The sequence below is a fragment of the Lucilia sericata genome, unplaced genomic scaffold (genome assembly GCF_015586225.1).
Source record: "Lucilia sericata isolate MDLA Ls3-8-SP2 unplaced genomic scaffold, ASM1558622v1 Contig001454F_arrow, whole genome shotgun sequence".
Classification (NCBI taxonomy): domain Eukaryota; kingdom Metazoa; phylum Arthropoda; class Insecta; order Diptera; family Calliphoridae; genus Lucilia; species Lucilia sericata.
Window position 1 is genome coordinate 1 of NW_023995384.1, and position 120151 is coordinate 120151.

General features: G+C 30.3%; 6 protein-coding genes across 9 annotated transcripts; 2 read left to right on the forward strand and 4 right to left on the reverse strand.

The window, feature by feature from the left end:
- Positions 1–7860: 7860 nt before the first annotated feature.
- On the reverse strand, positions 7861–12263 carry LOC119611464 (sodium/potassium/calcium exchanger 3-like). The gene is made up of 6 exons (XM_037967041.1): positions 12104–12263; positions 11800–12039; positions 9151–9486; positions 8861–9079; positions 8589–8786; positions 7861–8391 (listed from the first exon to the last, which is right to left on the reverse strand). The coding sequence occupies exons 1-6, from the start codon at positions 12261–12263 to the stop codon at positions 7955–7957; spliced, it is 1590 nt and encodes a 529-aa protein (XP_037822969.1). The 3' UTR covers positions 7861–7954.
- A 9892-nt stretch (positions 12264–22155) lies between these two features.
- On the reverse strand, positions 22156–24000 carry LOC119611461 (sodium/potassium/calcium exchanger 3-like). Its single transcript, XM_037967037.1, has 7 exons — positions 23877–24000; positions 23612–23818; positions 23361–23548; positions 23106–23292; positions 22745–23044; positions 22585–22686; positions 22156–22499 (listed from the first exon to the last, which is right to left on the reverse strand). The coding sequence occupies exons 1-7, from the start codon at positions 23911–23913 to the stop codon at positions 22156–22158; spliced, it is 1365 nt and encodes a 454-aa protein (XP_037822965.1). The 5' UTR covers positions 23914–24000.
- An 11997-nt stretch (positions 24001–35997) lies between these two features.
- LOC119611465 (sodium/potassium/calcium exchanger 3) lies at positions 35998–59098 on the forward strand. Of its 3 annotated transcripts, none has more exons than XM_037967042.1 (8): positions 35998–36945; positions 53544–53717; positions 53781–53968; positions 54040–54226; positions 54290–54370; positions 54931–55443; positions 57944–58045; positions 58106–59098. In XM_037967042.1, the coding sequence occupies exons 1-8, from the start codon at positions 36912–36914 to the stop codon at positions 58441–58443; spliced, it is 1617 nt and encodes a 538-aa protein (XP_037822970.1). In that variant the 5' UTR covers positions 35998–36911; the 3' UTR covers positions 58444–59098. The 3 variants fall into 3 exon arrangements, with proteins under 3 accessions (XP_037822970.1, XP_037822971.1, XP_037822972.1); XM_037967043.1 differs by having other exon boundaries at positions 35998–36939; positions 58106–58443; XM_037967044.1 differs by lacking the exon at positions 54290–54370 and having other exon boundaries at positions 58106–58443.
- Positions 59099–61763: 2665 nt separating this feature from the next.
- On the forward strand, positions 61764–63611 carry LOC119611463 (probable citrate synthase 1, mitochondrial). 2 transcript variants are annotated; one of them, XM_037967039.1, is made up of 4 exons: positions 61764–61877; positions 61939–62538; positions 62594–63055; positions 63121–63611. In XM_037967039.1, the coding sequence occupies exons 1-4, from the start codon at positions 61845–61847 to the stop codon at positions 63523–63525; spliced, it is 1500 nt and encodes a 499-aa protein (XP_037822967.1). In that variant the 5' UTR covers positions 61764–61844; the 3' UTR covers positions 63526–63611. The 2 variants fall into 2 exon arrangements, with proteins under 2 accessions (XP_037822967.1, XP_037822968.1); XM_037967040.1 differs by having other exon boundaries at positions 61939–62532.
- Positions 63612–67111: 3500 nt separating this feature from the next.
- Positions 67112–70404, reverse strand: LOC119611467 (cytochrome c oxidase assembly factor 7 homolog). The gene is made up of 3 exons (XM_037967045.1): positions 70138–70404; positions 69709–69998; positions 67112–68037 (listed from the first exon to the last, which is right to left on the reverse strand). The coding sequence occupies exons 1-3, from the start codon at positions 70235–70237 to the stop codon at positions 67660–67662; spliced, it is 768 nt and encodes a 255-aa protein (XP_037822973.1). The 5' UTR covers positions 70238–70404; the 3' UTR covers positions 67112–67659.
- A 9486-nt stretch (positions 70405–79890) lies between these two features.
- Positions 79891–108133, reverse strand: LOC119611462 (probable citrate synthase, mitochondrial). The gene is made up of 5 exons (XM_037967038.1): positions 107906–108133; positions 107551–107635; positions 85203–85361; positions 81070–81429; positions 79891–81003 (listed from the first exon to the last, which is right to left on the reverse strand). Exons 2-5 carry the CDS (start codon positions 107590–107592, stop codon positions 80173–80175), a joined length of 1392 nt encoding a protein of 463 aa, XP_037822966.1. The 5' UTR covers positions 107593–107635; positions 107906–108133; the 3' UTR covers positions 79891–80172.
- Positions 108134–120151: the final 12018 nt, after the last annotated feature.

A 120151-nucleotide genomic window follows, 5' to 3' on the forward strand; every position in this document is an offset into this window, starting at 1 on the left:
AGTTCTGTTCTATTCTAGTTCAGTTTGATTTAAATTTTAGTCACCCTTTGCCAAAACTACTTTTGATTCCTTAACTAACATTAAAATTTAAAATTTTTTTCAAACTCACCCTCATTTGTTGCTGCCAAAGTTGTATGATTGCTTATAAACATAACTAGCAACACAGCCAGACACAAAATTGTTTTCCGCAACATATTTCCGTTTCCCAGGGTAATAGCAGAACACACACACAGACTCAATTATACACTGTTATTTAGAAACTTTTTAACACACACAAAACTGTTAAGAACAGCTTCCAAAAAGTAAACTTTTTCTTGTTCAAACAAATTTGTTTTTTTTTGTATGATCCGCACACAATTTAAAGTTAAGCTTCTAAACTCAAGTTCGTTTTAAAGCTTTTTGTTTGTCTTAGCTTAGACACCATAAAAAGCTTAAGTTAGAAAATAATGTTAAATTTTCAAATTTTTAAACTCGTTTAACCGTTAATTGATCATGTTGTTTTGAATTTTTTTTTCTTCATTTAAATTCGTTTAGTTTGAACAAAACCAGTGATATTTTCGAACTTTATAAGATCAGGAAACCAAATAAAATATTAGAAAAACTTTTAAACATTTTCGTTGTAACTCTAGTTTAGAAAAATTCCACATTCGCGTATTTTATATTATTTTTATAACGTCTTTTTAATAATTAAATAATAAAAATATTGTATTTTAGTGGTTTCTGATTTATATTATTTTTCTTTTTTGTTTCTATTCTCTGCCCGTTTTTTTTGCACGTCCTCGCCGTTATACTGCCAATGTGTTTATGATCGCAATAATGCGAAATAAAATCAAATCGAGTTTATTTTATGGAATTTTATACACTTGTCAGCCAGTCAGTCCGTCACAATACAATACAATAGCAGGAGCATTTTGTTTTTCCATTTAGTTTAAAGCATTATCTGGGCCCTCAGACATTTGCCAATATCAGCTGTAGATAGTCACTGTATTTAATCAAATACCAACAACAAATTGCCACCACTAGAACTTAAAATATATACTACAGTACTTTACTTTGACTGATATTAGTTAATTGATAAGATGGTTTGGTTAGTTGTTGTTATTGTTGGTGTATTTAGTACAACTCATTGAGAAAATGTTGTTGTGACAATTTCGGGAAAAAGGGGTAAAATTGTGAAGTTTTTGGTTGATTCTTTTGTTGGCGTTAATATTTTAAATGTTAAATTTATTATTGTAGTGTGTGGTCTATATATATTTAATCATATTCTTTTGTAGTAAATCAGTTGAGAGCCGAACACTTTGTCTCGAAAGATAAATTTTAGGGATTATTTTAATCTAATGACGCATTTTGTATAATTGTCAATAGAAAATTCGATGGTGGTAGTATTAACTGATATTTTTCTATGAAGAGCTCAAAAATACGAGGGCTAGTTCTAATTTAGTTCTATTTATGATATAGTTCTATTATATTACTGTTCCAGTTATGTTCTGTTCTAGTTCTGTTCTAGTTCTGTTCTAGTTCTGTTCTGTTCTAGTTCTGTTCTAGTTCTGTTCAAGTTCTGTTCTAGTTCTGTTCTAGTTCTGTTCTAGTTCTGTTCTAGTTCTGTTCTAGTTCTGTTCTAGTTCTAGATCTGTTCTTGTTCTGTTCTAGTTCTGTTCTAGTTCTGTTCTAGTTCTGTTGTAGTTCTGTTGTAGTTCTGTAGTAGTTCTGTTGTAGTTCTGTTGTAGTTCTGTTCTAGTTCTGTTCTAGTTCTGTTCTAGTTCTGTTCTAGTTGTGTTCTAGTTCTGTTCTAGTTCTGTTCAGTTCTGTTCCAGTTCTGTTCCAGTTCTGTTCTAGTTCTGTTCTGTTCTAGTTCTCTTCTAGTTCTGTTCTAGTTCTGTTCTAGTTCTGTTATAGTTCTGTTATTTCTGTTCTAGTTCTGTTCTAGTTCTGTTCTAGTTCTGTTCTAGTTCTGTTCTAGTTCTGTTCTAGTTCTGTTCTAGTTCTGTTCTAGTTCTGTTCTAGTTCTGTTCTAGTTCTGTTCTAGTTCTGTTCTAGTTCTGTTCTAGTTCTGTTCTAGTTCTGTTCTAGTTCTGTTCTAGTTCTGTTCTAGTTCTGTTCTAGTTCTGTTCTAGTTCTGTTCTAGTTCTGTTCTAGTTCTGTTCTAGTTCTGTACTAGTTCTGTTCTAGTTCTGTTCTAGTTCTGTTTAGTTCTGTTCTAGTTCTGTTCTAGTTCTGTTCTAATTCTGTTCTAGTTCTGTTCTAGCTCTGTTCTAGTTCTGTTCTTGTTCTGTTCTAGTTCTGTTCTAGTTCTGTTCTAGTTCTCTTCTAGTTCTGTTCTAGTTCTGTTCTAGTTCTGTTCTAGTTCTGTTCTAGTTCTGTTCTAGTTCTGTTCTAGTTCTGTTCTAGTTCTGTTCTAGTACTGTTCTAGTTCTGTTCTAGTTCTGTTCTAGTTCTGTTCTAGTTCTGTTCTAGTTCTGTTCTAGTTCTGTTCTAGTTCTGTTCTAGTTCTGTTCTAGTTCTGTTCTAGTTCTAATCTAGTTGTGTTCTAGTTATGCTCTGGTTGTGTTCTAGTTCTAGCTCTAGTTGTAGTTCTGTTCTACTTCTAATCTAGTTGTGTTCTAGTTATGCTCTGGTTGTGTTCTAGTTCTAGCTCTAGTTCTAGTTCTGTTCTAGTTCTGTTCTAGTTCTGTTCTAGTTCTGTTCTAGTTCTGTTCTAGTTCTGTTCTAGTTCTGTTCTAGTTCTGTTTTAGTTCTGTTCTAGTTCTGTTCTAGTTCTGTTCTAGTTCTGTTCTAGTTCTGTTCTAGTTCTGTTCTAGTTCTGTTCTAGTTCTGTTCTAGTTCTGTTCTAGTTCTGTTCTAGTTCTGTTCTAGTTCTGTTCTAGTTCTGTTCTAGTTCTGTTCTAGTTCTGTTCTAGTTCTGTTCTAGTTCTGTTCTAGTTCTGTTCTAGTTCTGTTCTAGTTCTGTTCTAGTTCTGTTATAGTTCTGTTCTAGTTCTGTTCTAGTTCTGTTCTAGTTCTGTTCTAGTTCTGTTCTAGTTCTGTTCTAGTTCTGTTCTAGTTCTGTTCTAGTTCTGTTCTAGTTCTGTTCTAGTTCTGTTCTAGTTCTGTTCTAGTTCTGTTCTAGTTGTGTTCTAGTTCTGTACTAGTTCTGTTCTAGTTCTGTTCTAGTTCTGTTCTAGTTCTGTTCTAGTTCTGTTCTAGTTCTGTTCTAGTTCTGTTCTAGTTCTGTTCTAGTTCTGTTCTAGTTCTGTTCTAGTTCTGTTCTAGTTCTGTTGTAGTTCTGTTGTAGTTCTGTAGTAGTTCTGTTGTAGTTCTGTTGTAGTTCTGTTCTAGTTCTGTTCTAGTTCAGTTCTATTAATGATCTAGTTCTCTTCTATTTCTGTTCTAGTTCTGTTCTAGTTTTGTTCTAGTTCTGTTCTAGTTCTGTTCTAGTTCTGTTCTAGTTCTGTTGTAGTTCTGTTGTAGTTCTGTTGTAGTTCTGTAGTAGTTCTGTAGTACTTCTGTTCTAGTTCTGTTCTAGTTCTGTTCTTGTTCTGTTCTAGTTCTGTTCTAGTTCTGCTCTAGTTCTCTTCTAGTTCTGTTCTAGTCCTGTTCTAGTTCTGTTCTAGTTCTGTTCTAGTTCTGTTCTAGTTCTGTTCTAGTTCTGTTCTAGTTCTGTTCTAGTTCTCTTCTAGTTCTGTTTTAGTTCTATTCTAGTTCTGTTCTAATTCTGTTTTAGTTCTATTCTAGTTCTGTTCTGTTCTGTTCTAGTTCTGTTCTTTCTGTACGTGTTCAGTTCTAGTTTCTAAATAATAGCAAACATTTAGTGTCTTCATATACCGACCCAACCAGATATGGGTTTATTATTTATCTTATAGAGTAATGCGGTCATTAGTAATGGGTAATTTGTCTACGATATAATTCAAATTATGAATTTTAAAAATAACTTGAATGAATGATCAGTATACATTCGTTAAGCCCATATTAGTAAAAAATGAGTACGTAAGATGTTCGCATAAAATAAATTATATGGGGTTTTAATATATAAATATATCATTTTTATAAAATGCCAAGATTATGGAAAAACAATTTCTAAAAATAACAAATACTTTTAATTAGTTTTGCGAAACAATTAAGTAGAAATGAAACATAAAAATAGAATTTTTGCTTAGAATATTTAGCTAGTGGTTGTGGGCTCTTCAATATATAGATACAGATCGAGGTTATTGAGAAATAATTGAAGATTATTTATGTAAAAACAGGAAATACTTGAGAAGATTTAAAAAACAAGATAACATGTTTTTTGTAAACAAAGAACCGAAATTACAGACAATAGTAAAATCTAATCAGTTTTCGTATAATCAATATTTTTTCTAAGCGATTTTGAATATTTCTTAATGAAAGCTAAGATCTTGATATTTACCCAATGATTTGCAAAAAAAAAAAAAAAAAAAGAGAAATCGCTCGATTTTAAAAACGTGTCTAAATATAGTTACAAAAAAACAATAACTCATATTTCTATCTGAAATATTTGTCAAAATGTCATTAATTTAATCAAATATTTAATTGATAACATTTGAAGAATATGAATTTTTATAAAGATAATTGAAAGAAGAAAAGGATTAAATTCTATTTAATTTATTTATAAAATTTAAACAATTGGATTTTAGTACTAAAAGAGAATTTCATTGTTATCTTCATTAGGTTACCTAACATGTTTAGAAATCTGAAGTGTTTTGGGAAATAAGTTTAATTAATTTATTGTAAAACACGTGTATGTGTACAAAATGGAAGCTTCTAGACAATTTAAGTTGTAAAAATAATGGTAGACAAAAATACTTCAATTTAATTAAGAAGATTTAATTAAAAAGAGCGTTATGTATGTTATAGAGTATCAAATATCGATCGTTACTCTTTGCTATAAAAAAGCGAAGATAATGATCGATACCTTTTTGCTTTAGAATAGCAAGGATAACGATCGATATTTTTTGGTATAGAATATTTAAGATTTCGATAGATACTTTTTGCTTTAAAACAGCAGGGTAACGATCAGTAATACATTTTGCTATAAAAGAGCAAATAAATCGAGTCTGTTCTATTCCTTGCTATAGAGTAACAAGGGTATCTATCGACACTTTTATATACAGAATAGCATTCATATCGATCGATACTTTTTGCTATAAAATAGTAAATATATCAATCGTTTCTCTTCGCTATTGAACAGCAAAGGTATCGCTCGAAGTTCTAGCTCTGCTCTAGTTCTGTTCTAGTTCTGTTCTAGTTCTGTTCTAGTTCTGTTCTAGTTCTGTTCTAGTTCTGTTCTAGTTCTGTTCTAGTTCTGTTCTAGTTCTGTTCTAGTTCTGTTCTAGTTCTGTTCTAGTTCTGTTCTAGTTCTGTTCTAGTTCTGTTCTAGTTCTGTTCTAGTTCTGTTCTAGTTCTGTTCTAGTTCTGTTCTAGTTCTGTTCTAGTTCTGTTCTAGTTCTGTTCTAGTTCTGTTCTAGTTCTGTTCTAGTTCTGTTCTAGTTCTGTTCTAGTTCTGTTCTAGTTCTGTTCTAGTTCTGTTTTAGTTCTGTTCTAGTTCTGTTCTAGTTCTGTTCTAGTTCTGTTCTAGTTCTGTTCTAGTTCTGTTCTAGTTCTGTTCTAGTTCTGTTCTAGTTCTTTTCTAGTTCTGTTCTAGTTCTGTTCTAGTTCTGTTCTAATTATGTTCTAGTTATGTTCTAGTTCTGTTCTAGTTCTGTTCTATTCTAGTTCTGTTCTAGTTCTGTTCTAGTTCTGTTCTAGTTCTGTTCTAGTTCTGTTCTAGTTCTGTTCTAGTTCTGTTCTAGTTCTGTTCTAGTTCTGTTCTAGTTCTGTTCTAGTTCTGTTCTTGTTCTGTTCTAGTTCTGTTCTAGTTCTGTACTAGTTCTGTTCTAGTTCTGTTCTAGTTCTGTTCTAGTTCTGTTCTAGTTCTGTTCTAGTTCTGTTCTAGTTGTGGTCTAGTTGTGTTATAGTTGTGTTCTAGTTCTGTTCTAGTTGTGTTCTAGTTCTGTTCTAGTTGTGTTCTAGTTGTGTTCTAGTCCTGTTCTAGTTCTGTTCTAGTTCTGTTCTAGTTCTGTTCTAGTTCTGTTCTAGTTCTGTTCTAGTTCTGTTCTAGTGCTGTTCTAGTTCTGTTCTAGTTCTGTTCTAGTTCTGTTCTAGTTTTGTTCTAGTTCTATTTTTGTTCTGTTCTAGTTCTGTTCTAGTTCTGTTCTAGTTCTGTTCTAGTTCTGTTCTAGTTCTGTTCTAGTTCTGTTCTAGTTCTGTTCTAGTTCTGTTCTATTTCTGTTCTAGTTGTGTTCTAGTTCTGTTGTAGTTCTGTTGTAGTTGTGTTCTAGTCCTGTTCTAGTTCTGTTCTAGTTCTGTTCTAGTTCTGTTCTAGTTCTGTTCTAGTTCTGTTCTAGTTCTGTTCTAGTTCTGTTCTAGTTCTGTTCTAGTTCTGTTCTAGTTCTGTTCTAGTTCTGTTCTAGTTCTGTTCTAGTTCTGTTCTAGTTCTGTTCTAGTTCTAGTTCTGTTCTAGTTCTGTTCTAGTTCTGTTCTAGTTCTGTTCTAGTTCTGTTTTAGTTGTGTTCTAGTCCTGTTCTAGTTCTGTTCTAGTTCTGTTCTAGTTCTGTTCTAGTTCTGTTCTAGTTCTGTTCTAGTTCTGTTCTATTTATGTTCTATTTCTGTTCTAGTTGTGTTCTAGTTCTGTTCTAGTTGTGTTCTAGTTCTGTTCTAGTTCTGTTCTAGTTGTGTTCAAGTTGTGTTCTAGTTCTGTTCTAGTTCTGTTCTAGTTCTTTTCTAGTTCTCTTCTAGTTCTGTTCTAGTTATGTTCTAGTTCTATTCCAGTTCTGTTCTGGTTCATTTCTTATTCAATCTTATATTTAATAATAAAAATAAATTTTTTAACATATTGATAATTGATTTTATTTATTATCAACTAAATTGTATTTATTGTAATTATTGTTTTTATTTTAGTTAATTTTATTATCTTTCGGTTATTTTTTTATTGTTAACAGTATTCTTTGGAAATTGTTAAGAATATATAAACATACTCGTAATGTAGGGGCTATACTTAGGTTTTTTGTATAGACTTAATGCTGGACATATAGATTTCTAAGATTTTTATCATAAAACGCCTATTTAAACAAAACGACTTTCTTAATAAAGTGTCAATACATTATGATTCATGGATGTTTTTAACAATTGATATTAAAATACTTAATTATTCAAAATTTATCATTTATTAACGGCGGTTGACAGAGAAAATTAATTGATTTGCTTTTTATTTTTGGTTAGTGAGTAATAGGAAAGTGAGAAATCGTGGGCCTATTTACTATAATTAGACAATAGCTAGTGTAAGGGCGTTAACGGCAGATACATACATACATGTATGTATATAATTAGTTTTTCGTTTTGACCATTGAGTCATGGGGAAAATCATCTTATTCATTTTGCAGTTAACTGTAAGATTTTTTCCAATTTTAGTTAATTGAGAACCATTCATGGGACCTAGTAAAAGAACTTGAATTGGTTTTACTTCTAACACATTATAAACATCAACCGGAATGTCGTTTAAAAGCCCATCAATATAAAATGATCGGTTTATATATGTAGCTGTCGCTGTGTGTTGAAAATCTTCAACCGAGAGTGAGTCGGATCGTTGCTGAGCAAATATACAATTTTCGCGAGAATGTCGTGGATATTAATAGCTCAAGTGCTATCTGTTGATATTGAATATTTAGAATATTTAGATTGGTTCCTTGTGAACCGATAATTAAAATCAAACACATACTTTTCTCAATACAGATGCTTTACATACAATCTCTTTATTAATACTGATCGTTTATGGGTTAAAACTTAAAACTAATATTCGATATACATAAATACATATTTCGTCTATAATTAAAATTAAAATTAGGGAAATTTCTGAACCCACTTAATCTAAATTCTATAACTTAAACTTTAGCTTCCTGCAATCACAGAATTTTACAAACTTTTAATGCCTACACATGGGCAGATTAACGGGAAAGAAAACATTTAACTCGACGAGTATATAGAGGGCCATAAACCCTATATACATGATCATACAAGAAACACCCACACACCAATTCAAGGTGAATTTATTCCAAACAAACACTAAGTAGAGACATAAAAGAGAGGTTAAGAGTAAAATTCCCGCATACATTAGATTAGCGGAATTTAATAGCAATAACTTTTGATCGGCTATATCGGGTAGGAAAAAGGATTTTATAAACCAAGGCAAACCTAAACTTAATAATATATCAAAGGTATTAGAACCCAAAGAATTGCTAATGCCCATAGAACCTTGACCCTGTTTGGTAACTATAATACTGGAAACAGCTTCGGGTATACTCATGCCAGCAGCTAGTATAGTAAGACCCATAACGGCATCGGGTATATGCAGAGTGTCACCTGTAATGAAAAGGAAAATAAATATTTGCTAATCTATAGATTTCTTTATAAATTTCAGTAGAAATTTATTATTATTTTATAAAAAGTTATAAAGCATTAAAGCACGATAAGATTTCTGAAAGAAAATCGTGGGAATTCGAGGAAAATTGTTGTAATTTTATATTGAGAGAATTCGATAACATTGTTGACTCACTTACCTATAATTGTTATGACAAAAGCTACCAAATACGATATGACAGCTATCCAGATAATGGATAATATCAATGTCAGATATTTAAAAGAATGATGTTTACGACTATTGGGCACGGTCAACCATAAAAGGAAGGTTATGGGCCAGCGAAAGAAAAATTCAACAAAAGTTTGTTCCTGACAAGACCAGGGAGAGGCAATGGATTCTGTTAGCAAGAAAAAGGACAAATTATTAGAAATTATTTTTTTTTCTATAAATTAAGAGATTTCCCAAACTTACCCTCTCTTTCCTGATGCTCTAAATATAGCATCATATGTGAAGAATATACACCCTGTTCCATATGCTGATAAGCTTCGGTGGCCAAGCTAAATTTCGATTCATGTCGATGACTTAATAAAGCAGTAAATTCCGTAACCTCGGTATATTGCGGCCTATAGTAACCACAACGTCTTAATAGGTCTTTGGCCTGACGCGACATCTTTTGATTATGATACATAACTAAAATTAAAAACAAATACAAAGTCAAAACTACAAGCCTTTCTACAAAAAAAAATCGTTCTCCAACTTACTTAACATATAAACAAAATAGGCTATAATCAGACCCAAGGCCTCATACCACCAGACTCGACCATCTCTTAATATAACCAGTAGTGCTATAACAGAAACCAAATAGATTAAACAATCTCTAGTTATGGGCCACCAATCCAATTTTAAATAACTGGCCACAAATAGACCACAACAGGCGGGCACTGCCAAAACATTAAATACCGCTGATCCTACTATCGTGCCCACGCCAATGTCGCCCTTAGTTATGAAAGTGCCAATACAGTTCATAAAAAGTTCAGGACTGGAGACAGCAGCAGCCATAACAGTGGCACCAATAACATCACGATCAATGTGGAAATCTGTAAAAATAATTATAAATTTAAATTACTCAGGAAAAAGGATCCAGTCTTGTCTATAGTCTAGTAAATAGCCTAGTCTATAGTCTAATCTATAGTCTAGTCTGTAGCCTAGTATGTAGTCTAGTCTGTAGTCTAGTCTAGTCTATAGTCTAGTCTATAGTCTAGTCTTTAGTCTAGTCTATAGTCTAGTCTATAGTCTAGTCTATAGTCTAGTCTTTAGTCTAGTCTATAGTCTAGTCTATAGTCTAGTCTATAGTCTAGTCTATAGTCTATAGTCTAGTCTATAGTCTAGTCTATAGTCTAGTCTATAGTCTAGTCTATAGTCTAGTCTATAGTCTAGTCTATAGTCTAGTCTATAGTCTAGTCTATAGTCTAGTCTATAGTCTAGTCTATAGTCTAGTCTATAGTCTAGTCTATAGTCTACTCTGTAGTCTAGTCTATAGTCTAGTCTATAGTCTAGTATATAGTCTAGTCTATAGTCTAGTCTAGTCTATAGTCTAGTCTAGTCTATAGTCTAGTCTATAGTCTATTCTATAGTCTAGTCTATAGTATAGTCTATAGTCTAGTCCGTAGTCTAGTCTATAGTCTAGTCCGTAGTCTAGTCTATAGTATAGTCTATAGTCTAGTCTATAGTATAGTCTATAGTCTAGTCTATAGTCTAGTCTATAGTCTAGTCTATAGTCTAGTCTATAGTCTAGTCTATAGTCTAGTCTATAGTCTAGTCTATAGTCTAGTCTATAGTCTAGTTTATAGTCTAGTCTGTAGTCTAGTCTATAGTCTAGTCTATAGTCTACTCTGTAGTCTAGTCTATAGTCTAGTCTATAGTCTAGTCTATAGTCTAGTCTATAGTCTAGTCTATAGTCTAGTATATAGTCTAGTCTATAGTCTAGTCTATAGTCTAGTCTATAGTCTAGTCTATAGTCTAGTCTATAGTCTAGTCTATAGTCTATTCTATAGTCTATTCTATAGTCTAGTCTATAGTCTAGTATATAGTCTAGTCTATAGTTTAGTCTATAGTTTAGTCTATAGTCTTTTCTATAGTCTAGTCTATAGGCTAGTCTATAGTCTAGTCTATAGTCTACTCTGTAGTCTAGTCTATAGTCTAGTCTATAGTCTAGTCTATAGTCTAGTCTATAGTCTAGTCTATAGTCTAGTCTATAGTATAGTCTATAGTCTAGTCCGTAGTGTAGTCCGTAGTCTAGTCTATAGTATAGTCTATAGTCTATAGTCTAGTCTATATTCTAGTCTATAGTCTAGTCTATAGTCTAGTTTATAGTCTAGTCTGTAGTCTAGTCTATAGTCTAGTCTGTAGTCTAGTCTATAGTCTAGTCTATAGTCTAGTCTAGTCTATAGTCTAGTCTATAGTCTAGTCTATAGTCTAGTCTATAGTCTAGTCTATAGTCTAGTCTATAGTATAGTCTATAGTCTAGTCCGTAGTCTAGTCCGTAGTCTAGTCTATAGTATAGTCTATAGTCTAGTCTATAGTCTAGTCTATAGTCTAGTCTATAGTCTAGTCTATAGTCTAGTCTATAGTCTTAGTCTATAGTTAGTAGTCTATAGTCTAGTCTATAGTCTAGTCTATTGTCTAGTCTATAGTCTAGTCTATAGTTTAGTCTATAGTTTAGTCTATAGTCTATTCTATAGTCTAGTCTATAGTATAGTCTATAGTCTAGTCCGTAGTCTAGTCCGTAGTCTAGTCTATAGTATAGTCTATAGTCTAGTCTATAGTCTAGTCTATAGTCTAGTCTATAGTCTAGTCTATAGTCTAGTCTATAGTCTAGTCTATAGTCTAGTCTATAGTCTAGTTTATAGTCTAGTCTGTAGTCTAGTCTATAGTCTAGTCTATAGTCTAGTCTATAGTCTAGTCTATAGTCTAGTCTATAGTCTAGTCTAGTCTATATTCTAGTCTATAGTTTAGTCTATAGTCTAGTCTATAGTCTAGTCTATAGTCTAGTCTATAGTCTAGTCTATAGTCTAGTCTATAGTCTAGTCTATAGTCTAGTCTATAGTCTAGTCTATAGTCTAGTCTATAGTCTAGTCTATAGTCTAGTCTATAGTCTAGTGTATAGTCTAGTGTACAGTCTAGTCTATAGTATAGTCTATAGTCTAGTCTATAGTCTAGTCTATAGTCTAGTCTATAGTCTATAGTCTAGTCTATAGTTTAGTCTATAGTCTAGTCTATAGTCTAGTCTATAGTCTTGCCTATAGTCTAATATATAGTCTAGTCTATAGTCTAGTCTATAGCCTTGTCTATAGCCTAGTCTAGGCTCTATTATATAGTTTATTCTAGTCTATATTTCTTTCAGTACTTACTTGAACAAATCTGTTCTATGCTGGGTATTAAGTAGTCATCACAAATGGCGGCCAAAAACCAAAAGCCGTAAAACATCAACACTATATGCAAAATAATCCAACCGTGTCTACGCTGTTCCGGTGAAAAGCCATCCGAGGGAAATTCCAATATGGCAGGCTTAGAGCAATTTCCCTGCTGATATTTGTCTTCATGATTATGCAGCGATAATATTTTACGACCAATTTTCAAGGAATTTAAAGCTTTTGAGAAGAATAAGTAAACTTTAGAAATAACTTTTCTTTTGAACAATAAAGAAAAACTTACCATGCTCACTATCAGCTGGCAAATCTATAGCCGGAGTTGCCATAAATAAAAATCGTATATAGAATAAACACAACACCAACGATATTAAGGATAAACGGGTTAAAAGTATTAATTTCGATTTCTTCCATTTTTGTTTAACAAAATTTTGTGTTTTCAACATGTTTAATTTAATTATATTTAATTTATAAATAAAGTAATTAACACAATATTTATTTAATTTTTCTAAAACACAAAATGTTACCGTATGTGTTTACCAAACAGTGTTGTATGTTTGACCGTTGACTACAGAATAATCGATTTTCGTCTCGATTGGCAACCTTTATGTGTGAGTTTTACAAAAAAAAAATGTAAATCTCGTGTTTTGAAAACATAATTTGAGCAAATAGTAATTGATAAGACAATGATTTACAAACAAGAAAATTTTCCATGCATTTTTATGATACACATCATAAATGCATCGGCTGCTTATAAGAAATTTTCCGGTAAAAAGGGGATTAACCCTCTTTAGTAGGTAGTCGCTTTTTGACACCATATTTACCTGCCACAGTTGTGGAGAAAAATATTACCACAAACAGTGGAAAATTTTGAGTTTTATTAATTTTATACTAATGATGCGTTTTCCGGGAATTGTTCCTGTAGCATCTGTTTTGCTCTTTACTGTTTAGAGACCATCACTCACATGCTGCTGCTTTAAGTTCTATGAGTTTCATTTCACGTATTTAAACTGCGCTTTTGATATATTAACTATTCTTTTAAGTATTTTGTCAAAATATTTTATTGTTTATTTATAAAATTAAATAAATATTTATAATAAATTGATGCTCGGTTAGAGTTTGTATAACTTTTAGTTATTTAGGTCTGCTTATGTTTGTAATTCTAAATATAATACAATGGAAATTACTTGATTTTGGCAGTTACTAAATAAATACCCAACTAGGGCATCAACCTTCGTTAGTCGTGAGCTGGAAATTTGTTAAACACGTGACACTTGAATTTTATGCTAAAATTGTAATGATAATTGATAAATTTCCTTAATAATATGTTTGATAAGAGACACGAGTCTCTTATTAAAAGAAGAATTCCTATAACACCGGCCTAAAATTTTGTCGGCCTTAAACTTTTCCAAAGGATTGAGCCGCGCTAAATTCTTAGATTCTTTCCATTGCATGGATTGAATCTGATTTGAGATATCCTATCCTGAAGTTTGAAAAGACATTTTTGATCAGTTATTTAGTTAGTTAGTTAAATAGTTAGTTAATTAGACAAACTCTAGTCTAGACTGTACTATATACTAGACTATAAATTAGACTGTAGACTAGACTAAAGACTAGGCTACAACTAGACTGGACTAAAAACTAGACTGTAGAGTAGACCATAGACTTGACAATACACTAGACTGTAGACTAAACAATAGACTAGATAAGAGACTAAAATATACTATAGACTAGACTGCAGACTAGGGTATAGATTAGACTAGACTATAGGCTAGACTGTAGACTACACTATAGACTAGACTAGACTATATAATAGACTATAGACTAACTATAGATTAGTCTAGACTATATACTAGACTATAGACTACACTATAGACTACACTATAGACTACACTATAGACTAGACTATAGACTACAACTAAACTGGACTAAAAACTAGACTGTAGAGTAGACCATAGACTAGACAATACACTAGACTGTAGACTAAACAATAGACTAGATAAGAGACTAGACTATGCTATAGACTAGACTACAGACTAGGGTATAGATTAGACTAGACTATAGGCTAGACTATAGACTACACTATAGACTAGACTATAGACTAGACTAGACTATATAATAGACTATAGACTAACTATAGATTAGTCTAGACTATATACTAGACTATAGACTAGACTATAGACTAGACTATAGACTAGACTATAGACTAGACTATAGACTAGACTATAGACTAGATTATAGACTAGATTATAGACTAGACTATAGACTAGACTATAGACTAGACTATAGACTAGACTATAGACTAGACTATAGACTAGACTATAGACTAGACTATAGACTAGACTATAGACTAGACTATAGACTAGATTATAGACTAGACTATAGACTAGACTATAGACTAGACTATAGACTAGACTATAGACTAGATTATAGACTAGACTATAGACTAGATTATAGACTAGACTATAGACTAGACTATAGACTAGACTATAGACTAGACGATAGACTAGACTATAGACTAGACTATAGACTAGACTATAGACTAGACTATAGACTAGGCTATAGACTAGACTATAGACTAGACTATAGATTAGACTATAGACTAGACGATAGACTAGACCATAGACTAGACTATAGACTAGACTATAGACTAGACTATAGACTAGACTATAGACTAGACTATAGACAAGACTATAGACTACACTATAGACTAGACTATAGACTAGACTATAGACTAGACTATAGACTAGACTATAGACTAGAGTATAGACTAGACTATAGACTAGATTATAGACTAGACTATAGACTAGACTATAGACTAGACTATAGGCTAGACTATAGACTAGACTATAGACTAGACTATAGACTAGACTATAGACTAGACTGTAGAATAGACTATAGACTAAACTATAGACTAGACTATAGACTATAGACTAACTATAGATTAGTCTAGACTATATACTAGACTATAGACTAGACTATAGACTAGACTATAGACTAGACTATAGACTAGACTATAGACTAGATTATAGACTAGATTATAGACTAGACTATAGACTAGACTATAGACTAGACTATAGACTAGACTATAGACTAGACTATAGACTAGACTATAGACTAGACTATAGACTAGACTATAGACTAGACTATAGACTAGACTATAGACTAGACTATAGACTAGACTATAGACTAGACTATAGACTAGATTATAGACTAGACTATAGACTAGACTATAGACTAGACTATAGACTAGACTATAGACTAGATTATAGACTAGACTATAGACTAGATTATAGACTAGACTATAGACTAGACTATAGACTAGACTATAGACTAGACGATAGACTAGACTATAGACTAGACTATAGACTAGACTATAGACTAGACTATAGACTAGGCTATAGACTAGACTATAGACTAGACTATAGATTAGACTATAGACTAGACGATAGACTAGACCATAGACTAGACTATAGACTAGACTATAGACTAGACTATAGACTAGACTATAGACTAGACTATAGACAAGACTATAGACTACACTATAGACTAGACTATAGACTAGACTATAGACTAGACTATAGACTAGACTATAGACTAGATTATAGACAAGACTATAGACTAGACTATAGACTAGACTATAGGCTAGACTATAGACTAGACTATAGACTAGACTATAGACTAGACTATAGACTAGACTATAGACTTGACTATAGACTATAGCCTGTAGACTAGACTATGGACTAGCCTATAGACCAGACTATAGACTAGAGTATAAACAGACTATAGACTAGACTAGACTATAGAATAAACTAGGCTATAAACTGGACTGGGGTATAGACTAGACTTTAAACGGTTCTAGTTAGTTACTTAGTTAAGTAGTCAGTTAGCTAGTTAGTGAGTTAGTTAGTTAGTTAGTCAGTTAGTTAGTTAGTTAGTTAGTTAGTTAGTTAGTAGTAGTTAGTTTAGTTAGTTAGTTAGTGTTAGTTAGTTAGTAGTTAGTTTAGTTAGTTAGTTAGTTAGTAGTTAGTTAGTTAGTTAGTTAGTTAGTTAGTAGTTAGTAGTTAGTTAGTTAGTTTAGTAGTTAGTTAGTTAGTTAGTTAGTTAGTTAGTTAGTTAGTAGTTAGTTAGTTAGTTAGTTAGTTAGTTAGTTAGTTAGTAGTTAGTTAGTTAGTTAGTTATAGTTAGTTAGTTAGTTAGTTAGTTAGTTAGTTAGTTAGTTAGTTAGTTAGTTAGTTAGTTAGTTAGTTAGTTAGTTAGTAGTTAGTTAGTTAGTTAGTTAGTTAGTTAGTTAGTTAGTTAGTTAGTAGTTAGTTAGTTAGTTAGTTAGTTAGTTAGTAGTTCGTTAGTTAGTTAGTTAGTTAGTAGTTAGTTAGTTAGTTAGTTAGTTAGTTAGTTAGTTAGTTAGTAGTTAGTTAGTTAGTTAGTTAGTAGTTAGTTAGTTAGTTAGTAGTTAGTTAGTTAGTTAGTTAGTTAGTTAGTTGTAGTTAGTTAGTTAGTTAGTTAGTTAGTTAGTTAGTTAGTAGTTAGTTAGTTAGTTAGTTAGTTAGTTAGTAGTTAGTTAGTTAGTTAGTTAGTTAGTTAGTAGTTAGTTAGTTAGTTAGTTAGTTAGTTAGTTAGTTAGTTAGTTAGTTAGTTAGTTAGTTAGTTAGTTAGTTAGTTAGTTAGTAGTAGTTAGTTAGTTAGTTAGTTAGTTAGTTAGTTAGTTAGTTAGTTAGTTAGTTAGTTAGTTAGTTAGTTAGTTAGTTAGTTAGTTAGTTAGTTAGTTAGTTAGTTAGTTAGTTAGTTAGTTAGTTAGTAGTTAGTTAGTTAGTTAGTTAGTTAGTTAGTTAGTTAGTTAGTTAGTTAGTTAGTTAGTTAGTTAGTTAGTTAGTTAGTTAGTTAGTTAGTTAGTTAGTTAGTTAGTAGTTAGTTAGTTAGTTAGTTAGTTAGTTAGTTAGTTAGTTAGTTAGTTAGTTAGTTAGTTAGTTAGTTAGTTAGTTAGTTAGTTAGTTAGTTAGTTAGTTAGTTAGTAGTTAGTTAGTTAGTTAGTTAGTTAGTAGTTAGTTAGTTAGTTAGTTAGTTAGTTAGTTAGTTAGTTAGTTAGTTAGTTAGTTAGTTAGTTAGTTAGTTAGTTAGTTAGTTAGTTAGTTAGTTAGTTAGTTAGTTAGTTAGTTAGTTAGTAGTTAGTTAGTTAGTTAGTTAGTTAGTTAGTTAGTTAGTTAGTAGTTAGTTAGTTAGTTAGTTAGTTAGTTAGTTAGTTAGTTAGTTAGTTAGTTAGTTAGTTAGTTAGTTAGTTAGTTAGTTAGTTAGTTAGTTAGTTAGTTAGTTAGTTAGTTAGTTAGTTAGTTAGTTAGTTAGTTAGTTAGTTAGTTAGTTAGTTAGTTAGTTAGTTAGTTAGTTAGTTAGTTAGTTAGTTAGTTAGTTAGTTAGTTAGTTAGTTAGTTAGTAGTAGTTAGTTAGTTAGTTAGTTAGTTAGTTAGTTAGTTAGTTAGTTAGTTAGTTAGTTAGTTAGTTAGTAGTTAGTTAGTTAGTTAGTTAGTTAGTTAGTTAGTTAGTTAGTTAGTTAGTTAGTTAGTTAGTTAGTTAGTTAGTTAGTAGTTAGTTAGTTAGTTAGTAGTTAGTTAGTTAGTTAGTTAGTTAGTTAGTTAGTTAGTTAGTTAGTTAGTTAGTAGTTAGTTAGTTAGTTAGTTAGTTAGTTAGTTAGTTAGTTAGTTAGTTAGTTAGTTAGTTAGTTAGTTAGTTAGTTAGTTAGTTAGTTAGTTAGTTAGTTAGTTAGTTAGTTAGTTAGTTAGTTAGTTAGTTAGTTAGTTAGTTAGTTAGTTAGTTAGTTAGTTAGTTAGTTAGTTAGTTAGTTAGTTAGTTAGTTAGTTAGTTAGTAGTTAGTTAGTTAGTTAGTTAGTTAGTTAGTTAGTTAGTTAGTTATTTAGTTAGTTAGTTAGTTAATTTGTAAATTTTTCTGAAACCAAATGTTTTACTGACCCATTTTTCCCCTTAACTTTATCTACAACACTTAATTTTTTGAATCTAATTTTCGATTTAAATTTAGAGATAAATGTACTTCAATTTTAAAATAGAACTTTAATTTTTTTTTAAATAAATTGTATTTGTCCATATCTCAATTACTCGTTAATTAAAAATTCAAAAAAATTTTAATACTAAAATAAATACGAGCTCGCTGACTATCATATCAAACTAAAACTGTCTACTATCTTAGAACTTTATTTAAATCACATTTGACAGTAGTTGTCAAACACTTCTATGGGTGGTGGTCGTTTAAAACCCCCTTAGTTATGGCAAAGTACTTGCTTGCCTAGTAGGAAATATCCATCCGTGACACCTCCCTTAATGTCCCGTACTTTTAATAGAATAGAAAAGTATAGAGTCAGAGGCTGATTCTTTTTACGTTGCAATTATTTCATTTGTAGTATATATCAAGATGTCTAGCCAAAGTACAGACATTTCCTTTCGACTATTAATATCTTCCGATATTTCTATTTCTAATTCTTTTTCTCTTTAAAACAATTGGTATCATCGTATCAAGAATCGAATATTTGTCTTTTTTTGCGGTAAATGTTTTAATCAAAATACTGTGTACTTTATCAATTTATTTTTGTATTTTCTATAAAAAAAATATAAATACATTTTTAATTCTTAATTGATTGATTTATAATGTAGAATATCGATTGTGCTATCATATCAATATATTGAGATAGAACTAGAAAATAATTAGAAAAAAAAAGAATCAAATTATTTGCCTGCGCAATTTTCTTTAAATAATCTAAGACTCAGGGGGATATTTTGGAAGATAGTTGTTAACCGCCAGCTATATTTCAAGATAAATAATAATAGGTAAAGTTGGGGTACCTAAGATGTCTGTTAGACTAGATTTGGACTATATTTAAACAGCAATTAAGCCTTTCCGATTAGCTCAACACTTTCCAAGTCTAACTATTGGCTAAGGATTAAACAGTTCAAGCTCCCAGACTGATTTTCAAAAACTCAGATATAGTAGACACCAATTGAGTGTCTTTGGGAACTGAAGGTTTCTTTCTCCCCATCTCCTACTAACAGCACTTTTACCTCCTACTTTTAGAAAATCCCCTTAAAAAGAAATAATAATTTCTTTCCTGTCCTCCTTATCAGCTATATATAAACTTATTATTTTGTCTAGATGTACCCATAATTTAGTGATTTTATTATTATTATTGTTTTTAAGTTTAATAATTTTTTTGATATATTCAAAATTAAATGGTTCAAGTACTTTTCCCCGACAGGCAAGTAAAAAACACTTTTTGCTTATGTCATAGAATTTCTTAATTGACGTCATATCAGTTCCATTTTAAATCATTTTTGAGACAGGTGCTTTTTTCTAGTAGTATCGTATTAAATTTTTATTGATAGAGGAGAATTTAATCAATTCAATTAAGCATGAAGTTTAAAGAGTCTAAAAAAATAGCAGTTCCAGCAAACAATTTTAGAGTAGACTATAGACAAGACTATAGACTAAACTATAGACTAGACTATAGACTAGACTATAGAATAGACTATAGACTAGTCTATAGACTAGATTATAGACATGACTATAGACAAGACTATAGATTAAACTATAGACTAGACTATAGACTAGACTGTAGACTAGACTGTAGACCAGACTATAGACTACACTATAGACTAGACTATAGACCAGACTATAGACTAGACTATAGACTAGACTATAGACTGCAATATAGACTAGACTATAGACTGCAATATAGACTAGACTATAGACTAGACTATAGACTAGACTATAGATTAGACTATAGACTAGACTATAGACTAGACTATAGACTAGACTATAGACTAGACTATAGACTAGACTATAGACTAGACTATAGACTAGACTATAGACTAGACTATAGACTAGACTATAGACCAGACTATAGACTAGACTATAGACTAGACTATAGACTAGACTATAGACTAGACTATAGACTAGACTATAGACTAGACTATAGACTACACCATTTCAAGTTTAAATTGAGAAAATACAAACTCATATTGAGAATTTCAATTTAAAATTTAGAAAATTCAAATTAAAGTTCAGAAATATAAATTAATATTGAGAAAACCCCATTTGAAATCGAAAAATCCAAACTAATATTGAGAAATAATAAAATTAAATTAAGAAATGCAAATTCATATCGAGAAAAAACAAATTGAAATTCAGAATCCCAACATTATATTAAGAAATTACAAATTGAAATTGAGAAATTAATAAATGAAAATAAGAAATTTAAAATTTGTATGAAAATATTTTTCTTATAAAATGTTTAAATAGGATATGGATTTAAAAAAAATATAAATTTCAATACAAAATTAGGTTTTCTTAATATTATTTTGTATTTTGTCAATTTCAATTCGTATTATCTCAATATTAATTTCGACTTCTCAATATCAATTGGTTTTTTCTCAATATTAAGTTGAAAATTCAAATTTCAATTTGTTTTTTCTTCATATCAATTTTGATTCCTAAATTTAATTTGGTATGTCTCAATATTAAATTGGATTTCTAAAATTCATTTTGGTGTTTCACAATATAACTTTGGATTTTCTCAAATTAAACTTGAAATGGTGTAGACTATAGACTAGACTATAGACTAGACTATAGACTAGACTATAGACTAGACTATAGACTAGACTATAGACCAGACTATAGACTAGACTATAGACTAGACTATAGACTAGACTATAGATTAGACTATAGACTAGACTATAGACTAGACTATAGACTAGACTATAGACTAGACTATAGACTAGACTATAGACTAGACTATAGACTAGACTATAGACTAGACTATAGACTAGACTATAGACTAGACTAGACTAGACTAGACTATAGACTAGACTAGACTATAGACTAGACTATAGACTAGACTATAGACTAGACTATAGACTAGACTATAGACTAGACTATAGACTTGATAGACTATAGACTAGACTATAGACTAGACTATAGACTAGACTATAGACTAGACTATAGACTAGACTATAGACTAGACTAGACTAGACTATAGACTAGACTATAGACTAGACTATAGACTAGACTATAGACTAGACTATAGACTAGACTATAGACTAGACTATAGACTAGACTATAGACTAGACTATAGACTAGACTATAGACTAGACTATAGACTAGACTATAGACTAGACTATAGACTAGACTATAGACTAGACTATAGACTAGACTATAGACTAGACTATAGACTAGACTATAGACTAGACTATAGACTAGACTATAGACTAGACTATAGACTAGACTATAGACTAGACTATAGACTAGACTATAGACTAGACTATAGACTAGACTATAGACTAGACTATAGACTAGACTATAGACTAGACTATAGACTAGACTATAGACTAGACTATAGACTAGACTATAGACTAGACTATAGACTAGACTATAGACTAGACTATAGACTAGACTATAGACTAGACTATAGACTAGACTATAGACTAGACTATAGACTAGACTATAGACTAGACTATAGACTAGACTATAGACTAGACTATAGACTAGACTTTAGACTAGACTATAGACTAGACTATAGACTAGACTATGAGTAGACTATAGACTAGACTATAGACTAGACTATTGAGTAGACTATAGACTAGACTATAGACTAGACTAGAGACTAGACTATAGACTAGACTATAGACTAGACTATAGACTAGACTATTGAGTAGACTATAGACTAGACTATAGACTAGACTAGAGACTAGACTATAGACTAGACTATAGACTAGACTATAGACTAGACTATAGACTAGACTATAGACTAGACTATAGACTAGACTATAGACTAGACTATAGACTAGACTATAGACTAGACTATAGACTAGACTATAGACTAGACTATAGACTAGACTATAGACTAGACTATAGACTAGACTATAGACTAGACTATAGACTAGACTATAGACTAGACTATAGACTAGACTATAGACTATACTATAGACTATACTATAGACTAGACTATAGACTAGACTATAGACTAGACTATAGACTAGACTATAGACTAGACTATAGACTAGACTATAGACTAGACTATAGACTAGACTATTGACTAGACTATACTAGACTAGACTATAGACTAGACTAGACTAGACTTAGACTAGACTATAGACTAGACTATAGACTAGACTATAGACTAGACTATAGACTAGACTATAGACTTGACTATAGACTAGACTGTATACTACACTATAGACTAGACTATAGACTAGACTATAGAGTCTGGTATATAGTTTAGTCCAGTTTACTCCTTGTTAAGTAAAAAAAACTAAGAAATCGGTTTTATTCGAATAATTCCTTTATCTTCCCTCCATATGCAAACAATGCGGTAGATCTGATTCGAAAAATAACATTTCTATGCCAACTGCCACCATAATGAACGTAATATACATAATCAAACTTAAAACACCCACCGAACGACCCAGTTGAAAACTTGTTGCCATAAACGAGATATACAATAATATCGCTGATATTAGCAGACAAGCCGAGGTATAAGCTAAACCATCAGATATAATAGAGACTGCTGGTCGAGTAGGTGAAGTGGGGAAATATAAAGACTTCACCAGCCAGGGGCCACCCAGACACATAAGAATATCAACGGTATTCGAGCCGACTGCATTGCAAACGGCCATGGAACCGTAGCCTAGAAAAGGAATTGGAATCGAAATTATGATGGAAATCCTAATAAAAGCTTTAGTCAACGGTTGTTTGCTTCATCCGATATTTACCTTTCTTGGTAACTATAACACTTGATATAGCCTCAGGTATACTGGTACCGGCAGCCAGTATTACTAGACCCATTACAGAATCTGGTATAAATAAATGATAGCCTTGAAATAACAAATTTGTTATTAAGTTTTTAAATAATATAGTTTCGGCCTTAGTCACCTATTACGGTTATACTCCAGGAACACAAATAGGTTAGAAATGAAATCCATAATATAGACATTAATAGACTTAAACAGCTGCTACCTTGAGAGCAAGCTCTCCTAACATTAGGTATGCTTAGAAAGAACAGACATTCTAAAGGATACGAGAGTAACCAAATAAATTTATTCCATATAGATTCTTGGGGCCAGCGGCAAAAGTTGAAAGGTTGTTCGTGGTTATCAGGATCTTCCATGCTATCGAAATCTTTGACCTCTCCTAAAGGTACAAAACATTTTAATTTGCAAGGACGTTCTTTATCTAAAAGGATAAGAGATTATAGTTATATTAATTCAAGGAAAGGACTTTAACGTTCACCAACTTCTAATCTTTTCTTGGCATTTACGATCCAATAACAGATGTGATACATTAAAAATATAAAGTATGACCAGAATGGAGGCTTCCCACCAATAAACAAAACCATCCCAAAGCATAATGGTTAAAAGAGAAACACTGCCGCCATACCACAAAAGATCACGACTAATAGGCCACCAATCTATAGAAAAATCCTAGAAAGATATAACTACTTTTACTTCGAAGAAAAAATTATGAAAATCGAAGTCGGGAGGGGACTTACCACACCTGTATACAAACAACAGCAGGCGGTAATGGCTAAAATATTAAAAACCGAAGAGCCCACAATAGTACCCAGACCCATATCGCCTTCAGTCAAAAAGGTGGCATACAGATTTATAAAAAACTCCGGTGAAGAAGTGGTCAAAGCCATGACTGTGGCCCCAGCCACATCATAGGATAAACCAAATTCTACAAATAATAACAACTAAGTTCGAAGTTGCTACTCTTTATAAACCATTTAAGAATACTCACTATAACATATTCTCTCCACCGAGGGCACACAATATTCATCACAGACAATGGCTATGGCCAAAAATAGATAAATCGTGATTAGCGAACAATAAAATATAAAGTCATAGCGTGGCGGTTTATCGGTAAACCATTCGGGATATTCATCTATGGCGTGTAAAGAACAGTTTGTTTGATTTTCGAAATGGGCACTTCTTATAAAAGGTTGAACTATGGGAAAAGGTATGAAACATTCATTAAGTCTAGAAATGTCAAATGTTTGCTATACCTTCAAAGGGTTTAGATTTTATGTAACGTAAAGCCATTTGTTTAGATTTTTGTTGAGGAATTTGGAATAGGAAATTAATATTCTATATAAAATATTTACTAGGTTTTTGAAATTTTGTTTTGAGGTTTCTTTTCTGATTGACATTTTCGATATTTCATTTTACGAACACCTGTTGATCCAAAAAATCAATATCACTACAAAAATTTACAGCGGTTGACTTTTTCGTTAGGGATTTCAATGAAACGGAATATGCAATAAACCATACATAGACTAGACTATGGACAAGACTATAGACAAGACTATAGAAAAGACTAAATTAAACTATAGACTAGACTATATACTAGACTATAGCCTAGACTATAGACTATTAAACTATAAACTATTAAACTATAGACTATTAAACTATAGACTATTAAACTATAGACTATTAAACTATAGACTATTAAACTATAGACTATTAAACTATAGACTATTAAACTATAGACTATTAAACTACAGACTATTAAACTATAGACTATTAAACTATAGCTATAGACTATTAAACTATAGACTATTAAACTATAGACTATTAAACTATAGACTATTAAACTATAGACTATTAAACTATAGACTAGACTATAGACTATAGACTAGACTATAGACTAGACTATAGACTAGACTATAGACTAGACTATAGACTAGACTATAGACTAGACTATAGACTAGACTATAGACTAGACTATAGACTAGACTATAGACTAGACTATAGACTAGACTATAGACTAGACTATAGACTAGACTATAGACTAGACTATAGACTAGACTATAGACTAGAGTATAGACTAGACTATAGACCTAGACTATAGACTAGACTATAGACTAGACTATAGACTAGACTATAGACTAGACTATAGACTAGACTATAGACTAGACTATAGACTAGACTATAGACTAGACTATAGACTAGACTATAGACTAGACTAGAGACTAGACTATAGACTAGACTATAGACTAGACTATAGACTAGACTATAGACTAGACTATAGACTAGACTATAGACTAGACTATAGACTAGACTATAGACTAGACTATAGACTAGACTATAGACCTAGACTATAGACTAGACTATAGACTAGACTATAGACTAGACTATAGACTAGACTATAGACTAGACTATAGACTAGACTATAGACTAGACTATAGACTAGACTATAGACTAGACTATAGACTAGACTATAGACTAGACTATAGACTAGACTATAGACTAGACTATAGACTAGACTATAGACTAGACTATACTACTAGACTATAGACTAGACTATAGACTAGACTAAAGACTAGACTATAGACTAGACTAAGACTAGACTATAGACTAGACTATAGACTAGACTATAGACTAGACTATAGACTAGACTATAGACTAGACTATAGACTAGACTATAGACTAGACTATAGACTAGACTATAGACTAGACTATAGACTAGACTATAGACTAGACTATAGACTAGACTATAGACTAGACTATAGACTAGACTATAGACTAGACTATAGACTAGACTATAGACTAGACTATAGACTATAGACTAGACTATAGACTAGACTATAGACTAGACTATAGACTAGACTATAGACTAGACTATAGACTAGACTATAGACTAGACTATAGACTAGACTATAGACTAGACTATAGACTAGACTAGAGACTATAGACTAGACTAGACTATAGACTAGACTATAGACTAGACTATAGACTAGACTATAGACTATAGACTAGACTATAGACTAGACTATAGACCAGACTATAGACTAGACTATAGACTAGACTATAGACTAGACTATAGACTAGACTATAGACTAGACTATAGACTAGACTATAGACTAGACTATAGACTAGACTATAGACTAGACTATAGACTAGACTATAGACTAGACTATAGACTAGACTATAGACTAGACTATAGACTAGACTATAGACTAGACTATAGACTAGACTATAGACTAGACTATAGACTAGACTAGATAGACTAGACTATAGACTAGACTATAGACTAGACTATAGACTAGACTATAGACTAGACTATAGACTAGACTATAGACTAGACTATAGACTAGACTATAGACTAGACTATAGACTAGACTATAGACTAGACTATAGACTAGACTATAGACTAGACTATAGACTAGACTATAGACTAGACTATAGACTAGACTATAGACTAGACTATAGACTAGACTATAGACCTAGACTATAGACTAGACTATAGACTAGACTATAGACTAGACTATAAACTAGACTATAGACTAGACTATAGACTAGACTATAGACTAGACTGTAGACTAGACTATAGACTAGACTATAGACTAGACTATAGACTAGACTATAGACTAGACTATAGACTAGGACTATAGACTAGACTATAGACTAGACTATAGACTAGACTATAGACTAGACTATAGACTAGACTATAGACTAGACTATAGACTAGACTATAGACTAGACTATAGACTAGACTATAGACTAGACTATAGACTAGACTATAGACTAGACTATAGACTAGACTATAGACTAGACTATAGACTAGACTATAGACTAGACTATAGACTAGACTATAGACTAGACTATAGACTAGACTATAGACCAGACTATAGACTAGACTATAGACTAGACTATAGACTAGACTATAGACTAGACTATCGACTACACTATAGACAAGACTAAATACTAAACTGTAGGCTATATTATAGACTAGACTATAGTTTTGACTATATCCAAAACTTGTCTTTATAAATGTAATGGAAAATATGTTTGATCACAAGATGATATTGCTCAATTGTTTTGCTGAGAGAATTTTAAAAGCAATAATTTAAATGTTAAGGTCATTTGTCAAAAACGTTTAAGCTTTAAGTTATTCTCAAACATTTGTTCTCAAAATTAAAACCCATAATTATATATTTAATGTGTGTATAAAAATATCTTTAATTTACTTGTAAAAATTTAAGATTTATTTAGATATATCCCGTCTATCTGGGAGACAGCGATCTATAGTTTATACACATATCTATGTGATGTGTGTGTGTGTAATTTTACTTATATATTATAGAACCTATACTAAAACAAATTCAAACTGTGATTTTATCACTTTAAATTTTTCTTTTCACAAATAATTTTCATTCGTTTTTTTTTTCTTCCATTTTTTATCATTATTTGTGAAATATTTATAAGTTTTTGTTGTTGTTGTTAAAGCTTCTCTCCAATATTATATAGTTGCCACTTAATTTGAATACAATGGGATACCGTTATTATTATTAAAGGCACCACAACAATAGCTGATGAAAATGTAATGAATGTATGTATAACTGTGTATTAAGAAAAATCATCATCATCTACATCGTGATCATAGTAGTCGTCGTCTTCGTTGTTCGGTCACATACTGATCCTCAATCATTAGAGTAATAAAAATGTGTGGTGAGTTTAAACTACAACAAATACTTAAGTAAATAAATAAATAAATCTGGAAAATAGTAGTTTTATATAGTAAATCTTATTGTTGTATGTATATGTTTGTATCTATGTATGTAAGTATATATCTCTATATTATGATATAAAAATTTCGCTAAATATTTATTAAGATTTTGGTGCTGTTGTTCTCTTACATACGAATTGAAAAATAACAACAACAACAACTAAATATCTTTTGTAGATTAAAGTGACAAGTGAATTAAATAAGATTTTTTTTTTTTCAAAAATATCTACTGACATTTATTTCCATTATTTATTAGTGTGTAGTGGTGCAAATACAAACTGAACGCCAGCAGATTTTTAGTTTTAAATCTTCTTAAATAAATAATATATTAAGATCTTAGTTTAATGTACAATAGAATGTCTATAATATGATGGTATTAATATTATATTTTGAAAAAAATATTGTTTAAAAGAAAACTTTTCATAAGTTCTAGTTCTGTTCTAGTTCTGTTCTAGTTCTGTTCTAGTTCAGTTCTAGTTCTGTTCTAGTTCAGTTCTAGTTCATTTCTAGTTCAGTTCTAGTTCAGTTCTAATTCAGTTCTAATTCAGTTCTAATTCAGTTCTAGTTCAGTTCTAGTTCAGTTCTAGTTCAGTTCTAGTTCAGTTCTAGTTCTGTTCTAGTTCTGTTCTAGTTCTGTTCTAGTTCTGTTCTAGGTCTGTTCTAGTTCTGTTCTAGTTCTGTTCTAGTTCAGTTCTAGTTCATTTCTAGTTCAGTTCTAGTTCAGTTCTAATTCAGTTCTAATTCAGTTCTAATTCAGTTCTAATTCAGTTCTAGTTCAGTTCTAGTTCAGTTCTAGTTCAGTTCTAGTTCAGTTCTAGTTCTGTTCTAGTTCTGTTCTAGTTCTGTTCTAGTTCTGTTCTAGGTCTGTTCTAGTTCTGTTCTAGTTCTGTTATAGTTCTGTTCTAGTTCTGTTCTAGTTCTGTTCTAGTTCTGTTCTAGTTCTGTTCTAGTTCTGTTCTAGTTCTGTTCTAGTTCTGTTCTAGTTCTGTTCTAGTTCTGTTCTAGTTCATTTCTAGTTCAGTTCTAGTTCAGTTCTAGTTCAGTTCTAATTCAGTTCTAATTCAGTTCTAATTCAGTTCTAGTTCAGTTCTAGTTCAGTTCTAGTTCAGTTCTAGTTCAGTTCTAGTTCTGTCTAGTTCTAGTTCTGTTCTAGTTCTGTTCTAGTTCTGTTCTAGTTCTGTTCTAGTTCTGTTCTAGTTCTGTTCTAGTTCTGTTCTAGTTCTGTTCTAGTTCTGTTCTAGTTCTGTTCTAGTTCTGTTCTAGTTCTGTTCTAGTTCTGTTCTAGTTCTGTTCTAGTTCTGTTCTAGTTCTGTTCTAGTTCTGTTTTAGTTCTGTTCTATTTCTGTTCTAGTTCTGTTCTATTTCTGTTCTAGCTCTGTTCTAGTTATATTCTAGTTCTATTCTAGTTCTGTTTAGTTCTATTTAAGTTCATATTATATATTGAAGCTAAATAAGCAGAGTTAGTTTCAGACCAAAAATTGTTCAAATCTACCTTTTCTTCTTTTGCTAAAACTTAGTTTAAGTTACATAATTTGCAAAAAAACCAAACGATCCTCAAAATCTATATAATCTTTCTTTATATGAACTTTTAATCAAAGATATTTTTTTTACTTTTTTTTTCTTATTTTATTTATTTTTCACGTATTTGTACATGTCGTCTGTAAAGCAAAAGAAATCATTTATAAAAAAATATATATAATAATAGACTCTCCATTTCTGTTCTTTTACTATTATTTTTTTCAATTACTACTATGTAGTTTCTTTGACAAATTTAATTGAATGTCTTCTTGTTTATTTAAGTGAATAGGAACAAATTTTTATAGTTGCTCATGAATAGACAGCGACGACAACGAAGTCGGCTAGAATTTACAAAAAAAAAAAATCTTCTATGGGAGAAATGTAAGAAGAAAATCTAATAGAATTTATTAAAAATAATACAAATTACGAAATTAGTTAAAATTAAAATTAATAATAATATTAATTTTAATTTGTTATTTATAATTGAAGTCTAAAAAATTCACATTTATAAGTTACTAAAATAACGATTGCTATTTTAAGTCCATATTCAGCCACAGTTTCACTTATTCAGCTACAACTTTTTCTAATTAGCTGATATTTTCTGTATTCAGCTATAGTTTTTGAATTCAGCTGCTTCAAAATCTAGACAAAAGCTAAATAAAATTGAATTTTATTAAAAAATCGACATAAAACTAAGACTCTAAACGCTTTATGCCTATATGCCTATATATAGTCAATTCAGCTAACTTGCAATAAAAAAATAAATTAGTTTTCTAAATGCTTTTATATAGATTTGTACAATTCAGCTAGAAGAAATTCAATTTTATTGTTAATTATAAGTTTTTATAATGAATACTTAAAAGATGACAATTTAATCATGTTTTTTTTTTCAATTCAGCTAAGAATTTAGTTATTCAGCAGTAGTTAATTTCTATCTAAAGTACAGCTAACCACTTTTCTAACATATTCAGCTAAAACATTCTTAATTCAGCCACACCTTCAGCTATAAGAAATTCAATTCTATCGTTCATTTTAAGTTTTTATAATGAATACTTAAAAGATGACAATTTAATCATGTTTTTTTTTTCAATTCAACTAAGAATTTAGTTATACAGCAGTATTTAATTTCTATCTAAAGTACAGCTAACCACTTTTCTAACATATTCAGCTAAAACGTTCTTATTTCAGCCACACCTTATTACATATTTTTTCATTTTCATTCCCATTTAGAAAACTATTCAATTTATATAATATAATATCAATTCAGCAAAGATTTTCTTAATTCAGCGGCAAACTATAGTTATAGTTATTCTGTCTAATGTATTTTTGGTCATATTCAGCTAAAAATTTGTCAATTCAGCTAACTTTTTGTGGATTACCTAACATTTTCTTAAACATTAAAAACAAATCTGTAAAACAAAATAGAATACTAACAATATATCCTCAATTTAGCTAAGATTTTTCTCATTCAGCTGCAAACTAAAGTTATTCAGCAGTAACACAATTCAGTCTAAAGTATAACTAAACACTTTTTGGTCATATTCAGCTAAATATTTGTCAATTCAGCTAAGTTTTTGTATATTCCCCAACATTTTTTTCACAATAAAAACAAATCTATAAATAAAAAAGGGGATACTAATAATCTAACCTCAATTCAGCTAAGATTTTCCTCATTCAGCAAAAAGCTAAAGTTATTCAGCATTAGCATGATTCAGTCTAAAGTATAACTAACCACTTTTTGGTCATATTCAGCTAAATATTTGCCAATTCAGCTAAGTTTTTGTACATTCCCCAACATTTTTTTAAACATTAAAAACAAATCTCTAAATCAGAATAGGAATTAAAAAAAAAACTCAATTCAGCTAAGATTTTCTTAATTCAGCGGCAAACTAAAGTTATTCAGCAGTAGTGTAATTCAGTCTAAAGTATAACTAAACACTTTTTGGTCATATTCAGCTAAAGATTTGCCAATTCAGCTAAGTTTTCCAACTTTTTTTAACATTTTCTTTCCCATTAAAAACAAATTTATAGCGCAAAATAGAACTCTATTAACAAAACCTCAATTCAGCTAAGTTTTCCCTAATTCAGCAGGATATATAAACAGAATTTGTAATAAAATATTATTAAATATAAAGCATAACATCTTCTAAGCCCTATTCAGCTTCGTCTTTATTAAGAAATTCACCTTCAAACTGAAAACAAAATCTCTCTCAAACACTGTCAAACCTCTCTAATTCTTTTATAATCAATCATCCCAAATCCAATTCATTATCATTAGATTCAACTCAGATTACCCATCCCATTTTATTATAATTAAAAACGTGTGTGTGTTTGAATTTAACACACAAAACTAAATTAAATAATAAACAAATAAACCGACTGACGACGCACGTTCATATCACGAAAATTGATACGAAAAAAAAAACCTAATATAAACTAATATTAAAAAATTAAAACAAACATCATCAAAGGTCAAAATATAGAACATTAGACGAATCGTAGTCGAGTGTAACAACAAGAACAACAATAACAACAAGTACAATCACAATTGTGTTCTGCTGACATTAGACAAAAAGAGAAATGTTTTTTTTCTATTTAAGAAATAATTAACTAAACTAAAATATACGTTACAATATAACGTCATTACAAAAATTATGATCACGATCGTAGTGATGATCATGATGATGTTGTTGTTGTTTTTGATCACAATAATTGCCATGATGTTGATAATGATGACGGTGATGATGCGACAAAAAAAATTTAATAAAATCGTACAGACAAATGTTATTTATTTGATGATGCAGCTTTAAATGAACAGTAAAGCAAATTAGCCTACTATAGCACGAATTGTAGTCCAGCTTTATAGTCTGGACTACAGCACAGTCTTCCTCCTAAACTAAAATCGAAGCTATTGTATGAACAATGCTTTCTATTAGCGACTATGATTCAGTTCATAGTCTAATATGTAACCTATACGCTATTGACTAGACAAAACTATAGACTGAACTATAGACTAGACTAGACTATACACCAGACTATAGACTAGACTACTGACTAGACTATAGACTAGACTATAGACTAGACTATAGACTTAACTATATAATAGATTATAGACTAGACTATAGACTGGACTATAGAATAGCCTAAAAAGAGATTATAGACTAGACCTTACACTAGACTATAGACTGGACAATAAACTAGACTATAGACTAGATTATAGACTAGACTATAGACTAGACTATAGACTAAACTATAGACTAGTCTAAAGACTACACTATAGACTATACTATAGATTACACTATAGACTAGACTATAGACTACACTATAGAGTAGACTATAGACTAGACTATAGACTAGACTATAGGCTAGACTATAGGCTAGACTAGAGACTAGACTATAGACTAGACTATAGACTAGACTATAGACTAGACTATAGACTAGACTATAGACTAGACTAGACTAGACTAGACTACTATAGACTAGACTATAGACTAGACTATAGACTAGACTATAGACTAGACTATAGACTAGACTATAGACTAGACTATAGACTAGACTATAGACTAGACTATAGACTAGACTATAGACTAGACTATAGACTAGACTAGACTATAGACTAGACTATAGACTAGACTATAGACTAGACTATAGACTAGACTATAGACTAGACTATAGACTAGACTATAGACTAGACTATAGACTAGACTATAGACTAGACTATAGACTAGACTATAGACTAGACTATAGACTACACTATAGACTAGACTATAGACTAGACTATAGACTAGACTATAGACTAGACTATAGACTACACTATAGACTAGACTATAGACTAGACTATAGACTAGACTATAGACTAGACTATAGACTAGACTATAGACTAGACTATAGACTAGACTATAGACTAGACTATAGACTAGACTATAGACTAGACTATAGACTAGACTATAGACTAGACTATAGACTAGACTATAGACTAGACTATAGACTAGACTATAGACTAGACTATAGACTAGACTATAGACTAGACTATAGACTAGACTATAGACTAGACTATAGACTAGACTATAGACTAGACTAGACTATAGACTAGACTACACACTAGACTATAGACTAGACTATAGACTAGACTATAGACTAGACTATAGACTAGACTATAGACTAGACTATAGACTAGACTATAGACTAGACTATAGACTAGACTATAGACTAGACTATAGACTAGACTATAGACTAGACTATAGACTAGACTATAGACTAGACTATAGACTAGACTATAGACTAGACTATAGACTAGACTATAGACTAGACTATAGACTAGACTATAGACTAGACTATAGACTAGACTATAGACTAGACTATAGACTAGACTATAGACTAGACTATAGACTAGACTATAGACTAGACTAGAGACTAGACTATAGACTAGACTATAGACTAGACTATAGACTAGACTATAGACTAGACTATAGACTAGACTATAGACTAGACTATAGACTAGACTATAGACTAGACTATAGACTAGACTATAGACTAGACTATAGACTAGACTATAGACTAGACTATAGACTAGACTATAGACTAGACTAGACTACACTAGACTAGACTATAGATTAGAATATAGACTAGACTATAGACTAGACTATAGACTAGACTATAGACTAGACTATAGCCTAGACTATAGACTAGACTATAGACTAGACTATAGACTAGACAACAGACTAGACTATAGACTAGACTATAGACTAGATTATAGACTAGACTATAGACTAGACTATAGCCTAGACTATAGACTAGACTATAGACTAGACTATAGACTAGATTATATACTAGACTATAGACTAGACTATAGACTAGACTAAAGACTAGACTATAGACTAGACTATAGACTAGATTATAGACTAGACTATAGACTAGACTATAGCCTAGACTATAGACTAGACTATAGACTAGACTATAGACTAGACTATAGACTAGATTATATACTAGACTATAGACTAGACTATAGACTAGACTAAAGACTAGACTATAGACTAGACTATGGACTAGACTATAGACTGGACTATAGACTAGACTATAGACTAGACTATAGACTAGACTATATACTAGACTATAGACTAGACTATATACTAGACTATATACTAGACTATAGACTAGACTAGACTATAGACTAGACTAGACTATAGACTAGACTATAGACTAGACTATAGACTAGACTATAGACTAGACTATAGACTAGACTATAGACTAGACTATAGACTAGACTATAGACTAGACTATAGACTAGACTAGACTATAGACTAGACTATAGACTAGACTATAGACTAGACTATAGACTAGACTAGACTAGACTATAGACTAGACTATAGACTAGACTATAGACTAGACTATAGACTAGACTATAGACTAGACTATAGACTAGACTATAGACTAGACTATAGACTAGACTATATACTAGACTATAGACTAGACAATAGACTAGACTATAGACTAGACTATAGACTAGACTATAGACTAGACTATAGACTAGACTGTAGACTAGACTATAGACTAGACTATAGACTAGACTATAGACTAGACTATAGACTAGACTATAGACTAGACTATAGACTAGACTATAGACTAGACTATAGACTAGACTATAGACTAGACTATAGACTAGACTATAGACTAGACTATAGACTAGACTATAGACTAGACTATAGACTAGACTATAGACTAGACTATAGACTAGACTATAGACTAGACTATAGACTAGACTATAGACTAGACTATAGACTAGACTTGACTAGAATAGACTATAGACTAGACAATAGACTAGACTATAGACTCGACTATAGACTAGACTATAGACTAGACTATAGACTAGACTATAGACTAGACAATAGACTAGACTATAGACTAGACTATAGACTAGACTATAGACTAGACTATAGACTAGACTATAGACTAGACTAGACTATAGACTAGACTATAGACTAGACTATATACTAGAATAGACTAGACTATAGACTAGACTATAGACTAGGACTATAGACTAGACTATAGACTAGACTATAGACTAGACTATAGACTGACTATAGACTAGACTATAGACTTGACTATAGACTAGACTATAGACTAGACTATAGACTAGACTATAGACTAGACTATAGACTAGACTATAGACTAGACTATAGACTAGACTATAGACTAGACTATAGACTAGACTATACTATAGACTAGACTATAGACTAGTCTATAGTCTGTATTATAGTTTAGTTTATACTCAGGTTTTAAATTTGGTCTATAGTCTAGTCTTTACTCCGGTCTGTCATCTACTCTATAGTCTATATTATAGTCTGGTCTTTAGTCAAGTCTTTAGTCTAGTGTATAGTCTATTGTATGGTCTAATCTATAGTCTAGTATGTATTCTAGTCTTTAGTCTAGACGGTCCGCTAATCTATAGTCTAGTCTGTCGTATAGTCTATGTTCTAGTATTGTCAATAGTGTATGCTGTAGTCCACTTTGTTGCCTATTCTTTAGTCTAGGCTGGGTCAGTCTATAATATAGTCAATAGTTTTGTCTATAGTCTATTCTATGTATAGTCTTGTCTATAATCTACTATGCTGTAGCCTTGCTTATTGTCTAGTCTATAGTCTATATTCTGGTACATTATTTGTCTACCCTTTGATCTGATCTATAGTTTAGTATATAGTTTAGTCTATAGTAAAGTTTTAAATCTTCGTGTTAATATAGCTTTTGTCCCACTGTTTCCTATAAACCAATGTATATTTTAGATTGTACTAAACTTCCAACAATAGTTTTTACCGAAAAAGAACACCTCCCTTAATGATTGACCCGCATTATGGAAAATAAAACCAAATGAAACATAACAAATTGTTGAGCTATTATGTTTGAAAAAAAAAATTCTAAATAAAAATAAAGAAAAATTTATACAAAAAAAGAATAAAAAAAAATAATCTTTTGAAATTATTTAAATTGTTTATAAGTGTAAGTTTTAAACCAATACAAGCTTAACATTATTTCAACAACAGCGGCATTTAAATATTAGAGCAAAGCTTCCAACTAGAGAACGAAACTTAAATGAATTTAGTCAATAATAACGGTGCGGTTACTCAACAACTTATAGAGCAAACGAAATATTTGAAAAAAATTTTGAATAAAAAAAAATTTTAAGAAATTAAAAAAGATATTTTTGATAAAAGCTGTAGAATAAATGAATTATAGTAAAGGCGTATTTAAAGCGGAAGCGGATTTGATGGAAGAAGAACAAGATTAAGACAAGTTTCCTGTTTAATTATAGAAAGAAAGGGAGAGAGAGTTAAAGAAAATCAATCAACCTTTAAAGCATTGAACAATAATAAAAACACAATTAAATTATAGAGAGAGTGAGAGAGAGAAGCTTTATTAACAACTTTTAATTGAACGAGAAAGAGAGTGAACAAGTGTTGTAGAGAGTGTTATACAGTGTGTGATCATTTTGTGCTGGTGATATAAGCAAGAGAGTGAGAGTAACAAATGTGTAACGGTGAATATGTTAAATGATCTAATACATACACACACACAAACGTTAAGTTGAAAAGTTTAAAAAAAAAACTAACGGTTGTTGTTTAAAGTGTTGGTGAGCTGTGTGTATGTGAATGAATTGTTGAATTCTTTATAGTTTTGTATTTCAATGTATGGACCGAGCTGTGAGCGCAGTTTATGACGAGCGGTGTTCAAAATATCAAGCAAATAACGTTAAAGCGCGCTTACGCGATCGTTTTGCGCTGGAAATTTGTTTTTACACCTCTACAACAAAAACACAAGAAAATTTCTTATTGAAAAAAGAATTAAAACGAAATACCGTCGCTTGTTGAAAAATAAAAAGTTTTAAAATAAAAATTTTTAAAAAAAAAAGTTAACATTTTTGTTAAAATATAAAAAAAAAATCAATGAAATTCCTTTAAGAAATACAACAAAAACAAACTAAAAAACCTTTAACAAAGCTTACAATACAACAACACACAAAATGGAGGATTATTGGGGTTTAAGCAGCAGTACGGGTATAAAAAAAATATTTAAAAAAATTAATTAATTTCCCACAACTCGAGGCGTATACTTAATATTTATTTAAATTTTTTTTAAAGTTTTTTCTTTAAAAAACAAGTTTTTATGTTTATTTACTCAAGCGTTACCGAACCAATAAAAAAAAAAATTTTAACAAAATTCTAAAACTAGTTTAATATTATTTTATTTAAATCTCCACCACATGTCTGTATGTCATTTAAATAAATTCTTTTTTTTCACTTTTTTTTGCAAATCGTGTGTAATTAAAAACTTTGTTTAACTAAATGCCCACAACAACAACAACAACATTAAAAAACAAAAAAATGTGCTTAATTGTTGTAATATATAAATAAACTAAATACAAAAAAAAAATAATAACAAATAAACAAATAGTTTAAAAAATGTCTAAAATATTTCAACAATTTGTAAAATATGTGTAAACGTGCAAATAACAAAATAATTTTTGCCGGTGTAATTTGTCATTCAAAGTTTATGAGCCCCTTTAGCAGCACGTTTTAAGCTTAAACTATTTATTTTGCAAAAACATTGCTCTATGAAGGTATTATCTATCAGATATTCAGAAACACAGTTTCCCAAACAGGCCTTCTAAGGCATGTAATATCTGAAATATTATCGTTTCCAAGCTATTTGCCTCTAATTTCCACAAAAACCTGGCGATGCGAAAGAAGGTTTTCCAGTCCTTCTCAGGATTCCCTAAACAGTCCTCCTAAGGTATATAATATCTGTAAAAACATCGGTTCCAAGCTATTTGGATATAATTTCGACGAAAACTTGGATTCCCCAAACAGTCCTTTTAAGGGATATAATATCTGTAAAAACATCGGTATTTGGAGGTAATTTCCATGAAAACTTGGCAAAGCGAAAGAAGTCTTTCCAGTTCTTCTCAGGATTCCCCAAACAGCCCTCTTAAGGCATGTAATATCTGAAATAACATCACTTCCCAGCTATTTGGATCTAATTTCCACAAAAACCTGGTAATGCGAAAGAAAGTTTTCCAGTCCTTTTCAGGATTCTCCAAACAGTCCTCCTAAGGCATGAATTATCTGAAATAGCTTCGCTTCCAAGCTCTTTGGATCCAATATCGACAAAAACCTGGTAATGTGAAAGAAGGGTTTCCAGTCCCCCCTTTAATTCCCCAAACAGTCCTTCTAAGAGATATATTATCTGTAAAAACATCGGTTCCAAGCTATTTGCATCTAATTTCCATGAAAATATGGCAAAGCGAAAGATGGTTTTCCAGTCCTTCTCAGGATTCCACAAACAGTCGTCCTAAGGGATATAATATCTGTAAAAACATCGGTTCCAAGCTATTTGCATCTAATTTCCATGAAAATATGGCAAAGCGAAAGAAGGCTCTCCAGTCCTCTCCTCATACACTTCATATACGTTTGAATCCGTTCATCCAATTTCGTGTAACCACTCAGAATAGGTAGTATCCTGGCTAACCTCGAACTTTGTTCATTCTCATGAGGCTTTCCGACCTCTTCCCATTGTTACACACCGTTGCATTATTCCAAGTGTGAAGCTGTAAGGCATAATATCTGTAAAAACATCGGTTCCAAGCTATTTGGATATAATTTCGACGAAAACTTGGCAATGCGAAAGAAGGTTTTCCAGTCCTTCTCAGGATTCCCCAAACATTCCTCCTAAGGGATATAATGTCTGTAAAAACATCCCTTCCAAGCTATTTGCCTCTAATTTCCACAAAAATGTGGTAATGCGAAAGATGGTTTTCCAGTCCTTCTTAGGGTTCCACAAACAGTCGTCCTAAGGGATATAATATCTGTAAAAACATCGGTTCCAAGCTATTTGCATCTAATTTTCATGAAAACCTGGCAAAGCGAAAGAAGTCTTTCCAATCCTCCTTAGGATTCCCCAAATACTCCTCCTAAGGCATGTAATATCTGAAATAACATCGCTTCCCAGCTATTTAGATCGAATTTCCACAAAACCTGGTAATGCAAAAGATGGTTTTCCAGTCCTCTCTACATGCTCTCTATATACGTTTGAATCCATTCATGTAATTTGGTGTATTCACTCGGAATAAGTACCATCATGGCTAAATTCGGACTTTATTCATTCTTACTAGGCTTCTCGTCCTCTTTTCATTGTTACACATCGTTTCATTATTCCAAATATGGGGCTGTAAGGCATTCTCCTGCCAATATTTTTCGTTCAGCCGAAGGGTTTTGTATTCATCAATTTCCTCGAATTCCCTTCCTTCAGTTCCTATTTACTCCTTTACAGGGAAAATATTGGTGGGAAAATCTTATATAGAGCATTATAAAGGCATTATCTATTACCCGATGTTCAAAAACTTAGTTTCCTGGACGATGATCCTTCTGTGTTTGTGAACATTTGAACCCATTTTCGATGAAAACCTGGAGAGTTTTCTGTCCTTTTGTACCGAATAAGGTTATGATAGTTCTTTAGGGATATAACATCTCGAATAACATCGCTTCCAAGATGTCTGCATCTATTTTCAACGAAAACCTCGCTTTGACAAAGAGAGTGTTTCAGAGTTGCATGCTCCCTAGGTACGTTTGAATCTGTTCGATAAATTTTGTGTGCCCTCACAGATCCTCTGGTATACTATTGCCAATTTTTCTAATTCAGTGTTCAGAAACTCATTTTCCTAGACGTTGCTCCTTAGAATTTTCCAATCTGTGTTCGTCAACATTGCTCCCAAGATATTTGAATCTATTTGCGATGAAATCCTGGCCATGACAATGATAGTGTTTCAAAGTTTTATAGTCCTCTGGCAACGAACGGTTTTGCATTTAACAGGTTTTTTCATAGAGTTTATCTTCCTTCCTAGTTTTCTAATAAGTTATTAACTTCCGTTGTTTAGCAACTTAGTTTACTGGACTTACTTTTGTTTTGAAACTCAGTTTTCTGAACTTTATTTCTCGAATAATATCGATTCCAAGATGTCTGCATCTATTTTTGATGAGTTTCGTAGAGTTTCTTACCCTCCTAATTCTCTATTAAGTTATTAACGTTCGTTGTTTAGAAACTCAGTTTCCTGGACTTAGTAAGGGATATAATAACATGGCTTTCAAGATGTCTGCAAAGAGACATAGACATTTTGTGTGTCCTCACAGAACCTCGGATTTGTTCACGCTTGCTCAGGCTTGTCATACTCATCTAGTTGTGGTCATTTCATAGGATCTACGTGGTTCTACCATTCCATTATTTCAAGTGATCGCAAGGCATTCCTCGGCCAATGTTTCTAGTTCAGCCCTCCTTGTTTCGAAGGGTTTGAATTCGTTAATTTCCTTGAATTTCCTTCCACCAATTCCCATTCCTCCTTTACAGGGAAAATGTCGGTATTATCTATCATCCGATAGATAATGATAAAAGAAAATGTTTCAGAGTTTCAATGCATGCTCTCTAGAACCTCGGATTTACTCACACATGCTCAGGTTTGTCATACTTATCTAGTTGTGGTCATTCCATAGGATCTACGTGGTTCTACCATTCCATTATTTCAAGTGATCACAAGGCATTCTGCGGCCAATGTTTCTAGTTCAGCCCTCCTTGTTTCGAAGGGTTTGAATTCGTTAATCTTCTTGAATTCCTTCCACCAGTTCCCATTCCTCCTTTACAGGGCAAATGTCGGTATCCAATATTCAAAAACTCTGTTTCCTAGACGTTGCTCTTTACAATTTTCCAAACTGTATTGTTCCCATTGCTTCCAAGATATTTGAATCTGTTTTCGATGAAAGTTTGGCCAACACAAAGATAGTGTTCTCATAGAGTTTCCTTCCTAGTTCCCTATTAAGTTATTAACGTCCCTTGTTTAGAATCGCTTCCAAGATGTCTGCATCTATTTTCGACAAAGAGAGAGTTTCGGAGTTTCAATGCATGCTCTCTAGGTTCGCTTGAACCTCGGATTTGATCACGCTGAATAGACTTTTCATCCTCTTGTTCAGAAACTGAGTTTCCTGGACGTTGCTCGTTAGAATTTTCAAATCTGTATTCAAGAGGGAATTACACCGCTCCTAAGATATTTGAATCCTCTAGCATCGATCGATTTGATAGAGTTTCGTTCTCAGTTTCATGGACGTTAAGCCCAGAAACTTTTCAATGATAAAGAACGTATTCTAGCAATTCACTACCCTCTCCGCATGCCCATCATACATTTATTTGAAAATGTTCGTCAAATTTTGTCACCACAAAGGATCTTTTGGTTCTACCCACTGTGGCCGCATTGGTTTCTCTCGTCCATGTTTTTAAATCAGCCCTTCTTGCAACGAAGGGTTTTGTTTTCGTCTAGCTAACTTACTCGAGTTGTCTTCCTTAATGCATAGCTTCTTTCTTAGTCCAATAGGGTCTTAGATTTAACCTTATCAGTTTAACTTCCTCAAGTTCCCTTTGTTTTATAGCAATTACTTTCACAGAGTGGCTATTGCAAAGCATACCCCTGGAAAGATATTTGACATAGGAATACCTTCTTAGATTTAACCTTATCACCTAATATTGACCCGATTGGCTTCTATATGTCTGTAAATATTTCAGCCTTTGTTGATGCCACATTTATTCTCATCCATTTTAGAAATTCTCTTATTGCACGGACTTCTGCTGGAAGCTAGTGTTCTGATTAGACCCGGTTTATGCCACAATTTAGTTTACTAACGAATTCCTATGGGTATTTACTCTAAGGTTCCATTCCGAAATCCTCAGAGCTTTCCTAAACACGCTACAATATCACCCACGACCAGACCAGAGTAACAGACAAACGCTTTATCTGACTAATTTCCCAAATATCAAACATACTCAATTCCAATTGAGGAGCAAAAATTTTCTCATGCCTTTCGAAGGAGGTCCGATAAATAGAAATCAATGGTGGTATGTAATGAATAATATGGCGTCTAATAGCTTCTAGAATTTACGGCTGTAACAACGTTGTTTGCTTGATCCCTAATATGACATGATTCATGAAGCTTACCAAAGTCAGATTTTGGTCCAATAAATAGATTTCAAAACACTCCTATTGATCAGCATTTATTAACAGGGCTAGCGTTTCCAAACGGTACAGGTACAGTGGTTCTTCGGAATATAAATTTTTTAAAGTTGGCAATTCAAAATTTGTAACCAGTTCAGTTTATTTTACACTAAGTTGGACCGATTGTTTAGGTCCAAGTGATTGTACAGTGGATGGACAGATATTTTATTCAAATCCGTTTTTTTTAAGATTTCAGGAAATATTCATCAAACATAGCTATAGATCACTTCGGATTACTTTTTTGTAACGACTTCAGAATACACATGATAACTATCCGTGACATTTTGACTCCCTTATTTTCCTTATTTCTTAAAATCTATAAAATCTTATTTAAATTTTTCACAAAAAACCGAAATCAAAATCGATTAAACGATTTAAAACGAAGCTTTAAATTAATACTAAACCAAATTTAATTTATGTATATAAGCAAAACTAAATTCACCACCCAGTGGTGAGAATACATAATCATAATAATATAAAAAGATAACTTTAAGATACATTCATAAATCTAAGATTTATATAAACTTCCACTATATACACATACATATATACATATATTTATATGTTTTTAAAGGTATATTTCTGTAGCTTGTCTGTGGGCCATTTATTCTAACACTCAAAATAATAAATATGTAAAAAAATAAATACATAAATAAATAAATAATAGTCACAGTCGTCGTACAAATAACTAAAAGTGACGATGATTGCGACAGAGAACAGAACAGAACATCACACCCAAAGCAATTTATTCTTAAATAGAGAAAGAAATATATAAAAAGATACAACAATAAAGATAAAGATAATGTTGGTGATAATCATGATAATATTAAATATTATATATGGAATGAAGATAAAGTGACCCAAGTGAACTATTAAAGTGCTATAAAAGATCGAAATGAAAAAAATAAAACAAAATGGAGGAAAAAGCAAAACAAAATTAAAAGAAAAATTAAAAATAGTCTAGTCTATAGTCTAGCCTATAGTCTAATCTAGTCTATAGTCTAGCCTATGGTGTAGCCTATAGTCTAGATTATAGCCTAGTCTAAAGTCTAGCCTCTAGTCTAGCCTGTAATGTAGTCTTCTCTACCGCCTAGTCTATAGTCCAGTCAATAATTTAGTGTATAGTCCAGTCTATAATCTAGTTCATCGTCTAACTTAAGTGTAGTCTGGTCTACAGTCCATTCTATAGTCTAATCCAAACTAACCTATAGTCAAATCTACAGTAAGGTCTAGTTCATAACATAGCCTATAGTCTAATCACTAACCCAGTGCATAATCTAGTCTTTACTCTAGTCTAGAGTCTACTATATAGTCTAGTTTATTGTCTACTCCATATTCTACTCTAGGCTATCTAGTCTTTAGTCTGACTTGTCTAGTCAAACATTTAGTATAGACTATAGTCTACTTTATTGTCTGGTTTATCTTCATGTCTATGGTCTAGTTTTTAAACTAGTTTCGGTCTAGTTTATGGCTCGAATATAGTCTAATTATGGTCATTAGTTTAATCCATATTTTAGTCTATAATCTAATATATGGTCAAGTCTATTGTCTGGTCTATAGTCTAGTCTCTAGCTTAATCTGTGGTATAATTTCGTTTATAGTTTGGTCTTTAATCTTGTAAATAGTCGTTAATCTACCACATAGTCTATCCCTCTGTCTAGTCTTATCCATATTCTGTTGACTAGTTTTTGGTACATTCCATAATCTAGTCTACAGTCTATTCTACATTTTAGACTAGTTTACTCTATAGTCTATTCTATAGTCTAGTCTATAGTCTAGTCTATAGTCTAGTCTATAGTCTAGTCTATAGTCTAGTCTATAGTCTAGTCTATAGTCTAGTCTATAGTCTAGTCTATAGTCTAGTCTATAGTCTAGTCTATAGTCTAGTCTATAGTCTAGTCTATAGTCTAGTCTATAGTCTAGTCTATAGTCTAGTCTATAGTCTAGTCTATAGTCTAGTCTATAGTCTAGTCTATAGTCTAGTCTATAGTCTAGTCTATAGTCTAGTCTATAGTCTAGTCTATAGTCTAGTCTATAGTCTAGTCTATAGTCTAGTCTATAGTCTAGTCTATAGTCTAGTCTATAGTCTAGTCTATAGTTCTAGTTCTATAGTCGAGGGTTCATAGTCTAGTCTATAGTCTAGTCTATAGTCTAGTCTATAGTCTAGTCTATAGTCTAGTCTATAGTCTAGTCTATAGTCTAGTCTATAGTCTAGTCTATAGTCTAGTCATAGTCCTAGTCTATAGTCTAGTCTATAGTCTAGTCTATAGTCTGGTCTATAGTCTAGTCTATAGCCTAGTCTATAGTCTAGTCTATAGTCTAGTCTATAGTCTAGTCTATAGTCTAGTCTATAGTCAGTCTATAGTCTAGTCTATAGTCTAGTCTTAGTCTAGTCTATAGTCTAGTCTATAGTCTAGTCTATAGTCTAGTCTATAGTCTAGTCTATAGTCCTAGTCTATTAGTCTAGTCTATAGTCTAGTCTATAGTCTAGTCTATAGTCTAGTCTATAGTCTAGTCTATAGTCTAGTCTATAGTCTAGTCTATAGTCTAGTCTATAGTCTAGTCTATAGTCTAGTCTATAGTCTAGTCTATAGTCTAGTCTATAGTCTAGTCTATAGTCTAGTCTATAGTCTAGTCTATAAGTTCTATGTCTATAGTCTAGTCTATAGTCTAGTCTATAGTCTAGTCTATAGTCTAGTCTATAGTCTAGTCTATAGTCTAGTCTATAGTCTAGTCTATAGTCTAGTCTATAGTCTAGTCTATAGTCTAGTCTATAGTCTAGTCTATAGTCTAGTTAGTCAGTCTATAGTCTAGTCTATAGTCTAGTCTATAGTCCTAGTCTATAGTCTAGTCTATAGTCTAGTCTATAGTCTAGTCTATAGTCTAGTCTATAGTCTAGTCTATATCTAGTCTATAGCCTAGTCTATAGTCTAGTCTATAGTCTAGTCTATAGTCTAGTCTATAGTCTAGTCTATAGTCTAGTCTATAGTCTAGTCTATAGTCTAGTCTATAGTCTAGTCTATAGTCTAGTCTATAGTCTAGTCTATAGTCTAGTCTATAGTCTAGTCTATAGTCTAGTCTATAGTCTAGTCTATAGTCTATTCTATAGTCTAGTCTATAGTCCTATATTCTAGTCTATAGTCTAGTTTATAATCTAGTCTTAAGTCTAGTGTTTAGTCTAGTCTATAGTCTGGTTTATAGTCTAGTCTATAGTCTAGTCTATAGTCTAGTCTATAGTCTATTCTATAGTCTAGTCTATAGTCTAGTCTATAGTCTATTCTATAGTCTAGTCTATAGTCTAGTCTATATTCTAGTCTATAGTCTAGTTTATAATCTAGTCTATAGTCCAGTCTCTAGTCTAGTGTTTAGTCTAGTCTATAGTCTGGTCTATAGTCTAGTCTATACTCTAGTCTATAGTCTAGTCTATAGTCTAGTCTATAGTCTAGTCTATACTCTAGGCTATAGTCTAGTCTATAGTCTAGTGTATAGTCTAGTCTATAGTATGGTCTATAGTCTAGTCTATAGTCTAGTTTATAGTCTAGTCTAGTCGATAGTCTAGTCGATAGTCTAGTCTATAGTCTAGTCTATAGTCTAGTCTATAGTCTAGTCTATAGTCTAGTCTATAGTCTAGTCTATAGTCTAGTCTATAGTCTAGTCTATAGTCTAATCTATAGTCTAGTCTATAGTCTAGTCTATAGTCTGGTCTATAGTCTAGTCTATAGTTTTGTCCTTAATCTACTCTTTATTTGGTTTTTGTTTATAATTCTTTCTTATTAAATTCTTTTAAGGATAATTGGCACAACGTATGAGTGATATGTAACTCTAGTCATAAATAATATTGCGTATACGGTTATAAGTTTGATAAGTAAAGTGGTATAACTGAAGGGAAATTAGTATGATTTTTTTGTTTTTTTTTAATCTCTCAGTACCCTACACCCTGTATTTCACTATTTATAGCCTTAAGTTAAATGTTTTTTTTACAATTAAATGCAACTTAAATTGCTTAATTAACTAAAAAACACAACAACTATAGGAAGAAAAGAACCAAAACATTATTGTTTACTCTGTGATTGTATGACAAATATTTGAATAAAAAGACAACAGACTTGCGGACGGTAAAAATTCAAATTGTACACAGAAATTGATTCGTATGTTTTCATTTTAATTGTGAATTATTCGTTCTCTTTCTCTCTCTCGCAGTTTGATGGGGATGATGAGTTTGTTGCAGTAAATGATTGAATTGAAATGTTTTTATTGTTTTTGTTTTATATGATTGTGTTTAATGAATTTTTAATAAACTAGTAATAAAAAAGTGAAAACTTGTGATTTGTACATATTTATGATGAGAATTTTTTGAGATTTTTTTTTTAATTAATTGTTGTTTTGCAAAATGACAATTGATTTTTATTTTTAATGCCATAATGAGGGAATATTTTGTAAATAAATTATTACTTTTTTTTGTAACAAGTTTGTTAATTAAATTGAATTTTAATTATAAATGTAAACTTCACAAATAGTTTTAAGGAAAAATATTAACAAAATAATTATTTATAAATAATTTTGAAAGAATTTTTATACTTTTTCAAAAAAAATTTCTCTCTGTGTAAGAAAATTAAAATATTTTTCTCATATCCAATTTCATAATTTAGTTGTTTAATTCATCACTTAAAATATTATTTTGTATTTTTGTTTTCATCTACATGCTACACGCCATTGTATTTCCGTTGCGATTTATAAATCAAAATTTAACGAAAAAAAAAAACGTACAACAACAACAAATTATAGTTTTAATTATTTGATAAAATCAAGTAATTAATAATTTACTATTTATAACAATAAACTAAATACATTTACAAATTTATAAAAATTTTATCTATTGTAGGCGTTAATTGGATTTTGATTGTAACATTTTGGTTTTAATATAAAAGATTTTTTTTTAATAATTTTAATAATTTTGTTAAAAAAAAACTAAACAAAACTAGCGTGTTGACAAATATATTTCTATTAAATATTAAATTTAAACTATAATTAACAAATTAAAGTAGATTGAAAATTATTAACATGAAAGCGTAATTTGTCATGAAAAATGTGCTAATTTTTTGCCATAATAATTCCATTAATTATAATAAATTGTATAGCATTTGAAAGGTCTTGAAAATACCTTTCATTTGATATATATATATATATTGTCTATATAGTGAAAGTTATACACGAGTTATATCCGACCTATCTTAGAAGTTTGTTTAGATCTATATAAACCTCTAAGATTGAAGTTAATTTGAGATCTTCTGTTTACGTTAATTTGGAAATCTTATATTTAAGCTTTAAGCTTAGACTAAAGGACCACGTTTGAGCCTAAAATTGAAAATAATTTAAGGTTATATAGCAACACATGATCCAATCTAAAATAATAGCATATATGTGTATATATATAAAACCCTCGGTCCAGACTTAGACTAATTATATAAGCTTACTTAAGGGCCTATATAGAACTTTGATTTAAACTAATTGAAGACTGTATAAAGGCCCTATATTGAAGCTAATTAAGGGCTTTATAAAACATACAATCGTATTTGTATTCAAGATCTACTAATACCGAGATCTAAATGGAATCTCTTTTAAGATATATGAAACCCACGTCTGGACTTGAGACATAGGCTTCTTTAAGACTAATGAAAGACCTGCGATGTAATGTGGGGTCGTATGAAAATGGAACGGTTTGAACTTATCTGAGAGTGTCAAAAGGCCCGGGATAGAAGGTACATAAAGACCTAAAGACCTACGCTATAGGGGCTCTAATATTCATTTTAATACTGAAAAGAAAAAAGTTCGAATTGCAGGGCTTGCTGCAGTTAGTTAGTTAGTTAGTTAGTTAGTTAGTTAGTTAGTTAGTTAGTTAGTTAGTTAGTAGTTAGTTAGTTAGTTAGTTAGTTAGTTAGTTAGTTAGTTAGTTAGTTAGTTAGTTAGTTAGTTAGTTAGTATTTAGTTAGTTAGTTAGTTAGTTAGTTAGTTAGTTAGTTAGTTAGTTAGTTAGTTAGTTAGTTAGTTAGTAGGTAGTTAGTTAGTTAGTTAGTTAGTTAGTTAGTAGTTAGTTAGTTAGTTAGTTAGTTAGTTAGTTAGTTAGTTAGTTAGTTAGTTAGTAGTTAGTTAGTTAGTTAGTTAGTTAGTTAGTTAGTTAGTTAGTTAGTTAGTTAGTTAGTTAGTTAGTTAGTTAGTTAGTTAGTTAGTTAGTTAGTTAGTTAGTTAGTTAGTTAGTTAGTTAGTTAGTTAGTTAGTTAGTTAGTTAGTTAGTTAGTTAGTTAGTTAGTTAGTAGTTAGTTAGTTAGTAGTTAGTTAGTTAGTTAGTTAGTTAGTTAGTTAGTTAGTTAGTTAGTTAGTTAGTAGTTAGTTAGTTAGTTAGTTAGTAGTTAGTTAGTTAGTAGTTAGTTAGTTAGTTAGTTAGTTAGTTAGTTAGTTAGTTAGTTAGTTAGTTAGTTAGTTAGTTAGTTAGTTAGTTAGTTAGTAGTTAGTTAGTTAGTTAGTTAGTTAGTTAGTTAGTTAGTTAGTTAGTTAGTTAGTTAGTTAGTTAGTTAGTTAGTTAGTTAGTTAGTTAGTTAGTTAGTTAGTTAGTAGTTAGTTAGTTAGTTAGTTAGTTAGTTAGTTAGTTAGTTAGTTAGTTAGTTAGTTAGTTAGTTAGTTAGTTAGTTAGTTAGTTAGTTAGTTAGTTAGTTAGTTAGTTAGTTAGTTAGTTAGTTAGTTAGTTAGTTAGTTAGTTAGTTAGTTAGTTAGTTAGTTAGTTAGTTAGTTAGTTAGTTAGTTAGTTAGTTAGTTAGTTAGTTAGTTAGTTAGTTAGTAGTTAGTTAGTTAGTTAGTTAGTTAGTTAGTAGTTAGTTAGTTAGTTAGTTAGTTAGTTAGTAGTTAGTTAGTTAGTTAGTTAGTTAGTAGTTAGTTAGTTAGTTAGTTAGTTAGTTAGTTAGTTAGTTAGTTAGTTAGTTAGTTAGTAGTTAGTTAGTTAGTTAGTTAGTTAGTTAGTTAGTTAGTTAGTTAGTTAGTTAGTTAGTTAGTTAGTAGTTAGTTAGTTAGTTAGTAGTTAGTTAGTTAGTTAGTAGTTAGTTAGTTAGTTAGTTAGTTAGTTAGTTAGTTAGTTAGTTAGTTAGTTAGTTAGTTAGTTAGTTAGTTAGTTAGTTAGTTAGTTAGTTAGTTAGTTAGTTAGTTAGTTAGTTAGTTAGTTAGTTAGTTAGTTAGTTAGTTAGTTAGTTAGTTAGTTAGTTAGTTAGTTAGTTAGTTAGTTAGTTAGTTAGTTAGTTAGTTAGTAGTTAGTTAGTAGTTAGTTAGTTAGTTAGTTAGTTAGTTAGTTAGTTAGTTAGTTAGTAGTTAGTTAGTTAGTTAGTTAGTTAGTTAGTTAGTTAGTAGTTAGTTAGTTAGTTAGTTAGTTAGTTAGTTAGTTAGTTAGTTAGTTAGTTAGTTAGTTAGTTAGTTAGTTAGTTAGTTAGTTAGTAGTTAGTTAGTTAGTTAGTTAGTTAGTTAGTTAGTTAGTTAGTTAGTTAGTTAGTTAGTTAGTTAGTTAGTTAGTTAGTTAGTTAGTTAGTTAGTTAGTTAGTTAGTTAGTTAGTTAGTTAGTTAGTTAGTTAGTTAGTTAGTTAGTTAGTTAGTTAGTTAGTTAGTTAGTTAGTTAGTTAGTTAGTTAGTAGTTAGTTAGTTAGTTAGTTAGTTAGTTAGTAGTTAGTTAGTTAGTTAGTTAGTTAGTTAGTTAGTTAGTTAGTTAGTTAGTAGTTAGTTAGTTAGTTAGTTAGTTAGTTAGTTAGTTAGTTAGTTAGTTAGTTAGTTAGTTAGTTAGTAGTTAGTTAGTTAGTTAGTTAGTTAGTTAGTTAGTTAGTTAGTTAGTTAGTTAGTTAGTTAGTAGTTAGTTAGTTAGTTAGTAGTTAGTTAGTTAGTTAGTTAGTTAGTTAGTTAGTTAGTTAGTTAGTTAGTTAGTTAGTTAGTTAGTTAGTTAGTTAGTTAGTTAGTTAGTTAGTTAGTTAGTTAGTTAGTTAGTTAGTTAGTTAGTTAGTTAGTTAGTTAGTAGTTAGTTAGTTAGTAGTTAGTTAGTTAGTTAGTTAGTTAGTTAGTTAGTTAGTTAGTTAGTTAGTTAGTTAGTTAGTTAGTTAGTAGTTAGTTAGTTGTTAGTTAGTTAGTTAGTTAGTTAGTAGTAGTTAGTTAGTTAGTTAGTTAGTTAGTTAGTTAGTTAGTAGTTAGTTAGTTAGTTAGTAGTTAGTTAGTTAGTTAGTTAGTTAGTTAGTTAGTTAGTTAGTTAGTTAGTTAGTTAGTTAGTAGTTAGTTAGTTAGTTAGTAGTTAGTTAGTTAGTTAGTTAGTTAGTTAGTTAGTTAGTTAGTTAGTTAGTTAGTTAGTTAGGTAGTTAGTTAGTTAGTTAGTTAGTTAGTTAGTAGTAGTTTAGTTAGTTAGTTAGTTAGTTAGTTAGTTAGTTAGTTAGTTAGTTAGTTAGTTAGTAGTTAGTTAGTAGTTAGTTAGTTAGTTAGTTAGTTAGTTAGTTAGTTAGTTAGTTAGTTAGTTAGTTAGTTAGTTAGTTAGTAGTTAGTAGTTAGTTAGTAGTTAGTTAGTAGTTAGTTAGTTAGTTAGTTAGTTAGTTAGTTAGTTAGTTAGTTAGTTAGTAGTTAGTTAGTAGTTAGTTAGTTAGTTAGTTAGTTAGTTAGTTAGTTAGTTAGTTAGTTAGTAGTTAGTTAGTTAGTTAGTTAGTTAGTTAGTTAGTTAGTTAGTTAGTTAGTTAGTAGTTAGTTAGTTAGTTAGTTAGTTAGTAGTTAGTTAGTTAGTAGTTAGTTAGTTAGTTAGTTAGTTAGTTAGTTAGTTAGTTAGTTAGTTAGTTAGTTAGTTAGTTAGTTAGTTAGTAGTTAGTTAGTTAGTTAGTTAGTTAGTTAGTTAGTTAGTTAGTTAGTAGTAGTAGTTAGTTAGTTAGTTAGTTAGTCAGTTACTTTTCATCTTTTTTGATGAAAATCTAATCTTAAAATCTCTCAGTGTAGCAATTTAAAACCGATACCGAGAAAATCCAGATTAAATTTTAAATAGAAAAATTCGAAGATCACAATCGTTTGATGTTGTTTTTGTTGTTTATTACCGCTACTTCGAATGTACTTAGTTTATTACTTCCGTTTCAAATCGTTTAAAAATACGAACTTTGTGCAAGATGTGTGAGTGTAAACTCACACACACATTAAAAATTTAATTTTATAATTTTTTTCTTTAAATAAATTTAGTTTATTGTATGACTGTATTGTTTTAAATTTTTTTCTCTCTAAATCAATTAAAAATTTTTACAAAAATTATTTTAATTGTGTAAAAGTAGCGCCGCCACTTCATAATGGATAATTTACGTTTATTTATTTGTTTGTTGTTGTTGTGTTTTTTTTCTAATTTTATTGTATTTTACTCGTATTTCTAGTATATTGTTTATTTGTCGTCATTAGAATTTTGTTTTTTCTCTAGTTTAAATTTAGTTGTTGTATCAAGGTTTTTGTTGTGACTTCTATTTTGCATTTGTCTAATTTTATGCGAATTATTTTGTTTGATATAAATTGATAAATTTTTACCGCCAAAAATTTGTTTTGAAGTCTAAAGTTGAAAAAAAACACATAACAATAATAATTTTCAATTATATAAGAAATTAAAATAAATCATCTTAAAGTTGATCTTTATGATGAGATCACCTCCGATTGTGATTGAAGATTATGAAAAAAATTTGGAAGAAATTTAAAACAAAGTTTATACATTATACAACATCAAGTTATAGCTCTAGTTCTGGTTGTAGTTCTGGTTGTAGTTATGTTCTAGTTCTGTTCTAGTTCTGTTCTGTTCTGTTTGTTCTGTTCTGTTCCGTTCCGTTCTGTTTGTTCTGTTTCTGTTCTGTTCTAGTTCTAGTTCTGTTCTAGTTCTGTTCTAGTTCTGTTCTAGTTCTGTTCTAGTTCTGTTCTAGTTCTGTTCTAGTTCTGTTCTAGTTCTGTTCTAGTCTGTTCTAGTTCTGTTCTAGTTCTGTTCTAGTTCTGTTCAAGTTCTGTTCTAGTTCTGTTCTAGTTCTGTTCTAGTTCTGTTCTAGTTCTGTTCTAGTTCTGTTCTAGTACTGTTCTAGTTCTGTTCTAGTTCTGTTCTAGTTCTGTTCTAGTTCTGTTCTAGTTCTGTTCTAGTTCTGTTCTAGTTCTGTTCTAGTTCTGTTTCTAGTTCTGTTCTAGTTCTGTTCTAGTTCTGTTCTAGTTCTGTTCTAGTCTGTTCTAGGTTCTAGTTTCTGTTCTAGTTCTGTTCTAGTTCTGTTCTAGTTCTGTTCTAGTTCTGTTCTAGTTCTGTTCTAGTTCTGTTCTAGTTCTGTTTCTAGTTCTGTTCTAGTTCTGTTCTAGTTCTGTTCTAGTTCTGTTCTAGTTCTGTTCTAGTTCTGTTCTAGTTCTGTTCTAGTTCTGTTCTAGTTCTGTTCTAGTTCTGTTCTAGTTCTGTTCTAGTTCTGTTCTAGTCTGTTCTAGTTCTGTTCTAGTTCTGTTCTAGTTCTGTTCTAGTTCTGTTCTAGTTCTGTTCTAGTTCTGTCTAGTTCTGTTCTAGTTCTGTTCTAGTTCTGTTCTAGTTCTGTTCTAGTTCTGTTCTAGTTCTGTTCTAGTTCTGTTTCTAGTTCTGTTCTAGTTCTGTTCTAGTTCTGTTCTAGTTCTGTTCTAGTTCTGTTCTAGTCTGTTATAGTTCTGTTCTAGTTCTGTTCTAGTTCTGTTCTAGTTCTGTTCTAGTTCTGTTCTAGTTCTGTTCTAGTTCTGTTCTAGTTCTGTTCTAGTTCTGTTCTAGTTCTGTTCTAGTTCTGTTCTAGTTCTGTTCTAGTTCTGTTCTAGTTCTGTTCTAGTTCTGTTCTAGTTCTGTTCTAGTTCTGTTCTAGTTCTGTTCTAGTTCTGTTCTAGTTCTGTTCTAGTTCTGTTCTAGTTCTGTTCTAGTTCTGTTCTAGTTCTGTTCTAGTTCTGTTCTAGTTCTGTTCTAGTTCTGTTCTAATCTGTTCTAGTTCTGTTCTAGTTCTGTTCTAGTTTATTCTAGTTCTGTTCTAATTCTGTTTAGTTCTGTTCTAGTTCTGTTCTAGTTCTGTTCTAGTTCTGTTCTAGTTCTGTTCTAGTTCTAGTTCTGTTCTAGTTCTGTTCTAGTTCTGTTCTAGTTCTGTTCTAGTTCTGTTCTAGTTCTGTTCTAGTTCTGTTCTAGTTCTGTTCTAGTTCTGTTCTAGTTCTGTTCTAGTCTGTTCTAGTTCTGTTCTAGTTCTGTTCTAGTTCTGTTCTAGTTCTGTTCTAGTTCTGTTCTAGTTCTGTTCTAGTTCTGTTCTAGTTCTGTTCTAGTTCTGTTCTAGTTCTGTTCTAGTTTCTGTTCTAGTTCTGTTCCAGTTCTGTACTAGTTCTGTTCTAGTTCTGTTCTAGTTCTGTTCTAGTTTCTGTTCTAGTTCTGTTCTAGTTCTGTTCTAATTATGTTTCTAGTTCTGTTCTAGTTCTGTTCTAGTTCAGTTCTAGTCAGTTCTAGTTCTGCTCTTGTTCTGTTGTAGTTCTAAATTTGATATATTGTTGGCTAATTATTGTCCCTTGTACTTCCAGACATAAATTGCACACAGCCTGCTATTGATGATTTTCCCCGGGATTTATTCACAGAGGGTCAAAGACAAGCGGGTGCTGTTGTACTTCATGTTATAGCCAGTTTATATTTATTTGTAGCTTTAGCTGTAGTATGTGATGAATATTTTTGTGCCCGCCGTGGAAAAATCTGTGCCGGTAAGTTTTATTCTAAAAATAACTATTTTCAATTCGAATAAATGGGTCCGTACTTTTAAATAGCCCTAAATATGTCCAATGATGTAGCGGGTGCTACATTTATGGCAGCAGCAACATCGGCACCAGAACTTTTTGTAAATGTGATAGGTACCTTTATCACAGAGGGTGATATCGGTGTGGGTACCATAGTGGGTTCAGCGGTATTTAATATTTTAGCTGTGGCAGCTTGTTGCGGTATAGGAGCGGGAATGGTGAGTGTATTAACGATTTAAGAAATGTTCTTTTTTATTATTAAATTTTGAAACGTATTTAAATAATATAGACTATACCACTGGATTGGTGGCCTTTGACGCGTGACAGTATAGCTTATGGTTTTACGGTGGCCGTTTTAATTTGTGTCATGCATGACGAACGTGTCGAATGGTATGAGGCCTTAATTTTGGTCTCCCTATATGCTGTCTACTTGGCTGTCATGTATTTCGATAAGTCGTTTCAGAAGTGTGCCAAAGGTAAGTGATTGTTGTAATCCGTTTTTTACGAAATTTGTTGGCAATTTTCAATTTAATATATAGGTGGAGTTAAGCAAGCTCGTTCACGCAGCCGTTCTTCAAACTGTAGCATACAGACCAAGAACAGTAATGAAAAAGAACCAGGTTTATAATATTTTCTTTGATATAAAATATTTCTGGTCTATTAAAAAAACTAACTATCGATTAGGGACCAGGGAAGTAATTAGATTCCCAGAGAATTTGTTTAAATTAGTCGGGAATCGAGTTATGCTCTCAAGTCCCTTTATGGAATATGTTAACTTCTGTCTTTTTACTGTTTTTTTCAACTAAAAATTTTCACTGTTCTTATCCGATATTTGTATAAACAAGAAATTTTATAACCGTCTATATTCATGTTGTATATTAAAGTCAAGATCCTTATTACAAATATTTTCTATTTCAAACCATGAAGGTGCTTCTTAATGATCAAAACTTTATTAATAATACTTTCAATTTATTTAACTTAATTGTCAACTGTTTAACCGCTAACTAATTGTTATTTAACCGCCTAATTAAATATACTCCTAAATCTAACTGTAAATACCTGTTTAATCCAAAACTGTGCTCACTTCAAAACTGTTTCCCAAATCTCTTCTCACTTCTAATGTTTTAACTTTCTTTACTACAAAAAATATTAACACTTTAACCTCAATTCCCCTTAACAGATCTCGTGGAGAATCGTATATGCCATAATTTATCCACCATTCAATTGAATGGTGGTGTCAATAATGAACCGCCAAAAATACCACCTTCTGCTTCACCGCCTATAGCCACCACTTGCCTAACTACCAACACCACCACCTCGAATATTACGACTACAACTTCAACGGCTGCCTCTAATAATTCGGGTTGTGTGATCAAGGCTCCCATAGCCCATCAGGAAAATACCGATGTTGAGGCTGCCGCCAATGCGTTACCAGCCGCTATAGCTGATGCCGCCAGTGCTGCTGAACCTGAAGAAGAGGAAGGCTATTCCCTGCTTAAGTATCCCTGGGGTAAAAGTTGTTTTGCCCAATTCACTTGGATCATTATATGGCCCATTCACTTGCTGTTCCGTATTGCCATACCGGATTGCAAGAAAGCGAAAAATAATAAAATATTCCCTTTGACATTTGTGATGTGTATTGTGTGGATCGGATCACTGTCATACGTTGTGGCCTGGATGATAACTATAATTGGTGAGAGAAATGGAACAAAACTAGAAGAGAACTAGAACAGCACTAGAACAGAACTGGAACAGAACTGGAACAGAACTAGAACAGAACTAAAACAGAACTAGGACAGAACTAGAACAGAACTAGAACAGAACTAGAACAGAACTAGAACAGAACTAGAACAGAACTAGAACAGAACTAGAACAGAACTAGAACAGAACTAGAACAGAAACTAGAACAGAACTAGAACAGAACTAGAACAGAACTAGAACAGAACTAGAACAGAACTAGAACTGAACCAGAACAGAACTAGAACAGAACTAGAACAGAACTAGAACAGAACTAGAACAGAACTAGAACAGAACTAGAACAGAACTAGAACTGAACTAGAACAGAACTAGAACAGAACTAGAACAGAACTAGAACAGAACTAGAACAGAACTAGAACAGAACTAGAACAGAACTAGAACAGAACTAGAACAGAACTAGAACAGAACTAGAACAGAACTAGAACAGAACTAGAACAGAACTAGAACAGAACTAGAACAGAACTAGAACAGAACTAGAACACAACTAGAACACAACTAGAACACAACTAGAACAGAACTAGAACAGAACTAGAACAGAACTAGAACAGAACTAGAACAGAACTAGAACAGAACTAGAACAGAACTAGAACAGAACTAGAACAGAACTAGAACAGAACTAGAACTGAACTAGAACTGAACTAGAACCTGAACTAGAACAGAACTAGAACAGAACTAGAACAGAACTAGAACACGAACTAGAACACAACTAGAACACAACTAGAACACAACTAGAACAGAACTAGAACAGAACTAGAACAGAACTAGAACTGAACTAGAACAGAACAGAACTAGAACAGAACTAGAACAGAACTAGAACAGAACTAGAACAGAACTAGAACAGAACTAGAACTGAACTAGAACTGAACTAGAACTGAACTAGAACAGAACTAGAACAGAACTAGAACAGAACTAGAACAGAACTAGAACAGAACTAGAACACAACTAGAACACAACTAGAACAGAACTAGAACAGAACTAGAACAGAACTAGAACAGAACTAGAACAGAACTAGAACAGAACTAGAACAGAACTAGAACAGAACTAGAACAGAACTAGAACAGAACTAGAACAGAACTAGAACAGAACTAGAACAGAACTAGAACAGAACTAGAACAGAACTAGAACAGAACTAGAACAGAACTAGAACAGAACTAGAACAGAACTAGAACAGAACTAGAACAGAACTAGAACAGAACTAGAACAGAACTAGAACAGACTAGAACAGAACTAGAACAGAACTAGAACAACTAGAAAAGAACTAAGAACAGAACAGAACTAGAACAGAACAGAACAGAACTAGGAACAGAACTAGAACAGAACTAGAACAGAACCTAGAACAGAACTAGACAGAACTAGAAAAGAACAAGAACAGAACAGAACTAGAACAGAACTAGAACAGAACCAAAACTAGAATTAGAACAGAACTAGAACAGAATTAGAACCAGAACTAGAACTGAACTGGAACAGGGACTAGAACAGAACTAGAAACTGAAACTAGAATAGAACAGAAACTGAACAGAACTAGAACTGAACTAGAACGGAACTAGAACAGGAACCAGAACTAGAACAGAACTATAACAGAAACTATACAGAACTAGAAACAGAAACTAGAAACAGAACTAGAACAGAAATAGAACAGAACTAGAACAGAACTAGAACAGAACTAGAAACGAAACTAGAGCAGAACTAGAACAGAACTAGACAGAACTAGAACAGAACTAGAACAGAACAGAACTAGAACAGAACTAGAACAGAACTAGAACAGAACTAGAACAGAACTAGAACAGAACTAGAACAGAACTAGAACAGAACTAGAACAGAACTAGAACCAGAACTAGAACAGAACTAGAAACAGAACTAGAACAGAACTAGAACAGAACTAGAACAGAACTAGAACAGAACTAGAACAGAACTAGAACAGAACTAGAACAGAACTAGAACAGAACTAGAACAGAACTAGAACAGAACTAGAACAGAACTAGAACAGAACTAGAACAGAACTAGAACAGAACTAGAACAGAACTAGAACAGAACTAGAACAGAACTAGAACAGAACTAGAACAGAACTAGAACAGAACTAGAACAGAACTAGAACAGAACTAGAACAGAACTAGAACAGAACTAGAACAGAACTAGAACAGAACTAGAAACAGAACTAGAACAGAACTAGAACAGAACTAGAACAGAACTAGAACAGAACTAGAACAGAACTAGAACAGAACTAGAACAGAACTAGAACAGAACTAGAACTAGAACAGAACTAGAACAGAGCTAGAACAGACTAGAACAAAACTAGAACAGATCCAGAACAGAACTAAGACAGAACAAAGACAAAACTAAAACAGAACTAGAACAAAACTAGAACTAAACAAGAACAGAACTAAGACAGAACTAGAATGGAACATAACTTAAAACCATGTTTTATTTTATTTCAGGTGACACTTTAAAAATTCCCGATTCCGTTATGGGTATTACATTCCTGGCTGCTGGCACCAGTGTACCCGAGGCAGTTTCCAGTGTTATAGTGGCCAAAAGAGGTAAATTTTTTGTTTTAAAATAAGTTTTTTAAATGCTAATTCTTATGTTCCCCTTTACAGGTCACGGTTCAATGGGTATTTGTAATTCCATTGGTTCAAACACCTTCGATATTCTTCTATGCTTGGGTGTACCATGGCTCATCAAAGCTGTCTTCTTTCCCATACAACCCGGACAAAATTATGTTGGCATCAATTCAGCCGGTCTTGAATATTCCGCCATAACCCTGCTCTCCACTCTCTTCCTGTTGTATTTGACATTTTCGTGTAATAAATTTAAATTGGATAAAAAAGTGGGCACCGCCTGTCTGGTCATGTATTTGGTATTTTTGATATTTGCCTCACTAATCGAATTGAATGTATTCTTCCGGGTAAATCTACCCACATGTGGTAGATCATGAATAAAGTAAAGCCGAGAAATTTAAACAAAACTTTAATAATTTCTTTGCTTTCTTTTTTTATTATTTAATACTAAGTAAGAAACCAATTGAGAAAAATAACCCTAATTAAATAAATATTTTAAAAAAAAAATTAAAATTTCGAACCATTTTATTGAAACTTGATAATAAAGTGACGTTTAAAGTCACTAAAAATAAGACAACAGTTTGTCCAAATAATTAATATTTAGAAATTGTATTGAAACTCCTCCCGCAAAAAATAAATAAGCAAAACAAAACAATTTAAAACAATTATTTCTTTAAGTGTATTTTTTAGTATTATTTTTATCGTTTCCTTAATTTTTCTTCTTTTATTACGCAATTTAGTTTATTGTTCTCTCTGTCTCTCCTTATTCCTTTAGTTTAAAACAGTTTTTAATTAAAAATTGAAAAATAATTAAAATTTCGAAATATTCATTATCATTTGCAAGTAATCAAAACTATGAAAATATGTTTTTAATTTAACATTTAATTGATGTATAAAAAAAAAAAAATTGTAAAAGCTTTTCAAAGAAAAAAAAAAGAACTACAAAAACAATAATCATAAACAATTTTAATTTATTTTATAAGATTTGTAATTTAAATATAAAAAAACCAACAAATTTAAATAAAATGTTTTCAAAAAAAAAAAATCGGTTATGGAAGTTAATGGGAAATGGATCTCGTTTAACAGATTAATTTAAACCGTAGTAAAACTAAATTAGAAAAGGAATAGAACAGAACTAGAACAGAACTAAAACAGAACTAGAACAGAACCAGAACAGAACTAGAACAGAACAAGAACAGAACCAGAACAGAAACTAAAACAGAACTAGAACAGAACTAGAACAGAATTAGAACAGAACTAGAACAGAACTAGAACAGAACTAGAACAGAACTAGAACAGAACTAGAACAGAACTAGAACAGAACTAGTACAGAACTAGAACACAACTAGAACACAACTAGAACACAACTAGAACACAACTAGAACCAGAACTAGAAAAGAATTAGAACAGAACTAGACTGTAGACTAGATTATAGACTAGACTATAGATCAGACTATTGACTAGACTATAGCCTAGACTATATACTTGACTACAGACTAGACTATAGACTAGACTATAGACTAGACTATAGACTAGACTAGACTATAGACTAGACTACAGACTAGGCTATAGACTAGACTATAGCTAGACTATAGACTAGACTATAGACTAGACTATAGACTAGACTATAGACTAGACTATAGACTAGACTATAGACATAGACTATAGACTAGACTAGACTATAGACTATAGACTAGACTATAGACTAGACTATAGACTAGACTATAGACTACACTATAGACTAACCAATATCCTAGGCTGTAGACTACACTATAGACTAGACTATATACTAGACTATAGACTAGACTATAGATTAAACTATAGACTAGACTAGACTATAGACTAGACTATAGACTAGACTATAGACTAGACTATAGACTAGACTATAGACTAGACTATAGACTAGACTATAGACTAGACTATAGACTAGACTATAGACTAGACTATAGACTAGACTATAGACTAGACTATAGACTAGACTATAGACTAGACTATAGACTAGACTAGACTATAGACTAGACTATAGACTAGACTATAGACTAGACTATAGACTAGACTATAGACTAGACTATAGACTAGACTATAGACTAGACTATAGACTAGACTATAGACTAGACTATAGACTAGACTATAGACTAGACTATAGACTAGACTATAGACTAGACTATAGACTAGACTATAGACTAGACTATAGACTAGACTATAGACTAGACTATAGACTAAACTATAGACTAGACTAAAGACTAGACTATAGACTAGACTATAGACTAGACTATAGACTAGACTATAGACTAGACTATAGACTAAACTATAGACTAGACTATAGACTAGACTATAGACTAGACTATAGACTAGACTATAGACTAGACTATAGACTAGACTATAGACTAGACTATAGACTAGACTATAGACTAGACTATAGACTAGACTATAGACTAGACTACACACTAGACTATAGACTAGACTATAGACTAGACTATAGACTAGACTATAGACTAGACATTGACTAGACTATAGACTAGACTATAGACTAGACTATAGACTAGACTATAGACTAGACTATAGACTAGACTATAGACTAGACTATAGACTAGACTATAGACTAGACTATAGACTAGACTATAGACTAGACTATAGACTAGACTAGACTATAGACTAGACTAGACTATAGACTAGACTATAGACTAGACTATAGACTATAGACTAGACTAGACTATAGACTAGACTATAGACTAGACTATAGACTAGACTATAGACTAGACTATAGACTAGACTATAGAATAGACTATAGAATAGACTATAGACTAGACTATAGACTAGACCATAGACAAGACTATAGACTAGACTATAGACTAGACTATAGACTAGACTATAGACTAGACTATAGACTAGACTAGACTATAGACTAGACTATAGACTAGACTATAGACTAGACTATAGACTAGACTATAGACTAGACTATAGACTAGACTATAGACTAGACTATAGACTAGACTATAGACTAGACTATAGACTAGACTATAGACTAGACTATAGACTAGACTATAGACTAGACTATAGACTAGACTATAGACTAGACTATAGACTAGACTATAGACTAGACTATAGACTAGACTATAGACTAGACTATAGACTAGACTATAGACTAGACTATAGACTAGACTATAGACTAGACTATAGACTAGACTATAGACTAGACTATAGACTAGACTATAGACTAGACTATAGACTAGACTATAGACTAGACTATAGACTAGACTATAGACTAGACTATAGACTAGACTATAGACTAGACTATAGACTAGACTATAGACAAGACTATAGACGAGACTATAGACTAGACTATAGACTAGACTATAGACTAGACTATAGACTAGACTATAGACTAGACTATAGACAAGACTATAGACTTGACTATAGACTAGACTATAGACTAGACTATAGACTAGACTATAGACTAGACTATACTAGACAATAGACTAGACTTTAGACTAGATTGTACACTGACTATAGAATAGATTGTAGACTAGACTATACTATATACTAAACTAAACTATAGGTTAGACTAAAGAAGATTTTAAATTCCAAATTACATTCTAATTCATACCATAGACTAGTCCATATTTTAATCTGTAGTTTAATGTGATAAGCCTTTGAAAGGTTGAATAATTTTGGGTTTTTAACACAGTTATCGATCGTTTTTAAATCAAAATATTATTGTAAAATTAAAATAATTTGTTCAAAAGCTGAATTGAAAAAATTTTTATAAACTAACGACATGATCTCTCTAAGAAAATATATTTATTTTAAGGTAAAAATATGGAAAACAAATCCGTTTAATATTATACATGTAATGTTATTTTAATTTACAGCCTCTAGCACTTCGTTGGACCAGTACCAAGCAAAATATTTTGCAAATTCCGCCAAAGAAAAGTGAAGAACTAGAAGACAAATTGTCTGCTCCTAAAACTAATGAACAAACTGTTAATAATTTACAAGATTTCACAGACCTGCTAGAAACTAAAATCGAGCAAGAGCGTTTAAAAATAACAAAATTTAAAAAGGAATATGGTAGAACAAAGGTGGGAGAGATAACTGTGGCTCAACTATATGGCGGCATGCGTGGTATGTTAGGTTTCGTGTGTGATACTTCGAATTTAGATGCCGAAGAGGGCATACGTTTCCGAGGGTTTACTTTAACGGAAATACAACAAAAGTTGCCTAAAGCTGAAGGTGGTAGAGAACCTTTACCGGAGGCAATGTTTTGGTTATTGATTACGGGGGCATTACCTAGTAAAACAAATGTTGAATTTTTGTCTAAAATGTGGGCGGAAAATAGTCCATTACCGGAATATGTGCAGAAAATAATAGACTCTTTGCCGAAAGATATGCATCCAATGACACAATTTTCTATAGCGGTAGCAAGTCTGAATAAGAATTCCAAGTTCAATAGGGCCTATAATGAGGTGAGAGTGAGTACTCAACTTTATATTGATCGAAATTGTATAAAATTGGAATCTTTTTAAGAACATACCACGATCGGAATATTGGAAGTTTATTCTCGAAGACAGCATGGATCTTTTAGCCAAATTACCTTCTGTCGCTGCCCTGATTTATAACAAAACTTTCAAAACTTCAAAATTCGATTACTCTGCTAAATCTTCCCTAGATTGGAGTGCCAATTTTGCTCATATGTTAGGATTTAATGATCACGATTTTAATGAACTCTTGCGTTTATATTTGTCGCTACACTGTGATCATGAGGGAGGCAATGTTTCGGCCCATGCTTGTCATCTGGTAGGTTCAACTTTAACTGATCCTTATTTAGCATTTGCAGCAGGTTTAAATGGTTTGGCAGGTCCTCTGCATGGTCTGGCCAATCAAGAAGTGCTCAAATGGTTGGATGAGTTAGTAAAGGCCAAGGGTCAAAATGCTAGTGAACAGGATATTAAAGATTTCTGTCAAGATCAAGTGAAACAAAGCGGCAAGGTATAATTTCCCTTATAAATCCTTTCCCTCCTATATATTTTCCGAACTTTCCCTCCATTTTTAAGGTTATACCCGGTTATGGTCATGCCGTTTTACGCAAAACTGATCCACGTTTCATCTGCCAAATGGAATATGCCCAACGTGTTATTCCCCATGATCCCCTCGTCAAATTGGTGTCGAAAGTTTATAAAGTGGTACCGGGTATTTTGAAAAGTTTGAGTAAAGTTAGTAATCCTTGGCCCAATGTTGATGCCCATTCGGGTGTTTTATTAAGACATTTTGGTCTAAACGAAGCTTCATATTATACCGTACTATTTGGCGTTTCACGCGCTTTGGGCTTAATGGCTCAATTGATATGGTCCCGAGCCTTAATGTTGCCTATTGAACGTCCTGATACTATAACTACAGATTTACTCATGGCAAGAGCAAAAGCCAATAGTCTTTTAAAGGAAAAGGATGCGATGCTGTAATAAACAGATTTTCAATGTTATTAATTTTTAATTGCTTTGTTAACTATTACATTTTGTTTCATTCGATTTTAATTTAATTAAAAATTTTATAAATAAAAGTATAAATAGTCTATGGATAGTCTGGTCTTTAATGTATATATAGTCTATATAGTCTAGTCTATAGACTAGTCTATATTCTAGTCTACAGTCTAATCTATAGTCTAGTCTATAGTCTAGTCTATAGTCTAGTCTATAGTTAGTCTATAGTTAGTCTATAGTCTAGTCTATAGTCTATCTATAGTCTAGTCTATAGCCTAGTATATAGTTATAGTCTATAGTCTAGTCTATAGTCTTATCTATACTCTAGTCTATAGTCTAATCTATAGTCTAGTCTATGTCTAGTCTATAGTCTAGTCTATAGTCTAGTCCATGGTAAAAATATTTTTACCATGGTTAGTCTATAGTCTAGTCTAGTTTATAGTCTAGTCTATAGTCTGGTCTATAGTCTAGTCACTAGTAGTCTATAGTCTAGCTATAGTCTAGTCTATAGTCAATCTATACTCTAGTCTATAGTCTAATCTATAGTCTAGTCACTAGTATAGTCTATAGTCTAATCTATAGTCTAGATTGTCTAGTCTAGTCTATAATCTAGTCTATAGTCTATCTATAGTCTAGTCTATAGTGTAGTCTATAGTCTAGTCTATAGTCTAGTCTATAGTCTAGTCTATAGTCTAGTCTATAGTCTAGTCTAGTCTATAGTCTAGTCTATAGTCTAGTCTATAGTCTAGTCTATAGTCTAGTCTATAGTCTAGTCTATAGTCTAGTCTATAGTCTAGTCTATAGTCTAGTCTATAGTCTAGTCTATAGTCTAGTCTATAGTCTAGTCTATAGTCTAGTCTATAGTCTAGTCTATAGTCTAGTCTATAGTCTAGTCTATAGTCTAGTCTATAGTCTAGTCTATAGTCTAGTCTATAGTCTAGTCTATAGTCTAGTCTATAGTCTAGTCTATAGTCTAGTCTATAGTCTAGTCTATAGTCTAGTCTATAGTCTAGTCTATAGTCTAGTCTATAGTCTAGTCTATAGTCTAGTCTATAGTCTAGTCTATAGTCTAGTCTATAGTCTAGTCTATAGTCTAGTCTATAGTCTAGTCTATAGTCTAGTCTATAGTCTAGTCTATAGTCTAGTCTATAGTCTAGTCTATAGTCTAGTCTATAGTCTAGTCTATAGTCTAGTCTATAGTCTAGTCTATAGTCTAGTCTATAGTCTGTCTATAGTCTAGTCTATAGTCTGTCTATAGTCTAGTCTAATAGTCTAGGTCTATAGTCTAGTCTATAGTCTAGTCTATAGTCTAGTCTATAGTCAGTCTATAGTCTAGTCTATAGTCTAGTCTATAGTCTATTCCTATAGTCTAGTCCTATAGTCTATCTATAGTCTAGTCGTCTAGTCTATTCTATATTGTAGCCTATTCTTATATTGTAGTCTATTCTATAGTCTGGTCTCTTCTATAGTGTGGTCTCTTCTATAGTCTAGTCTAATGTCTATCTAGTCTATTCATTTAAACTTCTGTTTCTAATTCTGTTCTAGTTCTGTGTCTAGTTCTGTTCTAGTTCTGTTCTAGTTCGGTTCTATTCTGTTCTAGTTCTGTTCTAGGTTCTGTTCTAGTTCTGTTCTAGTTCTGTTCTAGTTCTGTTCTGGTTCTGTTCTGTTCTGTTCTGGGTTCTGTTTTGGTTCTGTTCTAGTTCTGTTCTAGTTCTGTTCTAGTTATGTTCTAGTTCTGTTCTAGTTCTTTTTCTAGTTCTGTTCTAGTTCTGTTCTAGTTCTAGTTCTGTTCTAGTTCTAGTTCTTTTTCTAGTTCTGTTCTAGTTCTGTTCTAGTTCTGTTCTAGTTCTGTTCTAGTTCTGTTCTAGTTCTGTTCTAGTTCTGTTCTAGTTCTGTTCTAGTTCTGTTCTAGTTCTGTTCTAGTTCTTTTTCTAGTTCTGTTCTACTTCTGATATAGTCTATAGTCTAGTCTGTAGTCGAGTCTGTCTATATAGTCTATGCTATGGTCTAATCTAGTCTATGGTCTAGTCTATAGTCTAGTCTAATCTATAGTGTAGTCTATAGTCTAGTCTATAGTCTAGTCTATAGTCTAGTCTATAGTCTAGTCTATAGTCTAGTCTATAGTCTAGTCTATAGTCTAGTCTATAGTCTAGTCTAGTCTAGTCTATAGTCTAGTCTAGTCTATAGTCTAGTCTATAGTCTAGTCTATAGTCTAGTCTATAGTCTAGTCTATAGTATAGACTATAGTCTAGTCTATAGTCTAGTCTATAGTCTAGTCTAGTCTATGGTCTAGTCTATAGTCTAGTCTATGGTCTAGTCTATAGTCTAGTCTATAGTCTAGTCTATAGTCTAGTCTATAGTCTAGTCTATAGTCCAGTCTATAGTCTAGTCTATAGTCTAGTCTATAGTCTAGTCTATAGTCTAGTCTATAGTCTAGTCTATAGTCTAGTCTATAGTCTAGTCTATAAACTAGTCTATAGTCTAGTCTATAGTCTAGTCTATAGCCTAGTCTATAGTCTAGTCTATAGTCTAGTCTATAGTCCAGTCTATAGTCTAGTCTATAGTCTAGTCTATAGTCTAGTCTATAGTCTAGTCTATAGTCTAGTCTATAGTCTAGTCTATAGTCCAGTCTATAGTCTAGTCTATAGTCTAGTCTATAGTCAGTCTATAGTCTAGTCTATAGTCTAGTCTATAGTCAGTCTATAGTCTAGTCTATAGTCTAGTCTATAGTCTAGTCTATAGTCTAGTCTATAGTCTAGTCTAGTCTATAGTCTAGTCTAGCCTATAGTCTAGTCTAGCCTATAGTCTAGTCTATAGTCTAGTCTATAGTCTAGTCTATAGTCTAGTCTATAGTCTAGTCTATAGTCTAGTCTATAGTCTAGTCTATAGTCTAGTCTATAGTCTAGTCTATACTCTAGTCTATAGTCTATCTATAGTCTAGTCTATAGTCTAGTCTATAGTCTAGTCTATAGTCTAGTCTATAGTCTAGTCTATAGTCTAGTCTATAGTCTAGTCTATAGTCTAGTCTATAGTCTAGTCTATAGTCTAGTCTAGTCTATAGTCTAGTCTATAGTCTAGTCTATAGTCTAGTCTATAGTCTAGTCTATAGTCTAGTCTATAGTCTAGTCTATAGTCTAGTCTATAGTCTAGTCTATAGTCTAGTCTATAGTCTAGTCTAAAGTCTAGTCTATAGTCTAGTCTATAGTCTAGTCTATAGTCTAGTCTATAGTCTAGTCTAATCTATATTGTAGTCTATAGTCTAGTCTATAGTCTAGTCTATGGTCTAGTCTATAGTCTAGTCTATAGTCTAGTCTATAGTCTAGTCTATAGTCTAGTATATAGTCCAGTCTATGGTCTAGTCTATAGTCCAGTCTATGGTCTAGTCTATAGTCTAGTCTATGGTCTAGTCTATAGTCTAGTCTATAGTCTAGTCTATAGTCTACTCTATAGTCTAGTCTGTAGTCTAGTCTTTAGTCTAGGCTATAGTCTAGTCTATAGTAATATAATATATTATAATTTAGTAAACTTCTAAATCTTATTTTTTGTAGAAAAAGTGCAACATTTTTTCAAAATTGTAACTAATTTTTTTTTAATTTATTTTCAAAAAAATTATAATCATTTTACACTGTTCGGCAAAACGAAACAAAATACACAAGAATTTTTATTTTATTTAATTAAAAATTAACTTTAACTTAAACACATTAATATAGAAAATGTTATAAATCAAACTAATTTGTTTTTCTTTGTGATTTAAATTGTAATTTAAAAGACAACTTAAAAACAGTTGTCATGTCAAATAACGGGGGGCCCATTAAAAACTACTAAATCTGTCCTATTAAAAAGGACCCTAAAAATCTGGAAAAAAATATAGGGATATTTACATACATGTCTAAAAAAAGCCTTTTAGAATGTTTTCTAACAAAACTTGTTGTCAATTACATAGATTGGTTTAGTTTTTAGAAAAACAGTTAAAAGAAATTGTTGTTGGTAGTGTAAATTTTAATACATTTTAAGAAGGGTTTCAGCATACACAAAATTCAGGTTAGTGGTGGCTTTAAAGTTGTGAAGTTATAGAAAAATGTTGGTGTTGTTTTTCTTAAAAAAATATTGATTTGATTAATGAGGATTTTTCAAGCCCTGTTGGAATTGTAAAGTTTGTTGTTGTTTCTTAATTTCATCCTGCATTTCCATGGCCATTTTCTTATATTTTTCAGCTTCCTTTTCGTTTTTCTCGGTGCCATCACCACGGGCATACATCTGGCTAAGATTGGCACAAGCATACATATTGCGCAGTTCACAGGCTTTATAGGCAAATTCAAAGGCTTTTTTCATATCTTTATGTACAATATAGTCGGAATCTTTAGCTGGTGTTTGTGTGGGAGCAGGATGACTTTCTTCGGGTTTCGTCTGTACGCCAGAAATGTGCATGCCCGACAGGTAGAAACAGGCGGTGGCATTGTTCATGTCACACGATTTGGTGAGGAACTCAAGGCCCTGAAGTTGAAATTAGAAATTAGATTTTTAGATCATTTGATGGGTTAGGGTATAAAACATGGACTATAGACTAGATTCTAGTCAGTAATATAGACTATAGACTAAACTCTAGATTTAGCTCTAGATCAGACTCTAGACTAGACCATAGACTAGACTATAGACTAGACCATAGACTAGACTATAGACTAGACTATAGACTAGACTATAGACTAGACTATAGACTAGACTATAGACTAGACTATAGACTAGACTATAGACTAGACTATAGACTAGACTATAGACTAGACTATAGACTAGACTATAGACTAGACTATAGACTAGACTATAGACTAGACTATAGACTAGACTATAGACTAGACTATAGACTAGACTATAGACTAGACTATAGACTAGACTATAGACAACACTATAGACTACACTATAGACTAGACTATAGACTAGACTATAGACTAGACTATAGACTAGACTATAGACTAGACTATAGACTAGACTATAGACTAGACTATAGACTAGACTATAAACTAGATTATAGACTGGACTACAGACAGAATATAGACTAGACTATAGACTAGACTATAGACTAGACTATAGGCTAGACTATAGACTAGACTATAGACTAGACTAGACTATAGACTAGACTAGACTAGACTATAGACTAGACTATAGACTAGACTATAGACTAGACTAGACTATAGACTAGACTATAGACTAGACTATAGACTAGACTATAGACTAGACTATAGATAGACTAGACTATAGACTAGACTATAGACTAGACTATAGACTAGACTATAGACTAGACTATAAGACTAGACTATAGACTAGACTATAGACAACACTATAGACTACACTATAGACTAGACTATAAATTAGACTATAGACTAGACTATATAGTAGACTATAGACTAGACTAAAGAGTAGACTATAGACTAGACTATAGAGTAGTCCTATAGTCTAGATTATAGACTAGACTATAGACCCACACTATAGACTAGGCTATAGACAAGGCTATAGACTAGACTAATATAATAGACTATAGACTAGACTATAGACTTAGACTATAGAATAGACTATAGACTAGACTATAGACTAGACGATAGACTAGACTATAGTCTAGTCTATAGTCTAGTCTATAGTCTAGTCTATAGTCTAGTCTATAGTCTAGTCTATAGTCTAGTCTATAGTCTAGTCTATAGTCTAGTCTATAGTCTAGTCTATAGTCTAGTCTATAGTCTAGTCTATAGTCTAGTCTATAGTCTAGTCTATAGTCTAGTCTATAGTCTAGTCTATAGTCTAGTCTATAGTCTAGTCTATAGTCTAGTCTATAGTCTAGTCTATAGTCTAGTCTATAGTCTAGTCTATAGTCTAGTCTATAGTCTAGTCTATAGTCTAGTCTATAGTCTAGTCTATAGTCTAGTCTATAGTCTAGTCTATAGTCTAGTCTATAGTCTAGTCTATAGTCTAGTCTATAGTCTAGTCTATAGTCTAGTCTATAGTCTAGTCTATAGTCTAGTCTATAGTCTAGTCTATAGTCTAGTCTATAGTCTAGTCTATAGTCTAGTCTATAGTCTAGCCTATAGTGTGGTCTATAGACTAGACTATAGACTACTATAGACTAGTTTATAAAATCAAATATTTATTAAGAAATTTACTTCTTTCTTCATCACTCACCTTCCTCACATCACGATCAATTTCCTTGGGCATTGAACGCGATACCAACAACAAACCCGAATGTAAACATGAATCGGAATCATTCAAAGTACAGCCCTTCTCATAATAACTATAAGCTGCACGGGGATCACCCTTGGTGCCACTTTTACCCTTGCCCAAGAAACTATAGTTGCCGAATTTGAAGCAGGATTTTGCGTAACCATAATCGTCACATGTCGATTTGTAAACTTTGGAGGCTTTTTCGAAATCTTTCTTAATGCTCTCCAAATAGTCGCCCAAAAGGTGGCAAACTTTAGAGAGAAATTAATAGATTTTATATTTATTTAGTTAAGTAAGTAATAAAGTAAATAGATATTGGTTAATTAAAGAAAACTTTAGGTTAGAATTGATTTTTTTTCTACTCCGGCATTTTTCTTTTCTTATTATTACCTTCAGGTTTCTTTTCTGAATAGCAGCCGAAACGATATTCAACACCCAATTTTTCTATGTACTCTTTGACATCTGATTCCTTTTTCAAATCATAAGCCATTGTTTTTATCTTAAGTTTATTTTAATAATTAATTAATATTTATATAAAACTTTACTTTTTGTTAATTGTTATAAAAACAACACCAAAGAATTGTATTTTTTTCTTCTTATTGTGATAAATGTCAAAAGTTGTTATTGTGATTGATACAGAACAGCTGTTGTTTTATGGTGAATGTGTTGTAGATAAATACAAGTGTTGCCAGATAGGATATGTTTAGTTTAATGGTAAGTAGATGTATTTAACGGAAAATTTTAAAGTTTTTTAAAGGTTATGTTCTAGTTCAATACTTCTACAGTTCTAGTTCAGTTCTGTTCTACTTCTGTGTTAGTTCTGTTCTAGTTCTATTATATAAAATTGTCTTAAACTTGTTGTAATTATCTTAGTAAACTCGTTTACCTATAAAATTGTTCTTATTTTAAGAATTAAATAATATTATTTAAAAATTTACCTCTTTGTACAAATAACTGGATTCCACGGCTGCCATTTAACAATTTGGATTTCATAAAATTTTCGAACTATAAACACTTTTTAACACATTTTTTAATTTTTATTTTCAAAAAGGCCATAGAAAGAGTTTTTTTTTAACAAATTAAAATTTTTAATAACTTTTCGACTCTTTCTTTAATTTTTACATATTTTTTAAGACAACCTAAATATGTATATTTAAACCTCTTGCTTATTAGGCTTTTCCAACAACTTGTTTTCATTTCCTTTGAAACTTTAATCAAAACACTTTCACAAAACTTTTGCTTTATTTCATACAACAACAGGCCATATTGGAGCATTTATTTTACACATCATTTATTTTCTCTTTATTTTAATAACACCTGCTCTCTTTTTTAGCATACATTTAATAAAACTATTATCTTCCCATTACACCCCCCTTTTTCCAAATTACTCTTTAACAAAACACTTTTTCCTAAAAAACCGGCAGCAGAGAGAATTTACAAAACTTTGAGAACAATAGATACACACGAATTTTTCCCTTACGACTGCGCTGCCGGCAGCACCATTTTTCGCAACAACTTCTTTTAACAACAAATTTCTTAACAAACACAACGTTTTCTTAACAAAATTTAACTTTTTCTTATAAAACTTTTTAAGCACTTTATTTCTATTAACTTTTTATATTAATTTAAAAACTTTTTTCTTTATTTATTTACATTTTTATCACAACACTAACGGAGGACGAAGCTTTTGTTAAGAAATCACACTAAGAACTGATTAATAGAACACCAAACGGAAAGGGAGCCTCTTAAATGAAGTAAAACTTGAAATAGAAAGAGACAGCTTGTTTGCGCAAATAGCTCAGTTTGCATTTGTTTATAATGTGAGTGAGCTGTGGGTTAAAGAGGAAATGCAAATAAGACGAGTAGTTGAAATTTGTTTGTATTTGTGGGAGTGAGATAAATGAAAACAGCAACAGGTTGAAATGGATTTATTAGAAAGAGTAAACGTAGTTATTTAAATAATTGCAATAAAAAGTGTGCCATGCGCATGTCTTAAGTTATAGTGGGATATTTCTGAGAGTGGATAAGAAAGGAAATGCAATAGTTTTAATGAAAAAAGATTTGTTTGTATGAAATAAGTTTAATGATTCAAGACAGTACAGAATTATTTAAACTTTACAAGGCACTTTGGAAAATTTCCAAAAATAGTACTTTTTAGGATAAAAAAGTCTTTTAATTAACACATTGACTAGTGTATGAACTAGCCTATTGATTAATTTATTGACTAGTGTATGGACTAGCCTACTGTCTAGTATATGAACTAGCCTATTGATTAATCTGTTAACTAGTCAATGTACTATTGTCTAGTCTACGGACTTGTATGTTGATTAGTCTATCTACTAGTCTATAGATTAGTAAATAGAGCAATTAGTCTATTGATTATGTTATTGACTATTCTATGCACTACCCCAGTAAATAGTCTACTGATTAATCTATGGACTAGCCTATTGAAAAGTCAGTCTATGGACTTGTCTATTGACCAGACTATGGGCTTTAATATGAAATGTAGAGTATTTAGTGAGTAGACTATAGTCTTTTTTATAGCTAGTCTATACTATAGCTTCGCCAGCAGTCTTCTAGCCAATAAAACTGCTCAAAAGTGTAGCCAATATCATGTATAACTACAGTATATAGTGTGGCCTATAGTTTACAATCTGCCAACTTAATTTTCAGCAATAAAACTGTCTCTCTCTCTTAGTAAGTTAGTCAGTTAGTTAGTTAGTTAGTTAGTTAGTTAGTTAGTTAGTTAGTTAGTTAGTTAGTAGTTAGTAGTTAGTTAGTTAGTTAGTTAGTTAGTTAGTTAGTAGTTAGTTAGTTAGTTAGTTAGTTAGTAGTTAGTTAGTTAGTTAGTTAGTTAGTTAGTTAGTTAGTTAGTTAGTTAGTTAGTTAGTAGTTAGTTAGTAGTTAGTTAGTTATTAGTAGTTAGTTAGTTAGTTAGTTAGTAGTTAGTTAGTTAGTTAGTGTAGTTAGTTAGTTAGTTAGTAGTTAGTTAGTTAGTAGTAGTTAGTAGTTAGTTAGTAGTTAGTTAGTAGTTAGTTAGTTAGTTAGTTAGTAGTTAGTTAGTTAGTAGTTAGTAGTTAGTAGTTAGTTAGTAGTTAGTTAGTTAGTAGTTAGTAGTAGTAGTTAGTTAGTTAGTTAGTAGTTAGTTAGTTAGTTAGTAGTTAGTTAGTAGTTAGTTGTTAGTAGTTAGTTAGTAGTAGTTAGTAGTTGTAGTAGTTAGTTAGTAGTAGTTAGTTAGTAGTTAGTTAGTAGTAGTTAGTTAGTTAGTTAGTTAGTTAGTTAGTTAGTAGTTAGTAGTTGTAGTTAGTTAGTGAGTTAGTAGTTAGGTTAGTTAGTTAGTTGTAGTTAGTTAGTTAGTTAGTTAGTTAGTTAGTAGTTAGTTAGTTAGTTAGTTCGTTAGTTAGTTATTTAGTTAGTTAGTTAGTAGTTAGTTAGTTGTTAGTTAGTTATAGTATGTTAGTTAGTTAGTTAGTAGTGAGTTAGTTAGTTCGTTAGTTAGTTAGTTAGTTAGTTAGGTAGTTAGTTAGTTAGTTAGTTAGTTTAGTTAGTTAGTTAGTTAGTTAGTTGTAGTTAGTTAGTTAGTTAGTTAGTTAGTTAGTTAGTTAGTTAGTTAGTTAGTAGTTAGTTAGTTAGTTAGTTAGTTAGTTAGTTAGTTAGTTTAGTTAGTTAGTTAGTTAGTTAGGTTAGTTAGTTAGTAGTTAGTTAGTTAGTTAGTTAGTTAGTTAGTTAGTTAGTTAGTTAGTAGTTAGTTAGTTAGTAGTTAGTTAGTTAGTTAGTTAGTTAGTTAGTTAGTTAGTAGTAGTAGTTAGTTAGTTAGTTAGTTAGTTAGTTAGTTAGTTAGTTAGTTAGTTAGTTAGTTAGTTAGTAGTTAGTTAGTTAGTTAGTTAGTTAGTTAGTTAGTTAGTTAGTTAGTTAGTTAGTTAGTTAGTAGTTAGTTAGTTAGTTAGTTAGTTAGTTAGTTAGTAGTTAGTTAGTTAGTTAGTTAGTTAGTTAGTTAGTTAGTTAGTTAGTTAGTTAGTTAGTTAGTTAGTTAGTTAGTTAGTTAGTTAGTTAGTTAGTTAGTTAGTTAGTTAGTTAGTTAGTTAGTTAGTTAGTTAGTTAGTAGTTAGTTAGTTAGTAGTTAGTTAGTTAGTTAGTTAGTTAGTTAGTTAGTTAGTTAGTTAGTTAGTAGTTAGTTAGTTAGTTAGTTAGTTAGTTAGTTAGTTAGTTAGTTAGTTAGTTAGTTAGTTAGTTAGTTAGTTAGTTAGTTAGTTAGTTAGTAGTTAGTTAGTTAGTTAGTTAGTTAGTTAGTTAGTTAGTTAGTTAGTTAGTTAGTTAGTTAGTAGTTAGTTAGTTAGTTAGTTAGTTAGTTAGTTAGTTAGTTAGTTAGTTAGTTAGTTAGTTAGTTAGTTAGTTAGTTAGTTAGTTAGTTAGTTAGTTAGTTAGTTAGTTAGTTAGTTAGTTAGTTAGTTAGTTAGTTAGTTAGTTAGTTAGTTAGTTAGTTAGTTAGTTAGTAGTTAGTTAGTTAGTTAGTTAGTTAGTAGTTAGTTAGTTAGTTAGTTAGTAGTTAGTTAGTTAGTTAGTTAGTTAGTTAGTTAGTTAGTAGTTAGTTAGTTAGTTAGTTAGTTAGTTAGTTAGTTAGTTAGTTAGTTAGTTAGTTAGTTAGTTAGTAGTTAGTTAGTTAGTTAGTTAGTTAGTTAGTTAGTTAGTTAGTTAGTTAGTTAGTTAGTTAGTTAGTTAGTTAGTTAGTTAGTTAGTTAGTTAGTTAGTTAGTTAGTTAGTTAGTAGTTAGTTAGTTAGTTAGTTAGTTAGTTAGTTAGTTAGTTAGTTAGTTAGTTAGTTAGTTAGTTAGTTAGTTAGTTAGTTAGTTAGTTAGTTAGTTAGTTAGTTAGTTAGTTAGTTAGTTAGTTAGTTAGTTAGTTAGTTAGTAGTTAGTTAGTTAGTTAGTTAGTTAGTTAGTTAGTTAGTTAGTTAGTTAGTTAGTTAGTTAGTTAGTTAGTTAGTTAGTTAGTTAGTTAGTTAGTTAGTTAGTTAGTTAGTTAGTTAGTTAGTTAGTTAGTTAGTTAGTTAGTTAGTTAGTTAGTTAGTAGTTAGTTAGTTAGTTAGTTAGTTAGTTAGTTAGTTAGTTAGTAGTTAGTTAGTTAGTTAGTTAGTTAGTTAGTTAGTTAGTTAGTTAGTTAGTTAGTTAGTTAGTTAGTTAGTTAGTTAGTTAGTTAGTTAGTTAGTTAGTTAGTTAGTTAGTTAGTTAGTTAGTTAGTTAGTTAGTTAGTTAGTTAGTTAGTTAGTAGTTAGTTAGTTAGTTAGTTAGTTAGTTAGTTAGTTAGTTAGTTAGTTAGTTAGTTAGTTAGTTAGTTAGTTAGTAGTTAGTTAGTTAGTTAGTTAGTTAGTTAGTTAGTTAGTTAGTTAGTTAGTTAGTTAGTTAGTTAGTTAGTTAGTTAGTTAGTTAGTTAGTTAGTTAGTTAGTTAGTTAGTTAGTTAGTTAGTTAGTTAGTTAGTTAGTTAGTTAGTTAGTTAGTTAGTAGTTAGTTAGTTAGTTAGTTAGTAGTTAGTTAGTTAGTTAGTTAGTTAGTTAGTTAGTAGTTAGTTAGTTAGTAGTTAGTTAGTAGTTAGTTAGTTAGTAGTTAGTTAGTTAGTTAGTTAGTTAGTTAGTTAGTAGTTAGTTAGTTAGTTAGTTAGTTAGTTTAGTAGTTAGTTAGTTAGTTAGTTAGTAGTTAGTTAGTTAGTTAGTTAGTAGTTAGTTAGTTAGTTAGTTAGTTAGTTAGTTAGTAGTAGTTAGTTAGTTAGTTAGTTAGTTATAATTATGATTCATATTCTTTGGTAATGCAAAGGTTTCCTTTCATACATCTATTGCATTCCCTTTTTATTTACTCTCACAAAATTCCACTGTAATTTTGAACATGCGCATTGCACACTGTTCATTGCAGTTATACAAATAATTACGTTTACTCTTTCTAATATATCCATTTCAACCTGTTGCTATTTTCATTTATCTCACTCCTACGAATAAAAACAAATTTCAATTTCTCTTCTAATTGTCATTTCCTCTTTAACCCATTGCTCACTCCCATTATAAACAAACGCAAACTGAGCTATTTGCGCAGACAGTCTGTCTCTTTCTATCTCTAGTTTCACTTCACTTAAGAGGCTCCCTTTCCGTTTTATGTTTTGTTAATCAGTTCTTAGTGTGATTTCTTAACAAAAGCTTCGTCCTCCGTTAGTGTTGTGATAAAAAATTAAATAAATAAAGAAAAAGTTTTTAAAAGTTAATAGAAATAAAGAGCTTAAAAAGTTTTATAAGAAAAAGTTAAATTTTGTTAAGAAATCGCGATATTCGTTAAGAAATTTGTTGTTAAAAGAAGTTGTTGCGAAAAATGGTGCTGCCGGCAGCGCAGTCGTAAGGAAAAAATTCGTGTGTATCTATTGTTCTCAAAGTTTGGTAAATTCTCTCTGTTGCCGGTTTTTTAGGAAAAAGTGTTTTGTTAAAGGAGAAATTGTGAAAAGGGGGGGAGGTGGTGTAATGGGAAGAAAATAGTTTTATTAAATGTATGCAAAAAAGAGAGCAGGTGTTAAAATAAAGAGAAAATAAGTGATGTGTAAAGTAAATGTTCCAATATGGCCTGTTGTTGTATGAAATAAAGCAAAAGTTTTGTGAAAGTGTTGGTGTGTAAAAGTGTTTTTGGTTAAAGTTTTAAAGGAAATGAAAATAAGTTGTTAAAAAAGCCCAAAACAAGAGGTTTAATTAATTGTAGATTGTTAAAAAAAAACACTTTGTTAAATTGTTTAAAGGAAGCCGTGGAATCCAGTTATTTGTACAAAGAGGTAAATTTTTTAAATAAAATTATTTAATTCATAAAATAATTCAAATTTATTTTGTATAAAAGGTCCTTTATTAAGAATTTTATTTTACAGATGATATTATTTTAAATTTCTTTTCTTTTTACGGAAAATTTTGTATGGAAATGATTTTTCTAAGGCAATTTTAACAGTTCTAGTTCTGTTCTAGTTCTGTTCTAGTGTTCTAGTTCTGTTCTAGTTCTGTTCTAGTTCTGTCTAGTTCTGTTCTGTTCTAGTTCTGTTCTAGTTGTTCTGTTCTAGTTCTGTTCTAGTTCTGTTCTAGTTCTGTTCTAGTTCTGTTCTAGTTCTGTTCTAGTTCTGTTCTAGTTCTGTTCTAGTTCTGTTCTAGTTCTGTTCTAGTTCTGTTCTAGTTCTGTTCTAGTTCTGTTCTAGTTCTGTTCTAGTTCTGTTCTAGTTCTGTTCTAGTTCTGTTCTAGTTCTGTTCTAGTTTGTTCTAGTTCTGTTCTAGTTCTGTTCTAGTTCTGTTCTAGTTCTGTTCTAGTTCTGTTCTAGTTCTGTCTAGTTCTGTTTAGTTCTGTTTAGTTCTGTTCTAGTTCTGTTCTAGTTCTGTTCTAGTTCTGTTCTAGTTCTGTTCTATTCTAGTTCTGTTCTAGTTCTGTTCTAGTTCTGTTCTAGTTCTGTTCTAGTTCTGTTCTAGTTCTGTTCTAGTTCTGTTCTAGTTATGTTCTAGTTCTGTTCTAGTTCTGTTCTAGTTCTGTTCTAGTTCTGTTCTAGTTCTGTTCTAGTTCTTTCTAGTTCTGTTCTAGTTCTGTTCTAGTTCTGTTCTAGTTCTGTTCTAGTTCTGTTCTAGTTCTGTTCTAGTTCTGTTCTAGTTCTGTTCTAGTTCTGTTCTAGTTCTGTTCTAGTTCTGTTCTAGTTCTGTTCTAGTTCTGTTCTAGTTCTGTTCTAGTTCTGTTCTAGTTCTGTTCTAGTTCTGTTCTAGTTCTGTTCTAGTGTTCTAGTTGTGTTCTAGTTCTGTTCTAGTTCTGTTCTAGTTCTGTTCTAGTCTGTCTAGTTCTGTTTAGTTCTGTTTAGTTCTGTTCTAGTTCTGTTCTAGTTCTGTTCTAGTTCTGTTCTAGTTCTGTTCTAGTTCTGTTCGTTCTGTTCTAGTTCTGTTCTAGTTCTGTTATAGTTCTGGTTCTAGTTGTTCTGTTCTGTTCTAGTTCTGTTCTAGTTCTGTTCTAGTTCTGTTCTAGGTTCTGTTCTAGGTTCTGTTCTAGTTCTGTTCTAGTTCTGTTCTAGTTTCTGTTCTAGTTCTGTTCTAGTTCTGGTTCTAGTTCTGTTCTAGTTCTGTTCTAGTGTCTGTTCTAGTTCTGTTCTAGTTCTGTTCTAGTTCTGTTCTAGTTCTGTTCTAGTTCTGTTCTAGTTCTGTTCTAGTTCTGTTCTAGTTCTGTTCTAGTTCTGTTCTAGTTCTGTTCTAGTTCTGGTTCTAGTTCTGTTCTAGTTCTGTTCTAGTTCTGTTCTAGTTCTGTTCTAAGTTCTGTTCTAGTTCTGTTCTAGTTTCTGTTCTAGTTCTTTCTAGTTCTGGTAGTTCTAGTTCTCGTTCTAGTTCTGTTCAGTTCTGGTCTAGTCTGTTCTAGTTCTGTTCTAGTTCTGTCTAGTTCTGTTCTAGTTCTGTTTCTAGTTCTGTTCTAGTTCTGTTCTAGTTCTGTTCTAGTTCTGTTCTAGTTTCTGTTCTAGTTTCTGTTTAGTTCTGTTAGTTCTGTTCTAGTTCTGTTTAGTTCTGTTCTAGTTTGTCTAGTTCTAATTCTGTTCTAGTTCTGTTCTAGTTCTGTTCTAGTTCTGTTCTAGTTTCTGTTCTAGTTCTGTTTTAGTTCTGTTCTAGTTTGTCTAGTTCTAATTCTGTTCTAGTTCTGTTCTAGTTCTGTTCTAGTTCTGTTCTAGTTCTGTTCTAGTTCTGTTCTAGTTTCTGTTTTTTAGTTCTGTTCTAGTTTGTCTAGTTCTAATTCTGGTTCTAGTTCTGTTCTAGTTCTGTTCTAGTTCTGTTCTAGTTCTGTTCTAGTTCAGTTCTAGTTCTGTTCTAGTTCTGTTCTTGTTCTAGTTCTGTTCTAGTTCTGTTCTAGTTCTGTTCTAGTTCTGTTCTAGTTCTGTTCTAGTTCTGTTCTAATTCTCTTCTAGTTCTGTTCTAGTTCTGTTCTAGTTCTGTTCTAGTTTCCTGTTCTAGTTCTGTTCTAGTTCTGTTTCTAGTTCTGTTCTAGTCTAGTCTGTTCTAGTTCTGTTCTAGTTCTGTTCTAGTTCTGTTCTAGTTCTGTTCTAGTCACATTCTAGTTCGGTTTTTTTTCTGTTGTAGTTCTGTTCTAGTTCTGTTCTAATTCTTTTCCAGTTCTTTTATAGTTCTGGTTTTCTTCTAGGTCAGTTCAAGTTCTCTTCTGGTTCTTTTCTATTTCGGTTCTTGTTCTTTTCTAGTTCATTTCTCGTTTAGTGCTATATATTAATTTAATTTAAAAACTTTAACATTTGTTTAAAAAAATGCATGGATAGAAAATATAAAAAGAGAAATATTCCACATTGGCAGCACTATGCATTTGCTATTGTGATTTGTTGTTTAATTTGTAAGAAAGTTGCCAGTTAGTTAAATATTGCTGCTATATTGACATTTATTAGTGAATATTGACATATAGAGGGCACTACTGTGGCGATAAAAGCCATTATGTTTAAATTAACTTTTCATAGTGATTTCTAACAGTTTTCTTGTTTCTGGAAGTTTTTAGAGTTTTAGTTAAAATAATATATCAGTTTGTTGTTATTTTTAGGGTATTTGTTTAACTTCACCTTTATTTAAGCATTTTTTTCACAAAATTTTGTTCATAACATCCAACTCTTAAAACATTTATTTATATATAAAATGAACACTACAAAATGTTTTTTTAATGAATTTTTTAAATATGTTTTTATATATAATAAATAAATATTTTTTTAAATTTATTATAAGTTTAAATATGTTTTGTAATAAAAATTATCACTTTTGATAAATTATTGTTACAGGTTGTGAGAGTAGTGAGTGAAAAAAATTAAGAATTTAAAGAATTTTGTAGGAAATTTTTGAAAGAAATGGGAAATTAAAATTCAACTAAAAAAGTGTTGATACTAACTACTCTTTCTTGTCTTTAACTCAAAATTCATGGAATTTTTTCTCTTCAACATCTTTTTTCTCAATTTCTTATCTTAATTTTGTTGTTAATTATTGAAAACCCCTTTAAATATGTTTTTTTGTTTTTTTTAATGGTTTTTTTTATTGTTTTAAATAGTTTTTTATTTTATTTGTTGTTTGTTTGTTTTTAAATTAAATTAAAATTAATTAAGCTTTAATTTGTTAAGTAAATGTGTGTGTTGTTTTTTTTTTCAAATGTTGTTTGCTTCTCTTAAATATGGTTGTTGTTGTTAAATCCTCTCATTACATTCAAAATATATGATTCTTAATTAGAAAAGAAAATTTAAAATAAATTTTCTTTTTTTTTCTTAATTAAAATTTAACATTTCTTTGCAATAATGTAATTTTTTATGATACTTTTTGTTTGTTGTTGTTGTTGTAAGGTTGTTGTTTAGAAATAGTTTTTGGTTTTTGTTGTTATTGTTGTTGTTGCTGTTAATTAAACTACACGAATTCCAAATTTACTTCTTAACCATCTTCATGAGCAAGTCTGTGGACAAGGATTTGGGACGTTCAATGGGTAGACCCAAAGCACGATCCCAGATGAGGGAAGCCAAGACACCGAGGGCACGGGAAACACCGAACAATACGGTATAGTAGTTCATTTCCTTCATGCCGTAGTATTGCAACAAAACACCGGAGTGAGCATCTACATTGGGCCAGGGGTTCTTAACCTTGCCGGTTTCAGTTAGGATTGGTGGCACGACCTTGTAGATCTTGGATACCAATTGGAAGAGTTCATCGTCGGGCAAGTGCTTGAGGGCGAACTCACGTTGGCAGGTGTAGCGAGGATCGGTCTTACGGAGTACAGCATGACCATAGCCGGGCACAACTTGGCCAGACTTAAGGGTCTTCCAGATGTAGTCCTTGAGTTGGTCTTCGGAGGGGTTGTTGCCAGCTTCCTTTTGCAATTTGCGCAACCACACCAAGACTTCTTGGTTGGCCAAGCCGTGCAAGGGACCGGCCAAACCGTTCATACCGGCAGCGAAGGAGAGGTAGGGATCGCTCAAGGCGGAACCAACCAAGTGCACGGTGTGGGCGGATACATTGCCACCTTCGTGATCACTGTGGATGGTCAAGTAGAGACGCATCAATTCGGTGAATTGGGGATTGTCATAGCCCAACATCTTGACGAAATTGGCGGACCAATCCAAATTGGGATCGATGGATTTGGAGCCCTTGCCGTTGCGGTATGTGTTGCAGTAAATGGTGGCAGCTACTACGGGCAATTTGGCAATCAAGTCCATGCTGTCCTCGTACACGTATTCCCAGTACTTGGTCTTGTGGACACCCTAAAAACGAAAGAGAAATTATCGATTTTTTTAACAATTCCAACATATTCCAAATATATCACTTACCTCTGAGTAAGCCTTGGCGAATTTACTGTCATGATTCAAGGCAGTGATGGCAGCCGAGAATTGCGACATGGGATGCAAGGTGGTGGGGAAATTGTTCAACATGGTGACAACGTGTTGTGGCAAAGCAGCACGTTCAGCCCATTCCTTGGACAATTGTTTGACTTGAGCCTTGGTGGGCACATCACCGGTCATCAACAACCAGAAGAGACCCTCGGGCAAGGGTTCAGCACCACCATCGGCGGCGGGCAATACCTTTTGGCATTCGGGAATGGAAAGACCACGGAAACGAATACCCTCATCGGCATCCAAGACAGAGGTTTCTGTGACCAAAGCTTTAATACCGCGCATACCACCGTACATCTAGTTAAAGAAAAATAGGAAAAACGTATAAAATTAGTAAAACTTTTAAAGAAATTTACAAAAATCCAAGAGAAAAGCTCATTTCCTTAAGAAACTAAGGCGGGCCTTTCTTGCTAGTCACTAAAATAACAAAATTTTGAGGTGGACCATGGAATATTTTTCAAAATATAAAGGATTTTTAACAAAATCTCGATTACTTAGGAAACTAAAGTCTAATGAAACAGTTAAAATTAGAGGTGCGCGATGACCTTTTCTTCTCAAATATAAAGATTTTAGAACAAAGATTTTTAAATTCTCAAGAAACAATTTAAAACCTAATACAAAAGTTAAATTTTCAGGCGGGCCAAAGTTTCATATAGGAAATATAAATATTTTTATTTCAAGACTCAAAAAATCTTGTCAAAGAGTTTATAATGAAAAAATCAATAATATTTCAGGCGGGCCAAAGGTTTCCTTGTAAGTTATATAGACTACACCATAGACTAGACTGTAGACTAGACTATAGACTAGACTATTGTCTGGTCTAGTCTATAGTCTACCCTACAGTCTAGTCTATAGTCTAGTCTATAGTCTAGTCTATAGTCTAGTCTATAGTCTAGTCTATAGTCTAGTCTATAGTCTAGTCTATAGTCTAGTCTATAGTCTAGTCTATAGTCTAGTCTATAGTCTAGTCTATAGTCTAGTCTATAGTCTAGTCTATAGTCTAATCTATAGTCTAGTCTATAGTCTAGTCTATAGTCTATTCTATAGTGTAGTCTATAGTATAGTCTATAGTCTAGCCTATAGTCTAGTCTATATTTTCTATAATCAATAGTCTTGTAGTCTAGTCTATAGTCTAGTCTATAGTCTAGTTTATAGTCTAGTCTAAAGTCTAGTCTATAGTCTAGTCTATAGTTTAGTCTATAGTCTAGTCTATAGTCTAGTTTATAGTCTAGTCTATAGTCTAGTCTATAGTCTAGTCTATAGTTTAGTCTATAGTCTAGTCTATAGTCTAGTCTATAGTCTAGTCTATAGTCTAGTCTATAGTCTAGTCTATAGTCTAGTCTATAGTCTAGTCTATAGTCTAGTCTATAGTCTAGTCTATAGTCTAGTCTATAGTCTAGTCTATAGTCTAGTCTATAGTCTAGTCTATAGTCTAGTCTATAGTCTAGTCTATAGTCTAGTCTATAGTCTAGTCTATAGTCTAGTCTATAGTCTAGTCTATAGTCTAGTCTATAGTCTAGTCTATAGTCTAGTCTATAGTCTAGTCTATAGTCTAGTCTATAGTCTAGTCTATAGTCTAGTCTATAGTCTAGTCTATAGTCTAGTCTATAGTCTAGTCTATAGTCTAGTCTATAGTCTAGTCTATAGTCTAGTCTATAGTCTAGTCTATAGTCTAGTCTATAGTCTAGTCTATAGTCTAACCTATAGTCTAGTCTATAATCTAGTCTATATTCTAGTCTATAGTCTAGTCTAATCTAGTCTATAGTCTAATTTATAGTCTAGTCTATAGTCTAGTCTATAGTCTAGTCTATAGTCTAGCATATATTATAGTCTATAGTCTAGTCTATAGTCTAGTCTATAGTCTAGTCTATAGTCTAGTCTATAGTCTAGTCTATAGTCTAGTCTATAGTCTAGTCTATAGTCTAGTCTATAGTCTAGTCTATAGTCTAGTCTATAGTCTAGTCTATAGTCTAGTCTATAGTCTAGTCTATAGTCTAGTCTATAGTCTAGTCTATAGTCTAGTCTATAGTCTAGTCTATAGTCTAGTCTATAGTCTAGTCTATAGTCTAGTCTATAGTCTAGTCTATAGTCTAGTCTATAGTCTAGTCTATAGTCTAGTCTATAGTCTAGTCTATAGTCTAGTCTATAGTCTAGCCTATCGTCTAGTCTATAGTCTAGTCTAGTCTATAGTCTAGTCTATAGTCTAGTCTATAGTCTAGTCTATAGTCTAGTCTATAGTCTAGTCTATAGTCTAGTCTATAGTCTAGTCTTAGTCTAGTCTATAGTCTAGTCTATAGTCTAGTCTATAGTCTAGTCTATAGTCTAGTCTATAGTCTAGTCTAGTCTATAGTCTAGTCTATAGTCTAGACTATAGTCTAGTCTATAGTCTAGTCTATAGTCTAGTCTATAGTCTAGTCTATAGTCTAGTCTATAATCTAGTCTAGTCTATAGTCTAGTCTGTAGTCTAGTCTATAGTCTAGTCTATAATCTAGTCTAGTCTATAGTCTAGTCTATAGTCTAATCTATAGTCTAGTCTATAGTCTAGACTATAGTCTAGTCTATAGTCTAGTCTATAGTCTAGCCTATAGTCTAGTCTATAGTCTAGTCTATAGTCTAGTCTATAGTCTGGTCTATAGTCTAGTCTATAGTCTAGTCTATAGTCTATTCTATAGTCTAGTCTATAGTCTAGTCTATAGTCTGGTCTATAGTCTAGTCTATAGTCTAGTCTCTAGTCTAGTCTAGTCTATAGTCTAGTCTATAGTCCAGTCTATAGTCTAGTCTATAGTCTAGTCTATAGTCTAGTCTATAGTCTAGTCTATAGTCTAGTCTATAGTCTAGTCTATAGTCTAGTCTGCAGTCTAGTCTATAGTCTAGTCTATAGTCTAGTCTAGTCTATAGTCTAGTCTATAGTCTGGTCTATAGTCTAGTCTATAGTCTAGTCTATAGTCTAGTCTGTAGTCTAGTCTATAGTCTAGTCTATAGTCTAGTCTAAAGTCTAGTCTATAGTCTAGTCTATAGTCTAGTCTATAGTCTTGTCTTTAGTATTGTCTATAGTCTAGTCTTCAGTCTTGTCTATTGTCTAGTCTTTAGTCTAGTCTATAGTTTAGTCTATAGTTTAGTCTATAGTTTAGTCTATAGTCTAGTCTAAAGTCTAGTTGATAGCCTTGTCTATTGATTAGTTTATAGTCTAGTCTTAAGTTTAGTCTAGTTTTGTTTTGTTTTCAAAAGTTTCTTAAAATTATTTCAAATGACCTGTTTCTTTTATGTCATTCTAATGACATAATCGAAAATCAATATGACATAAATTGTAGCGTTTTTTTTTTTTTTGTTTTCTGCCACAAAATTGCATGTTAAAAACAATTGCAATTTTCCTTAACAACAAATTGCAACAAATAAAAAGTAAATGTTGTATAATCGTTGAAAAAAAAAAAATAGAAAGAAAATTATTTAGAACATGAAAAACATTAAATGCATTTTAAAATTAGAAAGAACATTTTGTATGAAAAGGGGAGAGAGAGAGAGAGTTGTTGGGCAACTATAAAGATTTTCATTTTATTTTTAATAAAATGTTTTGTTTTCTTTAGTTTATTTTTTGTATAATTTGTTATTATTTAACATAGAAACTGATTATTTAATCAGTTTTGGCAAATGGCCATTAAAGAATTTCTTTGTATGTAGCGGCCATATGAAGGGGAGAGATAAAATTGTTAGAAAAATGCTCTTAGTGGGAGAAAAACTCAAGAATTGTTTAGGAAAATGGGGGATATAAGAAATTTTCTAATTTCTCTTTAATAATTAAGGAAAATGTTAAGAGTAAAAGTTGTTTTTTTAGTAAATTTACCGTTAATAAGACTTTGGGGTTTCTCTTTTATGTTACAAAAGAGTTTATAACGGTAAATTGAGATTAATAAAGAGAAAAGGACTTGAATTTTAGTATTCAAGAGAATTTTAAAAGAATGTTTAATGAAATAAAACTGTTACAAAATTTTTGTTACAATTTTCTTAAATTTCAAAAGGTCATTGAGCTTTTTCTTAAAATTTTTTTTAAAAATTTGCTTTATTTTACTTACCATATCAATAGTGGTTTCACCCATTTTAGTGGCACCATATTGTTTTCTGAAATTCTTGACACGCTCTTGTTCAGCGGGAATTTTTGAGGCGAGCACATCGCGCAAGCTGGAATCAGCTGAGATGAAACGTACATATTGAGCCAAGAAAGCGTTCAATTTCTGGAAAAAAAAAGAGAAAGAGAGAGAAAATTAAATTTAATCAACAATGCATTAATCATAAGAACTGTCACAGACAGTTTTTTATTATTATTATTACTATTCAACACTTAATAAATGATTAGGTAATGTTTTGTTTAGTTTTTTTTTTTTTATTTTTGATAAGAAATTAAATAATTTATTTCCTCCACCAGTTACGACTAGACTCTGGAAAAATATAATGGGGAACTATATATAATTTACTAGTCACGCTATGTCAATGTTAAATTGACATTGCAATTCATTATCATTTTCTATACGAAAAAAAAAAAACTCATACTATTCTTACGCTTTATGCCTTAAGAACGCAGAAGGAGGAGAAGAGAGAGAGCGCCACAATAAGAAAGGTCATTGAACTTTATTATGGTTCACTTTAATATAAACAATATTGTGTTACTTTCTCTATATAATTACAATTTAAACAAAATCTAAACATTAGTTGGCAATGCAGTTTTGAAATCTTTGTAAATCCGAGTAAATTTTTAGCAAAATTTGTTTAATTATATATTACAATATTATTGTAATATATATATTATTATATTATTGTAATAATTTTCCATAAATTGGCAACGCGATTTTAAAAATTTTAAGAAATTTTTAAAGAAAATGGTTTAGTTAAACTTTAATTTTTGTTATAAGACAATAATTTCTCCACAATTGTAATTTTTTGTAATTTTCGAGGAAATTTTTAGCAAAATTTTGTTAATTTATAAATTACAACTCAATTTTAAACTATAAAACACAAATTTCTTTAAATTTTGTGATAATATTGCATAAATTGGCAACGCGATTTAAAAAATTTTAAGAAATTTTTAAATAAAACAGTTTAATTATGCTTTAGAACTTAAGAAATTTGTTTGAAGACAATATTTTTTTTAATTTTTTGCATAATTTTCAATAAATTGGCAATTCAAACCAAAACTAAACATTAGTTGGCAAAGCAGTTTTCATTTCTGATACTTTTTGGGAAAATAATGGTTCATTCTGTATTAGAACTTAACGCTAAGCTAAAAGACAATATTTTTTTAAAATTTTGTAATAATTTTCCATAAATTGGCAACGCGATTTGAAAAATTAAAGAAATTTGTAAACAAAGTGTTTTAACTATGCTTTAGAACTTAACAAATTTATTATAAGATAATAATTTTATTAATTTTTTGCATCATTTTAAAAAAATTGGCAATTCAAACTAACATTAGTTGGCAATGAAGTTCTAAATTCTGATACTTTTTGGAGAAATAATGTTTCATTATGTATTAGAACGCAACGCTAAGCTAAAAGACAAGAATTTCTTAAAATTTTTTAATAATATTCCATAAATTGGCAACGCGATTCTAGTAATTTCAAGAAAATTTTAGCAAATCAAAACTGATTATTATTTATAATGCCTTAGAAATTAACTTTTGTTTATAAACCAAAGATTTCTTGTAATATTACAATAATTTTCCATAAATTGGCAACGCGATTTAAAAAATGTTAAGAATTTGTTAAAATTTGTTAAAATGTTAAGAATTTGTTACATTCTGCCTTACAACTTAATTTTTGACTATTAAACAAGAATTTATTAAAAATTTTTAAGAATTTTAAATAAATTGGCAACGCAATTTTGAATTTTTTTAAAAATTTTCCATAAATTGGCAACTCGATTTTCCACATTTTATGATTTAAAGTAATATTTTTTAGTTTTTCATTTATTTTGAACGCTCAGAATCCATTAAGGATAAATTTTCCCAAATAAAAATAGAAAAATTTTACATAGTTGGCTACACCTTTTAAAAAAACTTTAAATTTATGTAAAATTTTTTTCCTAAATTAAGTAATCTTTCAACTTAAATGTAATTCTCAAACAAAGTTTTCGTTTTAATTATATAGATTTTAACTAAAATTTTTATGAAAAAATTGGCAACTCGTAGTTTTTGTGTTTATGCTTTTAAACGGTGTAAAAATTATGTACAAATTGAGAAATTATTGTTTATTTGTGGTTTGAATAACTTATTTCTTAAAAGCTTTGCTATTGGCAACGCCATTTTACAATTTCTTCGTATTTTTGAAGAATTTTGTAAAAAAAACATAAATAAATCGAAGAAATCAATTAAAAATTTGTTTTTTATTAGTCTGCTAGGATTCTGCAGGTTTTTTTTAGAAAATTGGCAACTCCATTTTTCGATTTCTTAAATTTTAGCTTTAAACTTAAAGAGTTTAGTAAAAATTGGTTAATAATATAGAGATGTCTTTAATTAAAAGTATTTTATGTAAATTGTTATAAGTTTTAGAAGAAAAAAATTGGCAACTCCGATTTTTTTACATTCTTAAATTTTTAGCTTTAAACTTAAAGAGTTTAGAAAAAATTGTAAAATAAATTTGTTATTTATAGAGATGTCTTTAATTAAAAGTATTTTATGTAAAATTTTATAAGTTTTAGGAGAAAATTGGCAACTCCATTTTTTACATTTTTAAATTTTAAGCTTTAAACTTAAATAGTTTAGTAAAAATTGTTAAATAAATTTATTTTTTAAAGAGTTGTATTTTTGTAGATGTACATTATGTACATTTTTATACGTTTTAGGAGAAAATTGGCAACTCCATATATTAAAATTCCTAAATTTTAAGCTTTAAACTTAAAGAGGTTAGGAAAAATTGATAAATAAATTTGTTTTTTATAGAGTTGTCTTTGTTTAGATGTATTTTATGTACATTTTTATACGTTTTAAGAGAAAATTGGCAACTCGTTTTTTCAGTGTTTTAATTTTTAAGCTTTAAACTTAAAGAATTTAGTGAAATTTGATAAATAAATTATTTTATTACTGAAATGTCTTTAATTAGATGAATTTTATCTACAATTTGATAGGTTTTTAGAGAAAATTGGCAACCCAACTTTTTTTAATTCTTAAATTTTAAGCTTTAAACTTAAAGATTCTAGAGAAAAATGTTAAATACATTTGTTTTTTTGTAAAGTTGTCTTTAATTAAAATTATTTTTTGTAAAATTTTATAACTTTTTGGAGAAAATTGGCAACTCTATTTTTCAATTTCATAAATTTTATGCTTTAAACTTAAAAAATCTAGTGAAAAATGTTAAATGAACTAGTTTTTTACTAAAATGTCTTTAATTCGATGTATTTTATGTACGATTTTATTAGTTTTGCAAAAATTGGCAACTCCATTTTTTAAGTTTTTTAGAATTTACGCTTTTAAACTTAAAGAAATCGAAAAATATTGTTTTAAAATTAAGTTTTAATGGGTTTAGCTAAAATTTAAAGAATTTTAAGAAAATTTTGAAAAAAATTGGCAACTAGGATTTTGTATTTGTAACATTTTTTTTAAAAATTCCTTTTTTATATTAAACTTTAATTTATTTTAAATAAAATTAGGGTTTCCATTAAAAGATTTCCGAATTTTTAAACAATTGAAGAACGTTTCTATAAAAAATCTTATTTCTATTTAAAAATATTAATAGCTTCCGTTTTAATTGTTTCCGTAATTAAGCATAAATTTCCATTATTTTTATATAAATCTAAAAGTGCACACAAATCGATTAGTAGTCATAAATTAAACCTAGCAACAGAAAATGCAAAAAAGAAGTTAATTTGATCAAGCGTTAAGATCAAATGGTTTTCTTTACATTAATTAATTTATAAGCGCCACCACCAACACCGCCTCCATTAGTAGCTTAGTATTAAAAAAAGGCAGACATTTGGACGTCTCAAGTCATCCCCGCCCGCCCCCTTCAAACCACCTCTTTATATAGATAACTTGAGGTTTTGAGTAATTGTATAGTTTTTTTTTTTTCTTTATACCTCAATGAATAAAACCCCTATATCTGGCTGTGTTCGTTGTACTGATTTGCATATATCACACTTAGTGTGAAAAAAACCGCATAATATTTATTACATTTCCACTTAAACGTTACAACAAGTTGTAATTTAAAGCTTTGCCTTTTAAGATCTGCGTCATTTATATAGATTTTATAGTGATTGAAAGTTAAATTACGTTGTTTATATACATTTACTGGAAATGTTTATATATTTTTTTTTTTTTTTGTTAAGATTTATTACAGCAATCATATGTTATTAATATTTTTATATATATAAAAATGATGTATGTGGTGTTAAATATGAATAAAATATTCCTTTAATTTAATCTAAAACTATCAAAACCTATAAACTAAACAATGTCTGCTTTTTAAAGTGCATTTTAGTCTTGACTTATCTTATCTAAAAGTTTATAAGAAAACTTTGCTGCTTAAGCAATAAAGTTATGACAACTTAACACTCATTAAGTAAACATAAACAAAGTGTGGCCACACCGCCAGCAAGCAAAACCTTAAACACAGTTGTATTGAAAGTGTACTTTCTATAATTCAACTAACTAATTTCTTTAAATATCCTCCAAACTTCTAGAATTATCTTAATTTAAAGCTTTAAAACCCAAACTCTCTAGTCATTCCCCATATCTGTTCAAAATATTATAATCAGATAAATATATATTATGTGCCGCTATACACACTTTGGAAATTAATAAGATAAGAAAAAAAAATAGCAACAAAATTTACTTTATTTATAAAAATAAAATAAAAAAATAAAAACTTAAGGTATTATGTGTGTTTATTTAATTATCAACGTCATGTGATTTTATTTTTAAAATAAAATATAATGAAATTGTTAAAAAAAAATTTCGTTTCGAAATGATTAGCGCAAAAAAGTATGTTGTAAATTATTTAATGAAAATAAGGGGATTGGCAAATTTTTTTATTGAAAAAGTGTTTTTTTTAAACAAAATGCTTAATTTTGTAAATTTCTGAATCAAGTCTAGCAATGACAATAGTGGGACCTATAGGAAAGATTGGACTATATAGTCTAGTGTATAGTTAGGACAATAGTTAAGAATATAGTCTTGACTTTAATCTAGTTTATAGTCTGGACTATAGTCTTCTTTATAGTCTGGACTACTGTCTAGTATATAGTCACATCTTTTGTCTAATCTACAGTCTGGACTGTAGTCTACTTTATAGTCTAGACTACATTCTATAATCTAGTCTATATTCTAGACTATAATATATTCTAGTATATAGTTTATTCTATATTCTAGTCTATAATATATTCTAATATATGGTTCCGTTTATATTCTAGTCTATATTCTAGTTTATAGTCTTGTCTATAGTCTAGTCTATAGTCTAGTCTATAGTCTAGTCTATAGTCTAGTCTATAGTCTAGTCTATAGTCTAGTCTATAGTCTAGTCTATAGTCTAGTCTATAGTCTAGTCTAGTCAATAGTCTAGTCTATAGTCTAATCTATAGTCTAGTCTATAGTCTAGTCTATAGTCTAGTCTATAGTCTAGTCTATAGTCTAGTCTATAGTCTAGTCTATAGTCTAGTCTATAGTCTAGTCTATAGTCTAGTCTAGTCTATAGTCTAGTCTATAGTCTAGTCTATAGTCTAGTCTATAGTCTAGTCTATAGTCTAGTCTATAGTCTAGTCTATAGTCTAGTCTATAGTCTAGTCTATAGTCTAGTCTATAGTCTAGTCTATAGTCTAGTATATAGTCTAGTCTATAGTCTAGTCTATAGTCTAGTCTATAGTCTAGTCTATAGTCTAGTCTATAGTCTAGTCTATAGTCTAGTCTATAGTCTAGTCTATAGTCTAGTCTATAGTCTAGTCTATAGTCTAGTCTATAGTCTAGTCTATAGTCTAGTCTATAGTCTAGTCTATAGTCTAGTCTATAGTCTAGTCTATAGTCTAGTCTATAGTCTAGTCTATAGTCTAGTCTATAGCCTAGTCTATAGTCTAGTCTATAGTCTAGTCTAGTCTATAGTCTAGTATATAGTCTAGTCAATAGTCTGGTCTATAGTCTGGTCTATAGTCTAGTCTATGTAGTCTAGTCTGTATAGTCTAGTCTATAATGTAGTATATAGTCTAGTCGGCAGTCTAGTGTATAGTCTTAAATATAGTTTAGTCTATAGTCTAGTATGTAGTTTAGTATATGGTCTAGGTCTAGTCTATAGTCTAGTCTAGTCTATAGTCTAGTCTATAGTCTAGTCTATAGTCTAGTCTATAGTCTAGTCTATAGTCTAGCCTATAGTCTAGTCTATATTCTAGTCTATAGTCTAGTCTATAGTCTAGTCTATATTCTAGTCTATAGTCTAGTCTATAGTCTAGTCTATAGTCTAGTCTATATTCTAGTCTAATGTCTAGTCTATAGTCTAGTCTATAGTCTAGTTTATAGTCAAGTCTATAGTAAACATTCTAGTTTACATATCTTAACTATAATCTAGTCTATTGTCCAGACTATAGCCTAGTCATTATCTGGAGTATGTTAGAAGTTTAGTTCAGAGTTTAGCATACCTTGTTTTGTAACAGGAAGTTACAATATTTTTCTTAACAAAACTTGTTTATAATTCCTAATATTTTTATTTTCTCATAATTAGGAATGTAAAAAACAATCGTATTAATTGTTTTTTTTTTATTGCATTTTTACGTTAAAATTATTAAATTTTATCTCTATTTAAACAAGTGTTTTTTTGTTTTAAACTCGTCAATTATTTATTTTATCTCAATTATGTTTAAAAATGTAAATAACGGGAAAATAATCATATGATGTCATTAAATAAAATATAAAATAATGAATTACTTTTTTTCAAGGTTGAGTGGCAGAAATGTATTTGAAAAAATAATTAAATTTAAAATATAATAAAGAATTTGCTCTTAGAAAATTTGTTATAATTCCGAGTCTTGTGCAAGTATTTTTAATTTATTTATTTCTTTAAAATTTGCTAATTTAATTTATGAAGAGTCTATTATTAAATTTGTTAATAAATGTCATGTTAAGTAAATATTTAAACTTAAAGTTATAAATTATTATTGAAAATTGTATGTTTATGTAATTAATTAATAATTCTCACATGGTTTGTATTAGTTTTCGGTTTATTTATATGATTTGTTTAAACATTTTTGCAAAAAAATTTATCAATGCTAAAAGTTTTGTTTACTAATTTATCTATAAAAATTGAAAGTGCAACTTTTCTTTAATTTAATTTGTTTAAATATTGAAATTTTTAAGTAAATATTACAAAAATATAAGCGATTTAATGTTAAAAACTATATCATTTCAATATTCGCTTTACGCTTGCAGTTCTTATTGTAATCATGTGTTTAATCTGTTATTTGCATTTTATGCTTCTTCATTTTATTTACTGCCTGTTAGGGTTCTATAGTTGAAACAAAAAGTCGACTTTTCGACTTTTCGACTTTTTGCATTTAGTTAAAAGTCGACTTTTCGACCTTTCGACTTTTTCCATTTTATGAAAAGTCGATTTTTCGACTTTTCGACCTTTTTCATTTATTTAAAAGTCGACTTTTAGACTTTTCGACTTTTAGTACTTTATAAATGGTCGACTTTTCGACTTTTTCCGACTTTTCGACTTTTTCCGACTTTTCGACTTTTTTCGACTTTTCGACTTTTTCCGACTTTTTCGACTTTTCGACTTTTTTCGACTTTTCGACTTTTTTCGACTTTTCGACTTTTTTCGACTTTTTCCGACTTTTTTCAACTTTTCGACTTTTCGACTTTTCGATTTTTTACGACTTTTTGACTATTTTCGACTTTTTTTCGACTTATTTCGACTATTTTATACTTTTTTCGAGTTTTTCCTACTATATTAGAGTTTTTGACCTCTTTTCCACTTTTTTAAAATTTTCGACTATTTTCGACTTTTCGACTTTTCGACTTTTTTCGACTTTCTTCGACTTTTTTCGACTTATCGACTTTTTTCGACTTATCGACTTTTTTCGACTTTTCGACTTTTTTCGACTTTCCGACTTTTCGACTTTTTTCGACTTTTATTTACAAAGTCGACTTTTCGACTTTTTTCATAGACGATAGTCGAGTTATCGACTTTTTTGGAACAAAATAGTCGACTTCGACTTTTCGACTTTTTTCGACAAAAAGTCGATTGTTCGATTATTCGAAAGTCGATTTATAGAACCCTACTGCCTGTATTATTGTTTACATTTTATTATCCCGTTTTAAGCGAGTGTTGAGAGAAAGAGAGTAGTGATGCCAATAGGGATAATAAAATCAGTAAACATTAAAGCTGCCAGATGAAGGACAGTTTAAATAAAGAGAAATGTGGGAGGTTTTAAGCGTTAATTTAAAAGAAATTAAGGAATAATTTAAAGAAATTTAAAAAATTTAAGGAAATTAAAGAGAAAATTAAAAGAAAATTGTAAAATATAAGCAAATAAGTGATAATTTGTTAAAAGAAAGTAAAAATATTATAAAATATTAAAGGAAAAAAACTAAAATTTTATTTACAAAACCTGAAAATTTATTCTAGAGACTTATACTTGCTCGAATTACTTAAGCTGTTTTAAAATGTAAAAAAGTCGTTGTTTGTGTCATAAAAAACATTTAATTTGTTTCATGATTCACTTTTGTAAATTATTTATTGTTTTCAACAAAGTAGATAATTTTCCATTTGATTGATGAGTAATAAAAACAAGATTTTGTTAGATTTATTTTAAACCAGTTAAACTTGAATTAGCTTTTTAAACTTCCTTTACAACTTTATAGATAAATAACATTACAATCAATCAAATAATTAAATAAATAAAATTGTTTAAATATAAATATACAAAAATTTACGAAAAAAGAACCGGTTTGTTAATACAAAGTTCAATCAACTTGAAAGCCCCCCCAAAAAAAATTCGTGTGCGAGTGTTCGATTATGCAAATTTAACAAAAAATTTAAATATTTTTTTGTTTAGTTTAGAAACTATTATAAGTTATAATAATATCTCTTACAAAGAGAGTTTGAGGTTATTAGTAGAAGAGGGAAGGTTGGGTTTTATGATTTTTGCATTGATTTTTGAAAACTGCGCAGATTCTCTATATTATATTTTCCTTTTTTGAGATTTAAGAGAGTAGAAAAGAAAATTTCTTAACAGCAAAATAAAACAAACAATTTGGAAGTTACGTAAGCAAATGACGTAGTATTAAAATATTTAGTTTAAAATTAATATCAAAGTTTTTGTTTTAAGCTATTTTTAAATGAAAATGATAAAAAAAAATTAAAAAAAAAAACACACAATTTTCTTTAAAATGTATATTTTTCTTAAAATTTATTTGCTTAGAGAATGTTTGTGCTTCAGAAACAACTTTCAGAAGAAGCCTTATATGAATTATTTGTTGTTATTGCCAAAAAACCAAACATTTATATTAAATATATATAATTATTTGTTTGGAATAAAATTTAAATATTTAAAAGCAGCTGACTAATAATAATGGCAACGCAATTTTTCACAACTACGACTTTTTTCCAAAAAATAAAAAAATATTTGCTTAAAAATTTAAGGCACGTGTTAATTTAATAAAAAAATAATTTGCGAAACCTCCATCACCTTTTAAATAATAAATAAACTATTGCTGAAGGTCTTAATAAATTTAATATTTTCTTTTAAACAATTGCACTGATTTTCTTAAACCATTTTAATGAAAATTACCCCAGAAATAAAAACAATTTAAACTATTTGTCATAATATTTGCATAATTTTTACATAAAATATTAATTTACATAAAACTAACACTTAAATCCAAGCAACAATAAAAATATTTATAAAACTTTTAAAAAATCTTTCATAATATCATGCCAATACATATAATTTTACTATAAACCTCTGTTTTTATTACTTATTGCAATTTTTTAAAAGTAATTTTATGATTTTTTCAAACGACACTTGTTATTTAAGTGTAAATAATGCAAAAGCATTAAAATTCATTTAAAATGAACTTTGAACTTTGTTCTTATAGTTTTTTTCTTTAAACAAAAGTGTAGTACTATTTGAAAAACAAGGTAGCCAGATGAATTCTACAATTATCAGCTAAAAATTTTCATTCCCAATAGATGTCAACTTTGACAGCCTGTCATATACTTAAGTCATTTTCTTTAATGTTAATATTAGAACTGTCAAAAAAATAGGATTATTTAACAAATTGTCATACTTTCTTATAGAAAAAATGCAAATGCTCAAGTTTGACAGCTTTTAGCGTACTTTGTTTGTAAACTGGAGAGTTAAAAGTTGTATATTCTAAAAGCTTAAGACCTCCTCTGTAATGTCAAACTTTTTTATAAAGCAAAAAAACGTTTTCCCGCCTTAGAGGTCAACTTTGACAGCTTGTAACTTACCTTGAACGTCAACAAGGTGATTGAAAGTTATATATTCTGAAAGCTTAAGTCCTCTTCTATAATTTCTATATAGAATCGGACATAAAGTTACCAATATTTCATAATCCTTTAACGTTTTTATACGAAACAAGCTTAAAATGGTTTTTTCGCTTTAGAGATAAAGTGTGACACCCTGTAATTTAATTTAAAAAGAAACAGGGAGTTTAAAATTTGTATATTTTGAAAGCTTTTTACTCTTCCTCTATAATTTACAAAAATCCACCATTTTTGTTGAATATTGTGGCATTTTAATGAAATATAAGCAGTAAAACTATTCTTCTTAGAGAAGATCAACTTTGACAGCTTGTAATTTATTTTGTGCACAAATAGGATGTTTAAGAGTTTTATATATTCTCCATCATTTCTATACATTAAATGCACATGTTTGTAAAAAATTTCTTTAAATATTAATATTAACTAAAACAAATAATAAAACTTTGTGTTTTAGTGAAAAGCAACTTTAACACCCTGTAACTTAGTTTTTCGTTAACAGGGTAGATCAAATTTGCCTCTCGAAGTCTTTTTTTATTCAAAACTTAGTATTCAAAACTTTTTTTCCATAATTTTTTAAAATTTTATCAAAAAATACCAGCGATATCAGATTTTTTCCACTTTAACACTCTTTAACTTAGTTTGTTTGTAAACAGGGTGTTTCAGAATATAATATTCGGAAAGCTTGCCATCTCCTGTAAAATTTTCCTTTACATTTTATTACAGTTGGTTTAGTAAATCCAAAGTTAAAACTCCTCATTAAGCATCTTTTTTAACGCTTAAACATGTCTAATACGGCAACATGGTTTTCATAATACATACAATATGGCACCCTCTCACTTTATTTCTCCCTTCAATTCGAATCATAACAGAGAATGTTTGTCTGCCTCTGTTGTGGCTTAACGACACTGTATGTATAAATTATGATTAAAAGTAACAACAACAATAGCAAACAGAAGACAACGAAGAAGAGCAGCTTATATGCAAATGTCTGTTTTAATACACAAACACACACATGTCAAAGCCGCCTTCACAAAAGCGTTGTCAAGTCCACGTTTTTTTATTAATTTTTTTTTTCTTATTCTTTCTGAAAATATCATGAGTGTATGATTGTGTGTTTGTTTTTACTATAATTGAGTATAGATTTATTTCCTCTTCTTCTTTTTCTTTTCACGAGTCAATTGTTTTTCTACAATTATAACAGTTGTTTTTATTGTAGTTATTGCTATTTTATGTTACTTGGTCATTGATAAATGTTTGTTGTTTTGTTTTATTTATTTGTTTTTGCATGTGCTAAGAGTAGAATGACAGCTGGTTTGAAAGAAGATTGTTTCGGGTACACACAGAAGGCATGAACTTGTTAAGAATATTTAATTAAATTATACCGCATTCTGATTACGTTATCTTAAATGAACACACAAAAAAAACTACAAAAGTCAAATCGTAAGAATATTTTCCTTAATTTAAGAGGAATCACAGTGAGTGGCAAAAAAAAACTTTAAAGGGAGGGAGAATAAGAGAGAAGAAATTGTATAATTTTTGGCGCTTAATGAAGATTTATGAATTGAAATTATAAAATAATCGTTTGTTTAAAGAAATGTTGGGGAATTTTTTTAGAAAATTTTAGTTTAAAACAGGAAAATAATATTTTTTTTAAGTGTAAACTCAGTAAGAAGACTGTCACTTTCAAAGGGCTGTAGATAAACAGTGATGCTAATTAGTTGAAAGTTAAATTATCTCTAAAAAGAGAAATTTTATAATAATAAATTATTTAGTCGGAAGAAAACTAAAGGAAAAACTTATTTTTAACAAAATTTATTGTTAATTAATAACCTTTGTTAACATTTATGCAAGCTAAAACAGCGTTTTCCCATTAGATACCCATTTTGACAGACTGTAACATACTTTGTATGTAAATTTAAGGGTTAAAAGTTATATATTCAGAAAGCTAAAGACCTTCTCTGTAATAGGCTGACAAATACCTTTGACAATTTCTCAAACTGTAGAACTTTTTATAAGAAAATATTTGAAATCGTTTTCCGCCTTAAAGGTGAAGTTGGACAGCCTGTAACTTACTTTGTATGTAAACTACAGCGTTAAACGTTATATACTCTGAAAGCTTAAGAGCTCCTCTGTAATGTCAATATAAAATTTGACAAATACTTTGGACAATTTTACAATTTGCTAACATTTTTATAAGGGTAAATCTTAAACAATTTTCCGCCTTAGAGCTCATGTTTGACATGACTTGTAACTTGTAACTTAACTTGTATGTAAACAAGAATTTTGAAATTTATATATTCTGAAAGCTTTAGAGCTCCTTCTGTACTGTCAATATAAGAACTGACCAATAGTTTCGACAATTTGACAATCTGATGAACATTTTACAAGAAAAAAGCTAAAACAGTTTTTCGCCTTAGAGGTCAAGTTTGACAGCCTGTAACTTACTTTATATGTAAACAAAAGGGTTAAAAATTATATATTCTGAAAGCTTAAGATCTTCTCTGTAATTTCTATATAAGAACTGTCAAATACTTTTGGTAATTTCACAATATGTCAAACATTTTATAAGAAAATAGCGAAAACAGATTTTCACCTTGGAGGTTACGTTTGACAGCATGTAACTTACTTTATATGTAAACAAGAAGGTTAAAAGTTATATATTCTGAAAGCTTAATACCTCCTCTATAATATCTATGTAAGAACTGTCAAATAATTTCGATAATTTCACAATATGTCAAACATTTTATAAGAAAATAGCGAAAACGGATTTTCGCCTTGGAGGTTAAGTTTGACAGCCTAATATTCATACAAAATCTGATGATGTTTTTGGAAAGTTTCATAATCTGTTAACATTTTTATTAAAGATTATGGTTGACTCCCTGTTACTGACTTAATAGAACAGGGTGTTTCAAAATTAAAAAAGTGATGCCAACATATTTAAAGTCAAAAAGGCAAAAAATAAAGAAAAACTATGAAAATTTTGAAGTTTTGAAAGGATTTCAAGATGTTACTCTATATAACTCTCATAAGATTAAAAATTTAGTAATAGATTTGAATTATACAATAACAACAAATTCTCACGCTTAAAATTTTCTACATTTCCAGAACATTTTCATGCTTAACAGCACATAAAACCCGTAAACTATTTCCACTTTCAATAATTTATCAATAAAATACATTTTAATAAAAAATGGGCTGCCCTTTTTATTAGTTATTTAGCTCATTGATAAGCTTTTAAGGGTCTACAGACAACGAGCCCCTTTTTTTCGTACAACTATTAATACTTTTATCATATTTTTCTACCATAACCTTAACATGAAAAAATATCAATAAAATAAAACTAAACGATTTGAACACGTAGTTGTATAACTAAGGTTACAAGCAAAAATAGACTAAGTAAAAAATCTTAAAATCAAGAAAATGTATTCTTTTCAAAGAAATCTAAAGAAAATTTTAAGAAAGTTCTATTATAAGAAGAAGAATTTCTAGAAAATGTAGAATGTTAGTGCAAGAATATCTTGAGTTATCTATAAATCATTAAGTGCTTAAGTAGACTTAATCATTTATACCTTATAACCTTCAAAATGTAAGTGGGGTTTGGATTCTAAAGGGGCGTTTTTTACATTTTTTGTTGTTATTTTTATTTCCTCCCTTTCTGTATGAGTTAGTTTTGAAAAAAAACATTATTAAATTCGCGTGCCAATAAATATACAAATGAAAACGAAAATTTATAAAAAATAACACATACTTAAAGTTGATTAATAAATTATTATATTTTTCCACTAACCTTCATATGCTACAAAAAAACAAGTTAAATAGTTTAATTCCAATTTAGATATTAGAATAAACCGGAAGATTTTCGAATAAAAAACAAAAATTAGATAAATAATAATAAACAATTGTAAAAAGTTTAACAAGTTTAGTTTGAAAACAGTTAGAATTTTGTATAAGTATTGAACATTTTGTAAAAATTTCTTTAGTAATTAAAACAAAACTAAAATTTTTTGCCTTAATGTTAACATTTTTATAATAAAAAGTTTTCAATTACAGAATGTCATTTAAAATTGTTTTATTTTACACGTTATTCTTTAGAAATTCAATTTTAAACTTATCAATTACTTAAATTTCAAAACTTTACAACATTTTTTTGTTTATCTAAAACTTTACGCCTTTAAAATAAATTAAAAATCCATTATAAGTTCAATTACCTTTAAAAAAACATTGTTTAAAAACAAATAAATATGAAATATTTTTAAATATTTATAAAATTATGAAAGGGGTGTGACTTTAAAGTTTGAACAAACAGTTAAACAACTAATTTCTTAATTTACACCGATTTCTTGGCGGTTTTTTTAATATTTAATGAGATGACATCACTGAAGAATTGTTTGGGCAATCATGTTTATCCTTTAACAAAGTGTAAAGTAAACAATGGCTGAGAAATTTTGCTAGCAAGCTTAATATAAGGGAAATTTAAAGTGTAAGGTAAACAATTGCGGGATATTTTTTAAGAAGTGTAAACATGAGGGAAATTTAAGGAGTTAAGTAAACGTTTGAAGGGAAATTTTATTAACAAGCTAAAGGTAAAGGAATTTTAAGGGGTTTTAAAGGAAATTTTGGAAAATTAATTTATTTAGACTAAAATTCAAAGTTTTTTTTTAATAATTCAGTTCTAGTTCTGTTCTAGACTCGAACTTCCAGTTCTGTTCTTTTCCTGTTCTGATTCAGTTCTAGTTCTGTTCCAGTTCTGATTCAGTTCTAGTTCTGTTCCAGTTCTGTCCTAGTTCTGTTCCATTGCTATTCTAGTTCTGTTCTTGTTCTGTTCTAGTTCTGTTCTAGTTCTGTTCTAGTTCTGTTCTAGTTCTGTTCTAGTTCTGTTCTAGTTCTGTTCTAGTTCTGTTCTAGTTCTGTTCTAGTTCTGTTCTAGTTCTGTTCTAGTTCTGTTCTAGTTCTGTTCTAGTTCTGTTCTAGTTCTGTTCTAGTTCTGTTCTAGTTCAGTTCTAGTTCTAGTTCTGTTCTAATTCTGTTCTAATTCTGTTCTAGTTCTGTTCTAGTTATGTTCTAGTTCTGTTCTAGTTCTGTTCTAGTTCTGTTCTAGTTCTGTTCTAGTTCTGTTCTAGTTCTGTTCTAGTTCTGTTCTAGTTCTGTTCTAGTTCTGTTCTAGTTCTGTTCTAGTTCTGCTCTAGTTCTGTTCCAGTTCTGTTCTAGTTCTGTTCCAGTGCTATTCTAGTTCTGTTCTAGTTCTACTCTTAATCTGTTCTAGTTCTACTCTAAATCTGCTCTTTCTCTGTTCTAGTTCTGTCTAGTTCTGTTTTAGTTCTGTTCTAGTTCTGTTCTAGTTCTGTTCTAGTTCTGTTCTAGTTCTGTTCTAGTTCTGTTCTAGTTCTGTTCTAGTTCTGTTCTAGTTCCGTTCTAGTTCTGTTCTAGTTCTGTTCTAGTTCTGCTCTAGTTCTGTTCTAGTTCTGTTCTAGTTCTGTTCTAGTTCTGTTCTAGTTCTGTTCTAGTTCTGTTCTAGTTCTGTTCTAATTCTGTTCTAATTCTGTTCTAGTTCTGTTCTAGTTCTGTTCTAGTTCTGTTCTAGTTCTGTTCTAGTTCTGTTCTAGTTCTGTTCTAGTTCTGTTCTAGTTCTGTTCTAGTTCTGTTTCAGTTCTGTTCTAGTTCTGTTCTAGTTCTGTTCTAGTTCTGTTTCAGTTCTGTTCTAGTTCTGTTCCAGTGCTATTCTAGTTCTGTTCTAGTTCTACTCTTAATCTGTTCTAGTTCTACTCTAAATCTGCTCTTTCTCTGTTCTAGTTCTGTTTTAGTTCTGATTTAGTTCTGATTTAGTTCTGATTTAGTTCTGATTTAGTTCTGTTTTAGTTCTGTTCTAGTTCTGTTCTAGTTCTGCTCTAGTTCTGTTCTAGTTCTGTTCTAGTTCTGTTCTAGTTCTGTTCTAGTTCTGTTCTAGTTCTGTTCTAGTTCTGTTCTAGTTCTGTTCTAGTTCTGTTCTAGTTCTGTTCTAGTTCTGTTCTAGTTCTGTTCTAGTTCTGTTCTAGTTCTGTTCTAGTTCTGTTCTAGTTCTGTTCTGTTCTAGTTCTGTTCTAGTTCTGTTCTAGTTCTGTTCTAGTTCTGTTCTAGTTCTGTTCTAGTTCTGTTCTAGTTCTGTTCTAGTTCTGTTCTAGTTCTGTTCTAGTTCTGTTCTAATTCTGTTCTAGTTCTGTTCTAGTTCTGTTCTAGTTCTGTTTTAGTTTTATTCTAGTTCTCAGTTCTTTTTTACTAGTTTACGCCATTGAAATATTAACTTTGTTTAAAAACTTTTATAAATTTAATCTTGAATTTAAGTACCAGAAGTACTAGAAGTTTTACTATATTAATATTTCTTATCTGTACTTATTGGTAGTCACGTCATGGAGATAAAATTCAACAATAAACTTCATCCTCAATTTATATAAATATCTATTAATAAATTTGAAATTTCAAGTACTTTATTTCAAACACGCATTTAAAAAAAAAAACGTAATCCAAAAAGCAATCTAATCTTCAGCGATATCAGAGTAAATTATATACTATTATTTGAAAGTATTAAGCAATAATTATAATCTCTTTTAAGGATCTATAATGATACTTAACTTTAACGAAAATTCGAAAATATTATAAAATGTTAAAATTTTAAAAAAATTATTAAAAAAAATCTGATTTTGTTTGAATTTAGATTTTTAATATTTGTATCAATTTATATAAATTTCAACTATTTTATTCTTCTTATCATTTTCTACAATTCTTCGTCTAGTTTTTCCCTCGTGATAAGACAATTTTCATTCTACCCCCATGACCAAAAGTCATTAAGATAAAAACAAATGTTCTAGTAATAGATTATAGTCTATATTTTTTATATTCATAAAATAAAATTATTTAGAAAATCCCTTTTAATAATAAATTTTAAGTTTTATGACGTTTAGACGTGTTAACACATGCGTCAAGTTCATGAACGTTAAATTGTTGTTTCACAATTTAAAAGATTAAACATGTTTAAGGTTTTCTTATAAATAATTTGCATTGATTACCGGGTTTGGACTTTGTTATGTGGGAATTTATGGTAATTTTAATTAAGAAAAATTATTGTAAATTACAATTAATATATAAAAATAATAATAATTAATAAAATATGCAGTAGAGTTAATATAATTTAATAATTATTTCATTGTTTGGAATAAAAACAAACTCAATTTAATAAAATTATTGTTAAATATTTGAATAAATAAGTTTTTAATTCAAAATGTTATTAATTTGTATTCAAATTGTGCATTATTATAAAAATATTTCCAAGAAATGTCCAAAACCCCCTTTTTATTTACAATCCCCTGAAAAAAGCAACTAAATTTCCCTCTCATACCTTTAAAATTTCCCCACAAACTCTTGTTAAACAAGAAAACTGTCAACTTTACACTAACAAAAACACAAATCCCGCCAAAATCTGTTGGCAACAATTATGTCTCACTTTTGTTTAAAGAATTTACTTCAACTTTATGTTGTTGTTTTCTTTCAAACTCTCTTCTTCCTTCCCCACACCAACAACAACAAGTACCCTAATAACTACACACACACAAATTCGGTAAATAGGTCTTGTGGTCTATATTTAGCCAAATGTTCTACTTCTTTATTTTACAGAAGAAGAAGAAAAATGTAAAGAAAGAAAACAAAAATAATAAGAAACCACATTTTCAGGTGAATAAACTCTTTGGGAGTAGAGTAGAGTAAAATGTGTCTGTAGAAGAGTGAAAAATTAGAGCCAGAAGCGATAGTTTATGGGTTTTTTTCCATTGACAAATGGCACAAAAGTGAGATCAGTTTACTTTTTGTTTTTAATACTATTGCGAATTAATTATTTAACTGTTGTTGTTATTGTATTTTTGCTGATAATTTATTTTGTGAGTAAAAGTTTTTAAGGTAACAGAAGTTGTAAATTAAAGATGTACATAATTTAACAAGGGTACAGTGGGGTTGGCATAAGGAAAAGGTTCTTCAATTCTAAAAGATAGACTGGATTATAGGCTTAAACTCAAGACTCGATTATAGTTGAACTAAAGAACTTTTAGGCTAAAATTGTAAACAATAGGCTTAAGCATAAGTCCATAGTTTAGACAAGAGTATCGTCTATAGTTTAGACTAGCGTCTAATCTATAGTTTGGACTATATTCTAGTCTATAGTTTAGGCTATAGTCTGGTCTATTATTTAGACTACAGTCTAGTCTATATTTACTAAAGTCAGGTCTATAGTTAGACTATAGTCTATAGTTTAGAATAGAGTCTAGTCTATAATTTAGATATTGTCTAGTCTATAGCTTAGTCTAGAGTCTAGTCTATACTTTAGACTATAGGCTGGTCTATCGTTAAGACTATAGTCTAGTCTATACTATAGTTCAGAGTCTAGTCTATAGCTTAGGCTATAGTTTAGTCCATATACTAATCTATAACCTACACTATAGTCTGGTCTATAGTTTAGACTATATTCTAGTCTATAGTTTAGACTATAGTCTAGTCTATCGTTTAGGCTATAGTTTAGTCTATAGTTTAGACTATAGTCTAGTCTATAACTTAGACTATAGTCTAGTCTATAGCTTAGACTATAGTCAAGTCTATAGCTTAGACCATAGTCTGGTCTATAGTTTAGACTATATTCTAGTCTACAGTTCAGACTATAGTCTAGTCTATCGTTTAGTCTAGAGTCTAGTCTATAGTTTAGTCTGCAGACTAGTCTATAGTTTAGACCATAGTCTGGTCTACAGTTTAGACTATATTCTAGTTTATAGATTAGACTATAGTCTAGTCTATCCTTTAGTCTAGAGTCTAGTCTATAGTTTAGACCAGAGTCTGGTCTATAGTTTAGACTATATTCTAGTCTATAGTTTAGACTACAGTCTACTTTATAGTTTAGACTATAGTCTAGTCTATCGTTTAGTCTAGAGTCTAGTCTATAGTTTAAACCAGAGCCTGGTCTATAGTCTAGACTATATTCTAGTCTATAGTCTAGTCTACAGTTAATACTATAGTCTAGTCTATAGTAAATACTATAGTTTAAACTATAACCTAGTGTATAGTTTAGACTATAATCTAGTCTATAGATTAGACTATAGTCTAGTCTATAGTTTATACTATAGTCTAGTATATAATTTAGACTATCGTCTAGTCTTCAGCATAGCCTGGAGTCTAGTCTATAGCTTAGTCTATAGTTTAGACAATATTCTATCCTATAGATTAGACTATAGTCTAGTCCATCGTTTAGTCTAGAGTCTAGTCTAAAGTTAGACCATAGTCTGGTATATAGTTAAGACTATAGTCAAGTCTATAGTTTACTCTAGTCTATAGTTTAGAGTATAGTCTGGTCTATAGTATAGTTTAGAGTCTAGTTTATAGATTAGACTATAGTCTAGTCTATAGTTTAGACTATAGTCTAGTCTATAGTTTAGACTATATTCTAGTCTATAGTTTAGACTATATTCTAGTCTATAGTTTAGACTACAGTCTACTTTATAGTTTAGACTATAGTCTGGTCTATAGTTTAGACTCTAGTCGAGTCTATCGTTTAGTCTAGAGTCTAGTCTACAGTTTAGACCATAGTCTAAACTATAGTCTAGTCTATCGTTTAGACTATAGTGTAGTCTACAGTTTAGACTATAATCTTGTCTATGGTTTAGTCTAGTCCATAGTTTAGACTATAATCTAGTCTATAGTATATAATCTAGTCTATACTATAGTCTAAGCTATAGACTAGATTCTAGTCGATATTTTAGACTATATTCTAGTCTATAGTTAAGACTATAGTCTAGTCTATCGTTTAGTCTAGAGTCTAGACTATAGGTTAGACCAGAGTCTGGTCTTTAGTTTAGACTATATTCTAGTCTATAGTTTAGACTATATTCTAGTCTATAGTTAAGACTATAGTCTAGTCTATAGTTTATACTATAGTCTAGTGTATAATTTAGACTATTGTCTAGTCTATAGCATAGTCTGGAGTCTAGTCTATAGCTTAGTCTATAGTCTAGTCTATAGTTTAGACAATATTCTAGTCTATAGTTTAGACAATATTCTAGTCTATGGTTTAGACTATGGTATAGTCTGCTCTATAGTTTAGACTATAGCCTAGTCTTTAGTTTAATCTACAGTCTAGTCTATAGTCTGGTCTATAGTTTAGACTATAGTCTATAGTTTAGACTATGGTCAACTTTATAGTTTAGTCTATAGTATAGACTATAGTCTAATCTTAGATAGTCTAAAACTATAGTCTATTCTATAGTTTAGACTATAGTCAACTCTAGTTTAGATTATAGTGAACTCTATAGTTTGGAATATAGTCAGCTCTATAGTTTAGACTATAGCCTAGTCTATAGTTTAGACTATAGTCTAGTCTATAGTTTAGATTATAGTCTAGTCTATAGTTTAGACCATAGTTTAGTCTATTGTTAAGACTAAAGTATAGTCTATAGTTTAGTCTAAATTTTAGTACAGACTTGAGTCTAGTCCTTAGTTTAGTCTATAGTTTAGTTTATTATAATCCAGTCTAAAGCTTAGACTAGAGCCTATTCTACAGTTTAGACTATAGTTTATAGTTTTTAGACATACCTAAATATATTTCAGAAATTTCCAATTATATTTCAGAAGTTTGCCATTTAGTTTCAGAAATTTTCAATTATGTTTCAGAAATGTCTATTTATATTTCAGAATTTTTTAATTATATTTCAGAATTTTTTAATTATATTTCAGAATTTTTCAATTATATTTCAGAAAATTTAAATTTAATTAAATTGTAAGTTTTAAATGTATTTCAAAAATGTTTTATGAAGATTCTTTTAAAAATTTTAAAATATTGTCGAGTTTTTTTTATAAAAATAGGTAAAATTTTTATTTTTGTTTTAAATTTGAAAAAAAAAAAAAAATTTTGAAGTTTTATAAAGTTTTTTGAAAAAAAATTGAATTTTAAGAAGAATACTTAAAGTTTTATTAAGATTTTTTTTAAGAAATTCATTTTCTTTGGATTCAATGAAAATATTTTCAAAATTATTTTTTAGAACCGGCTTTTTTACATATTTAAAGAAATTGTTATAAAAGAGTTTTTATTATTTTTTTTTAATTTAGAGAAATTGTTATAAAAGTGTCAATATTTTTTTAATTTAGAAAAATTGTTATAAAAGAGTTGTTAACTTTAGAAATTTTACAAAAATTTAGTAGAAATGGATAATTTTTTAAATTTTTTTCTTAGAAATTTGAATATTTTTCTTAAAATTTTCTTTAAAATCTTTTTATATTAATTTGTTTATATAAATTTTTAATTTATATTGTTAATTTCTTTAAAATATACCTTCTTTTATTATTATGTAATAAGAGAAAAAAAGTATTTATAAGACTTTGTATTAAAGAAAGAAAAATGAATGAAAAAAAATTATAAAAAAAATTTCAAACGCAAGCGTGAAATAACACATACACTTATACACAAGATAAGAATAAGATTTTTTTGGGATTTTTGCAAAAAAAAAAAAAAAAAAAAAAAAAACTTTACTATTAGCCTACTGTAGAAAGAGCTTTAACAAAAATTTTGCACTTTAAGGTTAAAGAGAGAAAAAGTTGGAGAAAAAAAACTACACATGTAACTAGAGAAAACAACAACAAAAACATTATACCGGGAGTTAAGTTGAAAAAAATCACCACGTTTACACTGGCCCTCAATAAGAAGAACACACACCCATTGTAACATATAGTAAAGAGTAGACATTTAAAAAGAGAGTAAATTTCAGAGCAGACAAAGAGAATGTTGGAATAAAAAAAAAGATTAACCCTACTTTTTTTTCTTATTAAGGAGAGTTACAAAAGAGTTTTAAAAGGGTTTTTTAGATTTATATAATTTTATAAATTTTTTGTTAAAAAAAATTAAATTTTAAAGATTTTTTGTAATTTTTTTTGAAACACTCACCTGAGCTTCTGGCAATTTACGCGATGTAATACGATAGATCATTGTGTTTTAAAGAATCACTTTACTTTTTTTATATAAAAAATTCCTAAAAAAATTTAAAAAAAAAATAAAAATTAAAACAATTTTATTTAAATTACACTTTTTAGCAAGAAAAATTTAATTTTAACAAAAAAACACGCGTGGTTTTTTATACAATTTAGTCTTTAACCTACAACCACCATTAAACTACTCATTTAAATGGAAGAAAAAAAAAAACAAAATTTATGCAAAACAAAAAACAAACTCTAGTTCAATTTTATTCTTTTTCCAAAACAAAAAAAAAAGGGATTTATTGTTACTTTGCAACAACACTCACACAACAACACAATACACTACACGAACGCAGTGTATATGACCAATTTGAAAAACAGGAGAGGACTTTTATTTTCTGTTACAGAAAAATCAAATTTAATGTAAAAGAAGCAAACGCCGCCGTTGAGCTCCACAAGCTGACTGAAATGTTCGGCGAAAGGCAAAACAGCAAGTACCCCCAAAAAAAAAAATGTACACAACAACCAGAAAAAGCAAAAACAACAAACACAACAACAGCAGATAAAAACACAGCAAAAACACAAAATAAAAACTACAAACACTTAGCTCCCCCAAATTGTTTTGCTTTTTAACAACAATATCAATTGTTAACAAAAACCCACAGCAACAACTACAACAACATACCACTAACTTACTCTTAAATACGGCAAAAAGTTTAAAAAAATTAACAAATTTTACATTTAATACAAATTTTATAAACAATTTCCCACAAAAAACAAATAAACTCTACTCAACAACGCTTCATATTAATGCACGCTCTCTTAAACCCTCATTACATCATGTTAATTACAACCATTACTAAACACACAAGAAAAAAAAACCAAAACCCACATAATTAAAACAACTACTCTCTTAATAAACCTAAAAATTAAAAGAGAAAGAGAACGCTCACCTAATATTAACGGAAAAACACGCGCAGCTGTTTTATTAGGTTGCCACTTTATGTGGTTTATCATCATAATATACTAAACCACTAGGTAACTCTAAAACAAGTACATAAAAGTAATGTCCAACTCAGATATTTAAAAGTAATGCCAAGTTTGTGAAAACAAACTAAACAGTTACATTTAAATACTACACATAAAAAAACTATAGTATGCCGTAAGGCGTCAGAAAAATTTAACAAAAACATGAAATTTAGTACTACAGACTACACGATAGACAAGTCCAGACCACAGATTAGACCACGGAGTGGACTATAGACTAGACTATAGACTGGACTATAGAGTACACTATAGACTGGACTATACACTAGACAAGTGATAATACTATGGACTAGACTACTAAATACACTATAGACTACACACTAGACTATAGACTAGACCATAGACTAGATTATAAACTAGACTACAGGCTAAACTATAGGCCAGCCTTTAGACTAGACTTTATATATACTTGATTATAGACCAGACTTTAGACTTAACTTTACTACACTATAGACTAGAATATAGACAAAAATATAGACTAGACTATAAACAAAACTATAGTCTAACAATAGACTAGACTATAGACTAGGCTATAAACTAGACTATAGACCACGCTATACATATACAAGGCTATAAACCTGACAATAGACTAGACTATAGACTAATTTATAAACTAGATTAGAGACTAGACTATATATTAGACTATAGACTAGACTATAGACTAGACTATAGACTAGACTATAGACTAGACTATAGACTAGACTATAGACTAGACTATAGACTAGACTATAGACTAGACTATAGACTAGACTAGACCTATAGACTAGACCTATAGGACTAGACTAGTAGACTAGACTATAGACTAGACTATAGACTAGACTATAGACTTAGGGACTATAGACTAGACTATAGAATCAGGACTATAGACCTAGACTATAGGACTAGGACTTATAGACTAGGACTCCATAGACTAGACTATAGGACTAGACTATAGACTAGACTATAGACTAGACTGATCGACTACTAGACTATAGACTAGCTATAGGACTAGGACTATAGACTAGGACTATAGAACTAGACTAGACTTAGGACTAGACAGCCTATTAGACTAGACTATTAGACTAGACTATAGACTAGACTATAGACTAGACTATAGACTAGACTATAGACTAGACTTATAGACTAGACTATGAGACTAGACTAAGACTAGACTATAGACATAGACTATTAGACTAGGACTATAGACTAGACTATAGACTAGACTATAGACTAGACTATAGACTTAGAGTGTCTACTAGACTAGACTATAGGACTAGACTATAGGACTAGAACTATAGACTTAGGACTATAGACTAGGACTATAGACTAGACTATAGACATAGGACTATAGACTAGACTATAGACTAGACTATAGACTAGACTATAGACTAGACTATAGACTAGACTATAGACTAGACTATAGACTAGACTATAGACTAGACTATAGACTAGACTGTAGACTATAGACTAGACTATAGACTAGACTATAGACTAGACTATAGACTAGACTATAGACTAGACTATAGACTAGACTATAGACTAGACTATAGACTAGACTATAGACTAGACTATAGACTAGACTATAGACTAGACTATAGACTAGACTATAGACTAGACTATAGACTAGACTATAGACTAGACTATAGACTAGACTATAGACTAGACTATAGACTAGACTATAGACTAGACTATAGACTAGACTATAGACTAGACTATAGACTAGACTATAGACTAGACTATAGACTAGACTATAGACTAGACTATAGACTAGACTATAGACTAGACTATAGACTAGACTATAGACTAGACTATAGACTAGACTATAGACTAGACTATAGATTAGACTATAGACTAGACTATAGACTAGACTATAGACTAGACTATAGACTAGACTATAGACTAGACTATAGACTAGACTATAGACTAGACTATAGACTAGACTATAGACTAACTAGACTAGACTATAGACTAGACTATAGACTAGACTATAGACTAGACTATAGACTAGACTATAGACTAGACTATAGACTAGACTATAGACTAGACTATAGACTAGACTATAGACTAGACTATAGACTAGACTATAGACTAGACTATAGACTAGACTATAGACTAGACTATAGACTAGACTATAGACTAGACTATAGACTAGACTATAGACTAGACTATAGACTAGACTATAGACTAGACTATAGACTAGACTATAGACTAGACTATAGACTAGACTATAGACTAGACTATAGACTAGACTATAGACTAGACTATAGCTAGACTATAGACTAGACTATAGGACTAGACTATAGACTAGACTATAGACTAGACTATAGACTAGACTATAGACTAGACTATAGACTAGACTATAGACTAGACTATAGACTAGACTATAGACTAGACTATGACTAGACATATAGCTAGACTATAGACTAGACTATAGACTAGACTATAGACTAGACTATAGACTAGACTATAGACTAGACTATAGACTAGACTATAGACTAGACTATAGACTAGACTATAGACTAGACTATAGACTAGACTATAGACTAGACTATAGACTAGACTATAGACTAGACTATAGACTAGACTATAGACTAGACTATAGACTAGACTATAGACTAGACTATAGACTAGACTATAGACTAGACTATAGACTAGACTATAGACTAGACTATAGACTAGACTATAGACTAGACTATAGACTAGACTATAGACTAGACTATAGACTAGACTATAGACTAGACTATAGACTAGACTATAGACTAGACTATAGACTAGACTATAGACTAGACTATATACTAGACTATAGACTAGACTATAGACTAGACTATAGACTAGACTATAGACTAGACTATAGACTAGACTATAGACTAGACTATAGACTAGACTATAGACTAGACTATAGACTATAGACTAGACTATAGACTAGACTATAGACTAGACTATAGACTAGACTATAGACTAGACTATAGACTAGACTATAGACTAGACTATAGACTAGACTATAGACTAGACTATAGACTAGACTATAGACTAGACTATAGACTAGACTATAGACTAGACTATAGACTAGACTATAGACTAGACTATAGACTAGACTATAGACTAGACTATAGACTAGACTATGGACTAAACTATAATATTTCTTATTATCTACATGTTAAAACTCTTTAACGATTTTCTTAATTTAACAGTGGCATCTCTTTATCCAAACAGAAAGACACACGAACTGGCATCACTAATAGAATGCGTAGGTGAAGTGGCAGCTCTGTTTAGTTGCTCATAGTCAAGACAACTCTGTGGCTGCAATAAAGTGCTGTCAAATTTTGTACGGTAATTTTATGGAATGATGTCTGTACTAATGGTGGTGGTAATTGCTAATAATGAGAAATATTTCTGTGTATAGGAAGGCATGCTTTTAGGCGCAAAATTAAGTTCTTTGGCGAGACAGTTTGTATTAGGAATATTTGAATGCTTTAAGGATTTGCTCATTAAATTAAGTAAATATTTGCAATTTTAATAAGAAATGTGGAATTTTTGTTTAAATTGTTTTGAATTTTTTAATGTAATTTATTAATTCATCGTATTTGTAACGAAATATGATTTTACCTAGTTTTTGTTGTGGTGTAAAAGCACCATTTTCGGAATCACAGTAGTTGCCTTTAAGTGCAACAATACTCCCCCCTTAAATACTAGTTGCTCTTATCCTTTTTGCTCAAACAGAGAAATCCCTTAAGTCTACACAATCTTCTATTAAAAATCAAACAAATCTTTCGACGAAAACAGCTGCTATTTTCAGAAGCAGATACATATGTACTACATACATATATAGATAGACGCGTGGCAAAATATACAATTTAATAATGATTCCAATTGACAGGCAAACGTAACGCACATTAAACCATTAAGGACCTATAATGAATCGAAAACAAAAGAAATGCGGGTTAAAGGATCAATCAATTAAAAATCAAATTTCCCATTTTTCTGCAATATTTTTGTTAATATTGATGAAATCTCAATTTTCAAGTAAACGAACGAAATATAAATAAAAATCTAAACAAAATTTTTAACGAATAATCGAAAACCCGGTTATTATTCATTAGCTTAATAGCATTATAGCGTTATAATTAAGCCATAATTTGATGAACAACAAGAAAATAGAATTTTTAAAGATTTTTACCGCGAATAATCGATTAATCGAATAACCGGTTTTTGTAACCGTTAAAGTAACTGCTTAAAATTAACTGTTTCTTGTTTGTAATATTATTTCAAATGAAATTAATGAATATTTTATTAACAAATTTACGATTAATAGCAAAATATCAACGATTAATCGCAAAACCGGTTATTTATTCGACGATTTTTTCAAATAAATGTTGCAATTTTGAAGCCCTAATTTGTTGAATATTAAGAATATTAAAAGTTTAACGTTTTTTTTTAAAGCGAATAATCGATTAATCGAACAACCGGTTTTTGTAGTCGTTAAAATAATCGCTTAAAATTTACTATTTCTTGCTCTTAATAATGATTTAAATAAAATTTATTAACATTTTATAAAAAAAAAAATTACGATTAAACGCCAAATATTAGCGATTAATCGCAAAACCGGTTATTTATTTGTGAATTTATTTGTGTCAAATGTTGTAATTCTAAAACTCTAATGTTATTAAAAACAAGAAAATTAAATTCATAAGGGTTTTTTTTAAACGAATAAGAGGTTAATCGTATAACTGGTTCGTAAACCCAGTTTTATATTCGCTGGAAAAAACGTTTAAACATTAACATTTTTACTAGATTTTATTTTTTATAACAAAATTTTTTTAATTTTTGGTTTTTAAGCTAAAATTTTAACGAATAATCGTTAAACCGTGTTTTTATTCGAATAGAAAAACGCTTTAAATTTTTTAGTTTTTGCACAATCTTATCATTAAAATAAAAGAAATTATTTTCAATGATATTTTTGTGAAAAATTTGCGATTAATCGTATAACCGGTTTTTTATTCGAATAAAAAACCGGTTGTAATTATTTAATTTTTTTTTCGAATTTTATTCTGCTAATGAAAATAATTAATTTTAATGACATTTAAGTCAAAAAATTTAACGAATAATCATAAAACCGGGTTTTTATTCGATTAAAAACTGGTTATTTATTTTACTTTTTTTAAGAATTCGGTTTTATAACAATATGTTTTTATTTTTGGGGGCTTAAGCTAAATATTTAATGAACTAATTTACGATTACTTTACGAAAACTTATTGAACCGTGTTTTTATTCGAATAAAATCCATCTCTAATTTCTTAAGTTTTTGCCTCATTTTATCACTGTAATAAATGAAACTTCTTTCTATGACTTCTTTCAATGAAAATTTCAAATTTAAATGAGATTTTAATCAAATATTAACGAATAATCGTTAATCCGGTTTTTTATTCGATTAAAAACCAACTACGAATTTGTTGGTTTTTGCACAATTTTATTATTAATGTAATAGGAATTACTTGAAATGACATTTTAGTGAAAAAATTAGCAATTAATCGTTAAACCGGTTTTGTATTCGAATAAAAAACCGCTTGAAATTTTTTAATTTTTGTAGGCTTTTATTCTTTTAATAAAAATAAATAATTTAAATGACATTTTAGCCAGAAATTTAACGAATAATCTTAAACCTGGTTTTTTATTCGAATCAAAACCGGTTAAAATTTTTATTTTTTGTAAAATTTTGTTTTTATAATAAAAATAAATAAATTTAATGCAATTTTAACAAAAAAAAAAAAATTAACGAATAATTTTAAACCCGGTTTTTTAGACGAATAAAAACCCGGTTAATTTTTTAATTTTTGTAGAATTTTATTTTGATAATAAAAATAAATACTTTTAAAGTCACTTTAGCCAAAAAATTTAACGCATAAACGTAAAACCGGTTTTTATTCGGTTAATAAACCGGGTTTATGATCAAGTTTTTACTAGTTTTCTATATAAAAAAGGATTCTTTTATGATTTTAGAACAAAAATTTACAAATAATTATTTTTTTGTAGAAAATTTAAACGGTTTTTAAGGGTTAATTGGAATATAAAATTAATGATGTGCCTTAGTCGCTATTCTGGACAGTGAAGTTGTCTACATATATGTTTGTTCCTTCAAATAAATCCTGCAAATCCTTGTTGGTTAAATAAACACACGCATTTGCACACAAACAAACATAAGCGCACACTTGATTATTGTTTTTTGTGAAACTTTGTATTTGGGGGTGCAAATTATTCTAAAACAGGATACAAATTTCAAGGCAAAACAAAAACAAAATCCTGGAAAAAGAAAGAAAAAAACAACAAAAATTTAACAGCAGTCAAATACCGTTTGTTTAATGAACTACTTTAACTTTAGAAGGATTGAGGGGGCTGGACAGACGGACAGACAAAACGACAGGCAGCCAAAAAATTTGTTGTATATTTTTGTGCACTCACGCATGTATGCGTGCATCAGCTGCGCATAAAAGCATGAGTTTTTAATTGATGTGACGATGTAGAGGTGAATATGTATAACGCCAGGACATCAATAATACTTCTACAACATAAATACAAAAAGGAAAGCAAGTCCTCGTCAAACTCTCAAACTATGGCACGCACGCACACCGACAGGGTTTAGTTCTTTTTTAGGCGCATGTCATGCCACCAACACTAATACCAACCACAACAACAACAACGATTTGAAGTAATTGAAAAAAACACCTTTCATTTTCAGGCTGCTGTCACGTCTGCGTCTGGTATGGAGATGAAAGAAATGTAAAATTTTTGAATTTTTAACCCCAAAATTCGCCTTTTTAAGTCATTAATAACGCAAATGTTTAATGAAATTTATTGTCAAATATTTGTCATTAATATTTAACTCGCCGAATAGGGGGAAATGGAGAGTAAAACAAAATTAAAATTTTTTAATTTTAAGAGAAATTTATGGAGTCTTAATCAACAAATTAAGGCAACAGGATTAATAACTATAATTAATAATCGAGGGTAGGAAAAAAAGAAAAATGAAAAGAAATTTAGAAGCCACTTGATTGTGTAATTAATTCCAAACGTAATGCTAAAGTTATTAAAAAGAGACTAAATTAAACGGAATAATTTCTTAATTAATTTTAAACCGTTTCAAAGGGAATTTGATGAAGCAGTGATGGGCGAAGCACAAACTAACAAATGCATAGGTTAGTTAGTAGTGTTGTAGTCTACCAGTGTGGAAGTCGAGAGATCAATATATGTAACTAACTAACTAACTACTACTAACTAACTAACTAACTAACTAACTAACTAACTAACTAACTAACTAACTAACTACTAACTAACTAACTAACTAACTAACTAACTAACTAACTAACTAACTACTACTAACTAACTACTAACTAACTAACTAACTAACTACTAACTAACTAACTACTAACTAACTAACTAACTAACTAACTAACTAACTAACTAACTAACTAACTAACTAACTAACTAACTAACTAACTAACTAACTAACTAACTACTAACTAACTAACTAACTAACTAACTAACTAACTAACTAACTAACTAACTAACTAACTAACTAACTAACTAACTAACTAACTAACTAACTAACTAACTAACTAACTAACTAACTAACTAACTAACTAACTAACTAACTACTAACTAACTAACTAACTAACTAACTAACTAACTAACTAACTAACTAACTAACTAACTAACTAACTAACTAACTAACTAACTAACTAACTAACTAACTAACTAACTAACTAACTAACTAACTAACTAACTAACTAACTAACTAACTAACTAACTAACTAACTAACTAACTAACTAACTAACTAACTAACTAACTACTAACTAACTAACTAACTAACTAACTAACTAACTAACTAACTAACTAACTAACTAACTAACTAACTAACTAACTAACTAACTAACTAACTAACTAACTAACTAACTAACTAACTAACTAACTAACTAACTAACTAACTAACTAACTAACTAACTAACTAACTAACTAACTAACTAACTAACTAACTAACTAACTAACTAACTAACTAACTAACTAACTAACTAACTAACTAACTAACTAACTAACTAACTAACTAACTAACTAACTAACTAACTAACTAACTAACTAACTAACTAACTAACTAACTAACTACTAACTAACTAACTAACTAACTAACTAACTAACTAACTAACTAACTACTAACTAACTAACTAACTAACTAACTAACTAACTAACTAACTAACTAACTAACTAACTAACTAACTAACTAACTAACTAACTAACTAACTAACTAACTAACTAACTAACTAACTAACTAACTAACTAACTAACTAACTAACTACTAACTAACTAACTAACTAACTAACTAACTAACTAACTAACTAACTAACTAACTAACTAACTAACTACTAACTAACTAACTAACTAACTAACTAACTAACTAACTAACTAACTAACTAACTAACTAACTAACTAACTAACTAACTAACTAACTAACTAACTAACTAACTAACTAACTAACTAACTAACTAACTAACTAACTAACTAACTACTAACTAACTAACTAACTAACTAACTAACTAACTAACTACTAACTAACTACTAACTAACTAACTAACTAACTAACTAACTAACTAACTACTAACTAACTAACTAACTAACTAACTAACTAACTAACTAACTAACTAACTAACTAACTAACTAACTAACTAACTAACTAACTAACTAACTACTAACTAACTACTAACTAACTAACTAACTAACTAACTAACTAACTAACTAACTAACTAACTAACTAACTAACTAACTAACTAACTAACTAACTAACTAACTAACTAACTAACTAACTAACTAACTAACTAACTAACTAACTAACTAACTAACTAACTACTAACTAACTAACTAACTAACTAACTAACTAACTAACTAACTAACTAACTAACTAACTAACTAACTAACTAACTAACTAACTAACTAACTAACTAACTAACTAACTAACTAACTAACTAACTAACTAACTAACTAACTAACTAACTAACTAACTAACTAACTAACTAACTAACTAACTAACTAACTAACTAACTAACTAACTAACTAACTAACTAACTAACTAACTAACTAACTAACTAACTAACTAACTAACTAACTAACTAACTAACTAACTAACTAACTAACTAACTAACTAACTAACTAACTAACTAACTAACTAACTACTAACTAACTAACTAACTAACTAACTAACTAACTAACTAACTAACTAACTAACTACTAACTAACTAACTAACTAACTAACTAACTAACTAACTAACTAACTAACTAACTAACTAACTAACTAACTAACTAACTAACTAACTAACTAACTAACTAACTAACTAACTAACTAACTAACTAACTAACTAACTAACTACTAACTAACTAACTAACTAACTAACTAACTAACTAACTAACTAACTAACTAACTAACTAACTAACTAACTAACTAACTAACTAACTAACTAACTAACTAACTAACTAACTAACTAACTAACTAACTAACTAACTAACTACTAACTAACTAACTAACTAACTACTACTACTAACTACTAACTAACTAACTAACTAACTAACTAACTAACTAACACTAACTAACTACTAACTACTAACTAACTACTACTAACTAACTAACTAACTAACTAACTAACTAACTAACTACTAACTACTAACTAACTAACTAACTAACTAACTAACTAACTAACTAACTAACTAACTACTAACTACTACTAACTACTAACTAACTAACTAACTAACTAACTAACTAACTAACTAACTAACTAACTAACTAACTAACTAACTAACTAACTAACTAACTAACTAACAACTAACTAACGAACTAACTACTAACTAACTACTAACTAACTAACTAATAACTAACTAACTACTAACGAACTACTAACTAACTAACTAACTAACTAACTAACTAACTAACTGACTACTAACTGACACGTCGTACGTTCCTTTCTTTATATTCTTTGATGGAAATACCAGAGCTATTGCTTCTTGAATCCGCTAAATCATTTGACTTTCCGGCTTTCCTAGGATTCACATAGAGGTACATAGTTCTGAATGCAGTTCGGCTTTCCTAGGATTGTTACATCGACATCTTGGGATTTCAAACTTCTTCTTCGCTCTCAAAATACTAGTCCTACAAATTGTTCCCTAGTTCCTCTGGGTTTCCATGGGGGTTTTTCCAAGGCACTCTAATTTCGTCTTTAACCGGACATCTGGTATTTTTCTTGTCCCCAGTTAATAGAAATATTACCTCGATCAGTAACATATAACATCAGTAACTACTTTCAAATTCAAACTTTCTTTCTCAAGCGCTAGCTATAGTAAAGTTCTCCAACAGTTCCAAATAATGATTGAGTTTGCTATGATCGTGCTTCGTCTCTTTCAACATTTACCTGGATCATGGTGGATCCTTTAAATATAATTTTTACAGATGTATACAATGATCAATACTATTAAAGCTATATCAGATATTGCCTTGATTTTGTCTATGAATTCCTTGAGATCATCAGATCAGATTTCTATATATTCCACAATCATTCTGTTAAAGTTGTATGGCCTGCTCATTGTTAAGCCCAGATGTTCAACAAGTTGTCTAGAATAGAAAAAAAATTAAAACAAAATTAGAAAATTAAACTCTACTTTACTTAATGGAATCACTTCCAATGTTGGTGTTGTTTTATTTGTCTCAACAAAATGATTACATAATCGCCATAATTTTTTTCTCCTTCATTGCGTATACGACACATGAATGAATTTCGAAATAATTTCATATATAAAACGTCTTCGTCGAAATGTAAATAAAACGACGTCATACATTAGGAATGCGTCATAAATTACTTTTCAATAGAAATAACACTTACACAATTTACATGATTATGATGTTAATTTTTTGGATTCCTCTTTAACTAGATATTTTAGTACTCTTACTCCACTTTTTCTTCATTATCTGTTTTTTGTTTTGGCTTCAGCAACTGCGTGTTTTGTTTAGATTTTAAATCATGGGTGAACAATAATTGTAATTTGCTTGTAAGCAAATGAAAGTAAAAATGTCAGCGCTAGACTATAGACCAGACTATCGACTAGACGATATACCAAACTATAAGCTAGACTATGGATTGATCTATAGGCATACATAGACTATACTATAGACTAGACTATGGATTACACTATAAACCAGACTCTAGAGTAGTTCTATAGCTAGACTAACAGTTCTATATGAACTAGAACTGAACTAGAACTGAACTAGAACTGAACTAGAACTGAACTAGACTGAACTGAACTGAACTAGAACTGAACTAGAACTGAACTAGAACTGAACTAGAACTGAACTAGAACTGAACTAGAACTGAACTAGAACTGAACTAGAACTGAACTAGAACTGAACTAGAACTGAACTAGAACTGACTAGAAACTGACTAGAACTGAACTAAACTGAACTAGAACTGATCTAGATGAACTAGAACTGAACTAGAACTGAACTAGAACTGAACTAGAA

Coding starts and splice junctions, on each gene's coding strand:
- LOC119611465 (XM_037967042.1), top strand. CDS start 36,912: ATGGAGGATTATTGGGGTTTAAGCAGCAGTACGG. Junction 53,718..53,780: donor CCGTGGAAAAATCTGTGCCG/GTAAGTTTTATT, acceptor ACTTTTAAATAG/CCCTAAATATGTCCAATGAT. Junction 55,444..57,943: donor CTGGATGATAACTATAATTG/GTGAGAGAAATG, acceptor ATTTTATTTCAG/GTGACACTTTAAAAATTCCC.
- LOC119611461 (XM_037967037.1), bottom strand. CDS start 23,913: ATGGCTTTACGTTACATAAAATCTAAACCCTTTGAAG. Junction 23,549..23,611: donor GGTGGAGAGAATATGTTATA/GTGAGTATTCTT, acceptor TATTATTTGTAG/AATTTGGTTTATCCTATGAT. Junction 23,293..23,360: donor GTTGTTTGTATACAGGTGTG/GTAAGTCCCCTC, acceptor ATATCTTTCTAG/GATTTTTCTATAGATTGGTG.
- LOC119611462 (XM_037967038.1), bottom strand. CDS start 107,592: ATGATCTATCGTATTACATCGCGTAAATTGCCAGAAGCTCAG. Junction 81,430..85,202: donor GTGAAACCACTATTGATATG/GTAAGTAAAATA, acceptor TTCTTTAACTAG/ATGTACGGTGGTATGCGCGG. Junction 81,004..81,069: donor TCGCCAAGGCTTACTCAGAG/GTAAGTGATATA, acceptor TTTCGTTTTTAG/GGTGTCCACAAGACCAAGTA.
- LOC119611464 (XM_037967041.1), bottom strand. CDS start 12,263: ATGTTGAAAACACAAAATTTTGTTAAACAAAAATGGAAGAAATCGAAA. Junction 12,040..12,103: donor GCCAGCTGATAGTGAGCATG/GTAAGTTTTTCT, acceptor TCTTCTCAAAAG/CTTTAAATTCCTTGAAAATT. Junction 8,787..8,860: donor AGAGCATCAGGAAAGAGAGG/GTAAGTTTGGGA, acceptor TCTTGCTAACAG/AATCCATTGCCTCTCCCTGG.
- LOC119611467 (XM_037967045.1), bottom strand. CDS start 70,237: ATGGCTTATGATTTGAAAAAGGAATCAGATGTCAAAGAGTACATAGAA. Junction 69,999..70,137: donor TTCAGAAAAGAAACCTGAAG/GTAATAATAAGA, acceptor TTCTCTCTAAAG/TTTGCCACCTTTTGGGCGAC. Junction 68,038..69,708: donor TTGATCGTGATGTGAGGAAG/GTGAGTGATGAA, acceptor TTTCAACTTCAG/GGCCTTGAGTTCCTCACCAA.
- LOC119611463 (XM_037967039.1), top strand. CDS start 61,845: ATGATCTCTCTAAGAAAATATATTTATTTTAAG. Junction 61,878..61,938: donor GAAAATATATTTATTTTAAG/GTAAAAATATGG, acceptor TTTAATTTACAG/CCTCTAGCACTTCGTTGGAC. Junction 63,056..63,120: donor AAGTGAAACAAAGCGGCAAG/GTATAATTTCCC, acceptor TCCATTTTTAAG/GTTATACCCGGTTATGGTCA.